At 34.2% G+C, this 144,179-nt stretch overlaps 1 pseudogene; it reads right to left on the bottom strand.

The window, feature by feature from the left end:
• Positions 1–47,806: 47,806 nt before the first annotated feature.
• Positions 47,807–134,593, bottom strand: LOC149577421 (DNA (cytosine-5)-methyltransferase DRM1 pseudogene; annotated as a pseudogene).
• Between the last annotated feature and the right edge of the window lie 9,586 nt (positions 134,594–144,179).

The raw sequence follows: 144,179 nt of genomic DNA, 5'->3' as shown, positions 1-144,179 counted from the left end.
GTACAACATAAATCTCATGTACATCAAAGTAAAATAAAATAGACAATGACATGTACACAGGAATACTCGGCTCAAGATCTCATATATATATATATATATCAAAAGAATGGGTCAGTACAAAAATGGGTGCTACTCGAGTGCAATCGATAAAAAATGATACATGTGGTGCTTGCACACCAATCGATACATAGCTAGGGATCAAAATCAAAGATCAAGCATAGAGTGTCTAACCCTGTCCTAAACCCTCACCTCCAGGAGGAGCAAGAGGAGCAGGGGTAGTAGGTGGCAGAGGCAGCAGTGGCATATCTAGCCTGGTAGGAGGTCGTGCACCCCTAAACTCTCATGCATACTGAGAATAGTGTTGCACCTAGAGTGTCTCATTTGGCACAGTGCTAGTATATGCAGCATAGTAATACGCTGCCTGATCTTACTAGAAGCAGATCTCATCTTGCACCAGCTCTAATCTCCACTCTATAGTCTTGGTGCACTCTCTCCAAAGATCAATGTCCTGTTGTCGCTCTACCAGCTGTGCATCCCTAACTGCCACTACAATCTGTAATTCTCCCAACTGTCAGGAGGCCGCATGAACCCACTCTCGATACCTCTATACTGCATCCTGCACCCCACCTGCTGGCTGATCTGACATATCCTTATCTAACATCTTAGGTGGTTACCACTGTGGCGGTGCTTGCGACTGTGGTAGCACCTACTGCTATGGAGCCTCCTACTTAGGGGCTTGCTCCTCTTTCCTTTGCCTCCTCTGTTGATTGTGTCCTGTCCCACCACCCTCGGCACCTGGGTCTGATCCCATCTGACATGGGGGAATAGGCATCTGCTATACCCGATGCTGGACCTATGGAAGAATTTTTGGTTGACCTGGTGGCTATGGCTATGCCTGCTACTGCTAGGGCACCTATCTCTATACTTGTCTTGCCATCCCTAGTGGATTTGTGAAGTGTGGGAATGGATGGCTAATCAAAAATTCCTAATATGCAGGCATCATCCCTGCATCTACTACCTCTGGCAAGTAGTCCCATTGAACTACAACTAGACTACATATATCTATCATGGATCACCCTAGATCCATTTGTGGTGTCCATCCCTACTCAACATCCTTTTGCACCCTGGCATAGGTACAGTACTCATGTGAAATGTCCTGGGGATGGCCATACTGCTGCCACAATTGTGAAATAACAAATCTCTCAATAATAGACGTTGTTCTGCCCGCTAGAGGTCAAAAACTAAACATCTATGGTAGCTCTCTAGGGGCATCATCCTAGTTCTCTGTCTCTCTCTAGGGTCACCATACAACAGACACTAGGTCATCAAGATGTGTTCACCAGTTCTCAGTCTTATCCAGGTGGGCCTAGGTAATATGCCCTCGATATCTGCATATGTACGGCTCCATGGGCTCTCTGGCATCCTCAAAAATTGATCGACATACGGGAAGATGTTCCTAGGCCCAAATCTATAATACATATACCCCCACTACCATGGACTTTTTCTCATGGAAGACAACCTCATGCATCTCATGAAAAAGGTGGGCCAACATGCACTGACCCCACTCAAAGATCTCTGATGACTCCATCATCCTACAAAGCATGGCACCCCATCCGTAGTCCAACCCATGCTGTCCTCTATTAGGACAAAAGAAGCAGCTCAGAAATATACCCAACATGGATGACAGCCCGTGTGTTAGTCCATAGGTATGCATCAGCTCATCCCAGCTGATGGCTCTGCCCCTCGGTAGCTCTTTCCTGAACACCATAGATAATGCCTCTGTCCCTGCTCAAGGCACTATATCATAGATAACCCAAGTTTCGTGAAAAGGAATCCTTAGAATCCTCTAGAGTGATGGTGATCTAGCCCATCGGCAAGTGAAAGGTGTTCGTCTCCGAATGGAAATGCTCCACCAAAGCTATGAGTAAGCTGTGATTCATCATCACAGCTGGAATCTGGCATAGAGAGGAAAAACCCAATCGAGCAAAGTGAGCTCAATCTACATCATCAAGACTTTGCAATAACTCCCCATATGCTGGATAATGAGGCTTGAATTAAATGTCACCAAAAGACTCTTGCAAACAACAAACAACAAACAATAAATGAAACAATCAGTATCAAGTCGAAACAATGCACCAAAACTAATTAAAAAGAAATTTTTGAGTATGAAAATCAATTTTTTAAACAAAACTGTCACAAAATTTCACGTGAGATTTGTGAAATCTCGCGCGAAGCTCTCCAATTTTGCATGAAACCATTCTTTCTTCATGCGAAGAATCTCGCCATCACATGAAAAAAGAGTTGCTCACATGAAAAAAAGAGCTGTTCGTACGAGAAAAGAAATTCTCGCACGAGAAACAAATCACCTTATGTGAAGAATCTAAATCTTCGCACGAAACCTAATGCGTCTTGCGCGAAGATCCTCCAATCGTGCGCGAAGAAACAATGCACCCTATTTCTTTGCGTGAAGAAAAAAGATCTTTGCGCGAGAAGAGATAGGCCTTGCACGAAGACCAAATTGACAATCCTAAAACATGCTAAAATGTGCAATAAATGACCTCGAAATGCATGAAAACAAAAGTATGAAGGAAGGGACTTGATGACTCACTAGTGGTCTGTAGTCTGCTGAGCAGCCATGATGTCTAGAGCGCTCGAATCGATGATGTCTCACACTAACTACCTTGTCTCTCTCAAAGCTCAAATCAATAAAAGACAAAAAGCACAAATGAATTGAAAATGACCCCTCAAGCCCTTATATAGCTGTTGACCCAAAATTTTCAAAGTGCTCAAATTTGCACAAAAATCACACCCCTAGCTAATTGGACTATTCTGGATCTATTTTTGAGATTGAATTCAAAATCTGACACACTTAAGAGCCTCAAAAATGTATTTTAAAATTTTGGGGACCAACGCGATCGAACACTTGTGCAGCCCAAATCTTTCTGATACTTTGTGATTCTTCGAATCCTTTCAACTTTACATTCTCCATATTTTCAAAATTCATTTTGAAAATAGTCAACTCAAGTCAAATGTGGCTAAATTTGGTCAACATTTGGTCAAACTTGGTCTTTGCAACTTTGCAATCATTTTAAATCAACCCTGAATCTTTTTCGATCATTCTGACCTCTTCTATATTCTGTTGAATCTCAGATTTCTTCTAGATCTCATGATATACTGCTTCACATCATATTTCTAGTGTGTCATCTTTCGATTTCACTCCCAAGGGGGCAAGATGATTACATCATTGAATACTTATTGCTTGGGGCATCTCATCACTCGAGGCATCTTGTTTCCTTCTATCTGACATCTTTGCTATCTATCATATCTTTTCATTAATTGACTAACCTTATAACAATTCTTCTTAGAATTCGATGGACAAGTATTGGGATAGTCTAAACCTTGACTCCTAAGGATCAAGCCTCATTCTGGGGATGATTCTATGATTCATGATGGGACCTTGTTATCTTTTATTACTCTCGAGTATCTAGGTGTTCTATCTAGACCCTTGAAGATTACACTCTATTCTGGAGATAGTCTTCTAAATGCTATTACTCTCGAGTATCTAGGTGTTCTATCTGGATCCTTGAACTTTAAGCTCTATTCTGGAGATAATCTTTTAAATGCTTTCAGTTTTGAGTATCTAGGTGTTCTATCTAGATCCTTGAAGGTTAAGCTCCATTCTAGAGATAATCTTCTAAATGCTTTCAGTTTCGAATATCTAGGTGTTCTATCTGGATCCTTGAAGATTATGCTCTATTCTAGAGATAGTCTTCTAAATGATATTACTCTTGAGTATCTATGTGTTCTATTTGGATCCTTAAAGGTTAAACTTCATTCTGAAGAAACCTTTTAAATGCTTATCAATTTCAGGTATCTAGATGTTCTATTTGGATCCTTAAAGATTACACTCTGTTATGGAGATAGTCTTTTAAATGCTCCCAATCTTAGGTATCTAGGTGCTCTACTTAGATTCCTTGGGATTAAGCTCCATTCTAGAGATAGTCCTTAAAAGCTTATCAATTGGTCTCTGTGTCATCAACTTCAAAACCAATCTCATCTGCGCATCATACTTTCTGATTTTCTTTGAATTGAACATGCTGCTCGCACATTCATTCAAAGAGGGGCAAAATGTAATACCCCAAAATTGGGTCATTGCCATGATACCAATTCTGGTCTATTTTTGACCAATCCTAAAGACCTATTCCATTAGGCAAATTCTTATTTAGCTACTCGCTACTTGACTTAATTGTCAGATGCAGAAAACCCTAATCTGCATTCATCATGCTTATTATTTAATTCCTATAGTATCTACTTATATTACTCATATTAAACCTATTGATTAATATTTAATTTAATTACCAAGTATTTATACTTTAATTAAATTAAATTATATCCTAAGGCTAATGTACTATGGAATTAAATTTATTTAATATAATAAATGTGCCTATTTTAATTAATTAAATGAAATTATTTAATTAAATGGAGTACTTACTTCTAATTAATTAAACAAAGTTATTTAATTAAATGGGAAGCCATTCCTAATTAATTAAATGAAGTTATTTAAGTAAATAAGAAAAGTGTCTCTAATTAATTAAAGAATTATTTAATTAAAGAGAAAAGGTAATTATGAGAGCATATCTCATTTTATTAAATTAAATATCTCACCAAAATCTCTCTTCAGTTCAAAAAAAGGAAATTTCCAGTTCACTATTGATCAAAAAGGAATTAAATCAGTTAACTCCTTATTCTACTCAAATTGAATCAGTTAACTCCTTATTCTACTCAAATTAAATCAATTAACTCCTTTTAATTTGGGAATCTTCCTTTATGACTGAACTTCATCTTCAATCCTGACCGTTGATTGAAATCAATCTCAACTGTTAATGGATTCCAGGAAAGTCTATTTAAGAGACTCTCATCTCTTCATTTTGAGAGAGGATAAATTTGGAATTTGCATCAAATTGTTGTTGGAATTCATACTCACATTTGCTCACATTTGCTCATATTTTACATACATTTGCATCCTTAGCTTAATTTCATTTAGCATAATATGCATATGATTAATCTAGTTTCCTTTACTTGTTCTTAGATTAGAATGCATTTCTCATTCTAGATTAATCTGCATAATCATATAGATTAATTTCATTTCTTAAATCCTTCATTCTTAGAGGGTCTGGTTACTTAACACCTCAAATTTGAGGATATCTAACAAGCAAAATCCCTTTAGATAGAAGGCAACAGGTCACCTTGCTGGCTGATTTTTGGATGAATAATCCAATGTTAATTCTGGGATGAATCTGCAAATAAAGACCATGTTGAAGTGTGTGTGTTAGCAGAGGCTGCATATTCATGCATACAAAAACTATTAATAAGTTTTGATCAAAACTATGAAAGTGGTTTGCTAACCGCTCGTGTAAATAGTAGATAGTTTCAATAGAAACTAAGGCATTTAGTTTCTATCGAAACTAGCTAGATAGAAGCCCACATGAATAGCTTGAAGTTTTTTCAATGATTTCGTTTCTTCAGAGCTAAATTACCAGGTTCAAATGGAGCACTGAAGACCTAAAATTTTACATGATTGAAGTACTCTGTACTAACTTTCTAATGACTATGAATTTGGTGCTTTTCAAAATTTTTAGGTATATATTTTTTAACATGAATTAAATATAGGTTTATTATAAAAAATAAACTGAGATATTCGCCGCTCAGGGAAAAATAGTAAATATAAAAATAAATTTTTTGAAAGATAAGTACAGTCTCCGTATTTGAGTCACCTTTTAATTAAGTTTTTCTTTTTAAAAATTGGGTAAATATATAATAAGTTACATGTGTCAAAAGCCACGTATGTCTAAATTAGTGTTATGCCAACTTTAAACTACAATAAAATATGAAATACTAACGATAAAGATATAAGACCAACTCTACGGTTAAGGTATGGATATTAACAAACTAAATTCGAAAGAATCACATTGATATCTATTATAGAAAAAAAGTTGTGTATCAAAAACAACGTCACTCTTTAAAAAATCAGGTTTTTGATATCATACCAATTTTCGTAGGAGAAAAAATAATTTAATAAATTATATATATATATATATATAGAATCTAGACACAAAATCCTAAAAGACTCTAGTTTACTTCATCTTCAAATTCCTAGCCATTAAATGAGAATTTGCATTTGAAAGTGAACGTTTTCTTGAAAATTTAGAGTTCAGTGTCAGTTTAGGCAAAAAAGTGCAACCCACTATTGTGGGCTCACCCTCAGATGAATCTCTTCTTCCTTTGTACTTTCTTTCCTTCTTTTCATCTATGCCTTCTTTGTTAGGAAACCTTGTAGAAATATTGTTGCATGACAAATAGATTATCAAAAGTTGACCTTTGTATTTTCTTTTGCCTCTTCCATATCTCATAGAAATCAGTGCCTCAAGTTCATCATCAGAAGTATCACTGCCTTTTTTCACATGTTTTCCTTTTCATTTCTTGCTAAGAACCAATTATGATTTAAAAGTAGATTCAACAGTAGTGGGAGTATAATTCTCAAAGTTAAACATATCAAAATTAGTAAGCCTACCAATTAAACCTTCCAGAGTTAGGTCATTACCTCATGTACATCTCAATTCTTGTATTGCAGAAACCCTAATTGCATATATAGGAAGTATCTTTCTCAATACCTTTCTTATTATTGTTTCATCCTCAATATTTCCATTAGCACCTCGAATAGCATTGACAACCTCTTTGATTCTTGTATAGCACTAAACTATGTTCTCACCTTCTGTCATTCTCATTTCATCAAACTTGCCTCTCAAACTTTCTAATTTGGCTCTTAAGACATTATAATCTCCTCCATAGATGGTGTTCAATTTATCCCACATTTATTTTGAATTCTTGTAACCTTTTATGCCATCAAACTTGGCATAGCTTAGGGATGAAGCAATCTCCAACATTGACAAATTGTGTTCTTGTTTGTCTTTCGATTGTTGAGTAGTCAAAGGGATTGTTGTAATATTCACATATATATTATCTAGAAAATTTAATGTAGAATCACCAATACAAGATATATGTGGCCTCATCAACATTTTTCATGCAGGAAAAATTTCTTTGTTCAACTTTGGTACCTCCCTTTTGTATGCCATGATCTTTAGCTTTGAGTGCGTTCAAACTTTTCTTTACAAGCACCAATGCTCTGATACCAATTGTTTGAATATTTAGAATAACTGAGGGGTGGGGGGGGGGAGGTGAATTAGTTATTCAAGGTCTAGATGTATAAATTGAACAAACAAACACTAACTTTTGATCTTATCATTCCATTGCTCGATCTCTACTATAAACTATGAGCAACATCAACTAGATGTCGATGGTTCTAAATATAATAGACTTGCAGAATGTAAATGTTAATCGATACAAAACCATAATAACATCCAAAAAGGTTTTACACTAGGATTTAATGTGGAAACCCAATTTGGAAAAAACTACCAGCAACATGTCACTAATTTTAACTCTTTTGATGTGAGCTCTGTTAAGAGCTAACCATGTTAAAGGTTACAAAACACACCGTTAAATGTGAACTTGTTAAAGGATTTAATCACCCTATTAGGAGTGGCCTTATTAGAGGAATTTAGAACATTCCTTTATAATCTCACCAATTTAAAGGATTTACATATTACTATTAGGTCACTATGACTTTTAGGCCAACCTTGATTAAAGGATTTCAAAAATTATTTACAATGGTTAGAAAGTAACACTAGGGTTTGATATATTAAGTAGAACTCACTTTTCTTGTATAGATCTCTATTAATATTTTCATGTACTAATTTAATTTGTAGCCTCCATTGTCATCTCAGCTTTGATTTACTTAGCAATCCTTTAGGAAATCACCCTTCACTTCTTCTCAACTCAATTCAGCCTTCTTCTTAGATTTGCCAATCAATAACATCAACATCTACTCCAATTCTCTAGAAATCCTTCATATGCACATAACCTCTTCACCCATATAGAAAGTTTTCCCTTGTAACTCCTTAAATAGGAAATTTTGATCTTTTTCCACTTAAACACCACTATAGAACTTAGGGTTTATGATTAGATCCATCAAATAAAATGAATCTGATCATCATTTTGATTATCTCTTTGTTTTCTAGAAACTTCTCTTGGAATCGATCTCTTAGTTCACTTACGTAATCCTCTCCTAGAATTAAATGATCCAACTCATTGATCCTTATCTTCAACATGCTTTCTATATCCCAAGAAATTAACTTAGTTAGTTGGAAATTATGATTCCTCGCAAATAGTTAAAATGTTGTTCCTCGACCAACACAAAGTTCTAACACTTAGTCATCACTAGGTTACTCAGTCATTATTAAACTTCTTTCTTAGCATATATAAACTATCACTCGGTGTATACTAATACTTGGTCAACACTAACTTTTCTCAACACTTATTATGGCTTGATTGACACTAGTATCATTTGGCATGTACTTCAAAAAAAGATAATCTTATACTATGTTACTTAATCAAGCCTATGAATTTCATCTATCTTTTCTCACATTTTCAAGACTTGAAAGTTACTATCTTCTCCTCTTGTAACATGATTTAAATAATCAATTTATCTTGTCAGAGTCTAACTAATCATATGTCCATTTGTAGTTTCTTTTTTAGAACTCAACCTTTCCTCAACATTATTTTCCTATGAGAAGATTCTCAAATCCTCTCCATCAATAAAATATATATGACACTTAGATCAGATAGAAAATTGTCTCACCAATAGGTTTGACATCAATGACAACATAATAATTATTTCAGTTGTAGTTTTCAGCAATAAATAGCTATCAAAATAAGTTGGGAAATGGAAATAGAATTTGATTCTAGGATGATGCTTGGATGATGGAATCCCTAATGAAGAATGTGATTAAGGATCATGTATTAATGGATCAATGCAAAAATATCTATGGAAATATAATTTTAGACTGCTAGATAAATGACAATTGTGTTGTTCTTTCATCTATCAACCAAAATTCTTTGGAAATGCCAAAAAAATCAATGCTTAGAGACTAAATGTGGATAAATCTGATTCTATTATAAAAACCTTCAACCAAAATTTTTGTTACTCTATTTCTTCAAGCATTTCAAGACTTTTCAAAGGATCCTCCATTTTGGGCTTCCTGCTAGATTAATTTATAACCCCCAAGTTGGGCATCTTTCATTGTACCATGGTTTAAAATAAAATTATCTATTTAGAAAATCTTTACAAGAGAGGATTCTATTTGGTTAACAAATTTTTATCCTATAAAGAGAATTGAGAAACATATTTTTGCATGTTATTCCTACACACCTATGCCTAGGAGGTTTGGAATTACTCCATTGTTGGATGGGATTTACACTGGGTTTTACCTAGAAACATGAACTACTTTTTTTGCTAAGGGGTGTGTCAAGGTTTGAACAAAAATATTGAAATCATATGAATTCTCTTAGAAACCCATTTATGCTAGAACAACTATAAGGAAATGAATGATCGTGTCTATAGAGATATAGAGGCCTTGAATTGGGTCACTACTAGAAAAGCCATCAGATCAATTAGGGAGAACTTCCTAATCATCATAAAGAATGGAAATTCAAGAGAAGAAGGATTTTCCTAGGATGATCTAGTTTTATGCTATTTTAAATGTTAGAAGTATCAAAAGGAAACAAAGATATGAATTTGTTTGGATGTGTCCCTGTATGGTTGGTTTAAGGAAAATTTTTAATGGGGCTGTTTAAGGCAACACGACACTAGTGGGTTATAGAGGAATCATTAGAGAATCAAATAAAATATTTATTGATGCAATTTATTTTCCCTTAGGTATCCAATATAGCCATGTGATTGAAGTTAGGAGCATTCTTAATATCATTAAACTAGTCATGTCACTTAATTGTTAGTCTATGTGGGTGGAGTGTGAGTTGAATAACAACATTAATTGTCTAAATGGAAAATACCCCTCCACTTGGACTATTGGTAACATTTTTAAATAAGAGAGATTTATTTTAAATTCCTTTGAAAAGGTAATTATCTCACATACTTACCATGAGGCCAATATGGTGATGGATTGTATTGACAACTTGGGGGTATAGGCAAAGCACGAGATGTTTTGACAGAATAATCTTTCTAATGAATATATTGTGCTAAAGGAATGAATTAAGGAAGGTATGCCACATAGTGTCATACGTAAATTATCAAATATGATTATTATGAAAAATAAGTACCTTGATTATTACAAGTTAAGGTAGAACTATCTCGACATACAAAGCATTAATGATAGACACTTTTTTGGGGTTTATTTGGCATTGACTCTTTCATTTTTAGTATTAGAAAAAGAGTTTTTTTGGCTCTAAAATGTTTGAGAAGAGTTTTCATAGGAGTTGCAAAGATATGGGGTTTGAACCTAAGTGACATGAGTCAAGGTCATGTAAATAATGACAAGCTATTCTGCGAATTTGGGATCATTTGGATAAGGCTAGAGTCACCACTTACCTTGAGTATCTCCATGTCTTAAATCCTGTGGTAAATTTGGAATTCTTCAAGAAATGGAAAGGGAAGGATGTCACCATTCATGGTGTTAGTTTTCCTCTTAATACTGAGTTCATCACTAAAATTACTGGGCTATCATGTGAAGGTATGAATTTCTACAAGGAAAGAAGGACTACCAAAGAAGTAGTGGAGAAATTCTCCAAGAACGATAAAGGCAGGGAGGCTCTAGTTAAGTTTGGTGATTACTTTTCTAAAAAGATGATTAAACCCATCTAGAAGATTTCCCTTACCTATGTTAGAGCTTATTTTACTCTTCATGGTATAAAATAGAGAGTTCACTCCTTTAAGTTTTATTTTCTAAATTATTTTCACTATGGGGATAAAATTTTGTTTCCTTTCTACATTTTGAACTCTTTGAATATAAGTTCTTTAAAGAATAAGAAGAAGTCCTTTCCCATTCTTCATGAACATCTCATCCTTCTTTTTTTAGAGTACTATATAGCTCATTCCCCCAAAATGACATTGAAACATATTAGGAAGGAAGGGAAATTTTCAAGTATTAGATCTAAAAGGAAATGCTTTGAGATTAGCACAAATAAGAAGGGAAAGGGGAAACATGATAGTGATGATAGTGGGATGGAAATTGGGGACAAGGCAAAAGAAATTTTTGATGAATTGCAGGAAGATATGGATACTTAGGATACTTGAGACAACAAGGTTGAGGGTATGCAAACAAATGAGGATTCTAGGGATCCACCTAAATTGTATAATACAACCAACTCTCTTTCCCCTAGTAAGAAAATTGACAAAGGAAAGTGTAATCAAGAGGGAAATACAAAGGAGACTAATAAAAAAGGATGATCTCCCATTATAAACATTAGGGATTATCTTTCTAGTGATTCTATGGAGGTTCATTCTATGCATGAGAAGGAGAATTTTGTGCCTCTTGAAGGTAAGACTGCTCCTACCTCACTAGAATTTATTAGAAAAGAAAAGGACAAGGTTGATATTTCTTTGGTTATAGATAACTAGATCTAAAATGAGGTTCACTCTCTCAAAAATAAGGTGACCAAGTTGGAGAAGCATTTGGAGGAAGAGAGAGAATTTAGGGGTATGTGTAGGGTCATGGTGTGCAAAAAAATGGTGATATAAAAAAGTTGTAGTTTTGAAATGTTTAAAAGTGTTTCAAATCCGTTTTGACTTTTTTCCCACCCATCTTAATATGAAACCAAAGAAGTAATTCCTTTCCTTATTAGGTACCTCATATCATATTGAGTACCTAATATGGTATTGGGTACCTAAAACTTGCACATAGAAAATGTTTTCACCTAAATTTGCACCCTATGAAATTACAAGAGAAATTTGAAAATTTAGGCCAACATTGGGACAGCCAAAGGCTATGGGTAACCTATCAATGGTTGAACCTCTAGATTCCAGGCCAACTCCTTTATGGGAAATCACCTGATTGATTCTTCTAACACTATTTTGTTGCTGAGAAAAGGGGGAAGGAAGATTGCAAAACAAAAGAAATAAAATACTTCCTAAAAGGTGATGCACCAAATATGTTTAAAGAAAGGTTTCAATGAATAACAACCATTTCACCATCAATGTATAGGAAAAACACTAAATAAGCACACAAACTTTATATTGGCCTACAACAGTGTTTCACATTAAGGTTTTGATTCTCACTCATTAAGAAAAATATAAATTTTTAACTTAATAACATGAAAATTAAACAAAACACAAAAGGTGACTTGCAGACAAAATACACTTCAGTGACAAGGTAAAAACTGAGACAGATTTAGCAAGGAACCCTTGGATTCATAGACTAACCTATCAAATTAGAAAAACTACACAGTACTACAGAAAAAGATTGAGGCTTGAAAATATTTTTCAAAATGAACCTGTAAAATGCTTGTCATATTTTCAACATTTCTTCAAAAATAGTTACAGAAAAACACATAACAATACTCATGATAAAAACTCACTCAATACTGTTTTGCATAACTTAGAACTACCTTCTAATGAGCTCTAAAACTCATTAAGTACCAAACCCAACCCCTTGGGTCGTATGCAGAATGATAACCTCCAAAATAGGGCGTAGAAACTTCCAAAATGAAGTCCAATAATGTCTAAGACTTCATTAACTCATAATTGCACCCCATGACTCATCAAAACCACCCAAAAAATGCTCTAACAAGTCATAAAGAGCCACAAAGCAATAGGGCAAAGTCAAATTCGACCTCCACACTTCCTCCTAAAAAGGTTCCTCATGTTTCCAACTTTAACCTTTTCAATCAAGACCATAAAATATGGAATTAATTCAATTCTTCTCTTTTTGCATTTAAAATAGAAGAATATATATTTAATGACTTATAAAAATTGTCATTCAAATACATCTTCTTTACAATGTGACATATATATGCAAAAAGGAGAAAATTAATTAATTAATTACCCATAAGGTATTGAATAAAGCCTTTCCCTTCTCTTAAATTAAACACAAAGTTTTCAAAAAAATAAAAACCCCATCAAATACCTCGTGGACTTCAAAAGATCTTTCAAAATGATAAAGGGCAAATAAAATAATGAAAGAAACCTAAACCTTCTCATTTCCTCATTTTAAAAATTTTGAATGGTGAAGAAGATGAAGGTTTGATGATTCGAGGCTGCCATAAAGAGGTATTTTGAAGCATCTTTACTCCTTGTTGTGATAAACTTATGGCCTATATTCACAAAAGTTGTATTTTCCAATCGTTCAAAACTGTTCTGGAGTGCATCTTGTTTGGCGATAATAGCATTTAGAACCATTTTTGTCTCTACAAGTTCAGTCTCTAATATCATTATCTTTTGAAAGTTGAGATTTTCAGTCAATGAAGATTTAGGATGAAAATTTGGCTCCAAGTTTTCTTTATGTTCTGTGTCAAGCCGCTCTTGCCAACTAGGTGGAATCTTTTCTATTTCTCTATTGTCCTTCCTTCTAAGTGAACCCAAACTGATTATATTCTTCAACAGATGCAATGATGGTCTAATAACCATTAACAGTCAAAAAATAGCCCAAATAGGTTCAAGATAACCCCTTGCAAGTCTTTTATTTTTCAATTGATTATCACCATCAACCCTCCTAGACACATCAGGAACTTGTTCAATGTTGGTGGAATCCCGAGTTTCTTCTAATTGGCTCAACTATTTTGCATTTTGGTAAGGTGAATCTTGGCACTATGCTCCTAATTCATTGGGAAATGGTAGTGAGATTTCTTCATCTATTGCTATGGATGAATATTCCTCATTTTCCATATTCTTATTCAGTGCACGATGTGCTTTCAAAATAGCTTTTCAATTTCAACATCAGCTCCCTCATTCCATAAAGACAACATTTGACACTCTATGCTTAAAAAGTTCTTCTACAATCAAAACCTATTCAATAATCTCCTGTGGCTTGAGATTTTGAGAACTTCCCCCCTATCTAGTAGCACAAAACATGCAAAAAAAAGGATAGCATACTTGTGAGGAAATAGATGCTGTGAGATGGATATAGCCCCCCTCCTCATTAACAGGTATTCCAATTGTTTCAATGAGCTTGCTGTCTTCCAACCTTAACAAGATTAGTTTCACCATAAATGATGTCTGCTAGAGGTAGCCTTCTGCTGTCACTAACAATTTGATCATCAAGCATATTCGTTGTTCTGTCGTTACCTGTATACTTGGTCTTTAAATGAATAGCTGGAGAAAATGTAGCTTTCATAAATACTAACTGTGACTGCTATTCATAAACACTTGCATTGAATTGCTGAAGGTAAGATTTATTTATAATGCCAAACCAATGATTCATCTGCACCTAGATTTTTGGATTATAATTTTAAGACAACTATCGCTATTTTATATCAAATATTCAAGACTTTTAAAATCATATTCTACACATTTGCAGGATTTGAACAGATAGATTTTTTTGTTGTTTCTTTTTTCTTTTTTTTGTCTTTCTAGACAAAATTACTCTACACTCTTGTTGTCTAGCATTCCATTTGTATATTTTTGTGCTGGTTATTTTTTGTTTCTAGGGCCGCCATGAATGGATTTGGCTTCCAACATTATTTTTATATTTATTTCTCTTACTATAGATTTAATGATGCTGATACATCACAAACGTTGCATATATTACTTTTTGTAACTGGATTTTTCCCTTGCTCTAATTTAACTTGCTCAATTGCATCTGGATTAAAAGTGTTGATTTAGTTGACTTATAGGGTTCAAGCATGGGCTAATGAAGCCTATAAACAACTTCATCAGTATTTGAAATTGTTATTGTTCATTTTAATGTCTCCACTTTCTACACATAGCACAAACATGTTAATAATAAAATCACTTGTATGCATTGTTTTGATTTTCAGACTTTGATATTGCTACTCCATGATTAATTGAATTCACTTTTCTTGTTCAAATTAGGATTATGGTAGATGGTACAAGTGTATATGTATGTTTTTCAAAACCAGACATTGCTTAGATCCATATGGATCTAACTTGTACCTTTCTTTGATGTTTTTGTAGGAGTTGGATGCTTAGGGAACTAGGGAAATTGAATTTCAGCAATGCAACCTCAGGAATGCAAGCTCAGACCAGCCATATACCCCCCGGAAATGGTTGGTTCCCTTTCTTATACTCTTTCATGTTCATTTGTATCATTTATTCTATTTTCTACATGTTCCTTATTTGCACAAGAATAATGAACAGGTTACTCTCACAGCCTTGTGTGAGAGATTTTGATCACTTTTTCATTCAGTACATGTTCTTTAATTCTTTAATGTATAAACTCCAAATTGAAAATTGTCATTGTTCAATACAAATAAAGAATTTTCTCATTTTATCAATGCAATGTACTTTTTCCATTTTTCTGAACATTGGCAAATGAATGCAATTGGTAAATAATAGACTCATGTTAAAACAAAATTTCGTAGGTAATGAAATTTTGATAATAGAAAATAAAAACCATAAAACCCAAATGTTATTTTTATTTTTTGTTTGATGTTTTGTTGTCAAATGATTTGGGTGTTCAATTGAAAATTGGGTACAAGATCAATTTTCCCTAAAATTTCATCATTCTATCAAAGGTAAGTTTGATTTTCATGATTTTTTATTAAAACTTTTGTTTTATAATGTAAATATATGTTTTTTCCATTTCTATTTTCATTATAAATTATGAATTCAATTTGTAACTCTTGATTTATTTAGAATTTAATAGGCATGGTTGACCCCAAAAAAGTTTAGAACACTAAGACATAAAACAATATTTTTGAAAACCCTCCACCAAATGATCCACAACCCCCTCAAAATCCTCAACATGTTCCAAATGATCCACTACCCCCTCAAAATATCCTCAAATTGAAGATTTGATACACAAAAATCTTACCAAACTAAGGAATTTACAAAACACATATAATAATATACCTATATTATCTCCCACGCTATCCATTTTAAACACCATTATGGGTAATTATTAGACACTTTCTAAGAAGCATAATGCTGCCCTTCATTGGCATAACAAGATGCATGCCCAATTTGATGATGGGTTGGATTATGATGAGATTGCAACCCTTAAGATAACCAAGGAAAAAATAGTTGACCTTTTATGAACTCAAAAGATGATAAAAAGTGGATCCCAAAAAACCCAAAGTATTAATTGAATGGTGCAAAGACCAGGTAATGTGTGTGAACTTTTGGGATTTTTGGTGGATAGTTTTTGAAAAACCACCACACAAAAATTTGGAGGTGCCATTTTTTTTTTTAAGAAAATTGTATTTTAAATTTGTGAAGGGTCTCAAAATTAACTATTGGAGTATGATTCCCAACATGGGCATAGGAGGAGGTGCTCCCTAGAATAGAGCATTTTCTCATCGAAAGAAAGCTGGCACTTATGTCCCCCTACTAATGTCTCCCTCCTCTTCTAGTGAAATATCCTAATATCATTGCAGAGGCTAGATCTCAAATGATTGAAGACATCCATAGATTGAGTATCCTATTGATCTCCCAGTCTAGGTTAGTGCTACCTCCTTACGTTGATGATGCTAGCGCAAGTTAATTAATGAGAAGATAGCATGTTTGTGTGCCCCATACTTGTATTATGTGTAATAATTTATATCTAGGTCCCCTTGTTGATTCTAATGATTAGTTTGTATTTGCAGAAAATGATACAAAACATGTAGCTATAGAGATTATAGACCCTGATGTGAGAGAGGAGGGGTATGTAGAGCCATGGACTCCTTCTGTGTCAATAAGTTTATACATTTTTTTGTTACATCATAGTTGATTTAAAATAAATCTTTATATTAGAATAATTTTAACAACTACGTACTTATACATGTATGTGATTCATTTATGCTTAGCTAATGACTAAGGAGGAACTCAGATAAGTGGACGACGTCTCACTCTTGGCTATATAATTTGGCCTTGAGACAACTATGATAGATTATGACATTGTGTTCTAGTGTCTTTCCTTTTTGATACTAGATTATACACAGTTTCTCATCTTTCTTTTCTCTTGCAAGTATCACCTGTTGGGGGGGGGGGGGGGGGGGGGGGGCGCGCAGTTCAAGGGTAAGCCATTATGCATTGACAAAGGAAAGGTAATTAGGTGTTTGAAAGTGATTAAATATTGATGCATACTTTTATCTTGTGTGTATTAACAAAATTTTATTACATTCTTTATTGTATAGAGCATGCCCATCGATGATTAGTCTAGGTAGATTTGATAGTCTAGACCCTCAAGAATTTCTACGCATTACCAGAGCCCCACTGTATGCATATTTATCATTTTTTTTTTTTTTTTCCTTATTTTCATAAAATTTTAGAAAATTTATTATCATGATAGTAACAATTATGCTTTTGACGCTCATAGCAAACACCAAATGTGTGTTAGATTATGGTGAAAAAAATTTTTGGTACGATTCGCCATTCGTAGAATTTTTTTTGGTACTATTCTCCATTCGTAGATTTGCCACTAAAGTTATGGCTAACATGTTGTAACCCTAAAACAACATAAAATACTTGTATAAAAGGGTTTAGGGTTAGGTATTTTTTTCATTATGTTGTGATGCAAAATTGGTTCTTGCGGCGGTATTGAGCTGTAAGGTATTACAGATTGTAATCAGGTTATAATCACTGGATTGTAATAAGATTAGACTTGTTGTTTGGTGGATGTAGCCCACGGATTGGGTGAACCACATTAAATCTTGGTGCCTTGTGTTCATTTCTGTGTGATCTATTATTTTCTGTTATTGGTTATATTTGCATGTAGTTTTTTTATTTCTGTCTGTGGTTTATCCTAACAAGTGGTATCATTGTTGGGTGATGTGATGCACTCCCCTGCCCATAGGTGGTTAATTATGTGGTGTTTCATGTTCACTAACAGTCATGGCTTTTGGTGCAACGGCAAATAGGCCCCACAATTGGTATCAGAGCCTGGTTTTGGCCTGGTCATGGGTTCAAATCTCCTCGGTGCCTTCCCGACCCACATAAGCACCTGGTATGCACGTCGAGGGGGAGATTGTTGGGTGATGCAATGCGCTCCCTTGCCCATAGGTGGTTAATTATGTAGTGTTACATGTTCACTAATAGTCATGGCTTTTGGTGCAATGGTAAATGGGCCCAACAATTGGTATCAGAGCCTGGTTTTGGCTTGGTCATGGTTCAAATCTCCCCGGTGCCTTCCCGACCTGCATAAGCACCTAGTATGCGCGTTGAGGGGGAGATTGTTGGGTGATGCAATGCACTCCCCTTCCCACAGGTGGTTAATTATGTGGTGTTCCATGTTCACTAGCAGTCATGGCTTTTGGTGCAATGGAAAATGGGCCCCACAATGTGATGGAAGTAGGATGTTAGACTTATATATCTTTGATAATGTAGTTTATGCTTGTATATTTGCACATGGATATACATTCTAATATATTATAAATTTTTTCAATTTATTTTGCATGTTTAATTTCCAAGTTTATGGAATATTATTAATTTTAATCATGTTTAGTATTTTTGATGTAATTATTTTAATTTGTGAAGAACATTTTATCAATGTTTAGTATCAATATTTTATCCTACATCGAAATATCATCCATTAGTTAGTGAAATTCTTGATGTTAGAAGTGCCAAGAGAAATGTAGTGCTCATTGATCATCACAACCCAAAAGATCCTTCTCACACAAAGAGAACTCATAACACCATATTTTGTTAACTAGGGAAACCTTATCCAAAGGAAAACCCCTGTGGCAATGGTACCCACAAAATGATCCACAAAAAAAAAGAATCATATTAAGGATATTGACCTTGTTAGGAGTCTATGTAATACATATAGTGTCTTATTCCTTGTTAGAGGACTAGGCCCTATTAAAATCCTCAACCTTATTAGGAGTTGGTAATACAATTACAAAAGTATGTAAGAAGAGTCCACTTCTGTAACATGCAATTATAAAATATAGTACCTTAATACAAAAGAGATAGATATAAAACCTCTTTACTGTTGACTATTGTACTTTACATATCTCTAATCTTTCATTAGAATTTTCATCACATAGCCTTCACATAAGTTCACATATCATATACATAGTTCACATACTTTCACACTACTTTACAAGTTATCAATTCTTACATATACCTTTCCTTTTTACAAAACCCTATCTAGTTGGCCTTAATGCTTTCACACATTCGGCTAAATACAAAATTAGCTCATGCTAACTTAGGGTTAATATATAGGATGTCATCCCTAAATTATTAAGTAATTATTTTGTAACAAAATTAATTCCTTAACCTGTTATTCATCTTTTACTGTTGTGTTCTATTATGCTCTATTTGTTTCCTTTACTAGTAAATCTAATATATCTAATGGCATATTAACTGTATGTACTATGCATTTATCCACATCATTTAGACTATCTATACTACCTATCCTTAATTACAAACATTCCAAATATCTATGTAAAGTGTGCATTATCAAAAATTGTCTTTGTAATGCCAATGAATTTGTTTAACATTCAGACAATTTTTTGTCTCTGACTATAGGGTCTTCACCTATGCATTCTATCATCTCATCCTGAGATATATGTTTTCATAAATGAAAACCCTAACTCATCCTACTTAGCCATATTTCTAGAAATCTCACCCTTTGGCATTTATGGCAACATATGGAACAATTAGCTAAGTCCAAAACTATTATACAAAAACTTCTTTAACATTTGGCCTTCAAAACTTTACAAAATTTCAAAAATTACAAAATTTTTGGATCTTTATATTTATAACCATCTTTCCTTATATATCCTAATACAATACTAAGTAACAATATTCCCCATTAGTATGTAACTATTATTTCCTCTTACATTATATTGTGTATAAATCAATATTCTACAAACTTCTTCCCATAGCTGAATATTCTTAATTACTTTACAACATGCATATGAAAGTAAACCAACAATGATAAATAGTAAATAAATCCATACACAAAGAGAACTCATAACACCATATTTTTTTAACTAGGGAAACTTTGGCCAAAGGAAAACCCCGATGGCGATGGTACCCACAAAATGATCCACTAAACAAAAGAATCATATTAAGGATATTGACTTTGTTAGGAGTCTATGTCATAAATATAACATCTTATTCCTTGTTAGAGGACTAGGCCCTATTAAAAGCCTCAACCCTATTAGGAGTTGGTAATACTATTACAAAAGTATGTAAGAAGAGTCCACTTCTGTAACATGCAATTATACAATATAGTACTTGTATACAAAAGAGATAGATATAAAAACCTCTTTACTATTGACTATTGTACTTTACATATCTTTGATTTTTCATTAGAATTTTCATCACATAGCCTTCACATAAGTTCACATATCATATACATAGTTCACATACTTTCACACTACTTTGCAAGTTATGATTTCTTACATATACCTTTCCTTTTACAAAACCTTATCTAGTTGGCCTTAATGCTTTCACACATTCGGCTAAATAAAAAATTAGCTCATGCTAACTTAGGGTTAATATATAGGATGCCATCCCTAAATAATTAGGTAATTATTTTTTAATCAAATTAATTCCTTAACCTGATATTCATCTTTTACTGTTGTGCTCTAGTATGCTCTATTCATTTCCTTTACTAGTAAATCTAATATATCTAATGGCATATTGACTCTATGTACTATGCATTTATCCACATCATCTAGACTATCTATAAGTTACCTATCCTTAATTAGACACATGCCAAATATTTATGTAAAGTGTGCATTATCAAAAATTGTCTTTGTAATGCCAATGAATTTGTTTAACATTTCGATAATTTTTTGTCTCTGACTATAGGGTCTTCACCTATACATTCTATCATCTCATCCTAAGATATATGTTTCCATAAATGACAACCCTAACTCATCCTACTTAGCCATGTTTCCAACAATCTCACCCTTTGGAATTGATGGAAACATATGGGAAAATTGGCTAAGTCCAAAACTGTTATACAAAAACTTCTTCAACATTTGGCCTTCAAAACTTTACAAAATTTCAAAAATTACAAAAATTGTGGATCATTATATTTATAACCATCTTTCCTTATATCTCCTAATACAATACTAAGTAACACTATTCCCCCTTAGTATGTAACTATTATTTCCTCTTACATTATATTCTATACAATTTTCTTGCACTCTTCTCCCCCTTTGACATCAATGATGAAAGTGTCAAAACTTATATAAATGTAAAAATTTATGTTTTTACCTATATTCTAGGTTTTTCAACAAGAGATATAGTCTTCAAAGATTACTATTAGACTCTTCATATTCTTTTCCCATGTGTCTTTTTCTCCTTCTGAAATGCCACAAAGAGTGCATAATCCATAGGATGCAATCTCAACTACATTTAGGTTTGAGTAAATAAAATTATCAAATGATGCCTTTGTTGCTAGGCAATCCTCTAACTATTTCTCAATTGTTTTGACCTTCACTAATAAGCATTCTCTAAGAAGTGATAAAATTTTGATGATCTTCTCTTTTATTGACTTCTAGTAGACTTTTTCCATCATAAGTCTTTCTGACCCGTGTTTCAATTCCTTCAATTTTGACACTAATTTAGCTTAGCTAATCTACCAATGCTTTCATTTCATCATTTTTTTTCTTCAATTCCTCATCAATGTCATTGGTGAATTTAAAGGACATGGCACATTTGGCATATAATGCCTTGCCTTCAAGTTTTCACCTTCTTAACTCCTTGATGCATTCATCAAGAGCTACAAAGTCATCTTTGATGTTCTGACATATAGTGTCAAACATTTGAGCATCATTATTTTCTTGTGCCTAAGCATCTTCTAACTATGACAAATTTTTGAATTCAGCATCAAATTCTTGAATCACAACTTTGGCTCTATCCTTAGGATTAAGATCTAATGATTTCAATGTCAATGTTCCTTGTAACTTTTTAATTACATCCACAAGATTATTTTGCAAAATCTTTACTTTCTTATTCTTTTTAATGATCTTTCTTAGGAATGATATCAACTCTATTTGATCATCATCATCCAAACCTATTAGTGCTACAAGGGTAAGAGAAGTGTTGGGTACATTTTACTTCTCCTCCTCATCTTCTTTCTTCTTCCTTTGTTCTTCTTATGTTCTCCTTTCCTCATTCTCTTTCTTCTCATCTTCCTTTATTTTTGAGTTCTTTGTCCTTTTTCCTCTTCTCCTCTTCTTCTTCCTTATTTTTATTTTCTTTGGCTTCTTTCTTCTTCTTCTCTTCTTCTTTTTTTCTCTTGTTTTCTTCTTCTTCTTCTTCCTTATTTCTCTTATCTTCTTCTTCTTTCCTCTTTGTCTCCACTTCCTCCTTTTTCTTTTCATCCTCCTTCTTGTTCTTCTCTTCTTTTCATTTCTTCTCGCTTTGTTCTTCTTCCTCCTTTTTCTTTTTCTTTCTTTCATCTTCTTTATGTTTCTTTGCATTTTTTTCTCTTTGTTTTTTCTTCCTCTCTCCTTCTTTCTCCTCATCTTCTTTTCTCTTTTTCTCTTTTTCTTCATTCTTTCTCTTCTCCTCTTCCTCATCTGAGCTGGAGTAATCAATGATCTTTCCAACAATGTTTAGACCAGGAACCTTAAAAAGATCTTCTACAATGTTTACTGTCACCTTTGTGGCACCAACTTGCATGGTGTCAGTCCCAATGGAGCTATGTAAAGATAAGTATATCATTCAAGTGTCTTTAACTTCTATTGCAACTACTACTAGAGTACTCTACTCGATAGTCATAGGAATTGCTCCCCTTAACTTTGCACTACTCTCTACAATTTTGGGTACAAAAGTAATGTATTTGACAATGGCTTCTTCTGTCTCTTTGTTTACTTCATAATTGTCTCCCATCAAGAGAATAGCTCTTCTTTTGTTTCTCAATAGGGGCTCAATGCCCTTCATTATTTCATTCATTTCATCATCATTATTAACTTTACAGAGTTTCTTTATTAGTTTTTCTCTGATTTTCTTGTCTTCTTCAATAACTCTTCTTCTTCTATTAATTAATCTATTATATAGAACTTCTAGTATCTTCCTCTAAATATCTTCAAACCTTCTATTTTTCAAAACCATATTCCTAACTATGGTATTTTCTAGTTGTAGTCTATCTATGTTGCTATATAGACTATAATACTTCTTTAATTGAACAAAATTGTCATCATTATAATTTGAACATTTAAGTTCTCTACCTTTAGCTTCTAGGTTTTATTTCTAGTGGATATCCTCGTTTCTCCCACTATCTTTTCTATAGACCCATCCTCTATTTATTCTTCATCATTTGACTCATCAAACTTATTTGATTCAATCATCTACAATGTATTCCTTCTCTTTCTACGTCCACTTGACAATTGCTTGGTCCTCTTCTTTCTAGTGAATCAACCTCTTATTTTTCCTTGGTGTGTCTCTCTAATTTCCTTGGAGGAATAACTAATTTAACATTAGTAATGGTGACTTCCTCTTCATCAATCTTCTTTGCTAGTTGTATAGTAATGGGTCATACTTATACTACTACGCTATAAGAAATAATAGGTATTTGAGAAGTAGATCCTATTATTGTTACTCCTTCTGTAGGTCCTTCCACTACAAGGGGTGTGGTTGCCAATATCTTTGTTTGACCACTTGCCTTAATTTCCAAGTCAATCCCTTTAAATTCATTGAATTCCTTTCTAGTCATGCCAAATTCCTTCAAGATAGCTTCTATCTTCTTATCTACCTTTTTCTTAATATCTTTTCTATAAAGTTCATTGTGAACTTCTTTCATCTTTTCCTCATAAGTACCCCATCTAGGGCATACCTTATCCCTATTATATTCTAGGATGATCTTCACATAGCCTTCAACATGATCTTAACTCATTTCATAGCCCATAGGGTCTATGAAATTAACACTGGGTTCAACTACTTCCATACATGTGACATTAGTTTCAACCATGAAACATATGTCATCCTTGTACTTCTCCACCAATGATGGAGGGATCTTGAATCTCTTCTTCATCTCAGATTGGAAATTTTTCATCATCTTGGTTATATCTTCAATAATTCTTTCCTTTATTTGTTTTCTATAGTGATAAGTAATCAAATTCATTGTGCACTTGTTTCCATTCTATTCATGGTTAGGCACACCTTGAAACTTTCTAATAACTTGGAAGAATATATGAGTTAATAGTGATTCAAATTTGAAAACTATACTTTTTGTCCTTTTCAACTTCTCAATGTTGTCAGGCAATTGTTGCTTCACAATTTCACACATGTTGATCTTCTCTCTTTTCACTATCATTAGATAAGCTACATGGATAATCCAATAGGCATAGAGTTCAAACTTGAACTATGGTTCATCTTGTACCCTATAATTTTTTTGATGATTCTTACATCATCTTCCTTAATAAGATCAATCTTCATATTTCTACCATCTAACTTGGTCTTTAGATTGGTCTCAACCAATTTCTTAACATTATTTTCATTCACTAGATTGTTGTCTTCATTTCTTAATCTAGTAATCTTGTAGATCATGTCATTGTCAATCATGACAAGGATGTCTCCTACCCAAAATACTCCCTCATGGATTCTTCTCAAAATTATTCTTCTCCATTCATGATTATCAAACTCTATGTAGAAAATTTGTCTAATAATATTCAGTTCTTCCAAGTTGTAAAAACCATGTTTCAATGATAATTCATTGTTGCATGCAACATCTAAGTCCTTGTGAATATATCTGTCACCAATGATATCAAACTTGTAGTGAATGTATTCCCTTAAAACCTCTACATGCAATACAGTTAACAAGAATTGCAATTTTTTTTCCAAAGGATCATCTTCCATTAACACAAATAGATTTTTCTTGAACTTGTACCTTGGCCTCTCACTTATATCATATATAATAGGATTTTCCATCTTAGTTGATTCAAAGATTTAGAAAACATAGCTGAAAAAATCCGTAAAATACCTAGAATTTGTGTGAGTAGGGATTTCTTACTTCACACTTGCAAATGCACAAGTTGACCTTAACTTTTCTATGAAATCACTCTTAGTTGCTTCTTAATCCTTTATACAATTGAATGGTACTAAAAATCTTTTACCTATCCTTTGAATGTTTTCAAATTTAACTTTGGATTGATTGTGCAACTAACTAATTTGTAAAAGTTGTTACCTGATAACCTATGAACTTATTTTCACTCTAGAGGCCTCATATGATCTCAAAATGATTTTCACTCTTAACCAAATATTCCTTGCAATCTTATTTTTATTCTATTAACTTCACAAATTCTAACTCGATCTCTAACTATTGTTCCATCTTTTTGATACTCTGTCTTCAATAGAAAAGTGTCTACTTCAAATAAGATGAATCACACACAATGGCTAACTTCAATCTCTCATCAAATGCATCAAATTATTTTTCTTCTAAAACCACATGTAAATTTGATGGATCATTTGATTTCAAGATGTTCTTTGAGCACTTCTTTCTGACTACTACTATTACTATAATTCCTTCTATTTTTTCTATTATTGTTCCTTCTATATTTTGGTTCCTATTTATGTTTCTCATATCCATTTTGAAAAATCTTTCTATGTATCCAAAGTTATTACATAACTGACATATTGGTGTAGTCTTTCTCTAATTAGGTCCATTTTGATTAACTAGTGCTCTACAATTCCTCACAATGTGTCCAAAGTTGTTACACTTGTAACACACAATATTTATCCTTGTCCCATTATCTCTTTATCATTCATTAGAACTTCTTGAGGATCTTCTTCTTTCATTACTTGTAGGGCTAGTGTCCTTAAACATTCTACTACTTCCATTATTACTATCAAACTTATGTTTTCTATAATTGACTACTTTATGTCCAAAACCATGATAATTATAACAATAGAAATTGGAAATAGCTTTCAAAGACTTGAGTAATTTCTTTTCATATGACCAACTTTAGTACATATAAAACATCTACCTTTGAATTCATGTCTTACTTCTTTAGGTGGTTCAACTTGATTTACTTTTTTGGGTTTCATCATTTTTTTTCAAGTTGACTTAATTGCTCAACTTCTTTAGGCAATTTTGTAGACTTTCTTGGATCAATGCTATTTTGATCATTCTCCTTAAGTTTAGTGGTTTCAACAATTGGATCTGGTTCTTTTCTAGCTTCAATTTTTTGTAGATTTTTCTCAAATAAGATATCCAAGACCTGTATTATCATAAGAAAATCTCTGATAGAATAGTTTTTCATCAATTTTTTCACCACTCGAATATAACTTCTCTAATTTTTTTTTACCCTGGTTCAATTCTACTTTCACACTATTATTGTATTCTCTAGTTTTGCATGCTCTATTTTGATAGAATCTAGTTCAGATGTCACTTTTGTCAAATGTGATCTTAGATCTACATTATCATAATTTAGATCTAATTCAGTCTTGCTATCATCTTTCTTAGAACTCAACGTTAGTTCAACACTCTTTAACTCGTGTTTTGAAATTTAATTTTTTTTTCTTTAGGGTTGCTACCTCATCACTAGCATTAGTCTTCTCTTTTCTATAATTGAGATGAATCAATCTTATCTTTCAGCTTACTATTGTAATCTTTAGCATCTTGATACCTTTCTTTTAGGTTGTCTATTTAATTAGTAAGAAGATCAATATGCTCAAGGACTTCTTTAAGATTTTATTTTAACTATTCCATATTCATAGGGATCTTACTCAAGTTGTAAAAGCCTCTTCTAAGTAACTAGGCTCTAATACCACTCTAATACCAATTGTTAGAAATAGATAATACTAAGAGGAGGGGGGTGGGGGGGTGGGGAGTGGTGGGGTGGAGGGTGAATCATTATTCTACAAAGTTTTTTCCACAACTAAATATTGTTAATTACTTTACAACATGCATATGAAAGTAAACCAACAATGTTGAATAGTAAATAAATCCATACACAAGGAGAACTCATAACACCATATTTTGTTAACTAGAGAAACCCTAGCCAACGAAAAACCCCAATGGGGATGGTACCCATAAAATGGTCCACTAAATAAAATAATATTGTTAAGGATTGTACTTGTGAATTGTGGGCCTCTAAACCTCACAGACACTTCAACGTGGTCATTACCTGCGAAGTCATCCTAGAATGAACATTGAATTGTTCATCTAGAGCACTCAATAGTGCGACCCATTGCCTCCTATCTAAAGGGTTTTTTTCTTATTAAATATCCTTAGATTCGAGGTGTAAGCAACCAAACCCTCTAAAAATGAAGGATTTAAATGCAATTAAGATGAAATGCAGTTTAATCTATATGAACATGCAATTTAATCTATAAATGATAAAATAATGTTTAATCTACATGTATGCATAGTATTAATCTAGATGATATTAAAGAAAGTTAGAATGCAATGAAAGCTTGAAAAAAGTGAGTGAGGAATTCAGCAGAGATTCGATAGCGTAAAAATTCAACCTCTTTCTAATGAGGAATTATGAGTTCCTTAAATAGACTTTCCTAGAATCCATCAACGATTGAGATCGATTTCAATAAATGGTCAAGATTGAAGATGAGGTTTAGTTAAGGTGGAATATTCCCAAATTAGAGGGAGTTAACTAGCTCAGATCTGAGTGTAAGAGTCAGTCGGCTCAGATAGACTTCAGTGTGGGAGCAAGTGATCTGGGTCACTTCTAATTTGATTAGTAGTGAACTAGGAATTTCCATTCTTGAACTAAAGAGAAAATTAGGAGAGATATTTAATTTAATAAAATAAAATATGCTCTCATAATTACCTTTTTCTATTTAATTAAATAATTCTATTTAATTAATTAGAGACACTTTTCTTATTTAATTAAATAACTCCATTTAATTAATTTAGGAATAACTTCCCATTTAATTAAATAACTTTATTTAATTAATTTAGAAGTAGCTTCTCCATTTAATTAAACAATTTTATTTAATTAATTAAAATAAGCATATTTATTAAATTTAATAAATTTAATTCCGTAGTACATTAGCCTTAGGAGATAATTTAATTTAATTAAAGTATAAATACTTTAGATTAAATTAAATTAAAATCAAATAGGTTTAATGTGGCTAATATGAGTGCATACTATAGGGAATAAATAATGAGCATGATGAATGCAGATTATGGTTTTCTGCATCTAACAATTAAGCCAAGTAGCAAGTAGCAGAATAAGGATTGCCTATTAGAATAGGTCTTAGGATTGATCAGAATAGACCAGAATTGGTATCATGGCAATGAGCCAATTTTGGGGTATTACATTTTGCCCCTCTTTGAATGAATGTGCCAACAACACATTCAATTCAAAGAAAATCAAAAAGCATGATGCAAGGATCAAGAAATAAGATTGGTTCCGAAGTTGATGATACGAAGACCAATTGATAAGTTTTTAAGGACCATCTCTAGAACAGAGCTTAATCCCAAGGAATCCAAGCAGAATACGTAGATACCCAATATTGATAAGCATTTAAAAGACTATCTCTAGAATGGAGCATAATCTTTAAGGATCTAGATAGAACACCTAGATACTTGAGATTGATAAGCATTTAAAAGGTTTCTTCAAAATGAAGTTTGACCTTCAAGGATCTAGATAGAACACCTAGATACCTAAGATTGAAAGCATTTAGAAGATTATCTCCAGAACAGAGCTTAACCTTCAAGGATCCAGATAGAACACCTAGATACCCAAGATTGAAAGCATTTAGAAGATTATTTCCAAAATGGAGCTTAACCTTCAAGGATCCAGATAGAACACCTAGATACCCGAGATTGATAAAAGATAACAAGGTCCAATCATGAGTTGTAGAATCATCCCTAGAACAAGGCTTGATCCTCAGGAGTCGAGGTTTAGACTGTCCCAATACCTATCCATCAAATTCTGAGAAGAGTTGTTATAAGGTTGATCAATTTGATGAAAAGATAAGATAGATGGAAAAGATGACAGATAAGAGGAAGCAAGATGCCCTGAGTGATGAGATGCCCCAAGTGATGAGGACATAAGATAAGAACAAGATGTCCCAAGTGATGAAGATTCAAATTGATTTGAATGCAAGTTCAATGATGTAATTATCATTTTTGCCCCTCTTTGAATGAATGTTTGAGCAGTACGTTCAATTCAAAGAAAATTAGAAAGCATGATGTGAGGATTAAGAAATAAGATTGGTTCCAAAGTTGATGATACGAAGACCAATTGATAAGTTTTTAAGGATCTCTAGAATAGAGCTCAATCCAAAGGAATCCAAGCAGAATACTTAGATACCCAATATTGATAAGCATTTAAAAGACTATCTCCAGAATAGAGCATAATCTTTAAGGATCCAGATAGAACACCTAGATACTTGAGATTGATAAGTATTTAAAAGGTTTCTTCAGAACAAAGTTTGACCTTTAAGGATCCAGATAGAACACCTAGATACCTCAGATTGAAAGCATTTAGAAGATTATCTCCAGAATGGAGCTTAACCTTCAAGGATCTAGATAGAACACCTAGATACCCAAGATTTAAAGCATTTAGAAGATTATCTCTAGAATGGATCTTAACCTTCAAGGATCTAGATAGAACACCTAGATACCTGAGATTTAAGCATTTAGAAGATTATCTCTAGAATGGAGCTTAACCTTCAAGGATCTAGATAGAACACCTAGATACCCAAGATTGAAAGCATTTAGATGATTATCTCCAAAATGGAGCTCAACCTTCAAAGATCCAAATAGAACACCTAGATACCCAAGATTGATAAAAGATAACAAGGTCCAATCATGAGTCATAGAATCATCTCCAAAATGAGACTTGATCCTCAGGAGTTGAGGTTTAGACTATCCCAATACCTATCCATCAAAATCTGAGAAGAGCTATTATAAGGTTGATCAATTTGATGAAAAGATAAGATAGATGGAAAAGATGTCAGATAAGAGGGAGCAAGATGCCTCGAGTGATGAGATGCCCCAAGTGATGAGGACATAAGATAAGAACAAGTTATCCCAAGCGATGAAGATTCGGATTGATTTGAAATGCAAGTTCAATGATGTAATCATCCTACCCCCTCGAGAGCGAAAGCGAAAAATGACACACCAGAAATATGATGTAAAGTAGTATACAAAGAGATACAGAAGAAATATGAGATGTAGTAGAGTGTAGAAAGTATTAGAATGATCAAAAGAAAATATGAAGAGATCAGAATGATCTGAAGAAATATGAAGAGATCAGAATGATCTTGAAGAATATTGGAAGTCGATCCAAAGTGATTTTGGGGTCCAAAGGACCAAGTTTGACCAATAGTTGATAAGAGTTGACTTTTTCAAGAATGATTTTCAAAAACATGAAGAATGTAGAGTTGAAAGGATTCCAAAAATTGCAAAGTATCAAAAAGATTTGGGTTGCACAAGCGTTCAATCGTGTCAGTCTCCAAAATTTTAAAACACATTTTTGAAGCACTTAGGTGTGTTAGATTTCAAATTTGATCCCAAAAATGGATTTAGAACGGTCAAATTAGCCAGGGGTGATTTTTGCATAAATCAGAGAACTTTGAAAAATTAGGTCAATGACTATATAAGGGCCCAAGGGGTCATTTTCAATTCATTTGTGCTTTTTATCTTGTAGTGAATTGAGCTCTGAGGGAGACATGGCAATGAATGTGAGATATCATCATTTTGAGTGCTGCAAATGACATAGTTGACCAGCAAACTATGGACCACCAGTGAGTCATCGATTTCCCATCTTTGTACTTTCATTTTCAAACTTTAAGAGGTCATTTATTGCATGTTTTAGCATGTTTTAGTGTTGCCAAAATGGTCTTCATGCGAGACTATCCTTTCTTCACGTGAAGATATTCTCTTTTTGCATGAAGAAATAGTGCGTGTTGTTTCTTCATGTACGTCAGTGAGGTTTCTCGCGTGGGAGATACCCACCTCTCGCACAAAAAATAAGATTCTTCATGTGCATGAACTTCATTTCTCGCATAGGGACTTCATTTCTCATGTGACAAGGAGATTCTTTGTGCAAAACAGGGAATCCTCGCACGAGATCTGGAGAACTTCGCACGATATTTTGAGATCTTCATGTGAGAACCCGTGATAGTAGAGGTTAAAATTTGCATTTTTGTACGTGAAATTTGCATTTTTATTAGCTTTGTTTTGCCAGTTCATGCCGATACTGATCATTTTCTTGTCATTGTTTGTTTGTGTTTGTGCAGGAGGTCTTTGATGATGTGTCATTCAGATTGCATTATCCACCCTATGGAGAGTTATTGTAAAGTCTTGATGATGTGGATTGGGCACATATCACTCAACTAGGTTTGTCCTTGCTATGCCGGATCCCAGCCATGATGGTGAATCACGGCTTACTCACAGCTTTGGTGGAGCATTTCCATTTGGAGATGAACACCTTTCATTTTCCAGTGGAGGAGATGATGATCACCTCAAATGACATTTGGAGGATACTGTGGATCCCATTCCATAGAGCTAGAGTGGTGTATGATACAGTGCCCCGAGCAGGAACATAGGCACTTTCTATTGTGTTTGAGAGGGAGCTATAGAGAGGTCGAGCCATTAGCTGGGATGAGATAATGCATACATATGGGCTGACACATAGGCTAGCATATGTGCTAGCTATATTCTTGAGCTGCTTTTTGTGTCTTGATAGAGGATAGCATGGTTTGGAGTGTGGGTGGGAAGTGATGTTGCATCGAATGGTAGAGGTGCCTGAGATTTTTGGATGGGGTCAATACAAGCTAGCCCACCTGTACCATGAGATGCACGAGATAGTCTTCCATGAGAAGAAGACTATGACTGTCAATATTTATGTGTTGCAGATCTAGGCCAGGGAGCATCTTCTCATATGCAGGCTAATTTTTGAGGATGCCAAAGAGCTAATGGAGCCTTACATCTACCAATATCAAGGGCACATTACCTAGGTCTTCCTGGGTAAGACAGAGCATTGGACGCATCTCGATGACCTGGTCTCCATCATATGGTAGCCTTGGTGAGAGATTGAGGACTAGGATGATGCCCCTAGATAGTTTCCTTGGGTGTTTAGTTCACGACCACTGTTGAGGAGGATGACACAGATCATAGAGTGATTTGCAATTTTACAGGTGTGGCGGTAGTACAGCCGACCAAAGAATATTTCTCAGGAGTACTGTGCCTATGTGAGATGTAGGGTGGGGGTGGCCTCCATGCATGGATCTAGGTCAATCCATGATAGACGTGTGCAACCTAGCTACAGTTCAGTGGTACTACCTTCCAAAGGTAGCAGCTGCAGGGATGGCGCCTACATATCAGGCTTATCTTATTAGCCATCCATTCTCAAGATTTATTGATCCACTAGGGATGGTAGGTTAGGTAGAGAGACAGGTGCCTCAGTAGTAGTAGGCATAGCCATAGCCATAGGTGCAACCATAGATCTGATAGTGGGTACAATAGATGCAGATTCCCCTATGGTAGATGGGATCAGACCCAAGTGCTAGGGGTAGTGGGACAGGACATGGTCAGCGATGAAGGCAGAGGAGAGAGGAGCAGACCCCATAGCAGGAGGCTCCATAGCATCAAGTGCCACCATAGTAGAAGGCACCACCACAGTGGCAGGCACTTGAGATGTTGGATGAGTATATGCTAGATCAGCCTGTAGCTAGGGTGCAGGACACAGTACAGTGCTACCGAGAGTGGATTTGTCAGGGCTCCTAGTAGTTGGCAGATTTATAGATATAGATAGTTATCTGGGACTCATAGCTAGTGGAGCAGTAATGAGAGATTGATTGGTGGAGAGAGCACATTGAGACTGCTAAGCAGAGATTGGAGATTGCACAGGAGGAGATCTACCTTTAGTCAACTCAGGCAACTTACTACTTTGCTACATATTCGATAGTGGTGCCTGATGAGGCTCTGTAGGTGCAGTGATTTTCATAGTATGCTCAAGAGTCAGGAGGTGCACGACCTCTTGGTAGACTTGACATGCCACCACCTCCTCCTCTACCTATGGCTCCTGCTCCTACTCCTCCTAGAGATGAGAGCACAGGGTAGAGTTAGATGTTGTGTGTCTAGTTCTTGATTTTTGATCTCTAGCTATGTATTGATTGGTGTGCTAGCACCATTTTGTATTATTTTGATTGATAGCACTCGAGTAGTGCCCATTTTTGTACTGACCTATTTTTTTGAGAGATATACATACGAGATTTTTGAGTCGAGTATTCCTGTGTTAATGTCATTGTCCATTTCTGTTTCACTTTGATGTACATGAGATGTCGATATGATGATGATGAGATGCATGTTGTATTTTGATATGAATGCATATGTATTTTGATGTGATGCGATGTGATTATGAGCATGTAGAGTAGATATTATGAGTATATGGATGCAATGCATATAGAAATGGACCGACATCTCATGTAGTGTTGCATGTTTTTGCCTGACAGTGATAGGTATTCCATTGAGGAGCAAAAATTGACAAATCAAACACTTGTGCAGCTATGGAGAAACCTGATATGTATGAAGATGCCCCCAATCCTTCATCAAATAGGAGAGAAATAGAATGACAATTGAATTGCTTAGATATGCAAGTGAAGTATGTAATGCAAGACTTATGTTAAATGCAACCCTAGGTCTGGTTACCAAGCCTCAACAATTTATCATCACTAGATATAGAACAAAGCTTTTATGTTATACAATCCCCACTGACATTGCAATCATGGGAATATGAATAGAACATATGTTGTAGTTTTTTTGAGATTAAATGTAAGCATTTGAGGCACAAGAAGCCAGAATGACCAGAACATTTGTCCCTTTTAATATAGCAAGTTAACATAAGCATCAAAGCATAAATGCCAGGATGACCATAATGTTGCTTACATGATAGACACACCAAACACACAGGAGATCCATCTTATTCTTAAGTAATTAGTATTTATTCTATCTGCAACGACCCTTGCATTCATAACCTTAGACAGAAGTGTGCTAGATATTCTTGCAGTGGCCCATATGTTCACTTAGCAAGACAAGTATCAGTATTTACTATAGCATGAAGAGTTCACTCCAAAAAACAAGGAGAAGAACCAATGTTATTGACATATTCATATAAAAGGAGTTGAGGTACACATGACCATCCAATACGAGATGGAGGATCTTATAGTGGATATCCCTTTTATAGGAATAGATCAACTTATTGGGACTAAACTACAGACAGAAAGAAAAGAAATTATCATGCCCCCAATCATTACTTCTCTAGTCAAAGATGACATCATCGAGTTGCTTGAGAAAGAAAAACAAAGAAAATAAAGAAAATGCTCAGCATATCCAAACAAGTATATCATTTTTAAGTTTAGTATTTTTGGGATTGATGTCAAGTGTTAATGCCCAGAACATATTTGAAAGAAATCTCTTCAGTAGGGTGACAACAATAGGTAGATGTAGTCAAAGCAACTAATGACTAAGGTCAAAGAGGAAACTTCACAATGAAGAACCTAAAGAGGACTAAGTGACAGTAGATAGACATAGCCAAAATGATTGGTGACTGATGCAAGAGAGATCTTCCATAAAGGAATTTGGAGACATGACCCAAGAAATAGTAGGCAGACATAGCTAAAACAATTGGTGACTATTGTGAAAGAGATTCTATGAGGAGAATCTTGAAAATGAGGTATAGTGGCTATAGTAGCAAGATGCAGTGAGGACCACTGGTGACTGTCACAAAGGAGAATCTATGAGGAGAATCTCAAAAATGGTGACACTAGCAATAGTAGGTAGACACAGTGGACCATTGGTGACTGTTGCGAAGGAGATTCTATGAGGAGAATCTTGAAAGTCATGACACTAGTGATAGTAGGCAGACTGAGGACCACTGCTAACTATCATGAAGGAGATTCTATGAGGAGAATCTCAAAAGTAGTGACACTGAAGGGGAATGCCCTTGAGTTGTGACAAGACTCAATCCATGGATACATGAGTAGAAAGTAGGAAAAGTAGGAAAACCAGAAAGCAACTGTACAAAAATCTTGAAGGTGCATTGTAAGATGGGGCATTAGGAACAAGAGGTACTTGCTTACTAGGTTTTCACCTTCTTGGCAGGACTCTCTTTTTTTTTTTGCTACCATGATGCCTGTTTCCAGGTTTTCACCAATGGCACTTTTCTTGTTTTTTCAATTTTTTTGTATTTTTCTTTTTTTTGAATTTTTTGTATTTTTGAGATTTTTTACTTTTTTTGGTGTTACCAAGGTGCCTATTGCTAGGTTTTCTCCAAGGTAACAATTTTTTTTTAGGAATTTTTCTGATTTTTAGATTTTTCAGGACATATAAATATGTACAAAGAGCTTGTTGATATTAGATCAACTATAAAATTGCTTCAAGTGGAAAGTGTTGACAGGTTCTTTAAGCACTTCTCCTTCGATTGTGGAAAGTTGATAGGAACCACATCCATATACTGCAGTAATGATGTAGGGACCGAGCTAGTTTGGTTCAAACTTTCCTTTTTGTACTCATTGTTGTTGATTCTTAGGGTTCTCTCTCAGGATGAGATCACCCAGCTGGAAGTCATGTGGCTTGACTCTTCGATTGTAGCTTCTTTCCATTCATTGTTGATATGCTTGTAGATGGTCACATGCCACTTGTTTACCTTCATCTAGTAACACAATCTTTTGAAGCTAAGCTATCCTGTAGTCATCATCAATGATAAGGCCCTTCATAGAGATTCTCAAGGTAGGAATCTCAACCTCTATTGGAAGCACAAAATCCGCCCCATACACCAACGCAAAGGGAGTTGTGCCTGTTGCATTTCTAATGCTTGTCCTATATGCCCATAGAGCTGGATTGATCTAGAGATGCCAATCTCTCCCCAATTTGCTGACTATGCAATGAAGAATTTATAGGATTGCCTTATTGGATGCCTCATCCTGGCCATTAGCTTGGGGGTAATAAATGGAAGACCAATGTTGTGTGATTTTGAATTTCTTGCACAGTTCCTTGACGTCTTTGTTCTTGAATTTTCCTCCATTGTCAGTAATGATTGAGGATGGTACAACATATCTATAGATGATGTAATTTGTGATGAAAAGTGCTACGGTTTTACCATCAACAACTGTGAGAGGTATTGCCTCTACCCACTTCATGAAATCATTTCTAGTTGTGTTAATGAACTTATGTCCATTAGAGGAGGTTGGGTGGATTTACCCCACCAAGTCAAAGGCCCATTGTTGAAATGGCCATGTTGTAGTTGAAGGAATTAGCGCTCTAGCTGGAGCATGGATGAGATTCTCATGTAACTGACACTGCTTGTAGGACCTAGCATACTTGATAGCTTCTTGCTCCATTTTGGGCTAGTAGTAACCAACATGAAGGAGTTTGCGAGCTAGTGTCAGGCTATTGGAATGAGATCGACAAATGCCCTCATGAACATCAATTAGTGCACATTTGGACTCTTCGGGTTCTAAACACCTAAGGAGTGTTCCATCGAGAACTCTCCTATACAGATCATCAGCAATAATGACATAATGCAAAGCATTACAGATTAGATAACATTTCTCATTCCAAGTCAGACCTTTCTAAATGGTTTGATTACGAAGGTAGGAATAAAAGTGATGGTAGCGAGATGATTCTTGTCCTATAATAGAATAGATCATCTTAGAATCAGGGGTGTCATAGGCTGGGTAGCGTAATGCTTCCACCAAGAACTCATGTCAAAGATCATTTTCAGGCATTTGTAGCAGGGAGGCTAGAGTATCCATGGCATCAGCCACTTTATTATTTTCTTGTGAAACTTGTTGGAAGGTGATGTGTGTAAAATACTTCTTTAAGTCATCAACCATGTGCTTGTAAGGAATTAGTTTCTCATCCTTTGTTTGGTACACATTATTAACCTAATTGATGACAAGCTGAGAGTCACCAAAGATATCTAACTAATCCACTCTCCATTTAGCTACAGTTTTCATGCCATTGATCAAAGCCTCATATTCAACAATTTTGTTTGTACAAGGAAATAGAATCTTGTATGCTTTGGGAAATGAATATCTCTATGGTGTAATTAAGAGTAATCCAGCACCTGATCCTTGTTGTGTGAAGGACCCATCAAAGAACATAACCCATGTGCGGTGCGTGAGTGTCAGAATCGAGTCATCTAGGAAATCAATATTCATTGGAAGAAGGCTCTGTATGGGTGCATTAGCCAGTTGATCTACAATTGCCTATCCCTTGATAGCCTTGCATTCAATGTATTGGATGTCAAACTCACTAAGTATCATAACCCATTTAGCCAATCTTCCTGTGAGAGTTGCCTTACTGAGAAAGTACTTTAATAGATCTATTTTACCCACAAGCCATGTAGTGTGGGCAAACATGTAGTGTCTCAACTTCTAGGAAGCAAAGACAATTGCCAAGCAAGCTTTCTCAATAATGCTATAGTTCTTCTCATAAGAGACCAATGTCTAGCTCAAGTAATAAATAGGTCTTTCTTTGTTGTCCTTATCTTCTTGAGCCAATAGGATGCCTAGAGATGTTTCAATGGCTGAAATGTATAAAAGCAAAGGCTTCCCATGAATAGGAGGCATCAGGATTGGTGGATTGACAAGATATTGTTTGATATATGTTAAGCTTATCTCACAATCCTGGCTCCAATTGAATTTCATACCCTTATGTAAGGTCTTTGTGAAGAGTTGTGATCTATCTGCTAATTGTGAAATAAACCTACGAATAGATTGAAGCCTTCCATGTAGTGCTCTCATCTAACTGATGTTCTGAGGTGGTGGCATGTCCCTTATTGCTTGTACTTTCTTCAGATTTACTTCAATTCCTTTTGCAAAAATAATGTATCCTAGCAACTTTCTTGATGTGACACTAAATGTGCATTTCTTAGGATTGAGCCAAAGACTGAACTTTTCCATACAATCTAGGATAGGACCCAAATCTTGTAGATGAGTATTGCATTTAGCACTTTTGACCAAGGTATTGTCAACGTAGTCCTCCATGGTCCTATGCATCATGTCATGGAAAATTGTAGTAACAACTCATTGATATGTAGCACCAGCATTCTTCAAGCTGAATGACATCACATTCTAACAAAAGGTTCCCCATGCACATGTGAAAGCTATTTTCTCATGGTCTTCTGGTGCAATTTTTATCTGATTGTATCCAGAAAAACAATCCATAAGTGAGTACATCCCATAGTCAGCCATCCTGTCCATGATCATATCAATATTAGGGAGCAAAAAGTCATCTTTAGGACATGCCAAGTTAAGATCACAAAAGTCTATACAAACCCTGATAGATTTATCATGCTTGGAAACTGGAACAATATTGGATATCCATTCAACATAATCAATGGCATGGATGAAACCAACCTTTAGAAGTTTCTCCAATTCTACTTTGATGAGCAATGCAACATGAGGGTGCATTTTCTGAAGCTTCTGTTTAACTGGTTTGATGCCTGGTGCTATGGAAAAATGATGCTTGATAAGATCATGATCCAATCTTGGCATGTTAGAGTATGTCCAAGAAAAATTTATTTTCTTTTCTTTGAAAAAGGTAATGAATCCTTCCTTTTCTTTAGGTGACAATGACTGTGCCAGATGTATCAAATGAGGATGTTCTTCTGTGCCCAAATTAATTGGCTATGTTGGCTCTATCAACAATGATGATCTCTCCTAAAAGTGACTGGGAAGTACATCAAATATTTCCTCCACGGGTGCCTAAGAGAGGTTTTCACCCTTGGATATGTCTTTTTTTTTTTTTTTTACTTTTTTGGGTTTCGACACTACCACAATGTGGTTTTCACCATCAGACCTTTTGCATTTTTTCTTTTTTAATTATATGAATGAGATATTTGATGTTATTCTTAGTCATGTTGACACTCTACTCATTGGTGGAAGATGTTACAGGTTCAATAGTGTTTAGGTTATAGGTGAGAGCATAGTCATTCTGGAATGTGGGGACTTCGCTAGATGCATTGGGGTTCCAGTCTATAAGCTCAGGATGTGTGAGTGAGAGAGTAGTGGCTGGTTCAATTGCATTCATAGTATAGTCATTAAGTGCTTGGACCAAAAATTTGAGACCTACGATGACCTCATCCACAGGTGTGTTCAAACACCTCGGAGTACGAACGTTAGTAATTGACAACTCTAGGAAACTAGTTGGATCTAACCCATGTAACCTAACCCTAGATGTTTCACCCACTTTGATTTGGTTTTCATAGACATGCACTTGGTCAATGTCTTTATTAGTAGTCACTTCTGAAAGAGAGGCAAACTCATATTCCTTAGAATCAGTGCTACATGGCGAGAGATTATAGAACTCCCCAATAGTGATAGGGACATACTCACCTTCATCCTCTGAGTTCTTACACAAATGCTCAATATGGAATGACTGACTAGATTCTCTCTTTTCGTAATAATATTTGAGTTGTTCAATATTGTCCTTAGAAGAGTCACTAGTATCATGCATAGTGCTAAAACGTGGCATAAAGTCATCTAGCTCAGCAAATAATTTAGCGAGATTATAAGGAATAGGATGAGGATAGGAATCCTCATCATCAGATTCTTCCTCTTGAGTATCTAACTCAGCTTGTGACTTGTTTTCAGATGAACTCTTACGTGTTGGTATGAATTTATTTGATCCCAAATGAAAAGGACCCTTCTTAAATCCTATGCTCGTTGTATCATGGTTTTTTTGAGCTCTTGTTTTGATAGGATCAATTAGGCCATTTTTATTGCACCCAATAGGGCCAGTTCCCTTATAACCAAAATGCTTCATAAGCCTAAGACTAGGCCCATATTTCTTAGGAGTGATTTCTCAAGCTTGCTCTGTTAGGTCCACTAGAGCCTCTTCTTTGTAAAGCCATGCAACAATGGCTTTGTTTTCACTTTCATCTTCTAAGGGAATTGTAGCCTTGATAAAAGTGCCATTGTACTTGGTGGCTTCTTTGCCTCTAAGGGTCTCCCATAATGCAAAAGAGACTCTGGGAGAGATGTTAATAACAACACTGGTTTAATGTGGTACTCTCCCATGTCAGTTTCTTTCAGTTTAAATGACTATTCAATTTATTTCAGCTTATTGTCATGATAATCAGTGGATTCATGATTAGCAAGGACAAAAGTTTCAGTAGCCTTAAGCATATCGCAAGTGTAGCTAGAAGTGGCAGGAATAGTAACTTTAGAGCCATGAAATGGGAACTTGATGCATTGGTGGTATGTGGATGGTATAGCATGCATCTCATGTATCCATGGCCATCCTACCAAAATTTTGTAAGCCAAGGGAATTTCAAACACCTGACAAGTGACATCCCTTTCTACAGGATCAACATGAATGGGTAAAACCACAAGACCTAGAGACTTTCATTCCACTTCGTCATATGCTTTGATAGTGATATTTCATTGAGGATCAATAGAGTCCTTAGAATAATTCAAATGTCTAAGCAGAGCAGCAGAAACAATATTTAGGCCAGCACCATTATCAATGAGTACCTCACGAACACATGTCTAATGGATCATAACCTCGATGTGTAGAGGTTGATTGTGTGGGTGACTCAGCAAGTTGTCATCTTCCTCAAAAAAGGTCATAGGGTGAGGCAAGGTCAGGTGACCTACCATGGATTGGAATCTCTCAAGATTAAGATCTTGAGGAACATTTGCCTCAGCGAGGGCTTTGTCCAGAATTTTCCTGTGAGTAGGCAAGATTTTAAGCAGCTCAAAGATGGAAATTTGAGCATTAGTTTGTTTCAATTGATCAAGAACACTATAACTGGTTGTGGTCAAGTTAATTGTAGGTTTTGCACCTTTTCCAGATGGTCTAGCAAGGGCTTTGTCTTTATGTTGTTCAAGATCTGAAGTAGGAGGTGTAGGGCCTTTGAGCACCAACTTGGCGCAAGAATGAGTGATAGCATTAGTAAAGTGTTGCGAAGGAGTATTATCCATTTCATTAGAAGTAGGGCCCCTCAAGAAAAATGGCGTCTTGGGTTTTTTGTTATCTTGTTTTCCCTTAATGGTAATAATGTTGCAATATTCAAAATCCACAAGTTCAACCATGTGAATGACATTGTCATCATTGGAATATGTATAGTTGACCTTGTTGTAGGGTTCTAGTTTCAAAGTCTCTTCATTTTCATAAGCTGGGAAAGGTTCTTTGAATGCCTTGCGATTCAAGTTATTGTTATGTCCATCTACCACAAGATTACCAACATCAATCATGTTCTAGACTTTATGGTGCAAGTTTATACAGTTACTAGTTTTGTGTCCCTTTTTTTGGTGATACTCACAGAATGAGGTCTCATTCCACCATGGTGGATGTGGTTGTGGATCATAGGGACGAGGGTTATCCATTGGTGAAATAAGCTTATGTTGTAGCAATATTTTGTAAACCACATCCAAAGGTTCTCCCAAGGGTGTATACTCTTGCTTGGGGCATTTTGTCCATGAGTTTCTTGGTTTGTTCCCAGATGTTTTGTTGTCAAGGGGAGGTTTCTCAGCATTTGTGGCTTCTTTAAGGCCGTCTATGAGATTAAATGACACTTTAGCAGGTTTGGGTGTGACATTGTCAATGACTCCATCATGTACAATTTCTCAGTTCTTGTTGACATGTTTGGTTTTGTCCCAGTTGGAAGTGGAACCTTGTTTTATGTCCCTCTAAAGAGTGAGTTCACCTTTCTTGACCATAAATTCCTTGATACAGATAGCCTGTGTAATCATGTCTTCAAAGGTACATGGACCTTGAAGTTGGACTCTATATCCGAAATCAAGTAAGAGGTTATCAGTGAAAATTTCAAGCTTCTTCATTTCTAGAATTTTATGGGAATACTTAGTGTATAGTTGTCTCCACCGTTGGAGGAATGTGAGAAAAGGTTCTCCAGCTTTTTGTTTAAGGTTGCATAGATCTCGAATATTGATAGGGTGTTGTATGTTATGAGAATATTTTTGAAAAAATAGATTAGCAATTTTGTCAAACGTCTTGATACTAGGAGGTAAATGTGAGAACCACTCCAAAGACTCACCACCTAGGCTTCTAGGGAATAAATGCATGAGGTATGTTTGATCGTGTATAAACTCCATAGACAAAGCACCAAATTCCCACAACTGATCTTGGGGATCAGTAGTACCAAAGTAATTTTCATAGTTGGGTAGCTCTACACCTCGTGGGAAAGGTGACATGTTTATACTTTTGTCAAATAGAAATGGACAAAGAGCATCCAATGTGTATGTCTTTGTGGGTTTCTCTTTCTCATGCATCATCTGAGCCAATTGGTCTTGCATACTTTTCAATTATTTTTGGAGTTTGGAAGTCTCATTTTCTTCTTCAAGCATGATAATGGTTTCCACATTGAAATGAGAGGCCAGTTTTGCTCCCTCTTGGGCAAGTTTGAGAAAGTACTTTTCTTTCTCTTTGTTGAGTAGGATTACCATGTCCTTTTGAAAGTTTTCATCTCTTCAACATTTTTCTATGTGTTCAGGGAGTATTTCTACTTCTTCTTGTTCCTCATCAGTTTCATGGTCTTTCTCTTTCTCTTTGTTGTTCCTAGGTGGTTCTTGATGTCGACTATAACTACCATGTTCAGGTTCACAATTAGTCATTATAGGAATGTGTTTAGTTTTAGTGTGTTGTATTTTAAAAGGTCCTCTGAAAAAAGGATCAGACATCATATTTGATAATGCAGGACCTCTACCTGTCTTAGTATCCTCTTGGTACAAATGATTCCTAATTTGTTGCAAATTTATGGAAAATGTTTGCTGAATTTGTGGTGACCTGGTAGGTGAGGGGAATCATGAAGATGCCTCACTAGCCGAACTAGATACAAATAGTGTAATGAAAGGTAAGTGACCTCTATTGTGATTACAACCCTTGGCACGACCTCGCCTAAGTCTAAGTGGATAAAATATGTTGCCGCTTTTGGTTGCGATAGTCATAGATAAGGATAATAAGCTAGAACCTGGACAAGGATATACTAAGATTGAGTCTGAAAAAGGACAAGATAATAGAAAGAATGTTGTCCACCAAGACAAAAATGGTCTAATTTAAAGGCTAGAATAGCAAAATATTATGACCAACATGACACAAAGTATGACAAGCATTAAGGGATGAAGACAAAAGATAACTTAAGAGACGAGACTAGTCAAAGTATGAGACACAAGTCTTCAGCTAAGCAAAGTGTCATTGTTTCAGGACTGTTTACAGATAGAGAGTGATAAAGGAATGTAGAAAAAGGCAATGTGTAGGCCATAGATAGCTAAAATAGACCAAAAGTGGTAATGCTAACACAAATTCTTTCACGAGAAACTTTACAGGCTGTGCGAGGATGTATTCTGGACCATGCAAGATTATACTCTAGGCCATGTGAAAGTCAACAACAATAGTTTAATTTTGTGTGAGAAATTTTGACAAGCCATGCAAGAACTTGGATAGAGTTGTGAAAAATAGTGATAGAACCATATGATTTCACCAAAGACTTAAAAAGATCTCACGCACGAAGGCAAACTAGTTTTACAAAAATGATTGATTTTGACAAGATTTTCAGATTGTTCGGACAAAAAAGACAGATTTACCAAAAAAATTCAGTTGGATAAATAGTGAGGTTGACTTAGAAAGATGTTTAGACAATGTTTCAAGTTTTCAATTCAAGCAATGTGTTCAAAAAAGATAGTGGGAAGCAAGCAGTAGTCGAAAGTAGTCCTTCCAAGGACAAAGCAACTCGACAGGATAGGGGAGTCTTGACTTTTGTTTGTTGTAAAATGGTTTGGACTTTGTTGATGATTCGATAACAAACACGATTTATCCCTAGAAAGAAAAATTGGTAGAGAAGGCAAATCCTTTTTACCACATCTTATGCGCATGCGTTTACCTCACACAAATATGTCACTCCATAGAGGCCACCCGTGTTTTTGGTATATTCAAAGGACTCAATAGTATACACTAAACAAGCACCCTTGTGGCAAGGAATGAGCATGTATGCCACCTTCAAATGTCTAGTAGCATGCCTATGGTGAGTTCTATAGGAGAGATTCTTCCCCCTCCTTGCACAAAGATTATGCCTCCTTTTGGAGGTGAACTGGGTGGCTTCTAACTAAGAGGTTTTTAATTGGCTTCCATTCGTATTAATTCCTGATGGCTCTGCAAGTAGAGTTAAGACCAATAGCCCACACCAACATCTTAAAGTGTACACTACTTTCTTAGCAAGCCATGGGCCGATGCCGACCAGTGCACAGACAAAACATCTCCTCGATATGTGATATCAAGAATGAAGGGGAAGAAATTAATCTGACTTGGAGTCTTTCTCTCTACAAAGCATCTTGATTATAGTGAGTTGGAATTTTTGGTGAAAGGAGTGTGCTCACTTGGGTCATTTCTAGAGGTTGGATCACTCCAATAGACCCTCTAAAGGATTGACATAGACTTGTGGTCTAGATTTAAGGGTTCGAGTTTTTGATTTCCCTCAAGGGGAAAGAGCATAATCCTTTACCTTATTTCCTTGCCTAAACATGCAAAACAAGTTAATTACCAACTTGGCTTAATCAATCCAAACTCATTCTTCCTTAAAGATTCTAATTCCCTTAAAGGAAATTATTGTCTTATCATAGAAGAGAACAAGCGTTGGAGAACCACCAAGCTACTTGCCTTCTTCGAAATGTCATCTTTCAGAAGCATCTAGGTTTTTGATTTACTCTCGATCATGACCTCTGAGAAGTGAAGAGCATATTCCCCTATTCTTTCGTCTTGCATCCTAACAGTTTTAGAAGCCTCAAATTAGACTAGTTTGAAAAACAAGAAAAGCAAACACACTGTTTTGTGGGTTTCAAATTTGATCTTTGACAAGCGTATCTTCGACAATCGTCCTACAAGCAAATTATTAATCCATGTTTAAGTGGGTTTTAGAAGGAATCTTCAAAAAATGTCCTACAAATAATAGTTAGGCTGCAGCAAAAACCAAATAACAAATTAAGACAAGCACGTTAGTAAAATCAGATAATCTAAAGATCAAAAAATGCTCAAAAATTAAAGTTGTTGTTACAAGATCTCGCGTGAGATCTTAGACAGAGCTGTGCAAAATTATTTTTAGCTCCATGTGAAATTCTTTTATGGTCCACCTGAAGAAAGTAGGTGCCACGCAAAGTTTCACATGCTCAAGCACTTTCTCGCGTGACATGCAGAGAATCTTCAGACGAAGATTTAGAATCTTCATGTGAAAATGAATAGTCTCACGCGAAGATTTAGAACCTATACAGAATTGTATGGATAGAGAACATGAAAATGATTTTTAAAAATGTAGATTAAGGCCAAAGAAATTGATTTTCTTAGCCCTAGGGTGGGTCGCAGAAATGTACTTGTGAATTTTGGGCCTCTGAACCTCACAGAAACTTCAATGTGGTCATTACCTACGAAGTCATCCTGGAATGAACATTGAATTTTTCATCTAGAGAACTCAATAGTGTGACCTATTGCCTCCTATCTAAAGGGTTTTTTACTTATTAAATATCCTCAAATTCAAGGTGTAAGAAACCAGACCCTCTAAGAATGAAGGATTTAAATGCAATTAAGATGAAATGCAGTTTAATCTATATGAAGATGCAGTTTAATCTATAAACTAGAAAATAATGTTTAATCTACATGTATGCATAGTATTAATCTAGATGATATTAAAGAAAGCTAGAATGCAATGAAAGCTTGAACAAAGTGAGTGAGTAATTCAGTAGAGCTTTGATAGCATAAAAATTCAACCTCTTTGTAATGAGGAATTAGGAGTTCCTTAAAAAGACTTTCCTGGAATCCACCAACGGTTGAGATCGATTTCAATCAACGGTCAAGATTGAAGATGAGGTTCAGTTAAGGTGGAAGATTCCCAAATTAGAGGGAGTTAACTGGCTCAAATCTGAGTGATAGACTTCAGTGTGAGAGCAAGTGATCTAGGTCACATCTAATTTGATCAGTAGTGAACTAGGAATTTCCATTCTTGAACCAAAGAAAATATTAGGAGAGATATTTAATTTAATAAAATAAGATATGCTCTCATAATTACCTTTTTCTACTTAATTAATTAATTCTATTTAATTAATTAGAGACACTTTTCTCATTTAATTAAATAACTCCATTTAATTAATTTAGGAATAACTTCCCATTTAATTAAATAACTTTCTTTAATTAATTTAGAAGTAGCTTCTCCATTTAATTAAATAATTTTTTTAATTAATTAAAATAGGCATATTTATTAAATTTACTAAATTTAATTCTGTAGTACGTTAGCCTTAGGAGATAATTTAATTTAATTAAAGTATAAATACTTTAGATTAAATTAAATTGAAATCAAATAGGTTTAATGTAGCTAATATGAGTGCGTACTATAGGGAATAAATAATGAGCATGATGAATGTAGATTAGGGTTTTCCGCATTTGACAATTAAGCCAAGTAGCGAGTAGTAGAATAAGGATTGCCTATTAGAATAGGTCTTAGGATTGATCAGAATAGACCAGAATTGGTATCATGGCAATGAGCCAATTTTGGGGTATTACAAGGATATTGACCTATTAGGAGTCTATGAAATACATATAGTGTCTTAGTCCTTGTTAGAGGACTAGGCCTTGCTAAAAGCCTCAACCCTTTTAGGATTTACTTCAACTCTATTAGGATTTTGTAATACAATTAAAAAAGAATGAAAGAAGAGCCCTCTATCCTAACATGCATTATACAATATAGTGCCTTTATACAAAAGAGATAAATATAAAAACTTCTTTACTGATGACTATTGTATTTTACATATCTCTTATCTTTCATTAGAATTCACATCACATAGCCTTCACATATGTTCACATATCATATACATAGTTTTCATACTTTCACACTACTTCACAACTTATGATTTCATAGATATACCTTTCCTTTTTACAAAACTTTGTCCAGTCAGCCTTAATACTTTCACACATTTGGCTAAATAAAAAAATTCAATCATGCTAACTTAGGGTTAATATATAGATTTTTTTCCCTAAATAATTCCTTAACCTGTTATTCATTTTTTAGTGTTGTGCTCTATTTTTCTATGTTCATTGCCTTTACTAGTAAATGTAATATATTTGATGCTATAACGACTATATCAAACTATACACTTAGCCATGTCATTTGGATTTTTTTTACTACATGTTATTAAGTGTGCACATGCAAAATATCTCTATAAACTATACATTATCAAAATATGTCTTTGTATTGCTAGTGAAACTATTTAATAGTTAGACAATTTTCTATCTCTGACTATAGGGTCTTCACCTATACATTCTTCCATCTCATCTTGAGATATATGTTGTCATAAATGATAACCTTAACTCATCCTACTTATAAATATTTTCAATGGTAACTACAAGCTAATAGAAATTTCTATTTAAACCATGTATAGATATTAAACATGCCTTATCATAAGAAAGAAACTATCACGAAATGCATCTAACACCGGTCCTAATTTAAATGTAGAAACATGTTGTGGTTCCACAACACACACCCCATTTTGATTAGAAATGGGGACCCCCTACTTTAGTCTTTGGCTTTCTAGATCCCTAGTTTGGGGTTTGAGTCTTTTAGGGTTTTTATCTACTTCTTCTAGTCAAAGACTGGGTCCCAACTCAAAAGCCTAGACCTCAAAAATAAAAAAATATTAGAAGAGATAAGTCAGTTTGCAAAACAAAAGGGGCACACCATCGCACCTCCTTAGGTACAATAGTGTGCCCAAGTGCTTGAAGAAGGGGCATCATGCATCGATGATGCGTAGCTGTGCACCTGCATAGCACCAGGGGTGTTGGGGCCTACAAAGCCCCCCTACCTTTCTCCTCACCATCTTCTTTTCATTCTTCCTCCTGTAGAGCACGGTGTTACACCATCACACCTTAGTAGGTGTGGTATTCCACTTCCTTCCTCCCCACTTCGCCTTCACCTACATTCACAAAAGAAAAAATAAGGTTAAAAAACACAAAATAAGGTGCACATCAACACACCTTATGAGGTACATTGATGTGCACCTTATCTTCTTCACACAACTAAAAAAACTTAAGAAACTTAAAATATGAGCAAACAAAATCTAATTAAGGTGCGCATTAGTGCACCTAACTAGGTGCACTGATGCACACCTTAAAAACTCTAGACCCATTGCACCTAAGTCTAAGTATGAGTTGCACATTAGCGCACCTCATGAGGTGCACTAATGCACAACACATAATAAAATTTTCTTATATAAAAAAAGGTGCATCAAGCACACTTGGTGGACCAATTTTTTGTTTTTGCATTTTAAAGGGTTTAAATCAAGTTTCTTTGTGTTTTTGAGCAATCCAATTTTAGGGTTTTTGTTCAAGTTAGTTTTAGGAGATCATTAATTTGTTTTTCAATCTTGAACTAATAGACATGATTTTGTGTAGATACAATGGTTTCTTCATCATCCTCCCTTGTTAAGAAAATGGCACCAAAACCAGTAGTATTCAAGTTCTAGGGTGTTCCTACAAAATCATAGTTTTAGAATGAGTACTCAAAGATTCGAGACACAAATTTAGGTCATACAAATTTGGGAGAGTTCCTTAAACTATGCAAAAAACCAACTGAATGCTTTGAGATGATATCTATATTGATCTAATTAGGGTTTGTTAGTGCAACAATACACCCAGTGTTAGTACAGTCCTCAGAATCAATCATGACACTCACAAAGCATTTTTTTCCTAAAGAAAGGGTAGTCAAGAACATTATGGGAGAGATCATTCTCAATCTTTGATCCAAGAACATTGAAAAAGTGTTCCATCTCCCAAGGATGGATCAATTCATTAAATTAATCTATGAGCAAGTAGATAGATGGTATAGGGAACATATTGATGAAGCTTCTTAGATCATCTAGTCTTCATACCTTATAGAGAAGACTCCTCTAGGAAAGAAAGTAGGAAAAGTAGATATGAAAAGAGAATACATGAAGGAAGATATTGGATATTCAATCATACTCTTGAATAGTATTATGGGTTTGTTGGCAGCTAGACACTTGAAATTTTTTACAGTTCATTTTATTGAGATAATAAATAAAGCAGAGATGCCACTTGATTGGGCTTCTACTCTTAGTGAGAATTTGGGTGAGTAGCTGTTGGTGGTGAAGAATAGTAGGAAATTTTACATGACATCATACTTGGTGTACTTGTTATCCATGAGGGCAATACATCATCCAGGGCTCTATAAGAGGGGTAGCATGTAGGATGCAAATGCGTGGTCTTATATTGTATATCCTCAACTAGTAAAGAAGAGGCTTTTAGAGAAAAGAAAAGAATATAGGATTGTAAATGATGCTTTCATATTCATAGTAATCCAGTTCATAGAAGGAGATTATGTGAAGAGAATATTAGAAGAGGAAGTTGCACGGATATCACTAGTTGAAGCTTATTATATCTAATTTTGAACATTTACATATTTGAGGGTAGCGGGTACCACTATTAACCTTAAAAAGCTCCCTAGGTATCCAAGTGATAGACTTATTCTCCTAGAGATCTCCCAAAAACTATTTTTTGCATATGATAGAGTTAGAAAGTAGCACAAAACATTTTGGATGTGGCATATGACTATAGGACCTTTCCAAGTGGATCAAAGGCAAGATATTCCTTCTTTTGAGTGTGAATGGGGTTAGTATCCATTGGATGAGTATAATTCTCCTCAGCCATATTTTGAAAACATTGGAAGAGTACAATAGTTAGCTGATAAAACATTTCAGCATGAAGATGCCCTTGAAGATCACTGGATGAATAAGACAAATGACTATGATGTCTACATAAGGGATTATTGTACAATGAATTTGTATCTAGAAGAAAAAACTTTGAAGATAAAGATTCCATTGAAGATTATGCAACAAGACATAGAGGAGTTTCTTGATCTATTGTTAAATAGGGATAAGATTGGTGACTAACCTATCGTGAATGTCAAGATCAACAAAGAAGAGAACTCAAAAATTAACCATAGGGAAAGTCATGTCACCAAATTGAGGAATAATTGGATCAAAAAGGCCTTTCAAACTTGATCCAATTGTAGAGACAGTGATCTTCCATGCTCAAGCTTGTCCAACTAAAGGTAGAGGAGCAAAGGTCATAATGCCTACGTTTACAACCCAGTCACCAATAAGACCAAAAATGGTGCACCAAATTGATAGACTAGTTGGATATTATTGGGCTCAAAAGGGTACAAGTAAAAGAAAAAGCAAGAGGAATTCTCCTCAAACTAGAAGAGGGAGAAATTCAGGTAGCTATGCTAGAGAATGTACAAGAGTTAGAAAATGTTGAAGCCATAGAGGCCAAAGATAATACTCAAGTGCCACCAGCTAAATAAGGAAAAGGAGGAGATGAAATGGAATTCCAAGAAATACCTCAGTAGTAGGTACAAGCCTTCACTTCCACACCCAAAAATAGAAGAAAGATTAAGACTTTGATAAAGAGGAGGCAAAAGGTGATAAAAAAAGTAATTCCTTTCCCATAAATCTCCAAACCTATTCTGGAAGAGGTAGAAGAAGAGGATGATGAGAATGAAGAGGATATTTTACCTTTGAATTAGCAAGCCCAAGAGGAGGAATGGAGAAGAAGCTCCATGATCACACCACCATCTATCCCTGAGCAACCCATCTAGACTACCACATCAGAAGATGAGATGCAACAGTGGATAGATGAGTAGGATATAGAGGACACTGATGTCTTTCAGATGTAAGATTTTGACTTTATGCTCATGGGTAATGAGTTGGTCAAAGAAAAAATTAGGGATACTCTAACCAATCAAACTCAATAGGAGGACTGAAGTCAGATGCTGCCCGAATCACAAGGGCCCAAGGTAACAACATCATCCTAAGTGCAAGTCACATTTTGTGTTGATAAGGAATCAGCTACTCATCTTCTTCCAAACAATGAAGAACAGAAAGTCCAAATGGGACAAGACAAAGAGCCAAAACAAGTATCCATTGAGGAAGTGTCAGAAGAAGGGTAGATAAGTGAAAAACCTTAGCAAAATTCCCAATAAATAGAGGTGAGAACTATGGGCTCCATAGATATAGAGACTCCCAGTGTAGATCTCTTGCAAAAGAAGAGGACTCTAGAAAGGGGAGATAAGGGAAAGGGCATTGTAGAATAGACTCCTTCATCCTCAAAATGAATATCTCCATTAGAACGTATCCCAAGGTGGCTGAGAAAATAGCTAATAAGAAATAAAAAGAAGCAATACACTATAGAGGAAGAAGATAGGATGGAATTGATTGAAGTCTTGAGGAAGCCTAATTCACCTCCAAAAGATGCACATGCATTAGCCTTTAGTGTGAGTGATCAAAACCATGACTTATTTTCTCATGTGGCTATCCCTCCTCTACATTCGAATTTTGAAGAATTGAATTTTTAGATTATTAGATCAGAGAGGTCATGCTTGGAAAGCCTACCTTGGATACTGCAAAACTAATGGTTACAATAAGAATGAAGGGGGTATTTAGGAGCTTGGAGTAGGATGGGGCAGAACTAATAACACTTTGGAGGAAAAATGAAATCCTAAAGGGATATCTGAGAAAATTTGTTGGTCCCTTGGACCATGAGCATCCAAAGGAGACTTTGAATACAAAAATTGATAGAAGACGTAGGGGTACAATCAAATTGGATCAATTTTTGAGAGCTTGTCAACAATGGAGAGAAAGTTTTGAGGAGAAAGGTGTATGGATTATACAAGGAAATATGAAGCTATTACACATCATTAAAGATAATGTAGATAGGCTAGTAGCCATTTTGAATCAAGATTTTGTTCTGATGGATGAAGTACATACCTGGGGCAAGGATTTGTAGGCATTATAGGAAATTAAAGGCCAAAGTTATCAGATGTTGATAGATGTATATACAGCTGAGGAATTAGAGAAAATAAATGATTGGATAGAGAATATTTTGGATGGCAATAAAGTAATAGAGACATTACATGTGAAAATTCATAGGCTCAAGGACCAAGCCCAAGAGAAAATGTTTGAAGTTGAGAAACATTACAGTGATGCGTATTTGGACATTTTTGAGGATGATACATGAGAGAAGCTAGTACTAGTAGAGGTAGTAGTTGATAAATTTTGAAATACTTTTCAAGAAGCTTCTAATGATGAAGATATTAGGCAGGCATTTAGAACGGAAGAAGCTTTATTAGAGATTGATTTAAAACTTAGAGATTTTGTAAAAACTAATATATAAGTGGGCAACTATAGGCAGAAAATGAAAGTTAAATATAATGCCTTAGATTTTCCAAACATGGCTCAAGTCATTGAGATAATTAAGAAATTCAAGGGAAATATCCTAACATAGCTCCTGTAAAAAGGGGAACAAAACCCAAATGCCAGAATTTCAATTTTGACATTTAGTGAAATTTTCCAATTTTTGGAGCCCACTTCTGAGGTGCACTGCTACGCTAGGTGTGCAGGTGTGCTAGTGCGCAAGTGAATTTTTTAAAGTAGTATTCTAGAATATTTTGAAAAACCTAGAGGTGCACCAATAGTTAACTGCCAGTTCTAAAATTAGAGCTTTCCATGCATCAGAAACACACTCTAATGGTAGTTTAACTCCTAAGGATGCCTAGTGAAGATGGAGCTTCTATTTTTACCACTTCTAGTCACTCCTACATCAACTAAAGGCTTTCTCTTTCTTATTTTCTCATGCTTTCTTTTTTTTATGACATGTAAAGGCTCATGCATCGAATTAATGATATAAAAATGGATGGAGTCCTACTTAGCACCAGTTACATATATAGTTTGTACATAAATAGATTTATTTTATTAGCTTAGAAGCATATGATTGAAAATGGATATCTATAAATCTGAGTACAAATTGAGGAGATGATTTCTTATAAATTTAGGATTATAATATGTAATCAAGGCTGCCATTATTTTGCAAGAATATATGCTTTTGGTGCTTGCATTTGGTGTGTAGTGATTCTTGCCTAAGTGTGTTATATTTTGTGGATGTATGTTCATGGAACGTAATTGAGCCAAAATTTTATTGTGTTATTTTTGGTTGTGTGATCTTTTAATTCTAGTGTTTGCTACATGTTTACAAATTCTATTGACATACTTAGTTCAAGAAGAGATCATCATATTGTTCTTGCATAGCTTTTCATCTCACCTGACCGCACTCTCCATGGCCTTGTAATTTGATGAAAAGTGAAACATCTTATAGTTATTGAATTCCCATTGATGATTTCATTAGTGGAATTAAAGAAGCATTGCTCCTATTTTCATTAGTTATCTACCGATCTTTTCAAAAGATTAATTCATAGACATGTTGTTTCCATAGTTTATGTCTATTAGGATTTATTTTCATGTTATTTTCTTAGGTTTCTTGTCATCTTATCTTTGTTATTTGCTTTAATAAACCCTTGGTTAAATTAGGAATTAATATAGTTGCATTGTTAGATTGTATTCATCTTTAAAATAGAAAATACAAAAAATATACTCCATTTTGTGTGGTTATTCTTTTAAAGTAGCAAGCAAATCATACATATTATCTAAATCATTTCAGAACCAGCAAAGGCCTCCTTATGAAAATTCACATTTATCTTCAACTAAGTGGAATCCAATAGGTCACAAGATCACCTAGAACCTTGGAGTTGATCCTCAGATTAGCTTTTCAAGAGAGGAGATCAAAAGGATTCCTATCGTTAAGCATTGTGCAAAATGAAAGCCCAATATAAGTGACACTAGAAGGAGGGCCTCTTGACTTTCAGAATAGAATAAAAAATTTGCAAACTTCAAAATTCTACACTTTTTTAGAAGTTCAAAAAAAATTTCAAGTTTTTGAGATTTGGAGGGTTATAGTTGTGTAGGTGTGCTAGGTGCATAGATGTGCCTTGTTTGTGAGAATGTGTACTTCTATAGAGTTTCACTTTTTCCAAAATTGATACAAATTGGAGGATTTTGATCCATCATCCCTATTTTAGCAAGCTTTAAGATCTTCACCAAGTACACATGAGCCCCTCAAGCTTAGCCATTTCTGCAAGCCTTGCAATGACAAAGGAATCCCCTAAATTCTACCACTTCCATTCAACATTTTGTCATCTTGTTCAATTCCACCTCCACAAAAACCACCAAATGTTCCACCAAATCCTCCAATGGCCATTTTTAAAAATGTTGTAGACTCACCAATTAACTTAATAGGTGTACTCAATGATATTCCTAAGAATCTTGAGATATTTTGCCCAAGGTTCGTCTACAAAGAAACACAAATTGTTGAAGATCACCTCAACGTATTCAAGAAAATTTACAACTGAAAGTACATTGCTAATGAGAATCTAGTTCTTCACTTATTTCCTTACTCTTTGGGGAAGTTTCCTTTTATTGTTATGTTAATTTACCACCTAGATGTATTGGAGACTTGGCTACTTTCAAAAAATTATTCTTGGAACAATTCAAAACATTCATCAATCCAATTGTGATACATCAACAATTCATATCAATCAAAAAAGGACCTACCTGAGATGGTTTCACACTTCAACCATAATTTTCACATCACATACTACAAGTTGGAAATTCCATATACTATACCAGTTGAAGCTACTATGTAGATTTATTTGAATGCTATGGACCATCTTACAACTATTTATCTAAGAAAACTTCTTGCAAAAAATATTGACACATTGGAAAAAGTCTTTGCAGAAGCAATTAGCTTCACTAAGCAAGCCAATTCTAATGGAGGAGGATTGATACTTCCAGCTCAAACAATTACTATGATGCCAACATATCCTATCAAAGAACCAATGATGCCTAGCCAATTCATACCTATGAATCTAGTCCCATTAAGCAGGAACTTTCTCTACAAAACCTTGCTTTAACATAGCCAAGATATGAACCTCCAAAAGTTGTTTTCTTTGAATAAAAGGTAGTAGCTTTTGCTGAGGCAGACAATAACTTTTCCTCTAAGTTTGGTCAAATGAAGAAGACCATGTCTCAAATGAATAATGAGCTAACTCACTTAAGGTATTAATCAATACAACGATGGTCAAAACTCATCCAATAATGATGGTTTGTACTATAATGGAAATTAAGACATAACTCAGAATTCACATGCAAATGACAATGTCTCTCCTATACAATTTAACACTATGCTACTAGACTCTTATGATTCTACACATAACACACAGGTGGAGCAACCAGCCAATGAAGAATTCTCTTTCTAATTCAGCTAGGAACTAGACATTTAGCTAGAAGAGATGTTTACCTTTTGCAATGATAATCAAAATACATACAATTTTTGAAGTTAGAAAGAACCTATGATAGATGGAATTCCACTAGGATTACAACCAACTCCTCCCAATCCAAGAGCAATTAACAATTTGGTACCAATCAATCCACCCTATGGAGGAAAAAAAGATCAGAATCAATGAAATGTGCCGACAATCTTGAAAAACCTAGCTTGGTCTACTAAAAAGTATAATGTGGTGGAAGATTTGAAACATACAAAAGCCAACGTGTCCATGTTTGACATGTTGTAAAACTATACCTGTCAATGAGAAGCACTGATGAAGATTCTTGATCATAAAAAGGCACCCCATAATATGAATATTGTTTCTCAAAAGATAATATCTCAACAAGTCAATGCTCCAGAGGCAATGCCAACTATTTTTAAAGACAATGTTGAGGTGCCCCTATTTCTACTCAACATTAGGATATATGGGAAGAATCTTCATAATTTCCTAATTGATTTAGGAGCCTCTTATAATTTTATGCTACTATCAATAGCACAAAGGTTGATAACTGATTCTCTCATCTAGTTAGATAAATGATTGATAACCAACTTTTATGAAGATTCTCGATGAATGGACCATAAGAGGTTGAAAGATTGTTTTAAAGTTGTTGAAAGCTTTTAATCAACTACATTCTAAGATTTGAAATGAAAAAAATACACTAGACACACAATGAACTTGGAGATTTGGGATCCTGAGGTCTTGACTATAAAGTGACTTGAAATATGGTTGGAGAATTTGGGATTCAATTAGTGTTTGACACACCTTAGAGGAATGTTTGCTGATGAAGAAATGCCTTTTTCATTTCTTCCTTTTATTAGGGCTATTTTTTGTGGTTCCATAATGCACACCCCATTTCAATTAGAAATGAGGACACCAAACTATAGTTTTTGGCTTTCTAGATCCCTAGTCTAGAGTCTGAGTCTTTTAGGGTTTTTATCTACTTCTTCTGGTCAAAGACTGGGTCCCAACTCGAAAGCCTAGACCTTAAAAATTAAAAAAATTAGATGAGATAAGTTAGTTTACAAAATAAAAGGGTTGCACTACCCTAGGTGTGCTAGTGTGCCAAAGAGCTTGAAGAGAGGGCATCATGCATTGGTGATGAGAAACTGTGCACTTGTGCAGCTATGCAACACCAGGGGTGTTGGGGCCTATTAAGCCCCCCTACTCTTCCTCCTCACCATATTCTTTTCATTCTTCCTCCTATAGAGCACCATGCCACACCACCACACCTCAGCAAGTGTAGTATTTTGCTTCCTTCCTCTCCACTCTGCCTTCATCTACATTCACATAACAACAAATAAGGTTAAAAAAAACAAAATAAGTGCACATCAGCACACCTCATGAGGTGTGTTGATGTACACCTTATCTTCTTCACACAACTAAAAAACCTTAAGAAACTTTGCAAATAAACAAGAAAAACCTAATGAAGGTGTGCATCAATGCATCTTAAAATCTCCAAACCCTTCACACCTAAGTCTAAGTACAAGTTGCACATCAACACACCTCAAGATGTGTGTTGATGCACAACACATAATAAAATTTTCTACTAAAAAAGGAGCATCAGGTGCACCTGGTGTGCCAATTTTTTGTTTTTGCATTTTAAATGGTCTAAATCAAGTTTCTTTGTGTTTTTGAGTAGTCCAATTTTAGGTTTTTTTTGTGATTCAATTTTAGGGGGTCATTATTTCATTTTTTTGATCTCAAACTAATGGACATGCTTTTGTTTAGATACAATGGCATCTTCATCATCCTCTCTTGCTGAGAAAATGGCACCAAAACCAATAGTATTCAAGTTCTAGGGTGTTCCTACAAAATCACTATTTCAGGATGAGTACTCAAAGATTCAAGACACAAGTTTAGGTCACACAAATATGGGTGAGTTCCTAAAATTGTGGAACAAACCAATTGAGAGGTCTTAGATGATATCCACATTAATTTGATCAGGGCTTGTCAGTGAAGCATCACACTCAACATTAGTATAGACCTAAAAATTAATCATGACACTAAGAGCATTTTTTTCTTGAAGAAAGGGTAGTAAAGAGAATTATGAGAGAGATAATTCTTGATCTTCAACCCAAGAACATTGAAAAAGTGTTCCATCTCCCAAGGGCGGATCAATTCATTAGATTAACCTATGAGCAAGCAAAGAGATGTTATAGGGAACATATTGATGAAGCTTCTAAGATCATCTAGTCTTTATACCTTATAGAGAAGACTCCTCTAGGAAGGAAAGTAGGAAAAGAAGACATGACAAGAGGATACATAAAAGAATATATTGGATATTCAATCATACTATTGAGTAGAGTTATGGGTTTGTGGTAGTTGGAAACCTGAATATTTTAATGGTGCATTTTATTGAGACAATAAAGAAAGTAGAGATGCCACTTGATTGGGCTTCTACTCTTAGTGAGAATTTGGGTGAGCAGTTGGTGGTAGTGAAGAAGAACAAGAAATTTTATATGACATCATACTTGGTGTACTTGTTAGCCATGAGGGCAATGGATTATTTGGGGCTCTATAAGAGGGGTAGCATGCAAGATGCAAATGCATAACTTTATATTGTATATCCTCAGCTTGCAAAGAAGAGACTTTCAAAGCGAAGAAAAGAATATAGGATCGTAAATAATGATTTCATATTCGTAATAATCCAATTCATAGAAGGGGATTATGCGAAGAGAATATTAGAAGAGGCATCTACATAGATATCACTAGTTGGAGCTTATTATATCTAGTTCTAAACATTTACTTATTTGAGGGTACCAAGTACAACTATCAACCCTAACAAGCTCCCTAGATATCCCAGTGATAGACTTATTCTCCTAGAGATCTCCTGAAAACTCTTGTCTGCATATGATAGAGTTGGCAAGTAGAAAAAAACATGTTGGATGTGGCCTATGACTATAGGACCTTTCTAGGTGGACCAAAGGCAAGATATTCCTTCTTTTGAGTGTAAATGGGATTAGTATTGTTTGGACAAGTATAATTCTCCTCAGCCATATTTTGACAACATTGGGAGTACACAACTTAGCTAGTAAAACATTTCAGCATGAAGATCACTAGATGAATGCAACAAATGACTACAATGTTTGCATAAGGGATTATTGTAGGATGTATTTGTGTATGGAAAATAAGGCTTTGAAGATAAAGATTCCATTGGAGATTGTGCAACAAGACATGAAGGAGTTGCTTAATCCATTGTTCAAAGGGGATAAGATTGGTGACCGGCCTATCATGAATTTCAAGATTGATAAAGAAGAGAACTTAGACATTAACCATAGGGAAAGGTACATCATCAAATTGATGAATGATTAGATAAAAAAAAATTTAAAAATTGATCCAATTATGGAGAAAGTGATGTTCCATGCTCGAGCTTGTCTAGCTAAAGGTAGAGGAGCAAAGGTCATAGTGCCTACGTTTACAGCCCAGTCACCAATAAGACCAGAAATGGTACACCAACTTGATCGACTGGTTGGATATTATCAAGCTCAAAAGGGTAAAGGTAAAGGTAAACGGAAGAGGAATTATCCTCAAGAAGCTGAACCAGAAGAGGGAGAAATTTAGGCACCTATGCAAACTAGGAAATAGAATGTACAAGAGTCAAAAAATGTTAAATCCATAGAGGCCCAAGATAATCCTCAAGTGCCACCAGACAAACAAGGACAAGGAGGAGATGAAATAGAAGTCCAAAGAATACCTCAACAATAGGTACACACCTCCCCTTCCATGCCCAAAAATAGAAGAAAGAGGAGGCAAAAGGTGATCAAGAAAGTAATTCCTTTCCCATCAATCCCCAAACCTCTTGTGAGAGAGGTAGAAGAAGAGGATGATGAGGATGAAGAGGATAATTTACCTTTGAATTAGAGGACTTGACTAACTAGAGCTACAGAGGAGGAATGGAGAAGAAGCTCCATGATCACACCGTCATCTATCCATGAGAAACCCATTTAGACTCCCACATTAGAAGATGAGATGCAATTCTGGATAGATGAACAGGATGTGGAGGGCACTGATGTCTTTCAGATGTCTAGATTTTTACTTTATGCCCATAGTTACTAAGTTGGTTAGAGACAAAATTAGGGATACTCCAACCAATAAACCTCAATAGGAGGAGTTGAGTCAGATGCCACCTAAATCACAAGGGCTCGATTTCGCACCATTATCCCAAGTGCAAGTCACATTTTGTGTTGATGAAGGATTGGCTACTCCCCTTCCTCCAAAAAATGAAGAAGAGAAAGTCCAAATGGGAAAAGAGGAAGAGCTAGAACAAGTATCCATGAAGGAAGTTTTGAAGAAGGGTAGATAAGTGAACAACCTCAGCAAACTTCCCAAGACACAGATGTGAGAACTATGGGATCCACAGATACAAAGACTCCTAGTGCAGATCTCTTGCAAAAGATGAGGACTCCAAAAAGGGGAGATAAGGAAAAGGGCATTGTAGAACAAACTCCATCCTCAAAAAGAAAATCTCCATTAGAATGTATCCCAAGGTGGCTGAGAAAGTAGCTAATAAGAAATAAAAAGAAGAAATTCACTATAAAGGAGGAAGATAGGATGGAATTTATTGAAGTCCTGAGGAAGCCTTATTCACCTCCAAAAGATGCACATGCATTAGCCTTCATTATGAGTGATCAAAACTAGGACTTGTTTGTTCATATGGTCATCCCTCCTTCGCATTCAAATCTTAGAGAATTGACTCCATGAGATTATTAGATTAGTGAGCTCATGCTTGGAAAGCCTACCTTGCATACTAAAAAACTAATGGTTACAACAAGAATGAAGGAGGTATTCATGAGTTTGGAGTAGAATAGGGCAGAACTAATAACACTTCAAAGGAAAAATGAAATCCTAAAGGGATATCTGAGAAGTTGTTGGTCCCTTGAACCTTGAGCATTGGGAGGAGACTTTGAATAAAAAATTTTAGAGAAGAGACAGGGGTACAACCCAATTGGATCCATTTTTGAGAGCTTGTCAATAGTGGAGAGAAAGTTTTCAAGAGAAAGGTGTAGTGATTATACAAGGAAATTTGAATTTGTTACACATCATGAAAGATAATGCAGATAGGCTAGTAGCCATTTTGAATCAAGATTTTTGTCTGATGGATGAGGTAGATACCTAGGGAAAGGATTTGAAGCTATTACATGCAATTAAAGGCCAAAGGTATTAGATGTTGATGGATGTATATATAGTTAAGGAATTAGACAAAATGGATGATTAGATAGAGAATATTGTGGATGGAAATAAATTAATGGAGACATTACATGTGAAGATTCATAGGCTCAAAGAACAAGCTCAAGAGAAAGTTTTTAAAGCTGAGAAACATTATAGCGATGCATGTCTAGACATTTTTGAGGATGATACATGAGAGAAGCTAGTACTACTAGAGGTAGTAGTTGAGAAATCTTGAAAGACTTTTGAAGAAGCTTCTAATCATGAAGATATTAGGTAGGCATTCACAATGGAAAAAGCTTTATTAGAGCTTGATGTAAAACTCGAGGATTTTGTAGAAACTCGTATAGAAGTAAGCAACTATAGGTAGAAAGTGAAAGATAAATATAACACCTTAGATTTTCAAAATGCAGCTCAAGTGACTGAGATAATAAAGAAATTTAAGGGAAATTATCTAGACATAGCTCTGGTATAAAGGGGAACAAAACCTAGATGCCAAAATTTTAATTTTGACAATTAGTGAAATTTTTCAATTTTTGGAGCCTTCTTTTGAGGTGTTCTATTGCATTGTTGCACTATGTGTGTAGGTGTTCCAAGTGCACTGGTGCATTTTTTCAGTAGTGTTCTAGAAGATTTTGAATAACTCAGGGTTGTGCTGACAGTTAACTTCTAGTTCTAAAATTAGAGCTTTCCATGCATCTGAAATGCATTCTAACGATAGTTTAACTCCTGTGGATGCCTAGTGAAGATGGAGCTTCTATTTTTGCCACTTCTAGTCACTCCTACATCAACTAAAGGCTTTCTCTTTCTTATTTTCCCCTAATTTATTTATTTTATGATATGTAAAGGATTATGCATCTAATTAATGATATAAAAATGGATGGAGTCCTACTTAGCACTCGTCAGATAGATAGTTTGTACATAAATAGATTTATTTTATTAGCTTAGAAGCATATGATTGCAAATGGATATCTCTCATTCTCAACACAAATTGATGAGATGATTTCTTATAATTTTAGGATTGTATTATGTAATCAAGGTCATAATTATTTTGCAATAACATATGCTTTTGGTGCTCACATTTGGAGTGTAGTGATTCTTGCCTAAGTGTATTATATTTTGTGGATGTATGTTCATAGAATGTAATTGAGCCAAAATTTTATTGTGTTATTTCTAGTTGTGCAATCTTTTAATTCTAGTTTTTTCTATGTGTTTACAAATTTTGTTGGCATACTTAGTTCGAGAAGAGATCATCATATTTTTCTTGCATTACTTTTCATCTTGCCTGAGCACACTCTTTATGGCTTTATGATTTTATGAAAAGTGAAACATCTTATGGTTAATTAATTGCCATCGATGATTGCATCAATGGAATTAAGAAAGCATTGCTCCTATTTTCATTGGTTATCTATTGATCTTTTCAAAGGCTTAACTCGTAGATGTGTTATTTTCATAGCTTATGTCTGTTAGGATTTATTTTCATGTTATTTGCTTAGGTTTCTTATCAGCCTATCTTCATTATTTTCTTTACTAACACCTTGGTTAAATTAGGAATTCATATAGTTGCATTGTTAGATTGCATTCATCTTTAAAATAGAAAATACAAAAAATATACTCCATTTTGTGTGGTTATTCTTTTGAAGCAACAAGCATATCATACATCTTATCTGAATCATTTTGGAACCAGAAAAGGCCTCCTCATGAACATTCACATTTATCTTCAACTAAGAAGATTTTGGTAGGTTGCAAGATCACCCAAAACCTTGGAGTTGATCCTTGAATTAGAATTTCAAGGGAGGAATTCAAAAGGATTATTGTTGTTAAGCATTGAATGAGACGAAAACTCAACAAAACATTAAAAAATCACACTTGGTGTAGCTTGGTAATTCTTTAAAGCATGATGGTCATAAACATTCTAGAGTATTTTAGGTCAAAATAGGGGTGTTACTATGGTTCACCTACCCATTTAGAGCTAACAACACTAATTAATAAATTCCATAATGAATAGTTCAAAAGTTACATAGTGGTGCACCAATGAACTAAGGAACACTACAAGTTTTAGTACCCAGTGAGATTGTAGTGCCAAATTCTAAAAAAAAATCTTCCAAAACTAAGATAGTTTATTGTAGAAATCAATATCATGGTCCTATAACATCTAGAAATTTACTAATACCTCTTACAAGCTTTGAGTTACAACCCTCAGAAGATCACTACTCAAACATGCTTAATGCATCTTGGGAATGCTTTGGGGTATGGTGGTCATGACTACTCCTTCAATTATGTAGTAAAAATGTGGGTGTTATTAGGGTTCACCTTCCCATTCAGAGGTAATAGTGTTGATGAAATGGTGTCATGATGAATGGTTCAAAACTATGTAGTGGTGCACTAATGAACTAAAGAACACTATAAGTTTTAGCATCAAGTGAGATTGTTGTGCCAAATTTAAAAGAAATAAAATCTCCTTTAATTGAGAGAGGTTATTATAGACATTGATATCATGGTCCTGTAGCATTCAACAATTTTCTAATACCCCTCAAGAGATCCAAGTAATGACCCTCAAAATATTGTTGTCCAAACATGCTTAGTGCACCTTAGGGACACTTTGGTATGTGGTGGTCATGAATGGTCTAGTGACTCCCTAGTGGAAACAAGGATATCACTCAAGTTCACCTTTCCATTTAGAGCTAATGACACTGACAAGTTGATTCCATGATGAATAGTTCAAAATTTTCACAGTGGTGCACCAATGAACTAAGGAACACTACAAGTTTTTGCATCAAGCAAGATCCCTACACAAAATTCAAATGAACTAAAATCTCCCAAAACTGAGACAAATTATTTTAGACATCAATATCATGGCCTTGTAGCATCTAACAATTTTTTGATACCCCTCACAAGCTCCAAGTTACGACCCTTAGAAGATCACTACCCAAATGTTCTTAGTGCACCTTGGGGACACTTTGGTGCATAGTGGTCATGAATGTTCTAGTGATTCCATGGTTTAAAAAAAAGTGTCCCTAGGGTTTACCTACCCATCCAAAGCTAACATTGCTAAAAAATTGATGCTACATTGAATGGTTCAAAAGCTATGTAGTGGCAAACCAATGAACTAAGAAATAATGAAAATTTTAGCATCAAGAAAGATTGCTATGCCAAATTCAAATGAAATACAATCTCATAGAAATGAATTTTTTTATTGTAGACATAAATATCATGATCCTATAGCATCTAAAATCTCACTAGTACCCCTCATGATATTTGAGTTACAACCCTTGGAAGATCACTACCCAAATGTTCTTAGTGCATCTTGGGGATGCTTTAGTGCATGGTGGTTGTGAATGTTCTAGAAACTTTATAGTAAAAATAGGGGTGTCACTAGGGTTATCCATCCATCTAGAGCTATCAGTACTAACAAATTGATGTCATGATTAATGGTTTGAAAGTTACATAGTGGTGCACCAATGGACTAAGGAAAATCGTGAGTTTTGGCATCAAACAAGATCATTGTACCAAATTCAAACAAAATTGAATCTCCCAAAAATATGATAGATTATTATATACATCAATATCATGATCTTGTAGCACCTAATAGTTTTTTGATACCCCTCACAAGCTCTAAGTTGTGAGCCTCAAAAGATCGCTACCTAAACATACTTAGTTCACCTTGGGGACACTTTGGTGCATGGTTGTCAAGAATGTTCTCGCAACTTCATGGTTGAAACAATGGTGTCACTAGAGTACACTCACCTATCCAAAGCTAAAAACATTGAAAAATAGTTCCCATGATGAGTGGTTGAAAGTTATGTAGTGGTGCACCAATGAACTAAGGAATACTACAAGTTTTGGCACTAAGTAAGATCATTGTGACAATTTTTTTAAAAATAGAATCTCTTGGATTTGAGATAGTTTATTGTATACATCAATATGAAGGTATTTTAGCATGTAATAATTTTCAAATACCCCTCACAATATCTAAGTTTTGACCCTTGGAAGTGTTGGAAATATAGATGAAGTAATTGAGAGGGGAGGGGTGAATCAGTTACCACAAAAATCAATTCCAAAATAAATCCATTAGATGTCTTTACATACTATTGATACTCAGTAAATAGTGCATGAATATTGTATCTCGATAGATTAATTAATTACTGTTTATCTAGCATTCATAGTCATTAATATGCTTGCAAAGATTAAAATAAATGAACACAAGAGACACCAAATTTAACGTGGAAACCCAATATGGGAAAAACCACCAAGTAACTAGTCACCAATTTTCACTCTTTTCAAGTGAGCCCTATTAGGATCCAACCCTATTAAAGGTTGCAAAACACACTGTTAGGTGTGACCTTGTTAGAGGATTTAATCACCCTGTTAAGAGTGGCTTCATTAGAGGTCTTGAGAACAATTCAACTGAACTGTCACCTTGTTAGAGGATTTATAAAATGGTTGTTAGAGAAAATATATTAAGAGATTCTAGATTCACTGTTACAATGATTAGAAAGCAATAATGAAGTGACCTGAATGATATGTAACTTATCTTTTTGCTGATTACAGATCTCTATTCTACTTTTACTAGATCCTAGCTAATCGAATACAACTTTGCATCTCCTCCAAGATATCTAATCCTTCATCAGAATTCACTCAATTCACTTATTCCATCCTTATCCATATACTCATATTCACTCTCACACACTAATTCACAACTTGAACATCTATATATATACCTTTTAGATTATCAAGTCAGCTTAAATATAAGTTCCAATAATTGAAAAAACACTACATCAGTTAGCCATATGAAGCAATTAAACTTAATATCAAACTAGTAAAATCCTTTGCTGGCCGACCAAGCTCAGTAACCATTGCTCCTTTTGGAGACCGGGTAAGCTCAGTTAGTGCTGACCTTCCTTTTCTGACCATGTGAGCTCGGTAGACATTGACTTTCCTTTGTTAACCTTGGGAGCTCGGTAGATATTAACTTTCCTTTGTTAACCTTGCAAGCTCGGTAAATACTAACTTTTGCTACAAAATCTTTTGATTCCCGAGTTAGCTTGGTAAACATTAACTTTTCTTTGTTAACCTTGGGAGCTCGGTTAATACTAACTTTTTCTACAAAATCCTTTGATGCCCGAGTGAGCTCAGTAAACATTAACTTTTCTTTGTTAACCTTGGGAGCTCGATTAATACTAAATTTTGCTACAAAATCCTTTGATGCCTGAGTGAGCTCGGTAAACATTAACTTTTCTTTGTTAACCTTGGGAGCTCGGTTAATACTAACTTTTGTTACAAAATCCTTTGATGCCCGAGTGAGCTTGATAAACATTAAATTTTCTTTGTTAAGTATAGGAACGTTTAGTAGACACTATAAATTTCTTTGCAGATCACCTGAGTTTGGTAGACTTTATCTGATGACTGATATGACATTTGTGTAGCATCAAAGACAATACACAATTCACAATTGTATCCGATAGGAAGATCACTGCCCAATCATGTTTGGGGCACCTTAGGGACACTTTGATGTATGGTGTTCATGAGTGTTCTATTTTTTGTGTGGTCAAAAAAGGGGTGACAATAAGGTTTACTTTCCCATCCAAACTAGCTAAGAATGCTAACAAATTGATACCACAATGAATAGTTGTAGGTTAGTTGAATTTTTTTTACAAATGCATTCAAAATGCATGAGAATAAGATAAGTTAATTGGGAAAAAAAGATATTAATTGTTTCATCTAATCATTATAAATATAAAAATTAAATGAACAAAATATCATAAGAGGGAAATTCCTATGAACATATGAAACTTGATTGCACAAACTAGTAAATACACCTAGTGAAGTGTTCATGAAGGGTCATCTCTTTGCTTGAGGGTCTCCAATAGGGCTTCATTATCAACATTACTAATAGTAAAAAAATAATATTATTTTTTCCTTTCTTTATGCTTCAAAAACTTTATATTTTATACTATAATAAGGTTTGAATATATGAGAATGGTTTTATTCTTCTCATAGCCTTCAATTGCAAGAATTTGTTTCTTTCTAAGAAAGTGTGTTTGCACCCATGTTACAACAAAAATAAATGAACCAATAGGATATGTAAATCCATCATCATTGATAATCAGTTGTGCACGATTTTTTTTGTACCTCTTATACAATGTTCTAATGAATAATCTGATTTATCATCATTCCCTTATGGTACAACCAATGCAAAGACATTTCCTAGCTAAAGAAGATCTAATAGATGGTCATACTCAACTAAAATTTCTATGGCATCATTTCTGATAGAGGGAATGAGAGACAATAAAACAAAATAATATGGATCCCATGTATCCACCAACTCACTTGACTCATAGTGATCCCAATCACACTAAAAATAACTAGGATAAAATCAAGATAGCTATCATATCCAAATGGTCCATGTACTACAGTTAGAGGTATGGAATGAATTAATCTTTGAATAATCTCTCACTATAGTACAATCCAATCTATCATCTAAGGAGTCCTCCTCAACCAACCAAAATAATATACACACTACTAAATCTAGACCCCCCTGTGATAATGCAGATGTACACCAATCAACTATGGTATGAGCAACAAGAAGTTTTTCTCCTAAAATATTCACTTTCTCCTTGATTAGAGATCTCTTTACACATGCCCCCACTCCATCATGCTCCCCTTTTCCATTCCTAGACTCAAAAACTCCAAATATGAGGCACACACCTCTCTACATGAATTATACATAACCAATAAAACATGTGAGTATTTTTTAATTGACTTGTGTGGTTACTTGAAAAAATAAATGTCTATCCATATCAATATCATATTCTCGTAAGACCCCAAAATAATTATCAAAACAATATTGGAAAAAATCACCAGTGAGATCTATCTTTGCTCATATAAAACCAGTACTCTCTTATTATCTTTTGGTTATCTTCTGCACTATTGGGGGCATGTCTATATGTTATATGGTCAAAATAGCAATCTAGATGGAGTTTTAATATAGAGATTGTATATCATTTAGGTGTTGTAACCAATGAGACCTATGACTATGCCTTGCATATTTGTACAAATTATTTTTCTTGATATCTAAAATAAAATCAGCAAAACACATTTATTTTGTAGTCAACTCACATCTAGAGCCTTCACCTCCCCTCTTCAATGTATATTTTACAATTTCATATACCTTTTTTGCATCTCTTATAGAAATATGTCATAAATTTTGATAAATCGCCACATTTATAACACTTCTCATATAAGATTTTTTTCTATAAAAGAAACAACCATCATTTCTAGGATTTAATAATTGATCTAGTAACTCTCTTGGTGATTTTGGAAGAAGACCAACACTACAAATTTCCAACATGGAGAATAATACTTCTTGGTATATAGAAAACTCAATGTCATATATTTCAAATCTTATTTAGCACACAATAAAATGGCTTCATTGATTCAAAAGTCATTTGTGATATATGAAATTTTATGGATGAGATTAACAATACTATTTGAACAACATTGTTTGACTTACCTTGAAATATTTCTTTGGCAGTAGGGTGTGCTCTTTATTGCCAATTCTCAACTTTAACACATCCTTCACAATTAGTGATACACTTGAGCTAGAGTTCCAAAATTGTGTAATATCTTGCTTGACATGATTGGTTAGCTTCTTATCAAAATTTGGAAGTCTCCCACTATATGCCTATGTATTATTTTGAAAAGGGTCATCAATTCTCTTTCTCCTTTGAAGTATTCTACCTAAAGTAGTATGATTTATGTTCAAGTCAACAAAATTTTGTCTCATAAATCTACCCTTTCTCAAATGATGACTAATTTATGTAGAGGGTCTAGGGTTCTTGCACTTAACAAATTCTAGTTATAGTTTAATCCTTGAAACATCCAATGATTCTTTTCTTCCTTGTTCTTTCCACCAATCTTGGCCTCCAAGACCCCTTTCCAAACTTTCCTCCTAGGTGCAATTGGAATGATGTTTAGAACTTAGACTTCCTCATTTAAGGAACTAGTCCTACTAGCCCTTCCTTCCCTTATAATTCTAAACCCTTGCTTAGGATCTTACTCCCTTCATTCTTGGGAACTTCCTAATGTTGTAGATGCATTCCATATCCTTCTTAATCTAATTTATGCCTTTGGTCACATTAATAATCATCAAACTATCACTATCCACAAATAAGGCTAATCAAGCCTAATTGCATTAGGTCTAGTATCATTATTTTAATCAAGTACTCAAATTTCTTCCACATAACCCCATGGAAGACTATATGATTCTATAATATATCACCTAGAACTTCTATAATCCCAAATTATAGAGTCTCAAATAATCCGCAACCTTGTTCATTCTCAAGCCTATCTCAAGGCCTTGTTTTTAGGCTATCTTTTAGGCCTTTGGACCAATTTTCACAAAGAAACCTCTATAACCCTTCAAATTTCACAATAACCCCCACATATACTTGTTTCATGAAGGCAACACCCTAGGGATTCTAACCATGTAGTGTAGGAGCACCTAGGGGTAAAGGTGAAACCCTAACTCATTTTTTGGTTTATAAATGGTCTAACCAACCATTAAAGATGTAAGAATTTTCCTTAGGGAAAAATCACCCAATATCAAGAAGTTCAGGCACAAGCACAATATGGACCAATAAAGTATGATTAGAATAAAAATATGAAATTTAATTGATGTACATACACACTATGAGTACTTGTATATAAAGGCCTCTAGACTAACTAGGAGTCAGCAAAGTGATAAGACTCACAACTAAGCACATGTCCACTAAGAGTGGATTATCCTCCATTGAGCACAAAATTTAGTGTGATGATGAGAGGATAAGCTTACATAGGTGTGTCAAATTAAATTATGTTGTAGAAACCATGTGCTAAATTAGAGATGCTAACTCCTATGTTGTCAACAAGACAACTCATATGAGTACACATACTCTTAGGTGTCTAACCTAATAAATAATAAAAGAATGCATTAACCTAAGTAAACTTAAGTAAAGTGTAATAATAATTAATTATTTACAATAACACCCCCCCTTAAGTGCAACTTATGGGAATGCACTTAAGCTTACGAAAGCTATAATGAAAATACATGGTGGGTCCTGGCTATTAGGCCATGTTAGCTATCCATGTAAAAATGCAATGCAATCTCTCTGAAAGTGGAAAAAGAGGGAAAACCTCATGGGCAAAACCCTCCCCCAAAAAGAGAGATGAAAAAAAAATATGCATGGATGGATGGAGTAATTAAGACCCCCCCATTATAACTTACATCATATATATATATATTATAGAGAACTATGATAGGGACATAACCCCATAAGAGGAAAAAGTCCCCCCCCCCCCCCCCCCCCCCCACCCTGCCTAAGAGAGAAGAAGAAGAAAGGAGACAAGGTAGTCCCCCCTCCCTCAAATGTAGAATTTCAATTAGTGATAGCTACTCCAAGATTAATGTAGAAGATGATCCATGACTGTTGAATAATTTTCCTCCCTTTCGGAAGAAACAATGTCATAGGTACATATGAGATGCTTCCCCAATGTGTAGAAAGAATTTTGAAGATGAATGGTGTCTTTGAAAACTACTAAATTGTCCTTGTGTTGATACTGATGGTCATCCCTTCCAAAACTATTGAAAAGAACAAGTTTGGATCTAGCAAGGATGGATGTAGAACATATCCCAAAGAATCAATTGTCTACTTGAATGATAAAGAGACCTCCTGCAACTATTGTGCATAAGGATCGACAATCATATCAACCTTGTAAGATTGATCATGGAGAGAATGGATAAGAGGTTCAAAGTGCTCCCTCGCAACAACTGAAGAAGGATCTTCTTCATCAAAGAGAAGATGTATATAATCTATTATATATCCCAGATCCACTATGTAGAACTCAACAAACAAACTTAAAATATCTGTTATGTAGTCATCCCCTGATGCTAGACCTAGAAGACAAGGTGTACCTAACTATATTGAATTACATGGACCTATCACTATAGCAATGTATGCATGTGGAATTTTCTGATGTTGTGACCTCATTCTGCATCTATCAATAGGATCCCCCAAATCAAGACCTGTTGAATCACTATCATTGTTGTCACTATCATTTTCCACAATGTATGAAGTATGGAGAGGATTAGAGGATAAGCTAGGTGAACTTTCCTCAAAGTGAACATTCCTCTCTCTGAATATCTTATGACTCTTAAGATCCATAAGTCAAAATTCCTTAACACTTTCATCATATCCAATGAAATTATAAGGCCTTGGTGGTAGTGCCTTGCATTCCCTTGAAGATATGTGTGCCCATGCTGGACAACCAAAAAATTTGAAGTGTTTCACAACTAGTTTTCTTTCGCACCATACCTCAAAAGGAGTCATTCTTTCTAAGAAATTATGAGAAAACCTATTAAGGATGTGATTGGCACTACTTATAGCTTTGACTTCAAGTGATGGATCAAGAGACTTAGCTTGAATCATGCAACTTTCCATTGAGTTAAGAGTTCTAATCCTCATTGTTGCAACACTTGTCTTTCGGGGACTAAATGCTACTAGATTCTAAAGATCAATACCCTCAAGTTCACAAAAGTCTCTAAGTCTTAAGTTCACATATCTACTTTCATTGTCCATACAAAGAACGTTGATGGATTTTCTTGATTGTTTTTCAACATGACTCTTGAAGGCTAGAAACTTATCAAACACTTCATTCTTGTGAGTAAGAAAGTAAACCTATGTGTCATGTGAAAAGTCATCAATGAAAGTGAGGATATAGTGACCCTTGCTAAAAGATGTAATTGAAAAGGGGCATGCTAGAACTATGTGAGCTAACTCAAGAACAACTGATGCTCTCCAAGACTTCCCTTTGTCATAATTTTCTTCTGGATGCATTTCCATTGAACAAGTTGAACATTCACCCATAGAAAAGTTGATTGTAGGTAGACCTTTGACCATATTTTTTGAGCTAAGTTGATAAAGATAGTGAAAGGAAAGATGACCATACTACTTATGCCATAATTTAATTTGTGGTTGACATTGTGTCAACAAGGCATGTGAAGAAGACTTAGGCACAAATTGGGAAAAAGAATAAAGCCTTGTGTTATGATTGACTTTACCCATTGCAACCAATGAATCATCCTTAAGATTTCACACCATTACTAAATTAGGAAGGAACTTAACTTTATTGCCACCTCCATAGTGAGTGATTTGATAAATTGAAAGGAGATTAGTGCTAAGGTTAGAGATGTAGAGAACATCTTTGAACTCTCCATTTTCCATCTCAACTTGTCCTTTCCCTTCAACTTCCACTTGTGTATCATTCTCTACAAAGATGTGAGGTAACTTTGACTACTTCAATGAAGAAAATCTTCCTCTTAAAGAACCCATATGATATGAGGCACCCTAGTCAAGAATCCATTCCCCTGAAGGACTTGAACTTGGCATAAATGCTTGCCCTTTTCCCTATGAAGTGGATGGATTTGAATCCTTGGAAGCATTTGGCACATTGATTTTGTTCTTTCCAAGTAAGTTTTAGAACTCATCTATTCTCTTGGTCTTGTAATGATTCTCATCATGATTTGGCTTCTTGCAATATGCACAAAATAGTTTATCCTTCTTGTTGGAAGAAGAATTGATTTGTTGTGGGAAGGAAGATTATTGTGTCTCTAATTGTGATTTTTGCTTCCACTGCTTTTTCTTGTTGTTGGTAGAAATTTTTCTACCTTAATTTGATTGGTTCTCATTACTAGCCACCAATTCTATAGATTTGGATGACTTGAGGATTCCCATATCTATCAACTTGGATTGTTCCAACATCAACATTTTTGCAAATGTATCAAATGTAGGCTTAGTGAAGGCACTTACCATGGTCAACTTGTGAGTGTTGTAACTCAAAATAAAAGATGCATACCCTAAAGGTAGCCTCTTCAAGATGCAATGAATCAATTTATCTTCCTTCATGGGATTACCACAATCTTTAAGTAGTGCTCTCATTTCATTGGCTTTGTTGACATAATCTTGAATTGTGTCAAAATTCTTAGGATCCAATAGAAGTAGATCATCCTCAATTTGGAATCTATTTTCCTCATCCACCTTACCATACAAACCTTCAAGTTTCTCCCAAGCACTCTTGGCATCCTTAAAGCTGGAAATGTGGAAGAAGAGATCTCTATGAACACAACTCCTAATAATTCCTAAAGCCTGATTGTCTTTAAATTGCCAATCAACTTGTACATCAACATCAGTGGTTTTTGCAATTGTACCATCAACATATAGATTTAAACCTTTTTCCATTAGACTACTCCATATAATATCTTTCCATGTAGTATAATTGTGTGAATTTAGAAGTAGAGTTTTATGTGAACCCATGATGTAAAGAATTAAAAAGACATAAGAGAGAAAGAGAGACACAAGAAAACAAGACACAACCCCCCAATTCACTCAATCAAAGACCCCCCCACCACCCCCCCCCAAAACGATGTTTTTGGCACTTGACATGTAGTGTGTTTACAATAGGTCCTTGTCAAAATGGACAAAAGCGAGCTTTTGATTTTTCTATTTACAACCTCCTGGAAATGTGTCCAAATGAGCCTTAACTAAGCCTTTGAAGTTGCAAAAATTGGGAAGTTGCAAAAAATGTTGTTCAAAACAAGGAGTTTGTATGAGGGAGATATCGTTGTTTGAAAATCACCTCTATAATTATTTTTCTTGAATCGCCATTGTCGCACCTCCAAAAATTAAATGACTTTAAATTTCACCCTAGATATCTAATTTTGGTTAAACAAAAGTTGATTTGGGGGTTTTTTGACCTTCTAATTATGATGCCAATATCTGATTTGCACCAACAAGCTCCAATCTTGTCCTACAAAAAATCTCTCCTACTAGCCTAAAAGGCCAATTTTTTCATAGAATTTCAAAAAAAAAATGCAAATCTAAAAATTAAAAATGCAAAGACACAAAAATATTTAGATATAAAAATTAAATACTCATATCTGAAAGATCATACCAATTTCACAAATTGGGCCTTTGGGTTCTAGTTTGCAAAAAAAAATTGCCTTAGATTTGACTATAGCCTAGGGTAGGAAAATTTATAGTCAAAATTATCTGAATTGATCCATTAGATGCAATGCTAAGGTTCACTTTGGCTACAAATGCTCCCAATAACTATAGGTACTCCAAATCTAAATTGAGGTCTTTCAAGAGGTGAAGCAAAAATGGTCTCCAATGGATATATGAAGAGAAGCTCCCTCAACTCTGATACCATGTAAGAATTTTCCTTATGGAAAAATCACCCAAGATCAAGAAGCTCAAGAATAAGCACAATATGGACCAATAAAGTATGATCAGAATAATAATATGAAATTGAATTGATGTACATACACACTAAGAGTGCCTATATATAAAGGCCTCTAGATTGAGTAGGAGTCAGAAAAGTGATAAGACTCACAACTAAGCACATGCCCACTGAGAGTCAATTATCCTTCATTAAGGATAGAAGTTAGTGTGATGATGAAAGAATAAGCTTACATAGGTGTGTCACATAAAATTATGCTATAGACACCATGTGTCTATTTAGAGTGTGAACAACTGTGTTGTCTACATGAAAACTTAGTTGATTATGCAAACTCTAGTGTTGTAGACATCATGTGCTAAATTAGAGATGTTATCTCCTGCATTGTCAACAAGACAACTCATATGAGTATGCAGAGTCCTAGGTGTCTAACCTAATTAATAATAAAATAATGCATTAACCTAAGTAAACTTAAGTGAAGTGTAATAATAAAAATAAAATACACTAAAAAAAGAAATAAGAACTATAAATAAAGTCCCAAGATAAGTTTAAAAGACATGGATAGGTAGGATTTGGAGTGTGAATCAATTATTGTCAATTAGGTCCTGATAGGAAAAAATTGCTCAATAAGGCAAAATATGGAAAAAGGCTTAAAACAGGGAAAGATTTGTTAAAACATTCTCCTTAGGTGTTTTAGGTTCATTTTATAAGGTTTCATAACAAACTGGTCAAGTTTAAAGGCTCAACACAAAATTATAAAAGTTGTCATAAAGTTGCTCATTGACAACTTTGTTATCTTTATAAAATTGCATAGCAACTTTTTGCAAAATTTTGAAAAAAGAACTACATGGGTAGTTATGGCTCTAACCAAAGGCCAATATGGAAGAGGGAGCCTATTTAAACATTTTCCAACTCATTTCCAAGGGTTGGACACACGCCTATATAGACAACACCTATATATGGAGTATTTTTCTGATCAAAAATGTGATTTGAAGGATGAGTAGAGAATTTGGATTGAATAGCCTACTTTTTTGGATGGAATAGTGACTTGGGATCATGTGTTGATTCTTTACATAATTTTTTTGGTCTCAAGCATTTATTTGAAAGGGTTTTTTTAATTAATTGGGTTTTACATTCCTATTGTCTAGTTTGTGTATCGGACATAATTATGGCTAAGGATTGACTTCCCATGGTTGAAAATACATATCCTTTGGTAATGAAGAAATATAATTTGTACACTATGTAAATACTAGTTTTGGATTTTGTGGCAATCAAATAACTAGTTTTACAAGTGTGCCCTAGGCAAGCAAGGTGCAATGAAAGCTTGTTTGTAATGGGGTTTTTGTGAGAGAAGAGGATTGGCACATGCCATTCTTCTTTAGAAAATGGAGTAGAATAATAGGGGTCCATAACACAAAGAAAGAGGCTAGATGTGGAGTGTGGAGCAATTTGCAAAAGTTTCATTGTCATTGCATTTGAAACTCTTGAAATAACGGTTTTCTAGAGCCATATTGTATGGTCAGAATAGAGACCTAAGATCTAAAAAATATTCAATCTTAGGTCATTAGGAATCAAATTCCTAAAGAGACCAAGTGGCCTCATTAAGGATTTTTAGGAGTTATAGCTAGTTCCTTGTTTTTAGGAGGGCTGGTATGGGCTCTTAGGGCTACAAGGGAAAATAAAGAAATATGGATTTGTGGGTATGTTAGACTTACATAAATGATGAATAATTTCATGAAATGTGGTCAGAACCATGAAAGGATGGTCTAAACTTGATTTTTTCCCTTTAGGCACATCTGGTGGAGTTTTGGTATACTAGGTCAAAAAGTACATTGTTGGTGAACTAAAGGTAGAGGATGGAAACATGAATTATTGGGAGAGTTTCTTGGTAAAAGGGGATTGTGAAGGAGTCCTCTAGGTTTGGGTTTGGAATAGTAACCCTAATTAGGCTAGGAGTAGCCTTGGTATAGCAAGAAATCTCTAAAGTGAAGAGGCTCTCCATCAAAGTGGTATCAGAGCCATAAGATTGTGGCTTGTGGTTGTGTGTTGTATTCCACTAAGTCAAGTGGATATTCAAGGATGGTTACCAATGAAGAGTTGGAAAAGGAGGTAGATGAGAAAACCATGCTTCTTGATGAGACCATAGAGGAAATGAAAGATAAGTTAAAGGAGATGGACGATGCAGCCCAAGCTAAGGAAGATGAACACTTCAAAAGGGGTAAAGAGAAGGTAGTTTGGAGGATGAAATACCTAAACCAGATCCTCCACTTGGTGAACAAGGACCATTCCTCAAAGTCCTCAAGGCCTTTGGAGGAAAGAACCTAGAAAATGTCTCACTATTCCATGGAAAGATGGATGGGGAGGTGGTCCTAGAATGGATTGAGAGAACTAAAAAATACTTTGAGTGTGAGGGGAAAATAGAGGCTCAAAAGGTGAGATTTGCAAAATCTAGATTGAAAGGTCAAGCATTGAATTGGTGGAAGTTTGTGAAAGAGGAAAGAGAGATTGAAGAGAAGAAACCAAAAGCCAATTGGAACACTATGGTAACAAAGATAAAAGAGACCTATTTTCTAGAAGACTATGAGATTAAGATTCACAAGAAGAGGTCGAATCTCAAGAAGAAGCATCTTGATGTGGCTCCCTATATTGAGGAGTTTAAAAAGTTGGCTCTAACATCAAAGGTACATGAGGTGGAGAGAATCAAGGTGGAAAGGTACTTAAATGGCTTAAGTGGTCTATTCGGGATGAATTGAGCTTGTTTAGTCTCACCACATTGTATAGCTATTTTCAAATGGATAGGAAAGTGGAAGATAAGTTAAGGAAGAAAGGGGACTCAAATTCCAAAAATAGAGGCAGAGGTAAAGACTTAAAAGGTGTCTCAAGAGGAGGTTCTAGTCAAAGGACCAATCAGCAGAGAGTCTATGGGGGTTCCAAATGGAATGATTAGGCCAGTGAGACTAGTTAAATGGGAGGATCTAGTAGAGGAAGAGAATTCAACAATGGTGGTAGAGGAAGATATGGGAACAAAAATAGAGGCTCACACTTCAAAAATATGAAGTGTTACAATTGTGGCAAGTTGGGGTACCCTACCTACAAATGTCTAGATAAGGCATCCTCCTCCTATGGAGAGAAGAGGATCACCTATATCCAAGAGGAAGATAATAAAAAAGAAAGAGAAGTGGACCTTGACTTAGAGAAGGGTGAAAATATCATGTTGAGGAGAGTATTGGTTAAGGAGCTAGTAAAAGAGGAACCTGAGCAGAGAAGAGCATTGTTGAAAACTACTTGCAATATATCAAGTAAGGTAGGCAAAGCGATCATAGACTTGGGGTCTACTGACAAAGTCTTGTTAGAGGAAGTAGTAAAAAATCTTGGTTTGAAAAAGGTTCCCCATGTGTGTTCTTATAGGGTGACTTGGTTGAACAAGGGGTAGAATATTCTAGTGAATGAACAAGTATGGGCATACATCACTATTGGTAAGTATAAAGACAAGATCCTATGTAACATGCTTCCCATGGATTCTTTCAATCTATTATTAGGAAGGCCTTGGTAGTATGACAAGGTGGCAGTGCATCATGGGAAGGAAAACAAGTATTCTTTCAAGAAGGATGGGATCACCTATAGGATACAATCCATAGTGGATGAAGATAAGGTAGATAAGGCTACTGCCAAGATATTGTTTACTAGTTGGAAAGAGTTCCTCAAGGACTTGAAGGAAGGTGAAGGAGTAGGGTATGAAATTATGGTGAAACCCAAGGAGGAGAAGCCATCTTCACAAACACCTATACCTGTAGAGATACAAAGCCTATTGGATCAATTAAAATATATAATTTGTGATGGAGAACCACCAATATTACCTCCAAAGAGATCCATAAGTCATCAAATTGACTTTATACAGGAGCATTACTACCAAACAAAGCTACATACAGGATGACTCTAGAGCAAAATAAACATATTGCAAGGCAAGTTGAAGAATTTCTTGATCAAGGGTTGATTAGGAAGAACATCAATCCATGTGTAGTACTAGTTGTCTTAGCACCTAAAAAGGGAGGTAAGTGGAGAATGTGCACCAATTCTAGGGAAATCAATAGAATTACAATTAGATATAGATTTCCTATTCCTAGGATAGAGGATCTAATGGACTATCTAGGTGGGGCTAGGTACTTTTCAAAAATTCAAGAGTGGCTATTATTAGATTAGGATGAAGGAGGGTGATGAATGAAATTCTTTTCATTTAAGACTACTGAGGGTCTCTATGATTGGTTGGTAATGTAATTTGGTCTTACCAATGCACCAAGTACCTTCATGAGAGTCATGAATGAGTTTTTGAAAGACTACATAGGAGTACTTGTGGTTGTGTACCTAGATGACATCCTCATCTTGAGCAAGACAAAGGAGGAACATATGAAGCACCAAGAAATGGTGTTGAAGAAGCTTCAAGAGGAAAATTTGATAGTAAATCTTGAGAAGAGTGGGTTCATGAAGGAGAAGCTAGTGTATTTGGGTTTGTAGTATTCCAAGGTAATCTAAAAATGGACAAAGACAAGGTGGAGGCAATCTTGAGTTGGCTTACTCCTAGATCTTCTATTCAGGAAAGAAGTTTTCATGGCCTAGCACATTTCTATAGGAAGTTTTTGAGGAGGTTTAGTGAAATTTGTGCACCTATGAATGACACCATCAAAGGAGGCATGAAGACCAAGTTCACATGGACCAAGGCCACAAATGAAAGTTTTGAGAGGTTGAAGAAGGAAGTGGAAACTCAACCAAAATTGATTTTACCTAGTTTTGAGAAGCCATTTGTGGTGGAATGTGATGCTTGTAACAAAGTAGTTGGGGCAGTTTTAAGCCAAGAGGATAGACATGTGGCATTTTTTAATAAAAGGCTTAATGAAGCTAAGACAAGGTATTCAACGTATCATCTAGATCTCTATGCACTTGTCCAAGCCCTAAAGAAGTGGAGGAATTATCTATTGCCTAAGGAGTTTGTTGTCTTCATAAAAAACCAAGCCTTAAGCATTATCAACTCATATGAGAAACTAAGTTTGAGTCATATTAAATGGATGGAGTTCTTGCAGTCCTACACTTTCACCATCAAGCACAAAAAGAGAACAAACAATAAGGTGGTAGATGCCTTGAGAAAGAGGTTGTCGATAGTACTAGAGTTCAAGTTGTAGAGCATAGGATTGGATGAATTCAAGGATGTATATTAGGGGGACACTGATTTTTCAAAGACCTACAAGGTATGTATAAACTTTGAGAATAATTTCCATAGTAAATTTTTTGAATATACCTTGCAAAATGGATTATTGTTTAAGGGTCAACTATTGGGAAACCCAAGGGGATCTATGAGAGAAAATCTCATACAAGAGAAGCACAATGGGATCATGAGTAGGAATTTTGGCCTTAACAAGACCTTAGACCTTGTGGAAAGGTTCTATTACTAGCCCAAGATGCAAAGGGATGTAATGAGGTATGTGGAACAGTGTGGAATATGTCAGAAGGCAAAGAACACTTCATCAAATGTAGGACTCTACCAACCTCTACCCATTCCTAATAGGCCTTGGGAATGCATCATCATGGACTTCATAATGGGATTGCCAAGGACTAGGAAAGGGTTAAATAGTGTGTTTGTGGTAGTATATAGGTTCAACAAGATGAGCCATTTCATCCCATGTAATACAACACATGATACAAGCAATATAGCCAATGCATTCTTCAAGGAGGTGGTTAGAATACATGGTTTACCAAGGTGCATAGTTCCTGTTAGAGATGTCAAATTTGTGGGGAACTTTTGAAAGACACTATGGAAGAGGGTGGGAATAAACCTAGCTCATAGTTCTTCCTACCATCCAGCCCAAATAGATGGGTAGATAGAGGTCATCAACATGGTCCTAGGCAACCTATTAAGGTGTCTTACCAAGGAGTATGGGAAAAGTTGGGAGCAAGTCATCCCTCGGGAAGAATTTTCCTACAATGATAGTAAGTAAAGAACAAAGGGGTTAAGCCCTTTTCAAGTAGTTTATGGCACTCATCCAAGGGGAATAATGGAGTTAAGGGACCTACCAGCATAGGAAAACATTAGTGGGCATGCTGATGACTTTGTTCAGTCCATGAAATAAGTGCATGATTAGGTTAAGAAGACCTTGATGGAGGAAAATAAAAAATTGAAGGAGAAGAAGGATGAGGGGAGAAGAGAACTAAAATTTCAAGTTGGATATTGGGTGATGGTATACTTGAACAAAGCCATGTTATAGAAGGGCAGCCCTACTAAGTAATTTCTATAAACTTCTCATTGAATCTTTTCCTTATATCACTTATTAAACCTAATTCATACATTAAATATGAAAGCTAATCAATAAATCCTCATCTTTAACATGGTTTGGCTATTTCATAAATTCAACTATGTCAGCCTCAAATATTGATTCTTATTCAAACTATTAATGTGGTGACACTCGATTATCACTACATTCTTCAACTTAGTCATCACTAGGTAGCTCAGTCACTATTGATCTGTCACACCCAACTAGCATTTACTTGTTTGGGCATCACTATTCTTGATCACTACTTTATATTTCCTTCATCTTTCTCATTCATTACCATGACCTGGCTAATATTAAGTTTCTTAATCTTTTGCTCGGTAATACTTAACTTCTTCATTGATCTAGTAATCTGTTACTTGGTCAAACTAGTATTTTACTTAACATATTGACTTCTATCAATCATCTCTTCTACACTTCATCTCATATTCCTTCTTGATTTAATACAATGATCAAACAACATATTTTTTTTCAAATAATAACTAATAAAGTACCCTTTATAGTTCCATCTTACTTATTCCTCTTTATTCAAGCACTTTTCTAGTTCATGTTGTCATCTATCTTTTAAAATCATCTTCATCAATCAAATGATATGGCACTCTACATTGTTATAAAATGTCTTACTAGTAATATTTTCCATTAATGACTATATAATAATTATTCCAATTGTAGTTCCATCAATATCCCTCTTTGATATTGACGGAAACACCTTTAGTTTCCATTTAATGGAAAATGTGTTCTCTGTATTTTCACTATCAACTCTCTCTATGGTCTATATTAAAGATTCATTAATATCCTTAGCTTCATTATGATATGCACCCTCTTTTCCTCTTTACACCTCTCCCTCTATGATACCAATTGAAATTATAATTTTAATACCAATTGTATTGTCTCCCTCTTTTACGTATCTCACATTTCATTGGTAGCTTCTCATCTTCTTTAGATATTGAATTATACCTTGACATACATCTCCCTCTTTGACAGAAATGTCAAAGACTTCATGTAAAATTATTTATCCTCTATACTAACTGATCTTTGAATTATCTCTCCCTCTTCATCACATTCTTTGTTTATCTTTGTTCTTGACTATATCACCATGTGCCTACTTGTATTTTTATCAACTCATCCTATTGTCCTTCTTTTCGCATTTTTAGGAAGCTCCTAAAGTATGATATCCTACATCAATCTATAATATTTTCTAATAATAAAAATTGATGCATTGTTGCATCCCTTCTTTGATGACTTCAGATGAGGGAACATCCCCTAACTTACCTCTTAGATACACAAATGAATCCTTGAGTAATGCCTTAGTGAATTTATCAATTGTTTGCTCCTTTGTATTCACATATTCTAGTCTTACTTGTTTTCCTTGAAATATTTCTCTTAAGTAATGATACTTGATTTCAATGTACTTTTTCTTTGTGTTCATCATAGGATTCTTGGATATGTTTAAAGTACTCTTTTTATCATAATTTATCACCATAGGTATAGTAGTCTCTTCCTTCACACCTTTCATTAATTACTTGATCTACACAATGTTTGGGAAATTAACTACTAATACAACATATTCAGCTTCTACTATGGATTGTAAAATACAATTTTATTTCTTACTTATGCATAAAATCAATATCTTTCCAAGGAAAAAAGATTGTCCACTTTTACTCTTTCTATCATTAATGTTTCTAGCCCAATCAACATCTATGTAAACTTTCAGCTCAAACTTGTCATTCTTCCTATATAATAAACCATAGTCCTCTATTCCTTTTAGATATCTCAATATCCTTCTCATATCCATTAGGTGGTTCTCCTTAGGATTATTAGAAAATCTTGCAACAATTCCAATAAATAATGTAATGTCAAGTCTTTTATGAACAACATATTGTAATTTGCCAATCATTGACATATACATTGTCTAATTTAGTTCACTGGAATCATCATTCTTTCGAATTCTGTCTAGTAGTCATAGGTGTTCCAACTAGGCTTGAATCTTCCATTCTAAAGGTCTTCAATATCTCCTTGATATACTTTGATTGTGTAATGTATATACCTTCTTTCATTTGATAGACTTGCAAACCATCAAAGAGATTTATCTCTCCAAGAATTGACATCTCAAATTTTTTTCTTCATCTCGTTAGAAAATGATTTGCACATAAACTATTTTCCTCCAAATATGATATCATCAACAAATATTTCAACTAACAATATCTTACCTTAGATTCACTTTTCAAATATATAGTTATTGCAATACCAATTCTCACCAAATATGCATGTAATCTTTTGTACCATGTTCTAGGGGCTTGTTTCAAACCATATCATGCTTTGTGAAACTTACATACCATGATCTTCTTGCTAGGTTGAACAAATACTTCTGGTTGTTCAATCTAGACTTCTTCTAAGATTCCATTAAAAAATGTAGATTTGATATCCATTTGATATACCTTGAATCCTTTGTAGGAAGCATATACAAGTAATGTTCTTACTCCTTCCAACCTCGCAACTAGAGAAATATTTCTCCATAGTCAACTCATTCCTCTTATGCATATCCCTTGTAAACAAATCTTTCTTTGTTTTGTGTGACTTCACCTTTATCATTCAACCTATTTATGAATACCCACTTGGTTCCAATCACATTCTTATCCTTTGGCCTTGATACCAATGTCCATGTTTTGTTCTTCTCTATTTTATCAATCTCCTCATTCATTTCTCTAATCTAATCTACATCCTCCAATGCATCTTCAATAGTTCTTGACTCAAACTCACATAGTAGACATGTATCATTCTTTAAATTTTTTCTTTTTGGGACTCGTAAATCTTTATCTCCAATGATTTGATTAGGCGTATGGTGTCTTCTCACATATTTTCATAAAACAAGTTCATGTCTTCTTTCTCCTTGTTTTAGTTCACTTGGTCCAACTTTCTTATCTTCTCTAGATATTTCCTATTGTAACTTGACTTCTTTTTTCTAACGTTTGGTCTCCTTTGTCTATGATTTGGCCTCTATAGCTTGATGTTCAATAACTTGTCGATTCTTAGTAGAGCTTCTCTATTGTAACTCATAAGCGTTTGTTTGTTGATGATCAACACCCTCTTTCCCTTGTTCAGGTAAAGTACTTGGTTCTTCTTCATAGTTGTATACAAAATTTTTGTAATCTTTAGATTTCTTCTTGCATTCTTCTTCATTATTTTATACATATTCGTCAACTCTAAAATTTACAGTTTCAACAATCTTGTTACTATTAGTATTCAAACTCTTGTGTTCCTTTATCTTAGTAGAATATCCTAATGATATGCCTTCATCACTCTTTGTGTCAAGTTTTCCATTCCTTAAATCTTTCAATAAATAACAGTTGCTTCCAAATACTTTGAAATATTTTACACTAGGTGCATAGGAATAGAACAATTCAAAGGGGTTTTTTGTATCTTCCTTGACTTGAACTTAGTTAAGTCTATAAATAGTACTACATAACACTTATCTCCAATGCTTTTGTGAAACATTCTTTTCCATCATTAGTCTTCCGCAATCCATGATTAATTTGTTCCTTGTATTAGCTATCCCATATTATGGTGGAGTCCTTGGTGTAGACATTTGTCTTTTGATTCCTTTTTCATTTCAGAATGCATTAAACTCCTCTTATATGAATTCACCTCTTCTATTTGATCTCAAACATTTTAGAATTTTACCTATTTCCTTTTCAAATCTAGCCAAATACTACTTAAACATTTAAAAAGCATCAAATTTTTCTTTGAGAAACATCTCAATCATCATTTTAGAGACATCATAAAAAATAGGATAAAGAACTTGTCACCATAATAACTTTGTACTTCAATAGGACCACATTAATCAATGTGAAACAATTACAAAATATCATCAGAAGATTAGATCTTTCTCTTGAAACTAGACTTTATTAGTTTTTACATTTGAAATTACTTGCACCTCACTTTATCAATTTTTATCAATCTTGGTAATCCTCTTACTCTTTTAATCTTACTAATTTTTACCAAATTATCAAAGTTCACATGACATAACATCTTATGTCATGACCAATCATATTCAAATTGTGTAAATAAACATGTATTTTTAGACAAGTCTAGATAGAACAAGTTACCTCTTGTTTTCTCTCTACTTCCAATCAGTTCACCAGTAGTATCATAGGTTTTTTCCTACTTAATTTGAAATTCAACTCAATAGCCTAAACTATTCAATTACACCACACTAAAAAGACTTTATTTCAGCCCATCAACCCAATATGCATTTTCACATCTGATCTTGTCATTCAATATAATAGATCCTTTACCTTTCCCATAACATGGTGAAACATTTCCAAACTTAACACAACTTCTATTATAGTGTTCTAGTTTTTCAAACTTACTTTTATCACTAATCATATGATGTGAGAAACCACTATCAATTATCCATTTCTCATTCTTACTAACATGTGATATAAGAGGAGTTCCCTCAAACTTTTTATCTTCATCAGATTCATCTTTCATTGCAACATAAACAACTTCTTCATCATATTCAACAGAATCACTTTTAGAACCATCTTCTTTAGCAATGTAACAAGATTTCTTACTTTTTCCCTTGTAGTCTTTATTATCTTGGTTGTCTCTTTTGTCTCTCCTTCCTCAGTATTTGTTGTCTTTTATTTCCTCCTTTCATCTCTATTAGGAAAACTTGTAGAAATATGACAAACTTGATTATGTGTAAGACATATTATAGGAATTTTACCTTTATATTTTCCTTTTCTTCTTGGTATCCTTCTTTCCACTAATGCTTCTAGATCCTCAAGGTCATTATATGATTCACTATCACTATCCACAAGCTTACTTTTTGAACATTGTATTCTTTTAAATCTACTAGGTTTAGTTGAGAATTAAAAGTAGATTTAACACTAGAAGGTGTATAAGTATCAAAATTTGACAAATCAAATGCAATGAGTCTACCAGCTAGACTATCCAAAATTAGGTCATTACCATGTGTACATCTCATGTTTATATTGTAGATACTTTAATGGCATAAATAAGAAGTAATTTTATTAATACCTTATTGATCATAGTATCTTCAATTATGTCTCCTCTAGCACCTCTAATTACATTTTCCACTTCTTTGATTCGGACACAATATTAAGCAACAGTTTCTTCTTCTTTCATTCTCATGTCATCAAACTTGCCTCTCAAACTTTTAGCTTTATCCTTAAGATTTTTTTTTCTCCTCCATGAATTTGTTTCAACTTATCCCACATTTTCTTTGTAGCAATAGAACCCTTCACATCATCAAAATCAACATAACTTAGGGATGATGCCAGATCTATCATGATTTCATTGTGCTCCTTCTTTTATTTTGTTTTCTCAATTGTTATGTGTCTAGGTACTTCTATATATTTATTGTCTAAGTAGTATAGTGTAGAATCTCCAACTCAAGATGGCTTCCATCTCATCAAACATTACCATGTTGGGAAGTTTTCTTTGTTTATCTTGGGTACCTCTATTTTGTACATATTGATCTTTAGCTTAAGCCCCTTCAAAATTTCCTTGTAAGAACAAAAAATCTGATACTAATTGTTAGAATGAGTAGAATAATTAAGAGGTGAGTGAATTAGTTATCCTCAAGTCTAGATGTATGAATTAAAATTTTAACAACTTCAAATAACTTAATCAAAATCATAAATCCACTCATTCAATATAGAAAATCATTGGTAATTCAACTTATCCATATCAACACCTAGATCTCTATTTTAGTATTAGACAAGTTATAGAAACACATAACAGTAAATACCATAACACATGAAAACAACATTCACTCAAGTATGACATTAGGATTTAACATGGAAACCTAATTTGGGAAAAACTACCAAGTAATATGCTACCACTTTTTTCACTCTTATGAAGTGAGCTCAATAAAGAGCCACCCTTGTTAAACATTACAAAACACACTATTAGGTGTGACTCTACTAAATGATTTTAATCACCCTATTAGGAGTGGCCTTATTAGAGGCCTTCAAAAACATCCCATCACAATGTCACCTAGATTAAAGGGTTGACAACATGATTGTTGGGTCAACCCTAATTAAGGATTTTTATTGCCACAATGGTTAGGAAGTAACAGGTGGGTTGATCTGATAAAGAACAACTCACTTTTCATATTTTAGATCTCCATTCAACTTATTCCTAGTTTATTGATTGGTCTTCATCACATTTTTTTTATCTCTGATATGCTTGGCAACACCTCAATTAATCTCACTTTCACCAACTTCTCACTTTCCCTCTATAACTCTTGTTCTTCCACTTATCCTTCAAAAATTCCCCAAAAAACTTGTAAAACATCTCATATGCCTCCATAAATAGGTAATTTTAATTTATTTTATCTTAAACATAACCATATCTCTTAGGGTTTGATCAAATTCATTGAATCTATTCATGATTTAGTTTATCTTCTTCTTTCCTTGAAACTTATGGAAACTTCTCATTGAATCTATCAAACCTAATTCATATATTATATATTCCATCTCATCAATTGGTATCTTTGACATGTTTTAACTATTCTATAAATTCAACTTTTTCAGCCTCAAATCTTGATTCTTTCTCAAATTGTTCATGTGCTCACACTCAGTCATCACTATGTTTTTTAGCATGATCATCACTAGGTATCTTGGTCACTATTGATCTATCACTCTTGACTTTCATTGAATTGCTTGGTCATCACCATGCTTGGGCACTCTTCAATTTTCCTTCATATTTTTTGGTCATTACTATCACTCAGCTAATATGTAAGTTTCTTAATCTTCTTCTTAGTAATACTTAACTTCTTCATTGACCTAGTAATATATTGCTTGGTCAAACTAGTATTTTACTTAACTTCTTAACTTCTATCAATCATCTCTTCTATAGTTTAACTCATCTTCCTTCTTCACTTAATACAATGATCAAACAAAATATTATCTTGTTGAATACTAAATGATCAAGCTCCCTTTGTAGTTTCATCATACTTATTCCACTTTGCTCAACCACTTTACTAGTTCATCTTGTTATTTTTCAAATCCTCTTCATAAATCAAATGATATGGCACTCTACATTGTTAGCAAATGTCTTACTAGCAAGGTTTGATGTCAATGACAACATAAAAATTGTTTTAGTTGCAATTCCAATAGGAAAATTGGTGTGTACAATGATAAGCTACATCCTAATCATGGATGAGCATATTAAGGATATCACAAACAAGAAATATGAGGAGATTCTCATGTAAATATTTGATTATTTCTTTAAATGTATGTTGTTCTTATTTTTCATTATTGTGTATTGATAATAAAGATGTGACAAGTATGGAAGGTAAAAATATGGAAAATTTTAGCATTAGATGTTTCTTTTGGAACATATTCATCTAATTAACCCTATAACTTTGTTTTATTTGTTTCAAGAGTAATAATTTTAGTTGGCCCACTAGTGTCTTTAGATGCATCTAGAGCCCCATAAGCTATTAAAATTCCTTTAAGTTTGTAAAAGGAATTCAACTAGAAATGTCAAATCTTGTATGCATCAACATTTAAGAGAATAATGTCATTTTTAATTATTTATTTATAAATTATATTTGAAGCTTTCAAGGGTCCTTATAAAATGATTTTACTTAGTTCATGGAAGCCAAAGAGGCTTGCAAGTTATCTCTAGTTTGAGGTACTATTTAGGTCTCCTAATAGGTAAAACTAAATGTTACAGTACATATAGTGGTGGGCATGTAATTCTTGGCTATTGGGGCCTATTCTCCATATATGTTCCACTCTTAAATAAAATACTCATGGGTGTTTTCTTTGTGTGTTTTGTAGGTCAAAGTGGAAGAAATTTCTATTCAAAGATATGGGTGGATCACATGAGAGTTCTGAGAGCTTAGATTTTTGTCTAGGAGAAAAAAGTGAATATTGCAATTGATTCTTCCATTGAGTTCTATTTCATGTGAGATTGAATAAATTACTTAGGTGAATGGCATAGACACATAATTATATTATGGGGAAATCATAGGTGTCTGTATTGATATTATAAATAAGAACACTCTCACTTGAGGATACCATAGAAATATCACAAATGAAAACTATTATAAATTGAGCATTAGATGCAATATACATGGAAGTGTATATCACAAATTTAAAAAATTTAACTAGGCATAGAAATCTTCAACTTAATTGATTATTTTTAGTTAAGATTGTGAATATGGCTTAATAGTGTATCTATTTTTACGTCTTATCATTCTTTTTCTTATAGAATTCATTTCATTGGTTCTTAATAGTTTCTTGTACATGATAGATGATAGCATATTTTGGTTGGAGGAGAAGAGAGGGATTTCAAATTTCTATGCAAGAAAATGTCCATATACAGAGGGACATGTTGAAAATCAATGTCTTGAGCATAGTTTTATTTGAGCTATGATTGGTTATCTATTGATATAAGATTGTTTTGAAGTGAAGAACCTATAATGGAACAATAATTTTTTTTTCAATTATGTCAAACCTTCTACCTACTGGTGAGACAATTTCTTTTTAGTCTGAAAGATATCATTTATTTGATTGATAAAGAGGATTTGAAAAGAGGAGATAACAATAACACCTAGATAAAGGTTGAGTTATTTGATATATAAAAAAAACACTAAGACCAAGTAAGACATTGATAATATAGTGTATTTTTTATCTACTTAAAGTCTGAAATGAAAGATTACTCAAGTTAAGACTGGAAGAAGATCAAGTAAGAAAAGTGTCTACCAAGCCTTGTTGAGAAGTCAGTGAAAGCCAAGCAAAAATTAGTAGAAGCTGAGTTAAAAACAAGAGGTGTCAAGCAAAGATGAAAAATAGTGCAAACTTAGTGATTGTTAGTATATGCTAAGTAAATTTTAGTTGATGTTGAGCATCATTAAACTTTAGTATTTGATGAGTAAACTAGTGTTGGTCGAGTGATAGAATAGTATAGATGTTGAGTGATAGAAAATAATGTTAAATAAAAAGTTACTAGAATCTAAGCTAACTTTTTGTTTTCTTTAATTATGTGAAGCATGTGGAAGATAACTATGATGAGCTAGTGGCCCATAATTTGAGGTAAACCATTTTGAGGCAAATTCAAGGAAGATTGTAGAAGAAGTTTCAAAAGGAACCAAATGGAAAAGTGGGTAGATTCATTGAATCCTACCTAATCCTACCTAATCCTAAAATGGATGATTGTGGTTAAGTAGCAAAAGATCTAAATTCTCTATTTATAGAGATAGTTGGTTAGAAGAAAAGGTTGTCATGTGTGAGAACTTATGGAAGACAAGGAGTCTAGGTATTACTTCATTCAGTGGCAAAATAGAGGTGACTATAGTTGGCATGCAAAGCAAGAAGGCTTAAGAATATGAATTCTTGAAGGGTGAACAAGTTATCAAAGATTTAACGTATGAATGCCAAGTAGAATGGAGGACTGAAATAGAGATCTCTAATCTTCAAGTGAGTTGTAATTTATTATTAGATCAAGCCTTATTGTTACTTTCTAATCATTATATCAGTCTAGGGTAAATCCTTTGGATGAAGGTTGACCTAACAATCATTTATAAATCATTTAATTAGATGAGATTATAATGGAATGGTCTAAAGTCCTCTAACAAGGCTCACTCCTAACAAGGTGATTAAAATCCTTTAATCAGGTCACATTTAATCATGTGTATTGTAACCTTTAATAGGGTTTTCCTTTCACGAGGCATCACTTCAAAAGAGTGAGAATTCGTAGCATGTTACTAGTGGTTTTTCCCAAATTGGGTTTCCACATAAAATCCTTTTGGTAATTTGTGTGAATGTTCTTACGGTATTTCATGTTTACATTTTTACAAAGTTATTTTGACCTAGGACAATAACCTACAAACTTTAAGTATTGTATGATCTAATCGATGCATGCATATTGAAGTTTTATGAATATGGGTCTACTAAGCATTGAAAATTTTATTTGTACATTTAGACCTTGCATAACTGATTCACCCCCTTTTGATTATTCTAAAGAATTCCAACATTATCTTTGTGGCTATAGATTGTCAACATTTCATATTTAGAACTATAATGAAAGAGAATGCACAAGTATATAGGATACTAATAATGATAAGGTGTCATGGAAGAAAATTGTCAGGAAAACCCACAGTTATGAACTTGATAAAGTGGTGTTTTTAAAAGAAAGGCAAGAAATGTCATTCAACATTGTGGATGTTTATTTTCTCATGTTCAACTACAAACCCCTATGTGTAAGGGTAGTTATTGCTTGGGCAGGTTAGAGTTTTATTGTTCCTACAAGAAACAATGGTGTGTATAATGATAAACCATATAGAAAAAAAGAAACACGAGGTGATTCTTAGTTAAATATTTGATTGTTTCTTTCAATGTATGCTTTTCTCATTTTTCTTTATTATGTTTGATAGAAACAATGTAATAGGCATGTAGGGTGAAAATGTGAAAAATTTCTACATAAAATGTTTATTTTGGAATATATTCATTTAATTGACCCAAGAAATTTGTTTTAGTTATTTGAAAAGTAATATTTTTAGTTAGCTCACTAGTGTCTTTAGGTGCATGTAGATCCCCAGAAGCTCTCAAAATATATTTAAGTTTGTAAAAGGCATTCAATTAGAAATGTCAAATCCTGTCAGCATCAACATTTTAAAAACAATTGTTATTTTTAACTATTTGATTATAGATTACATTTAAATCTTTCAAGGATCCTTATAAAATTATTTTACTCATCTCATGGAAGCCATGAGTGGTTTTCTAGTTATCTCTAGTTTGAGGTACTATTTTGGTCCCCTAATAGATAAAACTAAATGTTATAGTAGATATAGTAGTGGGAATGCAATTCTTGGTTATTGGGGCCTATTCTTCATATATGCTCCACTCTTAACTACAATGTTCATGGGTGTTTTCTTTGTTTATTTTGCAAGTCAAAGTGGAAGCAATTCCTATTCGAAGATATTAGGGGGATCACATGAGAATTATGAGAGCCTGGATTTTTGTCCAAGAGAAAAGAATTAATATTGCAATTGATGCTTCCATTGAGTTCTCATTTCATATAAGATTGATTAAATTATTTATGTGAATGGCATAGATGCAGAATTACATTTTGGGGAAATCATAAGGGTTTGTGCTAGTATTATAAATGAAAACTCTCTCACTTCAGGATATCATAGAAATATTCTGAGTGACAATTGTTATAAATTGAGCATTAGCTACAATATACATGGAAGTGTAAACCACAAATTGAAATTTTTAACTAGACTTGAAAATTTTCAACTTAATCATTTAGTTTTAGTTAAGATTATAAATTTGGATTTATAGTGTATCTAGTTTTGAGTCTTGACATTATTTTTCTTATAGAATTCATTTCATTGGTTGTTAATGGTTTCTTGTGCATGATAGATGTTGACATATTTTGTTTGGGGGAGAAGTGAGGGCTTCCAGATTTCTATGCAAGAGAAACCCCATATAGAGAGGGACAAGGGAAAAATCAATGTCTTGAACATAGTTTTCTCTACACTATGATTGCCTATATTTGTGGCTAAATATTGTCAATGGTTTACATTTAGAGCTGTAATGCAAGAGAACACATAATTATATAGGATAGTAAAAATTATGAGGTGTCATAAAAGAGAATTGTAAGGAAAACCTGCAGTTATGAATTTGATAGAATAGTGTTTTTAAAAGACAAGCAATAAATTTCATTCAACATCATGGATATTTATGTTCTCTTGTTCAACTATAAACCTCCACATGTAAGTAAAGCTATTGGTTAGGTAGGCTAGGGTTTTATTGTTTCTACATAAAAAATGGTGTGTACAATGATAAGCCACATCCTAATCATGGACGAGCATATTAAAGATATCCCAAAAAAGAAATAGAAAGAGATTCTCAAGTAAATATTTTATGGTTTCTTTCAATGTATGTTTTTCTCATGTTTCATTATTGGGTATTGATAGAAACAATGTGACAGGTATGGGAGGTGAAATGTGAAAAAATTGAGCATCGGATATTTCTTTTAGAATAGATTCAACTACTTTACCTAAGAACTTTATTTTAGCTATTTCAAGAGTAATACTTTTAGTCATCTCACCAGCATCTTCGGGTCCATCTAGAGCCCCACAAGTTGTTAAAATGCCTTTAAATTTTGTAAAAGGCATTCAACTAGAAATGTCAAATCATGTTTTCATCAACATTTAATAAAATATTGTCATTTTTAATTTATTTTTTATAAAGTACATTTGAATCTTTGAAGGTTCTTTATAAATGATTTTACTCAGTTCATGACAGCCACGAGATGTTTGCAACTTATCGCTAGTTTGAGGTACTATTTAGGTCCCCTAATAGGTAAAACTAAATGTTATAGTAGATATAGTGGTGGGCACGCAATCCTTTGTTGTTGGGGGCCTATTCTCCATATATGTCCAACTCTTAACTACAATTCTCATGGGTGTTTTCTTTTCTTGTTTGGTAGGTCAAAGTGGAAGCAATTCCTATTTGAAGATATGAGGGGATCACATAAGAATTCTGAGAGCCTAGATTTTTTGTCCATGACAAAAGAATTAATAATGCAATTGATGCTTCCATTGAGTTCTCATTTCATGTAACATTGACAATTTAGGTCCCCTAATAGGTAAAACTAAATGTTATAGTAGATATCATGGTAGGCATATAATTCCTGGCTGCTAGGGCATATTCTCCATATATGTCCCACTCTTAACTATAGTGATCATCTTGTTTCACAAGTCAAAGTGGAAGCAATTCCTATTTGAAGATATGGGGCCCAAATCACATGGGAATTTTAAGAGCCTAGATTTTTGTTTAGGAGTAAAGAATGAATATTGGAATTGATGCTTCCATTGAGTTCTCATTTCATGTAACATTGACTAAATTACTTATGTGAATGGCATAGATGCATAATTAAATTTTGGAGAAATCATAGGTGTCTATGCTAGTAATGTAAATGAGAACACTCTCACTTGGCTATAATATACATGGAAGTGTAAACCAAAAATTTAAATTTTTAACCAGACCTGAGAATTTTCAAGTTAATCATTTATTTTTAGTTAAGCTTGTAAATTTGGCTTTATAGTGTATCTAGTTTTGAGTCTTGACATTCTTTTTCTTATAGAATTTATCTCATTGGGTATGTATATGATTATTTCACGCATAAATTAGGGTCTATTGTTAGCACTTGATCTGATTATTCAAATTTGATTGGCTAAATTTTGAGTGGTGTAAATTTGAAAAAAAAAAAATTGTAATAAAATATAGTAAATTTGAATTTTTTATCAATTATATTTTCTAATTGTTGTCATCTTAGTGCAATTTTTTGGTAAATTAAATTTTAATTATGGTAAAATCTAGAAAATTTCAATTTTTATAAATTATAATTGATAATTGTCATCTTAGTGCATTTTTTTCATAAAGTTGGCTTCTTAAAATCTAGAGAATTTAAGCTTTAATAAATTAGACTTGATAGTTGTCATTTTAGTACAATTTTCATAAAGTTGAATTCTCAAATTTGGTGAAAGTGAATGATTTTTCTTTCCAATATCTATTACCTGTAGGGTAAGTGCACAAAATTTTAGTACCAAAAAGAAGCCATTTTCTCTTCTTTTTCCAATCCGAAGCATAGTGTGATCACACAAAAGTGTGATTGCAATATTTTGTGATTGTACTATGTTTCAAATAGTGTGAAAAATAGGCTTGTGAAATTTAGAAAATAGTGTTAGAGCGCTATAGCACTAGTACACTTTAGCGCATGCACACTATAGTCCTAGCACACTTTGTAAATTTCCAACATTATATATTTCTATGTAAAAAATATATTCTAGATTTTCAAGTAATGTGTGTTATAAGGGGTCTAAGGAATCCTTAGCACACATATAATGGTTTGAATGGGTCAAATGGGTTATAGATTATCCTATGATCCCTTTTGACCCATTTAATTATATAATGTTTGTCTTAAGGGGTCCTTAGACCCCTTAGCACACATATAATGGATCAAATTTGTCAAAAGTGGCATAGAGTACCCTATAACCCCTTTTGACCCATTTGATCATATAATGTTTGTTTTAAGGGGTGTAAGGACCCCTATGCACACATGTGTAATGGTTTGAATGGGTCAAAATGGGTCATATGGTATTCTATTACCCTTTTTGACCCATTTGATCACAAATATGTATGTTAAGGAGTTTGAGAACCTATGAGCACACATAATACGATAAAATGGCTCAAAAGGGGTCATAGGAAATGTGTCTTAAGGGGTCTACGAATCCACTAGCACACATATAATGGTTTGAAAGAGTTAAAATGGGTCATAGGGTGCCTTATGACCTCTTTATACACATCCAACCATAAATATATGTCCTAAGGGGTACTCAAGCCCTTTATCACAATATAATGGATTAGATGGGTCAAAAGAGGTCATGGGGAACCCTATGACCCCCTTCAGCCTACTTTATTGCATTATTTTTTCTTAAGAAATTTGTGGACCCCTTAGCACACATTTAACAACTTGATTGGGTCAAAATGGGTCATAGGGTATTGTTGGTGTAAATAAGTATTTACTATTTACACTTTACTTAAGTTTACTTAGGTTAATGCATTATTTTATTATATTGCATTATTTTTTTATTTTTTTAGGTGAGACACTTAGGAGTTTGTGTACTCTCATGAGTAACTATCATGTTGACAACACAAATGTATGCAACTCTAATTCAGCACATGGTGTCTACAACACTAGAGTTTGCATCATTCACTGGGTTGTCATGTAGACAACACAGTTATTCGTACTTCCATTTTAGCACATGTTGTCTACCATATTATTTTTCTTGCTACACCATTGAAGGCTTATTCTCTCATCATTGCACTTATTCCTATGCTTAAAGGAGGATAACCCATATCTGGTGGACATGTGCTTAGTTGTATGACTTATCATGTTACTGACTTCTATGCATTCTAGAAGCTCACCAGAGGCCTTTTTTATATACAGATACTCCTAGTGTACTTTCATATGGCATATTGAATGAATATACCATCATTCTAATCATACTCTTTTTGGTCTATTGTTGTGCTTATGTTTGAGTTCCTTGGTCTTGTGTGAATTCTACCCTAAGGAAAATTCTTACATGATATCAGAGCTTGAGGAAATTCTCTTCACACGGCTATTTGAGATTGTTCATGCTTAAACACCTTGACCTAAATTTGAAGAATCTACAAAAATTGGGAGCATCTAGAGCCAAATTGAATCTCTCCATTGCATCTAGAACACCGATTTGGTGAAGATCGACTATAAATTTGCCTATCTTGGGCTAAAGTTGATCATGAGGCAATTTTTTTTTGCAAACCAGCACCCAAAGGCACCAATTTGCTAACTGATTATTGTCATTTTCAAATATATTTAATTGTTTTTTCAGATCTGATAATTCTCTACTTTTTTTAATTTTTATTTTAGAAATTTTTTTGCCCAGTTGGGCTAGTAGAGAATTTTTTTTGCATAACTAAGTAGTCACACCCTGACCCTACAATTTGGGAGAATATTCCAATTTGACAAGCATCAATCATCCCTTTTTTAGCTAACAAAGAAATTGAAAAACTACTATAATCTAGTGGCACCAAAATATTCCAAATCTAGCCACATAGTTCACAAACCTACCTGCACTCAAAGTTTGGCAATTGGCCCACGCCTTTCCAATTCCCAGCAAACTGAGCTTTGGTATACTTATCAAGGGCTTTGTGTTTTATTCCACACCCACATACATTCTCCCACAAATATGGGACTAATCCCACCAGATCTTGGCCACTGCGAAAGGGAAACCTAGCCCACAAAATGATTGTTCTGGTGCCCAAAAATTTGAATCTTGGCACTGGCAACAATAAAAGCTTATGGCCATGCAAAAAATAATCTGACCACCATTTCAAATATTCCTAGTGACATGTGATGCTTCCATGCACACGCACATGCAAATAGCATAGGATACAATGGTCATGCCATGCGAGGTCACTAGCACCCACCACTGGTCCATGTAGATTCTCGTCCATGTGACAACTACAACACGCATCCATGTGGCAGACAAATATTAGCCAAGAGACCTTGCTAGCTGTCATGCCAAATCACCAATGACATGTCATTTAATCCAACTTATCATCCAAGTTAACATCTAACTGCATAGCTTGGTTAGTGAATCTGTATGCCATACAAGGACATGTCATTTCTATACAGTTTGTATCATACTTTTTTGTATTGTTGATGTCATCACAGGGCTGACATCTACTGACATCATCAATTCCTAAGCCTAAATTTGACAACCATCTGACTGTCATTCTAGGGAAAATTTGAACTACTATGATGGTCATGTGACTGTGAAATTTAACCCCATCTTTTACTAATGCAACTCCTCTCCGGATTGTTTTTTAATTTTGCAGTCTAACTTTGGGAGGCCATATCACAATCATCTGGACTCCAAATCAGGTGCAATTTTTTTGAAATTAGGTAGAATTTTCTAAAAAATTTAGTGGTATGGCTCTTTTCTGGTTTTGGTGCATGGATTTGTCAAAAATTGCATTTTTTGGCAACTATACCTATCCAATCTTGCATTGTGCAACTTCAAATGCTCTGTACAGGCTTATCTGGACACAAAAATAGGTTCCATTTTTTTTGAAAATGCATTATTTTTCATCTGCTTTTTAGATCTACAATCAGATTATAGGGTTGTGCTGAAAAAAGTGTCACTTTTAGAATTAGTTCCTTTTCTACATTGAAATACTTTGATATATCTTCAAAAAATTTGTATATCTGAGATACATTGTAATGTTCTAGTTTTGAACTCCATAAGGAGGTTGTAAACAAGAAAAATCAAAAGTCCACGAAGGCTAAAATTGGCAAGTGGCCATTGTAATCACACTACATATAAAGTGCCCAAAGCATATTTTTTGGGGGGGTTTCTTGATTGAGTGAAAAGAGGGGGGGGGGGGGGGTGTTCTTGGTGTTGTGTTCCTTTTTTCTACAGTTTTCTTTCGTTTTCTTCATCATGGGACATTTTAAGTTTCCAAAATTAACTCCACATAACTATGCTACATGATCCATTAAAATGTGGTGTCATTTAGTGCATAAAGGAGTTTCTCAATATGTAGATGGTACCCTTCCTAAACCAACAGGTGATCAAGTATCTACTAGTGAATTCACTAATTGGCAAGTAATGGATAGGAAATCCCTAGGAGATATCTCTTTGGGGGTTGATGACAAGATCATGTATCAAATTCAAAAGTCTTGTACATCCAAGGAAGCTTGGGATACCCTCCAAAACCTATATGGTAAAGTGTCTAAAGAGGATATTTTCAAAATTGAAGATGAGCTTGTCTCCTTAGATCCTAAGTCATTTGATTCCATAATGGATTTCATCATTAAGGTGAATGAACTAAGGATGAAGCTTAATGATTGTGGGAGTCCTATAAAAGATGACAGATTGATCTATCTCATTCATAACAAGCTGCCATTAGAGTACTCCACATTGCTTTCTACTTATAACCCATCAAAGACTACATTAGAGTCTACCTATCAGAAATTCCCTTTTGATGATTATGTTGATCTATTGGATAAATAAGAAAAGAAGTTGAAATCAATGGGGATTCTCAATTCATCTAAGTCTAAGGCATTGGTGGCCAATAATGAGGGTTCTCAAAATTCAACTAGTCAATCTTCAAATAAAGGAAAGGGAAAGAATAAGAAGTGGAAGAATAAATCAGAGGATGCAGAAAAGAAAACACCACAATAAATTAGAGGATGCAAAAAAGACAACACCATGATCAAATCAACATGGCAAGTCTTCCTCAAATTCAAATAAGAAGGTGGACAATAATAAGGACAAGAAAAAGTGTGCTTATCGCAAGAAATTGGGTCATGAAGAACATGAGTGTTATTATAAAAAGATTGATGAGTTGACATCTATCATGAAGAAACATAATGTTCCATTGCCTAATGCTTATAGGTCTTCTTCAGATTCAAAGGGCAAAGGGAAATCACTCATGGAAAATTCAACTTATTCAAAGGAATGGATTCTTGACTAAGGTGCCTCATTTAATATGGGTTCTTCAAAGGAGGATTTTTCTTCAATGAAGCAATCCAAGGTACTGCACATATTTGTGGGAGATGATAAAAAAATGGAAGTTGAAGGGAAAGGAAATGTGGAGATGGAAAATGGAGAATTCAAAGATGTTCTCTATGTTCCAAACCTAAGTTCTAATCTCCTCTCGATTTACCAATTCACTCACCTTAGAGATGGTCATAGAGTTGAGTTCCTTCCTAACTCAGTAAAGGTGCACAGTATAAAAGATGACTCATTGGTTGTAGTGAGGAAAGTTAATCATGACAAAAGGTTGTATTCTTTCTCCCTCCTTGTGCTCAAGTCTCCTTCACAAGCCTTGTTGACACAATCAAATTCAAAAATCCAATTATGGCATGAGAATTTTGGTCATCTAGCCTTCCGCTATCTTTAGCAACTTTTCTCAAACAAAATGGTCAAAGGTCTACCCATAATCAACTTTTCCACAAGTGAATGTTCAACAGGTTCAGTGGATATGCATCTAGAGAAGTTACATAAAGGGAAGTCTTCAATAGCACTAGTTGTTCTTCAGTTGGTTCACATGGTACTAGCAAGTCCTTTTGTAGTGACATCAATCAGCTAGGGTCACTACATATTTTCATTGATGACTTTTCATGGTACACTTGTGTCTACTTTCTTCATCACAAGAATGAAGCATTGGATAAGTTTCTAGCCTTCAAGACTCATGTTGAACATAAATCAAGGAAAGCCATCAAAGTTATAAGGATGGACAATGAAAGAAGATATGTGAACAAAAGACTTAAGGAATTTTGCAAACTTGAGGGAATTGATCTTTGGAATCTGCCAGCATTTAGTCCACACAAGACAAATATTGTAGCTATGAGGATTAGATTTCTTAAGTCAATGGCAAGTTGCATGATACAAGCCAAGTCTCTAGATCCATCACTTGAAGTCAAAGCAATCAGTAGTGTCAATCACATACTTAATAGTTCTTCACATCTTGCCTTACATGGAAAGACTCCTTTTGAGACATGGTGTGGTAGAAAACCAATTGTAACACACTTCAGAGTCTTCATTTGTCCTATATAGGAAAACATATCTTCTAGGGGATGCAAGGCACCACTACCTAGGCCTTGTACTTTCATTAGATATGAAGATGGTGTGAAGGCATAGAGACTCATGGATCAAGAGACACATCAGATTTTTGTGGAGAAGGATGTACATTTGAGGAAAGTTTACCCAGCTTATCCTATAATCCTCTCCACACATCATACATTATGGATACTGATAGTGAAACTAGTGATAGTGCTTCAATAGATTTAGATACGTGGGGTTATATCGATAGATGTAGTGAGAGGTCATGACATCAGTATAGTCCACATGCATATATTGCCACAATGATAGGTCCAGAATAGTAGGGTACACCCAGTCTTCCAACTCTAGCAGTAGAGGATGACTACATAGAAGACATTTCAGGTTTGTTTGTGAAATCTCACATAGTGGATTTGGAGGACATCATTGATGATATACATCTTATTTTTGATAGAGAAAATCCTTCTATAGTTGTTGCTAGGGCTCACTCTGACCCTCATGTCCATTCTCTACATGATCGATCTGCATAGGTTGATGTGATTGTGGATACTTATGGACAATAGTTGTAGGAGGTTTATTTATTAGTTGAGGAGATAGTAAATTCTTTGGAACATGCTCTAAATTCATCCTTCATAGGGACATTTGAATAAGTTTTAGATACATTAGTTATCATTGCGGATCTTTCTACACATAGTGGAAGCATCTCATTTGTACCTAAGGTATTATTTCTTCAAAAGGGGAGGAACACTATTCTACAATCTTGGATCAACTTCTACATCAGAGTAGTCACTAGTCAGCATTCTTCTTTGGGGGGTGGGGGGGGGGAGCCTATCCTATCTCTCTTCCTCTTTTCATTTTTTCTCCTTTCTATATACTTGATGTATGTTGTAATGGGGGGATCTTGATTGCTCCATCCATGCATCTAGTTTTTTTATCTCTCTTTTTGGGGGAGGGTTTTTCCATGAGGTTTTTCCTCTTTCTCCACTTTATGAGAGATTTCATTTCATTATGTACATGGGTACCTAACATGGCCTAGTAGTTGGGACCCGTTATGCATCTCATCCTAGTTCTTGTGAACTTAAGGGCATTCCCCTAAGTTGCACTTAAGGGAGGGGTGTTGGTGTAAATGAGTATTTACTATTTACATTTTACTTAAGTTTACTTAGGTTAAATTATTAATTTATTATTTATTTAGGTGAGACACTTAGGATTTTGTGTACTCTCATGAGTTGTCATGTTGACAACACAGAAGTATGCAACTCTAATTCAACACATGATGTCTACAACACTGGAGTTTGCATCATTCACTGAGTTGTCATGTACACAACATAGTTATTCACACTCCCATTTTAGTACATGTTTTCTACCACATTATTTTGCATGCTACACCATTTTAGGCTTATCCTCTCATCATCGCACTTATTCTCGTTCTTAATGAAGGATAACCCATATTTGGTGGACATGTGCATGACTGTATGACTTATCATGTTTCTAACTTTTATGCATTCTAGAAGCTCTCAAGAGCCCTTTATATAGGCACTCCTAGTGTACTTTCATATGGCATATTGAATGAATATATCATCATTTTGATCATACTCTCTTTGGTCTATTGTTGTGCTTGTGTTTGCATTCCTTGGTCTTGGGTGAATTCTTCCCTAAGGAAAACTCTTACAAGTACCATATGACCCCCTTTTGACTAATTTGATCACATAATATATGTCTTAAGTGGTCTGAGGACCCTTTAGCACATATATAATGGTTTGAATTGGTCAAAAGGAAACATAGGGAACCCTAGGACCCCTTTTGACCTATTAGATCACATAATATGTGTCGTAAGGGGTTTGAGGACCCCTTAGTACACATAATGTGAATGAATGGGTCAAAGGGTGTCTTAAGGCACCCTATCACCTCTTTTGACACATTTGGTCACATAATATGCTTCTTAAGGGTTCCTCAAATCCCTTAATACATATATAATGTATCTAATGGGTCAAATGAAATCATAGGGTACCATATGACCCATTTTGACCCACTTGATAGTATAACATGTCTTAAAGTGTCTAATAATACATTAGCACACATATAATAGTTTGAATGGGTCAAAAGGAATCAATTGGCACCCTATGATCCCTTTTAACTAATTTGAAAGAATAATCTATGTCTTAAGGTGTCCAAAGACCCCTTAATACATATATAATTGTTTGAATGGGTCAGAACATTTTGATCCATTAGATCACATAATGTGTCTCTTAAGTGATTTGAGGACCCCTTAGCACTTATAATATGACTAGATGGGTCAAAAGGGGTCATAATGTTTTCTATGACCCCTTTTGACTCATTCAATCATATAATGTGTGTCTTAAGGGGTCTATGGACCCCTTAGCATACATAATATGATTGAAAGGTTTAAAAGGGGTCATAAGGTACCCTATGACCTATTTGATCACATAATTTATGTCTTAAGGGGTCCAAGTTTCCCTTAGCACACATATAATGGTTTGAATGAGTCAAATGTTATCTTTGAGTACTCTATTACCCCTTTTGACTCATTTGATCATATAATTTACATCTTAAGGGATTTGAGGACCCCTTAGAACACATATAATGGTTTTAAATGGGTCAAAAGGTCTCATAGGTTACCTCCTGACCCCTTGTGGTTTATTTGATCACATAATGTATGTCTTAAGAGATTTAATGATCCCTTAGCTCACACATACAATGGTTCAAATGGATCAAAATGTGTCATAGGGTACTCCATGACCCATTTTATTGCATAATGTGTGTCTTAAGGGCCTAAGGAGCCCTAAGCACATATATAATGGTTCAAATGGGGTTATAGGGCACCCTATGATCGCTTTTAACCTATTTGATTGCATAGTGTGTTTCTTAAGGGGTCTAAGCACCCCCTTATAAGACATATAATGGTTTGAATAGGTCAAAAGAGGTTATAGAATACCCTATGACCCATTTTCACCCATTCAATTACATAAAGTGTAGCTTAAGGGGCCATTAGAGACTTTAATAATCATATAATATTTCAAATAGATCAAAAGGGGTCATAAGGTACCCTATGGTCCCTTTTGACCCATTAGATTATATAATGTGTGTTGGAAAGGGTTCAAGGACCCATTAGCACATATAATAAGATTGAATGGCTCAAAATGGATCATATGACCCCTTTTGACTCATTCAATGACATTATGTTTGTCTTATGGGATCTGAGGACCCCTTAGCATACATAATGTGATAAAAAATGTCAAACTAAGTCATAGGGTCCCCTGTGACCCCTTCAATTGCATAATGTGTATCTTAAGGGGAATAAGGATTCCTTAGCACACATATAATGGTTTCAATGGGGTCAAAAGGGGTCCTAGGGTGCTCTATCACCTCTTTTGATCTATTTGATCATATAATGTTTGTCCTAAGGGGTCTAAGGACCCCTTAACACATATAGAATGGTTGAAACACATTAAAAGGGGTCATAGGATACCTTATGATCTCATTTGACTCATTTTATTACATAACATGTGTTCAAAAGGGTCTAAGGATACCTTAACACACATATAAATGTTAAAATGGGTCAAAAATGGTCAAGGGTACTCTATGATCCTTTTTGACCCATTCAATCACACAATATGTGTCTTGAGGGGCCAAGGAACCCCTTAACAAACATGTAATGGATCAAATGGGTTAAAAGTGATCATAGGTTATCTTATGACTCTTTTTGACCCATTAAATTGAATAATGTGTGTTTTAAGGGGTCCAAGGACCCTTAGCACATATAATGCTCTAAATGGGTCAAAAGGGGTCACAAGGTATCTTATGATCCCTTTTGACCAATTTCATCATATAATATGTGTCTCAAGGAGTCTAAGAACAAGAAGAGAGAAAGAGAGAGAGAGAATTTGCTCAAATCAGCATGAATATGCCTTAAATATTATATTTTAGTGTATATTTTATATTTTATGTATACTTAAATGTTATAATTTTATGTATATGATCCTAGTGCTCAAATTGACTTGAGTGTGCCCTATTTGAAAGGGTTTTCTAGTCTCCATTTATTGTTGCATAGGGAGTAAACACTTTAGTGTGTTCCCTCTACAACATGTGTGTATTATTTAAAATACCATATTTTCATAGCACACTCATGCTATAGTGTGTTATCGCTATTTTAAAACTACTATATTTTCATAGCGCACTCACACTATAGCTTGCTAACGCTATTGCTTAATTGCACTTTTTAATGATTCACGAAGCCCAAGGCTTAGATTTTCCTTTGAGATCAAACCCAAAGGCTTGGTGTCTTCAAATAGGTCTGAGATGTCTTTTCTAGCAAGCATATCAAAAAATGGTTAACTTTTCATGTGTGCTCTCCATCAAGTTTCTTCATGGTTGAATATCGATAAAATTAGGTTACATGATATTGTAGATCTCAATGCTAGCTATATAATGATATTATTTATTTTGAATTTAAACTATTTTAAGTCTTTCAACTATAATTTCTTTTGAATGTATGTCCATATTCTCTCAAAAAGCAACATGTAGTGTTTGGGGGTTAGATTTTAGCTTGTTTGTTGAATTTTGCAACAAGTTAGTTTTTTAGAAACTAGACTCCATTCATCACACTTAAAAACAAGAAGCTCTGATTTATTATTAGTTTTTAATAATTTTTATGGGGTGCACATAGACATTTCACATTTTTGGGATGTGTCTGCTTATAAAATTTGTAATATATATATATACATTAAGAAATTACTTTTAAAATATGGGATAACTAAATGGTATTAGGTAACTTTTGACCAAAATGATTAATGAACTTTTTTAAAAAGTTATACACACACACACACACACACATTAAGAAATTAATTTAAAAATATGGATAACTAAATGGTATTAGGTAACTTTTGACCAAAGAGATTAATGAACTTTTTTTAAAAGTTACTATTTGAAGGGGACCACACTTGACACTATGTTATGTTTTTGCTGAAAAAATAGTACAACTTTGCGTGGCCCTATTTTTAGATGGCCTTAAACTCCACCATTTAAAAAATAAATTTAGTAGGTTAGAAATGAGATTTAGAGAACAGTGACTTTTTTTTGTCATATCTTGAACTTTTGAGTGTAACTACCACCAAATTCTTGTCAATGTTAAGAAATTTTTGATTTTAGAAAAAACTCGTATCTTATTGTTGGAAGTCTTATTGGGAACATACTGAGAGAGGGGGTGAATCAAGATCAATAAAAAAATTCACTGATAAAACAATTAACTATATTCACACCTAGTCCATCTCATATCTTAGATCTCACACCATATAAACATAAACTTGTAATGCTGAAATACAATCTATCTGAGCATAACATCCATGAAAATATAAACACATAACACAAAAGATTTTGGTAACCCAGAAACACTTCAAGATGAAGGTAAAATTGGGGTGGGGATGAAACCTACAAATCTTTAATGCTGCAACAACAAAGTTTTCCTATTAGTGCTACAATTTGATCATATATGATTATCTACCCTGTGAGGGGTCTTCTCTATTAAAAGCTTTCAAGACTATTAGGTCTTACCTTGATTAGAGGATTTTACACTTACAGTAACATTAGGAGTCTATTACAAAATGTGTAATATTCTCCTTAACTATCTCTGCAATCTTTAAATGTCATGTAGAAGTTGGCTAAAAATATTTATATAAGTGTTTGTGCCATTACAAACTCATATGCCAAAACTATTTTACTCGACACTTGAATGTTTTGTTGCTCGATCATAGCTAGCATTAATATTTTCACTCAGCTCCTATATGCTCAACATATAGTGATTCATTTGGCATCAATTAAATTTTGATTAGCTTAGTCTCCACTATTTTACTCAGCATGTATGCTTGATCGGTCTCTATTGGGGCGCACAACAACCTTTGAATTTCTTGGCATGTAATGAAATATAAACAAGTCCTTTGTAGTTTGACCTTCTCTAGATGGTTCATTCATAGTGATGAATGACCAACATTGCCTTGGAAATGACTAAGTGTTAGACACTAATAGACAATATAGGCTTAGAGATAAATAATCTCCCTCTTTGAGATTGGTGGCATGACTTAGCAATCCATACAAAATAGTACTCCACCTAAGACTGTGATTTAGTCTTCTATTATACAATATATACATGTCTCTAAACTTTGATGTTGACTCATCTAATAATTTTGTTTCTAATTTTTTATCTCCCCCTTTGTGTCTTATCCCCCTTTGCATCTATCGTGAGTAGATTTCCCCCTTGTTTTTTGCACTTATGGCTTGGGGTTTTTAGGGGTTAGCTTGTATTTATCCAAAAATGTTTGATGAATTTCCAAAAGTTCTTCAAGTCCTTTATTCCATTTGTCTCTTCTTGATTCTATGACTTGAATGTGAATCTCTAGCTAAGTAGCTAGACCAATTAGGCTCTCTGTTGTTGAAATATGTGGATCTTTCATTGTTAAATTTTGAGCCATAGATCATTCCCTTTGAATTATCTCCAAATGGGGTGGTAGAATAAATTGAATTGAAATCAATTTACTCCTTATGCCATTGTCTCTAGCCATTAACTCAGCTAATCATTGACGATCAAATGTCAAATTATTGTATGAAGGTGAGCTTGAACTTGCATTCTTTCCCAATGAAATTATACACACCTTCATATATGTTTGTATCAAATCAATACAATGTTGATTCTCTAATGTAAAGAACTTGACATCACATAGTTTCATATACAAAGAGTGAATGGCTTTCAAAATTCCTTAGAATTGAGTTGTACGGTTAATTAGAAAGCTCAACCTACCTAATTACAAATTCTATTGAGACTTTCTACAAAATTTTGTGCTTAAATTTCTTTTCAGACCATCTCATCAATTTATCATTGGTCTCTAGATCTTTCGTTTGAGCTTTATCAACTATATACACTAGTTGATCCAAAATTCAGATTTTCTCATTAACATCATAAATCTGAAATGCATCAACAAAAATATCATTTATATTGTACAATACCTATTTCTTTTTGTGTTCTCTTATTAAATATTCTTGCAACTTAGCAAGGTTTGCAATTCTTGCATTTGTTCCAATGTCAAGGTATTTAAATCATACATAGGTAATGTGATTACCTCATCTAAACTCATTGATTCCTCTATTGTCTCATCTTTCTATGCCATTATCTATGATCAAGGGGTGTTATCACTAGGTAGTAAAATTTGCAATTGTTTTCCTTTTGTAATCAATTCAGATATTTGTCTCTACTCCTATTGAGTTGATCTAACCTATTGTAACAGTGTAATATTTAATGTCTCCATTGACATGTCACTTGAAACTTGTAGAAGAGCTTAGAAAGCCTATTGTTCTTTTGGTTTCTCTATCTCTTCTATCTCTTTCTCCTTTTCTCTCACTTTCTCGTTTGTTTTCACCACTATGACATGAGTAAATTGTAGAAATACAATTATTGTCTTTCCCTATTTCTCAACACTCATGTCAAAAGTAACTAATGTAACATGAAAACCATCATTTTTTGCACTCGTGTAATAACACTAGATTGGTGCATGGTAGAGAGGTATTTGATGTAGCATTTTTTATATCTTCCTTAGTTAATACATTCTGATTATGTGGAGATGAATCAGGAATGTCCTCAATTGTGACAACATCTTGTTGTTCACAACCTTCTACAATTGCCTTATTTCTTCTACTAGCTTAGCAACTTCTTCTTCATCTTTCTCTTTTAGCTCTACTATGCCTCTACCTCCTTCTTCTTCTTCTTTATTAGTTGATGGAACAAGCAATCCAAATGCTTACTTCCACATACAAATTTTCATGCCCAAAATTTTAGAGAAAAAACATAACTAATTTTTTCATTTTTTAAAGACAAACTTAGGAAATCACATATTGACTTATGCATGTTGCAACAAGGTTATCAAATGGATAGGTGTTTGGGATACATCTACTCTAGGATAGCAATTATGTGCACAAGATTGATACATGCTTCTATCATTGAATTGAAAGAGACCATTTAAGTTGGTTGATTTGGCAAGGAGTAATAAAGATAATAGTTCTCAGATTGAAAAACTCTAGTATCCAATAATCAAGGGAGATTTGGTATTTTCATAAGATTCCACAATGCTTGCATTGGTTGAAATTCAAGTTGTATCATAAGGACTAGATGATGATTCCCAGGAAGGTACTACTATGTTCATTTGGGGATGGATACTTCAATCATCTAATTGAAAATAATCCTTTGAGTTGGTTAATTTTAAAATCTAATAATATCCTTTTATACTATATATTATCTTCATAACATTCACATGTGATATCCTAGTTATAAGATAATCACTAAATAATACATATTATTATTATAAGTATCATGGTTTGAATGTTGAATATTCTAGATGAAAATTAAACTATAGTGCCAATTAAATATAGATACTTAAGTATTTGTACCCTAACCACTAGGTGACCACAATTACTCTATCAATCTCTAGTTTAATTATTTATTTATTTATGAGCTACAACTATACCATTTACCAATTACCAAGTTTACTAATTAAATGATACTCTCCACATACTAATTTACATGTTTTCTAAGAATAAAATCATAACTAGAGTCCACTAATTTTCCTCAATCCATAATATATAGGTCCCACTAGTACACAACTAACTACAATTAGAATTGTATACCTACAATTTTACTAATTCTCTCTCTCTCTCTCTCTCTCTCTCTCTCTCTCTCTCTATATATATATATATATATATATATATATATATATATATTACTAATTAAAATTAAATTTCATAGTGCTAACTAACATACTAATAAAATTCTTTATTAAACTATTTACTCATGACATACATACTAACTAATACCCTATCCTAACTTCTATCCTTAATTACTACAAGTGTCCCCCTTTTAAAAGCATGTGGCCACTAGTAACTAACCCTAACTTATACCTAAGTTTCCTTATCATCTTTCATTTTCCTCTAATTCCTAAACACTAATTCCTAACCTACACATCTTATAATTCCCCATCCTACACCCCTTATTTCCTAATACTATGCCACTCACTTGGCCCTAAGCCTATGCCTACCATATCCCCAAGCACCAATACTTATCACTATGCCTTATTCTAACTCCTCACTTAGTTACTTAGTTACTTAAAGAAAATTGAAAACATGCAGGATCATCATTGCTGAAAATTGTGAAAGGAGAGGCCCTTAACCAAAGGAAGAAAACATGGATGAAGAAAAACATTAAATGGGTAAGTTTGTTAGAGGGAAGTTTCACAATGCCATGTCGAACAAAAATGTGAGTAGAAAAAAAGACTATTATATTAAAGAATTTAATCTAACTAGGGAACTTGGCAAAAAATTGTACCTTGGAGATTCTATTAAAGGAAAGGTAAGGTTATTAGTGGCACAATCGAGGATAGGATCTCATCACCTCAGATGTGAGATGAGAAGATGGAAGAGGATCAAAGAGACTTGAGAGTAGAGAATTTTCATATTTTGTAGGTCTAGAGCAATTGAAATGGAATGGAGTTTTCTCTCAGAATGCACAACATACAACAACTTCTGGTCTCTCTATGATATCATCTTGAGGGTGGACAATATGCATAGTTTATTTGAAGGGGATAAGATAAAGTAGAATGCTAGTTTTTTTGGTTAAGATACATACCAAAATATTAGAAATGGAAAGGAATTTGAAAATTATCTAGTGTAGTTTCAACCCCTTAGACTACTCTAGTCTCAAGGATGTTAGTAAAAATCATTCATTCATTCATTCACCCCATTGACAAGCCCCTAGGACAATTTCCCATGGCTAGGTGCTATGTACTAGGTGGGAAGCATTATGGAGACAATACATGGCATGTCAGGCCTACCCAAGTCAGAATATATAAATTTTTAAAAGTTCCCCCCTATTTATTTAATGGGTTTATTTCCTAGGATGGGGTAGGGTAAAATATAAAGTAATTTTTTTTTTGAAGAGACTCTTTTTCTCCCATCCTAGTCATGTGATTCTTATGATTGAGTCTCAATCTTTTGAATTTTAGCAATACTATTGTTTATTACAAGTTATGTCTATTGCTATTCTAATTGAGTTCTTATTTAGAAGATTCTAAAGAATATTTCTCTTGATTATTTTATTGGTTTTCATTAGTCTAGAGAAGGAGACAACCTATTTTTCAATTTTTCATACATAATCTAGAGACTACAAGGTCCATTTCCAAATTTTTTTTGTTATATGTGTGCTAAAAATGTAACCTCTACATGATTTAATTTCTTAACTAGAATTTATTGTGACAAGATTTTGGGTTGAGTATTTAATTAGCGATTAACATTAACATTCTAATGAATATACCATATTGATAGTCTTGTTGCAAACTATTGTGAAATTATAGAATATAAACTGGAAATTAGAAATTTGTTCATATTATTCACTTGCTATACTACATCAATTTCATATCATACATCTTGACAAGATCAATTATGACATTTTATTGGTCTATATTAGTCTAGATAGTGAGACAACTTATTTTCCTTTTTTCGTACATAATCTAGAGACTACAAGGTCCATTTCTAGATTTTTGTTGTTATATGTGTGCTAAAAATGTAACCTCTACTTGTTTTAATTTCTTAACTAGAATTTGGGTTGGGTATTTAATTAGCTATTAACATTAACATTCTAATAAATATATCAAATTGATAGTTCCATTGAAAACTATTGTGAAATTATAGAATATAAACTAGAAACTTAAAAATTTGGTTATACTTTTCATTTTCTCTATTACATCAATTTCATATCTTACATTTGGACAAGAACAATTATGATACCAACTAGTTCAATCCTTAAATAGTGAAACTTTAAATGAAATTTCTTATCAAACTAAATACATTGTGGGAACTCTTTTACATGAGAAATCATATTGAAAGGAACTTTCCTTGTATTGTTTCATGATTCAAAACTATGAACATGATTCAACATATGCTTAATCAATCCTATGAACATTGATTAAAAATAACTATCCATTTAGAATGATTCCTCTAATATTCTAACTATATCATCAAAGATATTCAACTCATCATTTTATTACATATGAATTCACAATTCTAACAATGATACATTTACATCTCCACAAAATCCTATATTGCCATCATAAAACTATGCATCACGATAATTTAAACAAGCCAGAGATTTTTCATTAACATGTAATGTACAAATGAAAAGTTTCTCCTTCATGTTATATTGTCACAATAAACACTCCAAGCTTCTCCTATGATACCATTGAGCACAAAAACCTACAAATTCATTACCATGGAGGCTCACCTCCCATCCTAGGCCTCATGGAGACCACCCATCGAGCTAGGAGAACCAAGGCTCAAAAAGGTGATAATCATACAAGCTTACTAATGCATGGACAACACAGAGCACAAAATTTATAACCCCAACCAAGGTATTCACAATGATTCACAAGTGGAATCATGAACATTAGGTGAAGGTGGGCTCTCCAAGATGAGAATTCCATATCAATATAAATCACATAACTTTGAATCTCAACATGCCTCAACAAGGCTTTCTCAAAACATACTTCTCTTCACATAGCTTCACTTATTCCTCCCATAACACAATATCAATGACTATGGCTTCTATGGTTCCCATACTCCATGGAATCTATCTCTTCCCCAAGAGAAGAGTTTCTCAACTACATTGTTGAGTCCAACTAACCCCTTCACCCAGGCTTCTCTTCCCTCCAAAAGGTGAGTGAATCCTTCATGCCCTAAAACAACATTCCATGCAAAAACAAAAGATAACCAAGAAGACACAAAATATAACAATTCATCCATATTCTTCCAACACAACAATATGCACAGTACACATTTACATTTCCTATATGAACATGAATTCAACACCAACATCCAAGCTTCAATGGAATAACAACTCAAGGCATAGAGCACCAACCTTGGTCCAAGGAAAATGGAAATGAAAGTTTTCATAGAGCTCCCTTAGCTTCCAATCCTTAGAAACCTAATTGTCTCTAAGTTAGAGAGTGGTTAAACACCCAACTAGTTTGTCACAAGTCCTCTAAAAAGGCCTCAAACTCACTATCCCACCCACTAACTCAATTTTGAAAAATAAATATAAATCCCACTTTATATTACACTATTGTCCCTTCTAAAAATAAAACCTTGACCAAGTGTGAGGGTGAGGGAAAAGTCATGGGTTATCTCCATTTTAGAATTTGTTAAGGAATGACTTGTATATAGGGTCTCCAAAGTTATCTAAGCATTAAAATGGTGGATTTTAGACCCCTAACATGTTATACTATCATGTGGGTAACTTATTTCCACTAAAATGACAATTTTGGACCACTTTTATGTCCTATAAAGTCTCTATCAAGCTTTAATTCGAAAACCAACATGATAATGACCTCTCCTAACACTCTCCCAAGTGGGTTTAACTTGAATACCTAATGGGAATTAAATTTAGGTTAAGTGACTTTATGCCCAAAACCCTAAATGACATGTCATCCACAAATGGACAATACAAGTGGCAAGTGATACATTAAGGAACATTACACATCACAATGACATGCCTCTAATTACACATGAATTTAAATCTATTGCACACATATTATTCACATTTACAAAATAAAACACATAAAAAAGAAGTTTTGAATCTTCCAACAAATTCACCTTGGCTTTACTATGTTCACATAAGTTTGGGCCGTGGTTCCCCAATTAAATTCCATGGTTCAATTTCCTGCACACTAAACTTGAGCATCAATAGTCTAATGAAAACTCATATAAAGATCCATGTATATATGTGTATAAATGATTAGCATTACATTCACATTAAACATGCATATCAATTAGAACAATTTAACTTCCTTTCTAAACATTATCATATTAAATAATCGTAACATCAAAATACCAAAATCTGCATAACAACATTAGTTCATACTTAACACTATTACATTTAAAATTTTGAATATCATCATGATTCATTTTCTATCATAACACTAAAATCATATCTATTAAATCATCAAAGCATATAAAATAGGTCCTAGTACATAGCATAAGTGAAAACCACAAAAATGTAAACATCACAAGCAATTGGATAATATGAATCACTATCCAACCTTCTCAAAAGTGTGTCAAAACATCGAGTCATAGGTATCAAAATTTGAATAAAAAATCTATTGTATGATGGGTCGGGGTGAGGCCTCACATAAATTATTTCTTTCTCAACTTCATGAGCCTTATTCTTCAAAATTTTGTAAGATCTTTCCTTAGGTATGGATTTCTTTACAAAATCTTTTAGGGCTATAGACATATGTGTCTTTCCCAAGTCTATCAATTTCTATGCTAATGTGGTCCCCCTTATTTTTTTTTCAGTGGATAATGCCCGCTTCCACTTAGCATCTATTTTATTGTATAAATCTTTGTGAATGCCTTCACCTAACTCTATAAGTGTATACCTAAATTTAATCATCATGTCCATCATAGCTTTTTCAAGATTCTCTTGATAATCTTTATTTAAAGAATCATATTTAATATCCTTAAAACTTGCAAAACTTATTGAATTCTTAATCTCTTTGTATACCTGGTCTTGAGTAAATAGAGGAAATCTTTGAACAATTTAAAGTTTACTCAAATTGTGAGACTCAATTTCTTATTCATCTTCCTCCTTCTCATTAGTTCTCATGACTAGCTTTCTCCTCAGCCTCTTAGGTAAGCTTTTCTTTGGTGTTTTCATTGGCTTCCTCTTTGATGGACTATCATTTTTTTTTGTAGTTGGGGACTAAGTTTCCTTTGATCTTGTGATCACCCTTTTCTTTGGCTCTAGCTCTGGTGGTGTGACTGTAACCTGCTTCACACCTTTCTTTAGATCTTCTTTCACCTTTGGATCAACAATTGACAACAACTAGCTCTTTTCCTTTAGATTCCTTAGTTTCAAATAGTTCTTCATATTCCTCATCCTCTCCTTTTCCTTTAGTTATCTAAAGTTGACCTTCACCAATTTTTCCCTCAAGATATTTAATCATCTTCTTTCTTTTCTTATCCATTTTGGGCACTTATGTTTCCATTAACATCTTAATATTGGTTATCTCATATGTATTGAAAGACTTAGCATTCTTGTCAATCTCTTTAGATAATAATGTGGTCATTGTTGTTGTAACTTCATATTGCATAGGCCTTTGCCATGCAAACCTTGACATTATTGCATGTGCATATATAAAATTTGTATCTATGATAAAGTATATATCATCAAAATAATTATCTACCACTAATTTAGGTATTCTCATTCTATTCTTTATCTTATTCTTGAATTCCTCAAAGTAATTATCCATTATTGCCTTAAAAATTTCTCCCAATTGACTGTTTAGGTCACTTATCTATTTTACTGCCAATATGCTTCTACCCCATGAAACTATTTCTATTATAGTGGGAAATGAATTATGTACATAGAAAAATATACAAACAAGTAAGGATCCAAACTTATATAAAGTATTCTTGGATTTCCTTATTTCTCGAATATTTGTAGATAATGGTTGCAATTGTAGCTCGACAAGATCATAACTATGATTCTTCTTCACAATTTTGTATCAAGGTCCACTACAACACAAGGTATACTATTCAGTTGGCTCAACTGATAGAATTTGTGTGCAATCACATGTATTGTTGATTCAACAACTGGGTCTTCAATCTCATCGATTGACATACCATGACCATTCAATTTTCCTTTTTTTTGTTATTCAACAATGTCCCTTGTAGCACATCTCATCATCTTTGGTCTATCCAAAGTAGGGTAACCAGTATCTCGGTGTATGATAACCTTGTTAATCTTGATTGGTCCACCCTCTAACCATATCTTCATGTCGTTTACTCAGCTCAACATAATTTTTATCCACTCAACCTTGAAAGCTTTTGAAAAAACTATGACATGGGTAAGCCATTTCTCTACAACAATCTTATGTTCATCTCTTAACACTCCATTGTCACAAAATTTTTAAAAATTCTTATTGGGAAACAAGATACTAAGAGGGGGGGAGGGGAGTCAATCAGGATCAATAAAACTTTTCACCTAATCCATCTCATATCTTAGATTTCACACCATATAAATATAAACTTGTAATGCTGAAATGAAATATATCTAAGCATAACATTAATGAAAACATAAAACCATAACAAAAAAAATTTGGTAACCCATAAACACTTTAAGATGAAGGTAAAACTGGGTGGGGATGAAACCCACAAATCTTTACTACTACAACAATAAAGTTTACATGTTAGGGCTACAGTTTGATCATATCTGATGATCTACCCTATGAGGGGTCTTCTCTAATAAGAGCTTCCAAGATAGTTAGGTCTTACCTTGATTAAAGGATTTTACACTTACAACAAAGTAAGGACTCTCTTAGGAGATTTAGATAGGTCAGTTAAAACCACTCTGTTAAGAGATTTTCCCTGGCTCAATTTGTCAAAATGTATTTAGTACCTGATCCTTCAGTTTGCTTTGAGAGATGTTTACGAATCTCCTCTCATAAAAATCTCAAATTGATCTCCTTATTTGATATATCTGTTATATCTTTCACTATTAGGTTGCTTTATTTGATCTCCTTTTAGGCTTAGCCTTCCTTGTTCTATTATAAACATGTTCATTCCTTCACACTCACTTCTATTACTCATTGATCTTAGGGTTATAACCCTTCTTAAATAGATAATTATAGAAAGTTCTAGATGTTAATCAATGATCCATATTTCATTCTTTTTCTATTTTACCCTTCTAATTTTCTGATTGGTTAATCTATTTTTCTTGGCATTAATGTCTTCTGATAAAATGTGTAATCTACTCCTTAACCATCTCTAGAATCTTTTAATTTCATGTAGAAGTCAGCTAAAATTATTTGCATAAGTGTTTGTGCCATTACAAACTCATATGTCAAAACTAGTTTACTCAGCACTCGAATGTTCTGATGCTTAGTCATAGCTAATAATCATGTTGTCACTTATCTTCTCTGTGCTCAGGTAAAAGCACACACTTGTGTCAGCCTTTAGAAGAGGAAAAGGCTAACAAAAGTATAACTATTCACCTTCCATGATATAAAACTTGTACTATTATTTTGAATTTGAAAATGAAGTAAACTAATGAAATGTGTATAAATGGATGAAGTTTAGGATTATAATTTTTAATAATAATTTGGAATAAAATTTCATATATTTTCCTAATTTTTATAGATAATTTTTTAGCGGCTGAAAAATGTTGAAAATCAGGGGTCTAGTTCCCACCACAAAACTATATGGAAATAAACTTATTTCCCTTTGATCCCAGACTATGTTTTTGATAAGGTAAATAGGTTTTAAGGGGTCCTGAAACCCATAAGTTTAACAACAAGAAAGGCTGAAAATAAGCAAAAAATCGCCCAGCCAAATCATAATCCTTACGGCTGAAAATAAGCCCAAAGGCCCAGCCCGAAACAGCTGCCCACTAAAAAGGCCAGAGAACCAACCAGAAAAAATGGAGACCAGACAAAAAGCCAAAGCCAGGAGAAACAAAAACCAAAGGACAGAGACCAAACCTAGCAGACTACTTCTCCATCTCGAGCATGGTCTGGGCAGCTTCGGCGCACTCTTGTTTCTCTTCTACCTTATGATCCTGGGCGTTCGTCAAATCCTGCTCCATAGTGTTGTCCTTGGCTTTATCCACATCCAGCCTATCTTTGTCTCTGTTCTGTTTATCATCTTCCTCCATCTGGTTCCTGTCTTTGAGATTATCCAAGAGAGAGAGGATGTTGTCATTGATCGAAGCGAGGAGGGAGATCATTTGACTAGCCAGGTTGTGATTGTAGTTCTCAATATTTTTTACTCTGCTCTCCATCAGAGTCTCCCAGCTGTTTCGGTCGCCTTGGCTTTCAACACCTGTCTTGCTCTTGATTTTTTCCATTTGGGAAACCCTATCTCTGACATCCTCAAGCTCATGGAAAAGCCATTTAATTGATCTGAAGTTGTTGATCATGCTATTGCGGGCATTGTTCAACAGATTCATACCCGTTTCTCTTGCATTATCAGAAATAGCCACCATAGCCGGGTCAATTAGCTCATTGAGTCTAGGCTTATCGAGGTCGTCCACCAGGAGTTGGGGGTTAATCGCCTCTCTGTAAATTCCCATAGTGGCTGTTCTCACATTGAATTTCTTCCAAGCCTTCCTTCTGTTATTAACTTGCACTTCCCCCTCAATCTGTCCAAAGTTGTCATTTTCCTCCAAAGGAGGCTGAGGATGTATAGGGGAGAGGGGAATGGGCAGAGAATCCTTTCCCTGACTGTTGGAGCGCTCCATGCTCTCTCCTTCCCTCTTCTGTCTTTTTCTCAGTTTCTCCTCATCCAGCTCCTCCTTCGAAACCTTGTCAGAATCATCAGTATCCATTTCCTCCTCCTCCTCAGCAGAGCCAATTTTAGCTGGGGTATGACCTCTAGGGCTCTTTCTGTTGGGTAATTTGATAGAGGGGTAATCCTTCTTATGGCTTTTAGTCTTCTTACCTGAATGCTCAAAAACCTCATCAGAGCTGATGCTCTCGACATCATCAGAATCTGAGGAAAAACTAGAGCTGCTCTTGTCAACATCCACCCCCTAGATAGGGTTTTTGCTAATGGTTTGAGCGTGGAAATGCTCATGAATCAGAAGCAGAAGACCCTCATGCAGTGCCGGGTTGATGGTAGCTTTCTTTTTAAAACTAGAAATGGCCTTGTTCATCGAGTTAAAAAGATAATACGGGAAGGAGATCTTACTACCATGCCGAAAATGATTCAGAATCACAAAATGGTGAGTCCTAACCCTATCAAACCTGGGGTCTAGGGTTATATATTCAATGACAGTGTAGAGAACATACCTCCAGAGCTTCTTTATAGTATCCGTTACAAAAAATGTCTCTTTCTTGCCCAGCTTGTTTAGCTCTTCAGTGTTTTTCACAAAATCCTTGATAGCATTAGAAGACATCTTCTTGTCTCTAAAAAATTTATGCCCCTCCATCAGAATCCCTGTGACTTCAGCAACCACATCCTCAGTAATTTGAAAATAGACCCCATTCACCTTAACCTTACCATTATTCCATGAATTCACCATACTGTTAGTGATCTCAGGATCCGAGCCATGAAGTTTCTCGAAGAAATTAGTAACCCCACCCTTTTCCAGCTCTCTCCAAACTTTGGCCTTGCTCTTCCACTTCTGAACTTCCCCCACCGGCTCCCTTCTGCTCCTCTCACCTGTCATGTTTACCTGATCAACTTCCACAATTCTCATGAACTCTGATCTGTGCAAGTTATTTGCATTCGAAAAAATGGTGATGTTTCTTTTATGATACCCATGAATAAACCCCTTTTTGAAAATAATGGTATCGTCCTTTCGAACGTGTCGAAATGTCAGAGGAAACCCCTTTTGCTGGTGCAAATCACGATGCCAATAATGGCACTTACCATTTATTAAGCAATCTTTATTATCCATAATTGCATTGGATTTGAGCCGTCCTTCCCAAGATATTATCTTGGTCGATGAACAACTTTGCCTCCGCCGGAAAATCTTTTCCGGCATGCCAAGACAGATTATTGGTGGCATTAACCCCTTTATTAGCAAACCAATCAGCGATTGGGTTTGCCTCTCTGTAAACATGAGTGACGTGGACCTTATCGAACTTTGTGAGAGTGGCGCAAGTCTCAGCAATTATGTTCGCAATCGTCCACGAGGGAGGGGAAATACCATTAATGGTATTAATAATATTTTTGGAGTCCCCCTCAAGCCAGAGTTTAGTAATCCCGGCTTCAAAAGCCAACTTGACCACCTTACTCGCAGCTCTAGCTTCAGCCAAATGAATAGTCTGGATTCCCAGCGGGGAAGCAAAGGTAGCTATTCCCTCCCCATAGCTATTTCTTATGATTCCACCGTAGCCTGAAGGGCCTGGGTTACCCTTGGAGGCCCCATCAAAGTTGGCTTTTGACCAACCATTTGGGGGGAGAAGCCAGCTAGCATCCTGCCTTTTGAGGTTCCTGTCTTTTTCTTTTGCTATCTTTCTGTCCCCTTCTTCTTCTTCTTCCTCCTTCAGCACTTGGAGATTTTCCTTTATATTCTTCGAGACCTTCCTGCCAAGGATTATAGCCAGCTCCTCTCTGTCTCTAAATATTCTATTATTCCTTTCCTTCCAGATTCCCCAACAAAAATGGGGTAAAATCCAGTCCGAGTGATCCTGCCGACCAGCAATCTTACAAAGACCTTTCCACTGATGGAAAAAATACATGAGATTATCCGATTTGCACCAGAGGGTTTCATTATCATGTGTGATGACATTCCATACCTCCCTGGCATAGTCACATAAGATGAAAATGTGATTTCCGGTCTCAACCTGATTCTTACACAAGGGACATCTACTGGGCATAACATGTCCTCGCTTCATGAGATTGTCATGAGTAAGGATTTTGTTCTGAAGAGCCAGCCAGTAAAAAATGTTGATCTTTGGAGTGAGACCCAAAATCTAAGCCTCCGCCCAAGGGGCCTTCTCTTTTAAGCTCCAAAGGGAATTATAGCCTGAGGCAACAGAGTATCTTCCATTGGGATTATCCCTCCAGACCAGCTCATCCCCCAAATTGATAGGAATCATGGAATTGAGCATAAGCATTATAGGAGTCAAGTCCTCAGAGATGAGGGATAGGTCACTCCATTCCTGGCCATTCCAATAATCACAAACTTTGGACCCAATTTGATCAGTACAAGCTTGCATCCATCTCTCAAAAATAGGGTTATTGATAAGTGGATCTTGGGAAAGCCATCTATCCGACCAGAACTGGATGTCCTTCCCATTTCCCAATTTCCATGATATCCTGGCCTTAGCCAGGTCCCTGGCTTTCATGATCCCATTCCAAATGTTTGATCCTTTTGGGATATCTTCATTAAAAAGGGTGAAAAGAAGAGTGGGTCTTCTAAGGTACTTGTTTACCAGGGTGTCCCTCCATTCACCGGTGCTACTGAAAATCTGTCATATTTGTTTAGCTAGGAGAGCCTTATTGAGGTGAGTGATCTTTCTAATGCCCAGACCTCCGTACCTCATAGGGAGGCAAACCTTCTCCCAAGCAACAAGAGGATATCTTTTCTTCCCTTCATTACCATTCCAGAGGAAGTCTCTCTAGATTTTCTCCATTCTTGCAGCTATTTTCCCCGAAATTCCAAAGAGGCTCAGGGCGTAGATTGGCAGATTTTGAAGAGAAGATTTGACTAAGAGGCATTTCCCCGCTTGACTAAGAGAGACCCCTTTCCAACCAGCCATCTTCCTGTTGAATCTGTCCAAAATATCATTCCAAAAAGACTCTGGGGGTGAGGATCCCAAGGGAAGACCAAGATAGGTAGAGGGGAAAGAGCCTACCCCACAACCCAGAATCCTGGCGATTTTACTTTGTCTAAACTCAGAGGTGTTGTTGAAAAAGAGCGAGCTTTTGTTCCAATTAATCAGCTGACCCGTCCCACTGGAGTAAGTATCAAGAATCTTCTTCAGGGCTCTGGCCTCTTTGACAGAAGCTTCCCCCCCCAAGATAGTATCGTCAACAAATTGCTGATGAGTGAAGGGAATGCAATTAGAGGAGGGAAGGATCCCTTTGATACAAGCCTCACGCTTTCTACAGTCTATAAACCTTCCTAAGCATTCAACTAAAATGATGAACAAAATGGGCGAAAGGGGGTCTCCTTGTCTAAGGCCTCTGGAAGGTTTGAAAAAATTAGAAGGGACTCCATTAACCAGAATAGCCAAGGAGGAGGTGGAGACCAATTGAGAGATAATTTTGCAAACTTTACTGTCAAAGCCAAAAGTCGAGAGGACCTTCCCAAGGAGAGACCAGTCCACCCTGTCATAAGCTTTAGAAAGATCCAGTTTGAGAAGCATACCTTCCCGTTTGGATGCCTCAAGAGAGTGGATGACTTCGTGCACCATCTGGACAGAATCCAAAATTTGTCTCCCTGGAACAAAACCCGATTGATGCTGCGAGATTATCATGGGCAATATCTTGAGCATTCTTAAAGTGAGAACTTTAGAGATGATCTTGTAGAGAGAGTTGCACAGACTAATAGGTCTGAAGTTGTCCAATGAGTCCGCCCCAGGGGATTTAGGAATGAGAACCACAAAAGTCAAGTTTAGCTCCTTGAGAATAGATTTGGCTCCAAAGAATTCTTGGATAGCCTGAACAACCTCTCCCATGATCACCGGCCAGAACCTTTGGAAGAAAAAAGTGGGAAAACTGTCCGGGCCTGGAGCCTTGTCAGCAGGCAGAGAAAAGAGAGCCTCTCTAACTTCCGAAGCCTTAGGAATAGCACAGAGCTGTTTATTATGGATAGGTTGAATGAGCTGAGGGATACAGTGTAACAAATCCTCCTGGTCCAAATTGGAAAGCATTGGGTCCTCAGAGAGAAGGCTAGAGAAAAAGGAAACAGCTTCTTCCGAGATGGCAGATTCTTCAGTTAACAGCTCCTGCCCCTTTCTGATACCATAGATCCTGTTACTAGCACGGTGCTTGAGGGTGGTTAGGTGAAAAAACTTAGTGTTCCGATCTCCTTCCTTTAGCCAGGTGATCCTCGATCTTTGCCTCCAAAATTTTTCTTCCTTATTAATAATGTTATGAATTTCAGACAGGGTCTTGAGCTCCGAAACCCTGTTGGTCTCAGTGTAACCTTCCTTCTGAATGCAATCTTGGATAATAGTTAGATTATCAAATAACTCTTTCTTTTCATGGAAGATGTGACCAAAATCAGACTTGTTCCAAATTTTAATCATCCTCTTCACATTGCTAAGTTTTCTGGTGACTCTAAACATGGCTGAGCCCTCCACCTCTATCCCCCACCATAGCTTGATATTATCCATGAGGTTAGGGTGAGAGGTCCACATTTTCTCAAACCTGAAAGGGTGGTATCTCCTATGAACCAGAGGGGAAACAACAAGAGAAATGGAAGAGTGATCCGAACCAATTCTGGGAAGCAGAGATAGTCTGCAGCTGAAGGATTGAAGCCAGTCTGAAGATATAAGAGCTCTATCCAGCCTAACCTGAATGCAATCATGGCCTTTTCTCTTGTTTGACCAGGTAAAGGATCCACCCTTAAGCTCTATGTCCATAAGGGCCAAATTATTTATGAAGTTAGAAAGATCCTGTTTACTTTCCCAATCCGGGGGCTTACCTCCCTTTTTCTCTTTATCTTCTAGCGGTGTGTTAAAGTCTCCCATGATTATACCTTTCTTAATGTCACAATCTTGCACCATATTACCAACTTTGGTCCAGAAGTTTTTTCTATCTCTCTTATTATTGGGGGCGTAAATATTCACTAAATACCAGGAATCATTGGTGTGCAAATGTTGAACTCTGCAGAAAAGAATGTTATCTTCATCATACTCAGCTACTATATTGAAATACTTATCATTGAAAAGTAACAGCAGTCCTCCAGACGCTCCTTCAGAGTTAGAGGCTATGCCCTTCATGCTATTGTTGAACTTAATATTTTCCATCCTTTCCTTCTTCATTTTAGTTTCCTGGATTAGAAACACATCAGGCCTTTGGTCCCTTATCATATTTCTAATAACTTCTTGCTTGTGGATTCCATTGAGTCCATGAATATTCCAAGATAAGATCTTCATGATTTAACTACTGAACATGCTTCCTGGATGGTGCACTACGTACCATCCTTAATGTTTCTTTTGGCTTCCTCTTTCCTAATTTCATTCTTGTTTTTCCTTCCCACTAGGTTAGATTTGTGGCTGAGATCAGCCTTGGCCATGCTTCTAGTAGAAGGGGGAGATATCGGAGAAGGGTCCCTGCTATTCTTCTTCTTTCTACTCCTAACTTCCGTCCAGGGATTCTCTTCTCCCTCTAGTCCTTTGTCCAGCCAAGCATCAATTCTCGCCAAATCTTCCATTGTCGATGCAGACAGCCTCTCTATGATTATGTTTACTGTTGAAGGGGGGGGACAACACACCGGGTTAGGGTCCTGGGACATGGGTTCCCCCTCCTTTGGTTCTTCCATGGAGTTCGGGACAAAGGATAGTTTCAATTCATCCTCCTGAGAATCCAGAGGGGGAAGAGTCATTTTTTCACCTATCTCCTCAGATTTCTTCTCAGATTCCTTCGCATTGGGGAGATGTGTTGAATTGTCTTTCACTCCTTCCTCTTCTCCCCCTCCTAAGTTTCCAGTCACCCGAGGAGGCCCTAATTCCTCTTGGGGCGCATTAGGAGCAGAATTTGTTTTTTCTTCTGCCTCTCCATTTGCCTTGACTTGCGATGCTTTTTTCCTCCATTCTTTTTTGGGATCTAGAGAATCTTTTATCCCCCCTTGTGGACGAGCCTTTCCCACCGTACTCTTCCCATTGAAAAGTGGACATGATCCAGCCTTGTGGCCAGCCTTCTTACAATGGAAACAAGCGAAAGGCACACTTTCATAGTCAATCTTTTGAGATCTGTTTCCCAGACAAGATTGTAGTTTTAAAACTTGAGGCATGTCCTGGCCTTCGATGACTCCTACATAGATTCTTGTGTAGTTCAATCTTTTCTTAGCAGCTGTGACAGGGTCAATGGAGAGGAGCTCTCCAAAGGTCCTGGCTATGCCATCAAAGACATCCTCATGCCAATATTCCAAAGGAAGTTTTGGAAATCTTAACCAAACTGGAACCTGAGATTGGAAATCATTGTTCAAATCCAAGTTGGATGTCCATTTTTGCAATATTAGGTTGGATCTGCCCAAAGACCAGTTCCCAGCGCATAGTATACGAGAAAAATCTTTCGAGCAAGAAAACTCGAAAGACATGAAGCCTTTGGCCATAGCAGTCACATCTACATGCCCTTTAAGGTCCCATTTTCTCCTGGTAAATGTCCTCACTACATCAATATTAGGTCTTGGCCCTACAAATTTTCCTACCAGAGTGTTCGCCATGCTTAGGATATTGTGGTCAATAATTTACCTAGGGATTTCCAGAGCAAAAATACCTTTCTCCTTATCAGATTTGTCAATGACTTTTGGGAAAGACGATTTACCTGATGGTTTTATCCCGAATAGATTCGACCAGCGTCCCCCTGTCCCAGATGGCTCACTGCCCACATGGGGGGGAGGGGGAATCTTCTCACCTGGATGGGGCATCAAAACCCGTGGGTCCCCATCCTTTGAGGCATCCTCATCTTTCCCCTCCATTTCCTGCCCTGCGCTTGCTGCATGCCCTCCTACAGACATGGTCTCCTGTCTCCCGCCTTTCTCCAGATTTGAAACAACGTGATTCGAATTGCAATTTTTGCCCGCTCCATCCCTCTCTCTCTCCGTGCCCATACTGAAAAAAACCTTCAGTTGATCCCAGACTATGTTATAGATAACATATATACCTAGAATAAAAAAATTTTTAAAAAAATCAGTTTCAGACCTATATTTTCTCTTTTATAGTGATTCAAATTTCAATTTACTTGAAATTGATAGTTTTCATCTCCCACCACATTTTTCAAAACAAATCTACTCTTACTAGAACAAAAATTATACATTCTAGAAGAGGACTCTCTCCTCTAGAATGACCTATAAAATTTAAATTTTTTTGATATGATTTAATGGTTTTTTCTTTCTTAAAATTAACATCTTTTTGAGTGTTAAAATACATGCTTGTAGAATTTTTTTAATTACAATATACTATATCTAATGAAAACACTATAAACTCTATATGAGAATATTCTTGACTTTGAGCTCTATAAAATGTTGTTTATATGTAATTAAAAAAATCATAAAAAATAGTAAGAGTTATTGAAATACCATTTTTCTAAAAAAAAAATATTTATTTAGTAATTGGAGACAAACTAGTATAAAAAATGCATTTAATGGACATTTCCAATTGGAAAAGTGTGATACCATATATAACTTAGCTAGAATTAATTTATCTAGATCATATGTTTGAACAAAATTAATTTTTAGATTACTCAAATTCAGTCATTCTAATAAGTTAGCTTGAAAGGTGACATAACTTTGTACTTTTACCCCCAGCTCATCATATAGTGATTCACTCTGAATCAATTAACTTCCTACTATCTTGGTCTCCACTATTTTACTCAGTACATATGCTTGCTTAGTCTGTATTGGGGTGCACGACAACCTTTGACTTGCTTGACATGTAATGGAATATAAATAAGTCCTTTGTGGTTTAGCCTTCTCTAGATGATATGGTTTTAGTGATGACTAACTAGTGATGTCTTGGAAATGACTAAGTTTTAGACACTAATAGACAACTTAGGATTAGAGATCAAAACTTATACCCCCCTTTTGCTACCACAACTTTATGCACTTCCCCTATATGTCAAGAACAAGAGGAAAAAATGTTCTAAAGATTTAATAAAATTATCTTCACCAAAAAGAGAAATCTAAGGTAGTGCCTGATTATTGTCAAAGAAATGCATAACAAAAATTAACGATACTCACTATAGTATACACTCAAAATCAATGTGAACTTTTGACACCAAAAGACAAGGAATTGACGCATTAATTCATGACATGAAAGCATGCTTGTAATGTTGGCATTCATACACAATGCGTACATTTCCATTGTATAAGAAAATAATATCCAAGCCTCCAATTTTGGATAGTAAGAGATTTGAAAGAAATATCCTTTCTTTCTTTCTTTTTTTGATGTGGGGGGGCAAGGGGGGTGGCGGTTGAATGGGGGTTGGTCCCAAATTTTAACATCAAAAGTTCATGGCCAAGGAAAGGGTATAAATAAATTAAATAGTTACTGGAACAAAGTATATTATGCTAATGACTATTGTTTTTGGGTTTCCTTTCTATGTATTAGCATGTAGTGGCAATTTCAATTTGAAATTTGTTAAAAAAATATACTAAAAATTTTAGGGTGCATCTTGTTGTACAATAAACAATATTTGAAATCAGAAAAAAAAAATTACAAATATAATAAATTATCCATGCCCATTATCCAACAACCATTTCAACATGTGTATGTAATTATTTTGTCTATCTATTACTCACCACAAGTTCCTATTGAGATATATCTTTGTTCAAACAGTCTATATTTGGGGTGTTACAATTTTTTTTTTATGAATATTTTATATTCCAACTGAAAGATATTGTTGTTTTTTATTAAATATTGTCTTCACACTTAACAACATATCTAAATATAACATGTCCCTCTACTCCATTTCTATGTTTTTGTGACTTTGTAAATAGATAAGGTTGGTGATTTTGAGGCTATTTTACCACCCAAGGTTTCCAAGACCTTATATTTAGTATTTCCATATATGCATATCCTTCTATCTAGATCCTTGTGTGGAAGCCTTTAATTTACTTTGAAACAACAAATGACATTTTCTCATTGTTTGATCTATTATGAATCAATGCACTTAAGGCTCTTCATTGATCTTGCACAAAAGCATAGTTGATACTCTATCATTATAGTGTGTCTTTAAACTTCTTCTTTCCTTTCTCCTTATTTGAAAAAATGTATGTATTTGGGTGATCCCACAATAATGGGTTCCACCTTTTGACCAATTTTGACACTGAAATCAATATTTTTGCAACAAACATCACGTTCAAGTGACTATATCTCCAAAATTATAAATAATTTCAAGATGAAATAAACTAGTGATTTTGAGTACTTTGTTCCTACTTTGTAACCATATTTTTTAATCTAAAAAAAAAAAATTATTTATGTCAATTTTTTTTTATCTCCTCCAAAAAGTGGTACATAATAAAATTCAATATTTTAAAGAGTGATAGTCCGTTTGACACACATAACTTTTTTTCTAGAAATGATAATGAAGTAATTCTTTCGGTGTTAGATTCATAACATCAATATCCAGAGGATGCATTTGGTTTGATTTATTTTGGTTGAATATTGTATAGTTTATGAAGTTTTTAAGTGACATGAACCGTAATTCAGACATATGTTCTATTTGATACAAATAATTTGAAGTCAATTTATCATAAACCTTTTTTTTTTTTAATAGAAAGGTATCTCAATAAGCCACTTCTTACATATTTTTAAAAATAAATTTGACCTAATTTACTAATTTTCTCGAGGTGTTAAAGTCGGTTGATGTTTAATCCGTAATGAACCTATAATGAGTTAAACTCATATTTGAAAGTCTTAGTGATTAAATTATGTATTACAATAATAGTCGTTGGAAAGCTTGCTCTGAGTAGTACATTTTGACATTTTTTATTTTATATTAGGATATCATTCTCTTGTAATTATGGAAGTCAAAAGAGAAAAAAAAAAATAAATGAAAAAAAGGTTAATTTTTTTTCTAATTTTGCATGTTCGCGCGAACATACCCTCCAAAACTTTGTGGCTACCGAAAAAATTTAGGCATATGTTCAGGCGAACACGTTTATAGTCAATGTGTTTGTGCAAACAGTCTAAAAAACTCGAAAAAGTTGCCATTTGTAAAGCTATTTGCCATCAACCTAACCAGTAGTGCATTGTCTATCTTTGCCATGAATTTTGTTCGCAAAATTGAAAGCATCAATTTGGTAAAAAAATTGTACATCTAAATTATTTATTTATTTGTTTCATTAGTGAAGTTGTTTAATGGATGCATTGAATTTAAATTAAAAATTAGTAACACATTAATGGTGTTAAGAAATGTATATTCTTATTGTGTTACTAATGGTCTCCTTGCAGCATGTGGCAATCGTGGGATGAAGACATGATCATAACAAACTACTAATGCTTTCTTTGCAAGACATTTTCGAAGAACATTATGTGTTTGTCAAAACCATGTGTGTGGATTTATTAGATTAAATAACACTTTGTTTGGTGCTTAAAATAAACTTTTTATTTTTTGTCTTGCATGTCGACAGTGTTTAAATCCCTAAGAGTTGCATTGGACGTATCCTCTCCCCTCGCCATTCGTGGATCTTGGGTGTAAGAGAAATCCATGTAACTTCTATAGGAGGCCTAACTTGGACCAAGATACTTGATATTGGGTATGTCAGGGGACGACCTCAGAGCGATAATGGACCAAAAGCCAGGTCAACATTCCAGTTGCTATATAAAACTTGATTACGGTGAAAGTCATGTCGATGGTATTGCTGAGTGATAGCTCTCCTCCAGTACCCTTATGGTGTGTCAAACCTCAGTTCTTGGGGTTGGGAGACCTTCTGAGAAAGTTTATCACTCACTTGCTGAATAGAATGCCCTTACTAAAAACCATGTTTTAGTGACCAAAATCCTTTCTATCCACTGGCTCAAGGGGTCACCCATGCTCGTGAAGACATCCTACATTCTCACAGTCCTTAGTAGAGACAACAGTCCCTTGGGAAGTCATGCCCCTTGAGACACGGATCTTGGTAGCCCCAAGAAGTAAGTGCACTATGAGGGGGAGCTTGTGGTGCCAAGGTCCTAAGTTGTCCGCTCTGGATAAGCGCAGCTGAACTTTGGTTCAAGTAGGAATTCAGTGGATACAGTCCTAAAGCCTAGATTGTGGTGTGATTGTTCACTTTTAACAATAGCTATTCTTGTCTTAATGTGTCTTGCATGTGTGTAAAACATAATCAAGATAAAATCCAACATTCAAATTTACACCTTGGAAACTTTCAAAACCCTGTCAAAACATCAAACATTGTCAAAACCTTGTCAAGATTTCACCTAAGTTCAAAAAACCTTATGTATACCTCTATCATTACCATAATCATATTCCTAAATGTCATTTTTGACTTATCCTAGTGGTATATCCCCCTCATATTGCATTTTTCAAACCCTAGCATCATTTTCACTATCAAACCCTATCAAATTGTCCATCAACCAACCTGTCTTCTTGATCACCTATCCTCATTTTGCATAGCCTAAATGTCATTATCCACCCTAGGAAACCATCCCTTGCATAGTCCACTTTGCATAAACCTTACTTTAGCATCCTTACCAAGTCCAAAACATAACCCTAACCTTCATTTTGCATATCATAATCTTCATCTTGCATACCTTCAAAACGACACCTTGCATTTGCACTTGCATAACATCCCTAGGACATTTGCACTTTGCATATCAAAACCCTAGGTCATTTAGCATTTCTTGACATTTCATAACATCCCTAAACACTTAAAAAACCCAAAAACACTCATATATTGCATACCCACATCTTAATTATCAAGTTTTGACCTCTTTTACCAATTGCAACCCTATTTTATAAACTGCACACTTCATGGGCGCAGTTAGTAGTTTCAGGGTGTAGTTGGTAGTTTTAGGGAATACTTGGTAATTAGGTGTTTCATTCTAGGTTCCAAAACCCTAATCTACACTTCCACACCTTGCATTGCATCCCAAGACCTTAGGAAACACTCTAAATCACTCAAAACACTCAAATTTTGCATTTTAGGCACCCTGCAACCCTATTTTACCAACTGCAACCCTTTTTTATCAACTGCACACTTCAAGTGCGCAGTTGGTAGTCTAGGTGTGCACTTGGGAGGCATAAATTTCGTTTAGGTTTCCCTCCACTACATTTGCATTCCGAGGTATCATGCCAGCACTCATTAGGACACAACCTTTGGAGTTGTCAAATGCAATAATGGAACCTATAAGGTCTCATTAAGAATCAACCATCAAAATCCTCCAAGGTACATTTGAACACAACAATGTTAATCCCTTGTTTTACAAGATACCACCAATTCCTAAATATGCCAAAAGGACATTAAGACTTGATTTTAGGACTCACATCATTTGGAGCTATATTATTTGGAGAAGAAAGGACATGAGAGCTACAAACGAAAGAGGGGATTTCTAACATTATGTTTGCTTCTTTTGATAGCCGATACCATTGTCTTTTATGTAGAAATTTATTATTGAAAAAATAGACTGATATTTTTCCATAAAATGAAAAGTAATTTATTTTTTAGGAGAAACATTCTAGTATTCATACCATGTTATTTGTTTGTGATTCAATGATGGCTTAAGAAGGATTTGGTGCTTTTCCACTTGTAAAGAATGCAACTCACATATTTTAGTCATATAATGAAGAATATTATGCTTTGTTGTAGATGACTACATTCTATTGATTTCTGTCAAACAATTTAAAAGTACCAACAGAAACAGACAATCTGTACAGTGATTTTTTTATTTGGTTATTGTGCAAAATTTATCTTGAGGCAAGGGATAAATTATTATTTTATTTTATTTTATAATGGGAAACAAGAAAGGAAGGCAAAACAAATATGCAAGGAAAAGATTTGATGAAGCAAAACAAGAAATATTCAGAAGACTACGACACGTTATCATCGAATTAAACAAGGTGAAGGAAATGTTGAAGAAGGCTCAATAGAAGTAGAAGTAGTGCATATGGGAGAGAGGTCAGTAACACTCCCTAGGGAATCTCAAACAATCAATGTTGAAGAAGGTTCAAGATCAGTCCCTACAGAGGTTCAAATAATAGAAGTCATAGAAGGGTCAGAATCTTTCCCTGTTGAATCTCAAACAATGGATGTTGGAGAAGGCTCAAGATCGGTCCCTATAGAAATTCCAGTAACAAAAATTAGAGAAGGGTCAGGATCAAGTGCAGGAACTGGTATGGATGAACTCTTAAATATTGTCCAATCTATAAAGTATGGTATTTCTCATAAGAATTTAGATCATTTACTTAAAATGGATGTAGATAAATTGAGAAAACTTGTAGCTAATGTTCAACCATTAAGTTTGTCTAAGAAAAGGTCAATGAAGAAGAAGATAAGAGAAATTACGACTCAATTTGATAACACTAAAACACTTGAACAAGCTCAATTTATTTCACTTTTGCTTACACAAAAAAAGTTGCAAGAGGCATTGAAATTGTTAGGTGAAACGGATCTAATTGAAAATATTAAACAAGGTTTGAGAAACATAGGAAAACACTCTCGAACTAAAGATAAGTATGTGGCAAGAAAAGTGATGTTGATGTCTGTTGTAAGTAAAAATATGTCTCAAAATGGAAAAATATTTTCAATTTCATCTGAAATGGGTTTTAGTAGGAAAACAATGAGACAATATGTTAAGAGAAGATTAACTGTGGATGACAGTACTATGGAGGGCAACTAGGAAATCATGTGTAGAGCACCTCGTTCTGATAGAATTGAAGAGTTATTAAAAAAATTAGTCATATCATTTTGGATTGATAACATTTGTCCTTCATCAAATATTAGAGATGTTATCAAGCATAAGATTGCACCTGGTCAATATGAACATCATACAAAACATTGGTTGGACACAACACAACATGAGTTATATGTGTCATTTTGTAATGAACATCCTAATGTAAAAGTTGGGCAAACATTGTTTGAAAAATTGAAGCCATACTTTGTGAGGTCAAACAAAGTGTTTGAAATTTTTTGTTGTCATCATCATATTGAGTTTGATCTACACTATCAAGTATTTCGAAAGTTTATAGGAGACACATATGGTTTTCGTGTTGCTCCTCCTAGTAGGAGAAGTGGGTTTATATCATCCATTTTGTGTGACAACATAGATGATCCAACTAGTAAAATAAATTGCATCAAAGGATTATGTGAAACATGTGGTGAATTGGCTCTATTTCCTTTGAAAACTGAAAATATTGATGTAACAAAAATATTGAATTGCAAAAGTTACAAGTATGTCAAGAATGAAACAAAGTTGGGGAAAGAAACAAAAAGGTTGGAATATGATGAAGAGGAGTTGCCTATTCTAACATTTATGGATAGATTTAAGAAATTAATTCAACCTTATATTTTTCATGCATTTTTTTGCAAAGTGGCAAGCACAACAGTTTCAAACTCTACGAGATAATTTTCCAGTTGGAACAATTGTATCAATTGTTGATTTTGCAGAGAACTATTCATTTGTTCATCAGAAAGCAATTCAATCAAATTATTACTTTAATAAGCAAGTCACTATTATGGTACATGTTTTTTATAGACATACACAGTTAGATTTGGATGGTGTTCAGAGTACAGTTCAAGCATGATTAATTATAAAGGAATATCATTTTTATATAAGTGATGATAAAGAACATGACATTCACTATGTAGAACATTGCTTCAATACGTTCTTTTTTTATTTGAAAGAAAGAAACATAAATGTTGATAAACATTATGTTTGGTCTGACGGATGTGCCACATAGTTTAAATCATCTAGACCATTTTATGCATTGTGTAGATATCATCGCAATGAGAATATAAAACACATATGGAATTTCTTTGAGAGTGGCCATGGAAAAGGTGAACATGATGGTGCTGGAGCTTGCATCAAACGTGCTTTGTGAAAGTATCAAATGAATTATTAGGGAGTTTGTGTAAATGATGCACATGATGTTGTCGAATGTTGTAAGACTCATTTTGCATTAGATGAGGTCAGGACATCATCAACGATGAGTCAGCAAGCACCAAATAGAGTCTTCTGGGAGATAACAAGTGTGGATGTGTACGTTTGTTTAAGTTTTATGCAATTAAATTATAAAATTTTATTGTTAAGTTTTATTTTTGAATTCATTGAAGTTTAAATTTAATTTTTCTATATTTTCAATTTAACGAACTTTTAGGTGTTAATAGAAAAAACATGCATGGTTGCAAGAGGATAGAAAAGACATGTTCCTTACATTCAGTCATGAGTACAGATAATTGCAATTGGACATTGAAGACAAGAGAATACTCATGTTTTTGTGACAGTTGCATTGATGAAAACTATGAAGAATGCATTAATCAGATACATGGATATATAGGTGCATGGATTTTGGTACCACTTGATGTTACCGATACATTTGATAAAGAAGATGAAAATTTTGATGATATTCCATTGATTTCTAATCATTATAATCATATCTCTGGATTGGTAAAAGTGGGTGAGTATCATAAAAATTAATCTCAACTTTTTATTTAATTATCAATTTCAACTGTCTTATATATATATATATATATATATATATATATATATATATATTGTATACATGCATTCGTGTATACTTGTTATGCAGGAAATGTCTTTGCAGTGATTATTGAGCCTACAAATCATGAAGGTGTTAGTTATTATTTATTGCGATGTACTATAGAGAGGACAAAGTTATATGACCCTAAAGAAAGAGATGGAATTTTGTTCCCCATAGGAAAATTATACATATACATGTACATGCACACACACACACACACACACACACACACACACACATATATCTAGGTACCTTCATAGCTGTCAAATTTTAAAACACTTAAATTTGTGGTACAGGTTCTATTGTGATAGAGGAAACATATTTGAAGCAAGACAAAATAGTCCAACATGGAATACACTTTGTTGATTATCAACCTGACAACAACGTTTTACAATACAACCACTTGGTCGTTGCTACAGGGCTTTGTCTGCATCCAATCAAACTTAAGCGTGTACATCGCAAGTGGAGACTAGAAAGTGAAGATCACGAAAAAATATTGCATGTTATAAGTGTAAATCATGGTTGATTAGACCTTTGAGATTTATTTTATAATAATCTAAATATTATCAACTTTGGTGAAATGTGTTTTCAATTGTACTATGGTGAAATTGTGAATATCAATTTTGGTGAAATTATGTTTTTAATCTAAATATCTGAGTCTCAGTTATCATTAGTTTATTTAAAAACTATAATATTAATTGTACTATGGATGAATTTAATAATTTAACTTGATATAAATAGGCTAGAAGTTAATTCGAACTTACACAATTTCATTATCTATGTTACAATTCTTAAATATCAACTTGTTTTCAAACAATTGAATTTCATCTTGAATTAAATGTGTTTAGATTAATTGTATGATCATAAGTTCTTAATTTTCATTAATTTATTAAAAAAATAGATGATTTAATAATTTAAATTAATTGTACCATGGATGAATTCAATAATTTAAATTTATTTATCAACTTTTTTTCAAAATAGATTGAATTTCATAAGTGATAAATTAAATTTATTTTTCTACTTAATTAGATTTAGGGTTAGGTTCATTGTACTCATTGTTAAGAATGAAATTCAATTAATTTTATAGTTATGGTTTAACAAAATTAACATATAAAAAGTAAGAACTTGTTTTTAAAAAGAATTGTGTGAGATTGCTTGGAATCCGATACCCAAAATAGCATCACTACAAAAATTTTGAGCTAAGAAAAGCGTTTCCCTTAATCATCTATGATTCTCCATACTCCACCTTAAAAAGTTCCAAGGAAATTCAAGTAGTTGCAAACAATAAATATGGTGATTTTGTATCATTGTAAAATAGAATGCATACTTTCTAATCCCATGGAGGTCCTCCATAAGTTATAATTAAAAACCATCCATTAAAGAAGATCAGAAACATTATTATTACGATAAGCTTCCACGACAAACCACTGTAGAGTCAATTCAAAGAAATTCGTTGGACGACTGAAAATTGAACTCTCATTAAAAGAAAAAAGTATTTTCTGATTGTAGACCTTTATAAAACTAGTTTGAAAATGAAAAAAATTACTATTCTTAGTTAGGGTATGTAATCCTTTGATTTGACAATTTAAAATTAGTAGAGAACATTCTATTCTAGTTAAAATCCTTTTCCATTTTTCAAGTAGTCTATTAACATTGAGCTATTTACAAAAAAAATGAGCCTACACATTGATCAAGAAAAATTATTAGCTGAGGCTTTTGAGTGCATTATTTCCCTCACTTCCATCATAATGCGAGGAAACTCATAAAAATCAGATACAACACAATTTAAACGTATACCAAGTTGATGAAGAGCAACTTCTGCTCCACCAATACCAAAAAATAGAGAAAGTACTCTAACGCCATCAGGATATAATGCTTTCAAGACTGATAAATGATATGCAATTGTATCTATTTGGAATGAATTACCCAAACAATGCAAGCGATCAATCGGACAAGAAGTTCCACGAGTGTGATCTCTATCAAATCCTAATATAAGCTCTATCTCATGAAGCTCTAGAGGGATGAGGTCACCTGGTCCCACCCATACCAAATTCCACTCTTCACACTTTTGAAGTATATATTTCTGCGCACTATCTTACAGTTGCCCTCATGAATTCTGAATCATAACTCTCAGTTGATCAATAAGGATAGTGCCACATCATCTTGAGTCTATGGAATTCAATTTTTTCCTCTAATCCCATGAAGGCCAATACTTTTTTATTTGCAGAAGTGCTTCCTGAATAGTCATGGGGGGGAGAGGTTTTGCTTGAAATCGCTCTTCTATTGGAAGGTTATGGACATACCCTCTTGCTCTTCTAGAAGATGAAAAGAACATTGAATCCACCAACTCTGGTTCAACACTATTAAATTGTTCAGATATTGTCTTCCAAATATCCTTCAATGCATAAGCATCATTCTCATAGTAGAAAAAAGGTGGCCCTTGCATGAACGCATTGATTTCCTTTGAACGTTGGCCGATAGGTTTCCCAAGAACTCCAAAACCAATTAGTTCCTTGGGACACAAATTAGGGACTGCATCACATACTTCAAACATTGCTTGCTTGTCTTGCATACCCTCTATGTATTTTTCATACTTCAACACTTTCATTATCTATGTTACAATTTTGAACATACACAATTTCATTATCTATGTTACAATTCTTAAATATCAACTTCTTTTCAAACTATTGAATTTCATCTTGAATTAAATGTGTTAAAATTAATTGTATGATTATAAGTTCTTGATTTTCATTAATTTATTAAAAAATTATATAATTTAATAATTTAAATTAATTGTACCATGGATGAATTTAATAATTTAAATTTTTTTATCAATTTTTTTCAAAGTAGATTGAATTTCATAAGTGATAAATTATATTTATTTTTTTACTTAATTAGATTTAGGGTTAGGTTCAATTCTACTCATTGTTAAAAATGAAATTCAATTAGTTTTATAGTTATGGTTTAACAAGATTAGCATATAAAAAGTAAGAACACAATTTTAAAAAGAATTAAAAATTGATTAAAGAAAGTGATTTTTTATTAAAATTATATAGTACAAGTTTACAAGTTATTATTAAATTATGATTACAATTTTATACATCAATTAGAGTTACATGATAAATATTATAGAATAAACATCTACAGATCTAATATATCTCTATGTAACTGAAATACAAACTATAAATCTTGAATAAATACATGTACGTGGAAAAATATAAAAAGTCATATATATGGACATGTGATGGTATCTAACTATTGAAGTACTGAATAATCAAATAAATAGTGAAAGTACATGTATGGACCATCAAGGTACTGAAATACACATATGTGTACATGTAAACTGTCTCCAATATATAAATGCATCAAATATATATATATATATATATATATATATATATATATATATATATATATATATATATATATATATATATCATCTACTACTGGAGGGACCCCTCAAGATGCATACGAATAGAATGACCCTCTGATCGAGTCTCCTATACATCTTCTCGCCGAGGCACATCAACCAAGCCCTGCAAATATATATACATGTACATGTTAGAGTTATATCTTTAAAGCATATATATATACACACATTTACATGTACATTCAAATTAAATACGAACTTGCATATATATATATATATATATATATATATATATATATATATATATATATATATATATATATAGATATATATATCTAGTTTTCAAAACATTTAAATAATTTTAAACAAACTATTTCAAATTTAAGTACCTGAGCACTACCGGGTGCCTCAATAGAATCATATATCTCATGTACATGATGCCCTAAACCAATAGTATGTGTAACCATGTGCTCAGCGACCTGTGCCTGCATGATTTATTATAAGTTAAAGGTCAAATCAAATATTCTAGATATCTATCTTAACTGAATTTTTTAATAAATGAACATATTTTTTAATTTCATATATATTTAAAATTAAAAATAAATTATATATGTACCTGGGTCTCCGGAGGTGGAGGATGATCAGCAGACTCCATCGTATCATCTATCAATGCACCTGAGCCTGAAACTTTGACACCTACTAAACCTCCCTCAACACCATGTCCAAATGCCGGTAAATCTGAGTGAAGTGGACTATGTAACTAGGTGGGTAATGGTGTAGAGTCAGTTCTGCCATGTCCGAACAATAGGTCCATGTATGATGAAACACCCAGGCTCAAACTAGCATCAATTACAGATAGGCATTGCAATTTCTCACCAAACTCATCAAGACCCTCAGCTGTGATTTGGACATCTCCAACTCATATGCCCAAGTCCTCTGTAGAGTGTCATGAGCCTGGTGCTAAATGCTGTGAGCTACACATAGGTGTATCATCTAGCACTAGTGTGGCATCCTATGTCTGTGGAACCATGTTAGGGCTCTAATGTTGTCTAACAACATCCGTCACTGCATGTAGTAGAATTTCCTGTGTATCAAAAATATATCTGACAATATGCAACATATCCTCCAAAAAATGCAGTGCCACATCCATATGTCTTTGCTATCTTGAAATACCATGAATATCGCGTGGCAATGGTAGCCCAATAGCTCTATATGCATCATCAAAGGAGGCGCCTGAAGTGCTACTAGATGCCTGTGAAGATGGTCAACCAATTGGATGAGAACGTCAACTATGAAGATAACAATCAATAGAATCTGATGTGATACTAGCTACTGCATATGCAATGTGCGCAACAGTGTCAATTGCTCCCCTTTGGGAAGCAATGATGACTCTATCTGCAATAGGAGCATGCACAAGAGTCACATGAGGCATCCTCTGTCCAAAAAACTATCTAATATCTATAGGTGGTAGACGATGTGCACTATGGTACTGGTCACAATCTGCGATCTGACCACGCCCCTGTCCGCAATAATCAGGAATATCCAAGAAGTTGACGTTGAGCCCTATATGGAGCTCAGTGTACAACTATTGTGCAAAATAAAGGGGTATCTGGTTGTTATTAGGATAACAACCATGTGCTGCTAAAAATTGTGGATAGATCATGCTAGCAATAATAGGGTCTCTGCATCGTGTGACTCTGTAACCTCTCACCCTACCCCATGTAACCTCATACTCTAGAAAGAGCTCTCTCTTGATGACATCTTTGGGGGCTACCATCTTGACATCATTGAAAGATGCATCTCCTGAAACCTTAGCCCTAAGCTCGCTAGATATGGAAGCTAATATGGTAGGAGTAAATGAATGGTGAGCTCGAAACCTAGCTGTCAAATCCTATAAGCTCCTACATATCATAGTACATATGTCTCTATAAAGACCATCATTAGAGGTCAATATAGAGTGATGTAATCTAGCAATCTCCTACTCTGAAAATGAAAATAGAGCATCAATATTGATGCATGGAGGTGGTGCAGTAGGAGCTACAGGTGCAGCCTAACCTGGAATAGGAGTCGCACTAGGAGCTATGGCAGGACCTCCCCCACCTGGAGCCGCACCAAGAGCCAAAACATGATCTGCATGATGAGCCCTATGTTGAGGTACACCACAAGCTGCAGCATGAGCCCCACCATGAGCAACATGACGAGCTTCATGAGGAGCTACAACAGGTGCCGCAGCAAGAACTACATCAGGTACCGCACCAACCTATGCTACAACAAGAGCCGCAACAAGAACTACATCAGGTGCCACACTAGGAGCCACATCAAACTAATTGTGTGAAGCCATAGATCTGTAAAAATGTATGAAGCTCACTGAACTGCCTACTGTACACACAATTTTTTATTTTTAAAATTAAGAATTATACACATGTATGTAATTGAACATACATCCCACATCATGGACCTAGATAATCTGTAACACATGGACTTAGATTAATTTGCATATAGGTAAGAATATAACATAGACATGTACATATATAAGAACATATAACTTAGAACACATGTATGACCTAACTTAGAATACATGTTACAACGTTTAATTAATAAAAGTTAATTATAATCTTTAACATAACTTATTATAATATATATAAACATAAATAATGTACATCATGTATATTTGAACATGTAAAGATCTTATATATCTTAGGAGAGTCAAGGTATTTAATATCTCTTTTTGTTCATGATCAATCTGGCCTACTTGAGAAATTTCAAGTTCATTTGGGAATATGCAAAATGAAATGGGTTCTCCTTTTTCACTCCCTAGAAAAAATTTCATGTAACAGGAGTTATCAACGCTCAAGGATATTCCTGTGATGATCATGGCTTCAGAGAATGAGGAGTCATGAACAAGGTAAGAGCTATTGTCCATTGCATTGTTATTTAAGTTTGATCGCATTAGCCTTTAGGAGGATTTAGGGTTTTGAAGTTTCTTTTGTATTTTTTAAATTGGGTGTAAATGATTTTTTATTGAAGTCATCGATTCAAGTTATGATTTGGGGAGGTCAGTTGATATCTAGGACTTCATTCCAATAATAGGAGTTTGATCACATTAGCCTTTTTGAAGTTTTACATTTTGGAAGATATTTGTTAAATTTTTCAAATGGAATTTGAATGATTTTTATTGGGGTTATTGAGTCAAGATATGAGTTGGGTAGAAATGATTTTGATTGGGGTTATTGAGTCAAGTGTGCATTTGAAATCGTACCATTCCCTTGATTTAAAGATGTATCCTGCTTGGGAAAAGGTTACTCAGAATCATAAATATTTTTAAGGTAGCGATGTTGTAATAATAATAATATGGTTATGATTGTATTGATCGGTTCAAATAAATTAATTGAAATGTCGGCCAAATTAAATTAACCTCCTCTATTCCTTAACATTTTTATTTGATTTTATTTTGGAAAATTTGATTAAATTATATTTTAAGAGTATAACCTTATAAAATGAACTTAATGGTTTCTTAATATTTTAGATCTAAACTAATTTTTATTTTATGAAAAACTAAACAATTTATAAATTATAATGTGTCATGTAATTTTTTTTTTTTAAAGAAAATTTATATAAAATGTTAGATTCAGGGATAACTTTAAGGAACCCCCCCCCTCCCAAAATTTATAAAATTGTGGCGAATCACATGTCATTTGGGTGAAAAAAAATTAATAGTGTTGGCGAATTATGTGTCAATCAATGGATATTTGCTGGCGAATTTTTTAATAGTTTAGACAATTTTTATAAAATAATGGCGATTATAATTTTTGTTTTTAATAAAATTATTAATATTGATGGTGCATTATGTTTTGAAATGTAATTATGTTAAATGTATTATTTGAGAACTCGGACTGTCTGATGATCCAAGATCAATGGCTGAGGTTTAATTTTGGGGAACATTTCTTGAAGGAAGAAGAATTATCGAGGTAGTCATCGAAATGTTGACATGTATCAAGGTAAGTTGTCTGTGGAGTACAGTGTCACTTATTAAAAAATAAATTCACATAGGAAAATGGGAATTTGGTGAATGATGTTCGTCGAAAGAGACACTCAATTAATTCCATGGCAAATAAGAGTAAACAATAAAGAGAAAAATGGGCGAAGAGCCAGACTACCAAACTGAAATTGCGTAATAATAGTGGCAAACGTTCCAACCACTATATGAGTATTTTATAAAATATGGGCGAATCGGTCAACTAGTATACGGTATTTTTTTTAGCCAATTTCTATAGCCCAATTAGGACATATTAGCCAATTGGCGAATAATAGCCACTAAAAAAATCCCTAGTTAGATTTAAATATTTTGAAGGTAATATTATATATTTATTATTTGTGCAAATTATATATTATTAATTATTAAATTTAATATAGCAGAAGATAATATAATATATATGAAAATTTAAATATTAAATTAAAAAAATTAATTTGATATAAAACAAGAATAATGAAATTAATTTTGTTAGCATTATTTATTTTGTATTATAGATATGTCTAAAAGATATATGGTCTAGTTTTTAATGAAATTGTGAAACTAATAAGATAGCACATAGACTATTTAGTTATATTGTTTAATTCTAAATTTAGTTCATTCAAAATTTCTATTATTATATTTAACTTAAATAATGTAATATTTTGTTTATTTATTAATATTATGTGATCCTAGGTATTATAGTTAGAACAAAAGTTTTTATCAAGATTATTGTCAAGTTAAGATTACAATTATTTTTTAGACTCCACGATTAGAAGTATAGTTACTATTATGGTTAGGGCTAAGATTTATATCATAGTTCATATTCTTAGTGGGATTTGGATTTGGGTTTAAAATTATGATTATGGTTCTCTTGAAAGTTTATATTGTGGTTGTAATTATGATGAAGGTTAGGGATTTCACCTAGATTCATAATTAGGGTTATTGGTAGGATAATGATTTAGTTTTATGTCACAATTATGGTTAAGATTAGGTTTAGAGTTTGGGCTATAATCTTGTTTTGTGTTAGGTTTTAATGTTTGGGTTAGGATTAGAGTTAATATTAGGAAAATGTTACAATTATAGTTAGTATAAGGGATTACAACATACATATTATCATGGATTGGGATTAGGGGTAAGGCTAGAATTAGAGCTAGACTTTGGAACACATTTAATTGTATGGTTAAGCATAGGGTTATGGTTAGGATAATGGTTTAGGTTTATGTAATAATCAAGGTTAGGGTTGTGTTTATAATCTAGGTTATGATCTTTTCCATAATTGACCTTCAAAATTTATTCGACGTACCTATTGCACACTAAGGTTTTTATAATGGTTAGGGTTACGGTTTGGATGTACATGTATGTTGTATATTTATTATTGAATTATATTATATAGTTAATTATATACTTAGATTAAGACATTAAAGTCTAAGTATTCTTTTAGAATTACAATTTAGCATTTAAATCTAACATTTTAAGATAGATTAGTGTACAAAGATTAGGGTTTACTATTTAGGGTCATGGTTTAACATTTATGGTTTAAATGATTATTATTAAAAGGTTAGATGTAGAGGTTAAACATGGGTTTGTATCATTGTTAGAAGTATGGTTTAAAGAGGGTTAGGGTATGAGTTTAGGTCATTGTTAGTTCAACCTAGCTAGAGGGTTAGGATTTGTATTAGGGATCATCTAAGATTAAGGTTCTAATTTATGAAATTTATGGTTTTAGGGTTAGGATTTGTATTAGAGATCATCTCAGATTTGAAATTTAGGAGTTATGTTTAATCATCTAAGATTAGGGGTTATAATTTATGAAATTTATGGTTTTGCAGTTGGGATTATGACCATGTTTAGTATTTAGGGTCCTATTATTTAACATTAAGGTTTAAGAGTTAAAATTGAAGTAATATATAAGATCTTTACATGTTCAAATATACATGATGAACATTCTTTATGTTTGTATATATTCTAATCAGGTTATGTTAGATTATAATTAAAACTTTTATTAATCAAATATTCTAACATGTATTCTTTACGTCATACATGTTCTAAATTATATGTTCTTATGTATGTACACATCTATGTTATATTCATACCTATATGCAAATCAATTGGCATTCTTATATATGTATAATTTATGATCTCCCCTTAAGACATGGACATTGAAAATTATATAACTAATTATATACTTTGATTATTAAGACATTAAAAATAATTACACAATTAAACATGAATATTGAACACATACATGTATGCACGTCTATGTTAACATGAACATATTTACATGTACATTTATGAAATAAAATATACATTTTAATCTACATTCTTATACATATATAATTTAGGGTCTCCCAGGTTAAGACATGTGTCATTAAATATAGTTAATTGTATACTTAGTTATAAGATAAATTAAGATCAATAGTTAACATATAAAAATATGAATTTATTAAAAACATGTACATACATCTACTTTTAACCATCAAAAAATATACATGTACATCTATGTTCAAAATAAAAAATTATACATTCTAATCTATATTGTTACATGTACAATTTAGGATATAGAGCCTTAAGATATGTCATTTAATTAAACTTCTAAGATTAAGATATTAAGGTGAAATTGACGCGTGTGTGTGTGTGTGTGTGTGTGTGTGTGTGTGTGTGTGTGTGTGTGTGTGTGTGTGTGTGTGTGTGTGTGTGTCGAAAACATACATGTCTATATTAAACATTAACATATATATTTCTAATGTTTTTCTAATATTTTTTAAATTATTTTTTCTAATATTTTTCTAAATTTTATATTATTATAAATTTTATAATGTTTTTCTAAATATTTTAAATTTGTTTTCTAAAATTTATATTATTATAAATGTTTAAACATTTTTGTAATGTTTTTTCTAAATTTATTTTCTAAAATTTATATTAAATTATAAATTTTCTAATGTTTTTGTAATTTTTAAAAAAAAATTGTTTTCTAAATTATATATTAAATTATAATTTTTTTAATATTTGTCTAATATTTTTTCTAATCTTTTCCTAAATTTATTTTCTAACTTTTTAAAATATTTTTTCCTAAATTTTCTAATTTTTTAAAATATTTTTTGTAAATTTTCTTTTTTTTTTAAATGTTTTTTCTAAATTTGTTTTCTAATTTATTTATTAAATTATAAATTTTCTAATGTTTTTGTAATTTCTAAAAAAACAAATTTAAATATTTTTGTATTTTTTTTTTCTAAGTTTGCTAATTTTTTTTTATAAATTTTCTAATGTATTTTATAAATTTTCTAATTTGTGTTTATTATTATTTTTTCTAAGTTTTATATTCAATTATAAATTCTCTAATGCTTTTGTAATATTTTTTGTAAATTTGTTTTCTAAATTTTCTATTTTTTTGTAATGTTTTTTCAAAAAAAAAAACTCTAATGTTTTTGTAATATTTTTTCAAAGTTTGTTTTCTAATGTTTCTAATGTTTTTCCTAAATTTTATATTATAAATTTTCTACTATTTTCCCTAATGTTTTCTAATATTTTCTGTATAATATTTTTTTGTTTTCTAAATTAATATAAATAAACAATAAAAAATTTAAATTAACATTTAGATATGCTTTCAAAATCATTGAAAACGTAAATAACATTCAAATATGCTTTAAAAACATTTTAAAAATGCATTGAAAACATTAAAAAATGCTTTAAAAATGTTCAAAACATTGAATTAATAATATTTTGACATACCCGAAGATGAAGAATCAGAATGAAAGTGACAGGCGATGCTGGTGGGGGTAGTAAAAATCATAATTTCGCTCGAACCCGTGAGTCAACAGTAGTCACCGTGAAAATGAAATGGAAAAATTTAAAAACACAGTTTTAAGTGTCGAAAATGTTCCTTTCATATGTTTGCGCGAACATAGCAATTTGGGCATCAATATGTTTGCGCGAACATATGTAGATAATATGTTCGCATGAATATATTATATGCGCGAACATGTCATACCAAATGCAACATGCCAAAATCGCGATTTGGCAAACTTTTTGAAGTTTCTTCGTTCCACTAAAGTGGAACCTATTAGTGTGGGTTCACCCATTTAGCAACATTTTTTTGGCTTATATGAAACCTTGCATGCTATAAATATCAATGTTGTGATTGGATGTTGACCCTTCTATTAAGAAAAATGCAATGTGATGTTGTCCTTTCATTCTATTGTGAATCTTCTCTTAGTTTCTATTAAGCTTTGATGCCTCTATATTCTTCTTAAGATTGATTAGTCCTATTTTAATGATCTATACATGTCCCATGTTGTCCACATCATACTCCTGCCTTAAAATTTTATGTATATTAATGTGTTTCTTTTTCAGTGGTATGTTCTTTTTTCTATATAGTTTTTAATACTAAAAGTAAGTAGATTTTGTAAATATGATTTGCAAGCTATAGCTTCCTCATTGAGCCATTGAAAATTCATGGGATTATTCTATGATTGAAATCAAAGCTTATTGAAATTGTGTGTAGTAATGCCATTATTGTTGCTTTTCAATGATGATTACATTATTTTATTGTTCCTTTTAACCTTCAAAACAAGTTTTTAAAATGTAACATATATTAAAAAAACCTCTTTTTTATTTGATTGAGATAGAAGTCTCTTGAGGCCATGTATCCTCTTAACAATAAAGAGTGGCTTAGTGTAGAGAAAATTTGATTGAGGAAAGTTGTTAATGTTGTTTCCAATGATACCATATACTAGGCATTCAAGTGTTGGGTCCAGGACAAGAATTCTTGTAGAATTA

This window comes from Cupressus sempervirens, chromosome 1 (assembly GCF_028749045.1).
Source record: "Cupressus sempervirens isolate cs-2001-9-10 chromosome 1, ASM2874904v1, whole genome shotgun sequence".
Lineage (NCBI taxonomy): Eukaryota > Viridiplantae > Streptophyta > Pinopsida > Cupressales > Cupressaceae > Cupressus > Cupressus sempervirens.
This window is presented reverse-complemented; position numbering and strand designations above follow the sequence as displayed.